The sequence below is a fragment of the Centruroides vittatus genome, unplaced genomic scaffold, assembly GCF_030686945.1.
Source record: "Centruroides vittatus isolate TY-2023 unplaced genomic scaffold, ASM3068694v2 contig_1012, whole genome shotgun sequence".
Classification (NCBI taxonomy): Eukaryota; Metazoa; Arthropoda; class Arachnida; order Scorpiones; family Buthidae; genus Centruroides; species Centruroides vittatus.
The window spans coordinates 342829-464879 of record NW_027120659.1 but is presented as its reverse complement, the minus strand read 5'-3'; the positions used below and the strand labels follow the sequence as shown (position 1 = coordinate 464879).

Sequence of the window (122051 nt, the reverse complement as noted above, 5' to 3'; positions counted from 1 at the left end):
ATTTTCAAGCATCATTTGCTGATTTTTACTTTCCCGGCTGTTATATATAACAGAGGGAAAGTATGCTGATGAAAGAAATGCAAAAAAATTCGGGGCGTTTTTTCTGTATGTTTGGATGTTAGTGTGTGTGGGGCACAATTTTGTTCACCCTGTTTGAAGCTTAATAACTCCTGTGCTTTTTGTCGAAAATTTCTGAAATTTTGCAGAGAGGTTTGTTAATTAGGTGGATTAATGCTATTAAATTTTGGTGTTTAAAGGAGGAGGGAGTGTGGATATAATGAGAATCGTATGTATCTCCAATAGGGTCGGACTTAATCACGATTTCACTCGTTTTTAGCATTTACAATTTTTTTTCTTTTTCTAAAATCTCATCCCTACCCTGAAAATTAAGCTTTTTTCCATTTTATAATATTTAAAAATATAAAAAGTTTTAAAAATAAAATATGATAACAGATGGCGCTACCAAAATTTTAAATGTTTCTGGAAAAGTTGAGTGACTCGTTGCTGGTTTATTAACAATATTTATTCGAACAGTTAAGGGGGCAGCCTACCGCTTTACGGAACTCGGGACAAATCCGGATGAGTCAAAAACTCTAGGAATTTTTGGATATGGTTCGTCCGAATATATTAAACCTTGACCTCATCACCCGGCCCTCTCCCATTGCGGGCCCGGCCGAATTCAGAATGGGCTTACTAAAAAGGTCTTCTTAGTGCCTACTGGGAAAAAAGAGTTTTTAAAAAATATTTATCATTATTTTGGAGTTTTTTTTATTAATGATTATTTTTAAATAAGAATTTATAGTATCATTTACAATTATTTAAGTTTTTTTTTAATTTTTGATGAGATTAAATATTAAATACTTTTAAAATCTCACATTACTAAAATAATATTGCACTGGATGTACAATGTTTTCTATATATGTTTTAACATAATACAACTTTAAAATATATAATTTATTTATTCTTATTTCTCGTCCTGTGGACACCAAGAGGGCATTTTTAATTAATAAATTAAAATAATATAACTAATGGCCGAGGCAACTAGAGTATCAAGTGCCACCCTGAAGCTCCGAGATCAAATCTGGGTATTCGAAAAACCCCAGAAAATTTTCGGATGTGGTCTGTGGAGCTCCAGCCGCCGCAGTTGAACGCCTGATTGAATCCATGATAAGTAATATTAATCAGCTCTTGGCATATTATTTCGAAAATAATTTCATAAACAACCCCATTTCTAAAGAACAAAAACTTTTTCTGTATATTGAAACGGACACGAAAATACCGTTTTCCATCACTTCCAGCGATGTTTCGCTTTGCTGTTTGAACAGTCTTTCAAGATGTCAACATATTTCATTTCGATGTAACACGGGAACGATCTGCCGAGGGAAGACACCTCCCGGGAGGACTTTCTAAGGTAAACTAACCCCTAATTAGGCGTTACACACGTAAAGAAAACCTGGAAAAATGCACGTGGGCAGCCCGTTGACCAGGCGCAAATTCACGACTGATTATCATGTGGTTTTATCCACTCGGCCATTGACGGATTGCATTTCGTAATTAAACAATTTACAGTATTTTAATTAGTCGCTTTTTTGTGTTATAACGCAATTAAAAACGATCTCGCTATTCCCTTTCTATATAATTATAATATTATGCAATGACACTTCCGTAAATAAAACATCTGATTCGGAAGTAGTCGTTTTATTTATTTATAATTAAATTTTTCGAGAGTTAAATAGAAAAAATAAAATAAAAAAACTAAAACGCTTCCCTGAAATGTCTTAAATAAATTTCGCTCTCTTTAATGTTGTTCTGAAAACTTTTGTTAATTAAAAAAAAATGATATTTTTAATCGTTTAAAAATATTTAAAAATACAAAATATAAAATTTAGTATAATTAATTAAATTAAACTATTTACTGATTATTTTTTCGCTTTAACTAGTGTCAATATTAAGTGTTGAAACGGTCTCACTAAAGATAGAAATTTTCAATAATTAATTTATTATTATTGATATAATATTACATAATTTACATAAATAACGTTTACTTATTATTAGTACTTATTGTACCTATGTATTAGGCCTAATCTACAATACACACGTATTCACTGAGCATGTAAAAAATACTCTAAGAAACATAAAAAGAAATATATTGTTCTGCCACTTTCTAAGATTTCTGTTGTTTAATGTAATTTTTTAATTTTATAATTGTATGCTTACGCGGCATTACAACAGTATCATGTTGCGAGATAACGATAGAAAAATGTTATAAAACGTAAAATTTACCAATTCAAAATACCATTATGTTATCTTAAACTCTCGTTTTCTATGTAATATAATCATTTCCTTTTAAAGAATGAAGTAATTCTAAGGATAAAACATTTTTGACATATTAACTCAGTTATCCGGAAGTGATGTAACGGATCTTTTAATGAATTCAGATGATTAAAGGAAGCATGACTGCGTAAAGTGTTGATGACGTGTGATTCATTGTTAATGTTTAAACTTATCCGTACGAAATGATCTTTAGACTTTGGAACTAAATAAAAATAATATAGTAATTGAAAGTGTTAAAATGTTAAACAAATGAGAGAGAAAAAGATAGAAGAAACAATTTTTTGCTCTTACTTAAATTGTATTTAGCATTTTGCTGTGGATTTGAAAAACTAGATTTTATCCTTAATTGCAGATTAATAATACAAATAATACATCATTTGCAGATATACATTATTACATTGATGTTATGCGGTATTTATCGATTTAATTTTCTTAATATAATGTTAGGAGTGTAAAATATAATTAATTAATTAATAATTAATTAATAAATTAACTTATTGTCGAATATTAAAATATTTATTAATTATAATTACGTTAAGTAACTTTTCTAAAATTGCATGAAATTTTCAAAACAGAAATGATACATATCGAGGATTATTTGCACAGGACCATTAACTGATTAAATAAAATTAATAGAATAGGATAGAATTAATTTCAGGAATGTTTACACGTAGTGAAGAATAGTTAAATATTAATTTGATCGAGTTGGATCGAGATTCCTGGTTAAATAGGCATGCTATATTTTTAATTAGGCATGAACATACTTAATCATAAATGCAATGTAAATGAAGTATAAATGTATTTCTGTATTAAATAATTCAAATTTTGATTGTTCTATAATACTTAAATCGATTTTAAAATAAATTTGGAATTATATGGTTTTTGTTCGAATTAAAATTTTATTTCGGAATAGTCCGATTTTTAAATATTCCAATAATTATTTATATTTTACAGTATTCAAACATTTATTTTTTTTATCTTTATTACATAATGAAGTGCACCAGGCTTTACATCCGTCTTTATTCTGTTGAATTTATTTTTTTATTTATTTAAATAATATTAATATGTGCAGTGAAATTTGTGTAAACCGGACTCGTACGGTACCAAATAATTTTCCGGTTTGGTAAATTTATATAAATTGATAAATGATTATAATTACGATACTGTTGTTATGCAATTTTTATTTTCTGTTTTTAAGTCCATACAAAATATCAGTATTTCTTCTCTAATTATAGAAATACAAATTGATTTACATAAACTTGCAGCATGCAAGATTTCAAATTTAACAATAAGAAAATATTTTAGTCAAAAAAATGTCTGAAATCAACATTATACATGGATCCCCTTAATTCAAATTTGTCTGGGTCCCATGAAACTATAACGCGCCACTGTGATATACTTTAATATTTTTTTTTTCGTTTAATCTTGAACGATATAATATCTTTCAAATTTTATAAAATAAATTTATAAAACAGAAAACATATAAATATTTATTTTAAATACAGGTATTCAGATACGAGTATATTTGTTTTTTCTCTCTTTACTTATAAATTATTTACATAATTTTATTTAATATCGAACACAGAACAAATTACCGGTGTGAATTCACACCGGTAATTGGTTGTGTGTTCGATATTAATTAAGTATTTCCCGAGAAAAATAATTTTTCAGTTAAAAAACTTTATTGCTACTGTATTTATATTTCTATAGAGTTATTCTTATGATATTATTTGTAGTGTCTGTATTTTTCATTTCACTACTATTAAATGTTGTATTTTATCTAAAGTAAAGTATTATATTAAAATTTTTTCAATACGACATTATATAGTAATCGACTTATTATCATTAAATTAAGTAACATCGATATTAATTTACACAAAATATGTTTCAATTTAATTATTCAACAATGTAATAGTGAAATGTTACATATGTTTTCATATGAAAAATAATTTTAATTACTTATAGAAAATCTATGCATAGTCATTAATAAGTAACTAAGTCCTTGATTAATTTCATTATAAATAGATATCTATTATTTACTTGATCTTCTTACATAATGATATGTAATGTTAAGAAATATAATATAAAATTTAAAATTTATAAGTAAGTTTTTTAAACGTAATATTGTAAGTTTTATTAATGTTATTAATGATATTAAATGTTTATAAATTTCTTAATTAAAAAACTTTTGATAATAGAAATAGCTCATCTGATTTTTCTTTAATTTGAAGAAATTTGTATTTAAAAAAGTGAACGAATTTAGATACTAGTCCAGACTTATTTGATGATGTCGATGAAGATGTTAGTGTTTCTTATTGCAATGTTGCAAAGATCAGTGTTCCTATAACACCTGACATATGACCTAAATATTTTTGATAATTTATAAAAACAAATAATGTTTGTTTCTTTAACGAGTAATAAATCTCTCTTCTTGGGATCGAAGGTTTAAATTACGTTATGCACAAGCTAAAAAAGCTATCCGTGTGTTGATGATGCAATGTAAGTTTTCAAATAATTTTATTTTATTTTTTTCGTTTATTACCAATGAGATTCAAAATAGAATCAACGTTGAAGGTTTCTGATAACCCACACATTCTCACACCGTGTAGGGTTATCTTCACAGATTGCATCTATAGTTCAGTTATATTATTAATGTGCGTAAGCCCTCGAGGCATGCATTTCGAAATTGACCACAACGTACTGCCAAAATACCAAAAATGGTATAACTGCTGTTATTGTAACCTTGAATGGACAAAAACATAGACTTTTATCTTAAAATTTTAATTTCGAGATAGCAATCGATCGCAATAATATTTTATGGATAAAATTATAATTAATATATCAAATGTAAAAGTCTACATTTCAAAATAATGAAATATTGTAATTATGAAAGCACGTTTGTTATTTTAATTATTAATAATATATTAATAAAAAATTCACAACATGTAATAAAGGAAATAAACGATTAATCTTTAGTACTTTTTTAAAAAAGATAAAAATTATTTCATTACATTTTACGTAAATAGTGTTTAAAATTTGCGTAGGCATTTTAAAATAATGAAATAATTCTTAACACGTTTCAAAATAATAGAATATTAATAGGATATTAACCGAAATATTTAAATTTAGGTCGAAAATTATTATTAATTTTTAGCATACGGCGTTTTAAAGGGAGTAGTATTTTGCATAGTTAATATGCTGTAAAAATTTCGCCAAAATGTGATATGAGAGATGCTAGTGAACACATAATTTCAAATAGCAAAAACGTTAATTAATTTAAAGATCAGTCAGAGTGCAGTTTCGAAAATATTAAAATAAACTAAGTAATTATGTATAGTACAACGTATTGATATTCTTACAGAAGTTTTCTGTAAAAAATTGCTTCAATTTGTCAGTAAAGTAAATTGTGGAACGAAATTGGCGTTGTGGCATCTCCATGTACAACGTGACGCGCCGAAAATTGCAGTAACTTTTGATCTGTCGTCTTTTATATTTTGAGAAAATTTTGAGTAAACTATTTGAGTTTTGCGGCAATTTTTTGATTTGTGACGATACTTTTTTCGTGTTCAACGTGAAATAGAGGACACAGTTTAAGTTTTTTCGAGCTTTTAAGCTCGAAAAAACTTAAACACTTGCAAATATTCTCTATCTTGCATGCACTTACAAGGCTCTTAAAATTTTTGAATGTATGGGACAAAGTTACCTCGTGACATGGTAATTTCCCTGATGCTATATTTCATTGATTTAAGTGTAATACATCTTTGAGATGATAACTTTATTAATTTTTAAAAATATTATAATAAATTGTTAGTTTATAACTAAGTTTGTTTTATATAACTCATCATGTATATGTCTGCACACGTTATTACACCAGATTTTCAGTCTCCGAAACAGAAAACTGATTTCATTTTGAAATCATTTTTGGAGGATTTATTTTACAAACATTGTCTACCCATTCATATGGAATACAATCCTCCTTTTCAGACCATCTCCAACATTTTGAGCCTATGCTTGTGTACAATTAATAACATAATCTTTCTTCAGAGATACAAAATGCTTAACTACAGGACATTGAACTTACGTATTGAACGTACACGAAAACAAAACTTTCCTGTTGAGTGCAGCTCAATACGATTACAGTGATAAAAGAAAGAAACATTACATTAGGAAGACTGAAAATGTTTTATTTTCAGATGAATCAAAATTCTCTAGGCTATATCATTTGGAGAAATTAGTGATTTCAGTTATTTACAATGGTTAGTAAAACATCCGAAGTGTCATGGTTTGGAGATGCTTTAAAGCATCTGATGTTAGCCTTCTCTGTTTTCTAAATACACCCGTGAAGTCAGAAATCTTCTAGATTTTGAAATGCTATATTATTCCCTCGATAGAACCGAAAATCTGTTCGGTGATGATGACCTTGCTTTCCAACAAGATCAAGCTCCAGTTTTACATCACAAAGGTTTGTTATGGAGCACGGAATTAACGTTTTAGGTTGGCCAGGCCTAATCTTAATCCCATTGAAAATTTGAAAAACTTACGAAAGAGAACGTACAAAATCTATGATCTTTAACTCTTTCCGAGTTAAAGCAAACTGTAATAAAGTTTGAACGGAATAACTGCAGAGTAGTGTTGCACATTAGTTGAGTTAATCCCTTGCAAATAAAGACAGTATACTATATTAACAAATTTTAGTTAAAATATTATTGTTTACATTTAAAAAGTAATTAATTATTTTATACTGTATAGTGTATTACATGAAACATTGAAACATGTGAAGAATTATTTCATTATTTTGAAACGTAGTTTTACAGTATAACATATATGATAAATAATCCAGTTAAAAGAAAATGATACTTTAATTTAAAGAATGTGTTTATTCTTTAAATTAATAATTCTTTTTATAGGATTTATGACATGCAATTTTTACGGCCGCTATTGTATTATGATAATATATTAGCGAGGTTGAGGCCGAAGTTTTCAACGCGAAAACGTGTACGTCGGACGTTCGGCGCCGCTTTCCTGTAAGCCTAGAAGTATGGCAATGGCCTTTGGAATGTCGAGCATGAGTCCACTGACTTTCCAAAGGCCATTGCCAAACTTCTAGGCTTACAGGAAAGCGGCGCCGAACGTCCGACGTACACGTTTTCGTGTTGAAAACTTCGGTTTCAACCTCGCTAATATCTTTTTTATAATTACATAATTTTTAGAAAGTTTCGTAATTTTAATATTCTTTAATCCCAGAATTATGTCTCCCAAAAATCTTGAAAAATTATTTCTACATACTGTATATCTTGTTATAAAAATGAAAAAATTACAGCGATTCAATATACAAAATTATGAATTGAATGGATAAAAGTTGTTAGGTCTATTAGTTCCTTGACTGGTGTCATCTATCGTATGATTAATACTGGTTTGAATTTACTCTGGATTTTTCTGATTTCATGTGGGTACTTCCGTCAGATTGTTGTTCTTTACCATCTACACTGGTTAATCTCATAGCAAGTTAGATCCATTCATTGGACGATTCCATAACGGCTGATCTCTGAGAGGTTAACGAGGCAGCCTACCTCTCTGGGGAACCCTGGATCGAATCCAGACGGATCAAAATCACCAAGAACTTTTTGGAGGGTGATCGGTCTAGATATATCGAGTTCTGTCCATTGTGGACCTGGTCGAGCCCATAATGGACTTGCTGGAAAAAGCCCTTTTAGCACTCACAGGGCAGTAAGTGTTAATAAAGAAAGTGTGATTCCAATCATATTAACTAATAATAATTTGCTGGAACTTTACTTGAAAATTATTCAGTTTTAGAAATTTACTAAAAATACACGATCCCAAAATATTATTTCTTTTTTCAAATAAAAATATTTTAATACTCATTATGAAAACATTTCATCTATAAATAATCAAGGTCTTATTTTTAATGTAGCGTATAATTTGAATTTACATACTGTATTTCTGGAATAATTCTTGAAGTATTTTAACGTTTAGATTTGAATATGTTTCTAACTTTATAAATAGGATATACAGAATTTCTATGTATTAATTAGAATTTATAGTTATATGAAATTTTCTATGTCTTATTCTTTTGAGCGGCAGATTTAGTGGAGTAGACATTACATTGATTGATAGTATCATTTAAATAGACCGGTCAAATATCAAAGCAATAAGGCACTCTCTGAAGATGTTAGTTCTAGTCCGAGTCTGATGCTGGGAATTCTCTATGGGTAATCTGATCTGGATGTGCCGTTTCTCACTATCTGGAATCCCATGTCTGAAGTAAAGATCCTCTTAATTTTAAATATGCAAAACAGGAAGAGACAGTAGAAAGAAAAATACATTTAAATGATAAGTTTTTATTTATGTTTTTGCTTATAATCATCTACATAATTGTTCTTTGTGTAATAGTATAGGGACGATATTTGGAAACTGAACGATTAATTGTCTAATTAATTGACACTAGACAGCAGCGAGTTGTCTGCTGTATGTCGGTCAAATTTACAGCCATTATATGCTGGCCTGATCCACAACGGGTCGACCAATATCGATTAAGATAGAGGAGCCATACTGCCGATGTTAATTTATGGAAATTTGCATCGAATTCGAACCCAGATCCTATGGCAGCAGAACCGATGGATCCGGGTTGGAATTCCTGCATCTATCACATTAGATCTTATTGCGCCGTCATATGGCCGATGTAAACTGGAAAAAATAATATAATAAAGTTTATACGCTGTAATTTCTATGCAATAAGATAACCGTACAAAGAATTCTTCGTTTTATTCATTTTTGATAGCTTTGTTTCCGTTCGCGTTATTCTTAAATGGAAATGTTTTAATGAGAAAAAAATGGCGAAATGCTTTATTTTTATATCTTGTGTTTTCTTATAAGTTTCAATGCTGATGTTTATACTTTTATTTTATTTAAAGTAATATATTTTTAAAAAATTTTAATAGTTAATAACCAATAATATACATCATTTGACTAGTAATAAAAATGAGTTTATATTTATTAATTTTTTCAGTAACGTTTTACTTATATTTCCTTAATCAGTTTAATAATTTCAATGAAAAAGATTTGTTTTTGATCTATTTTGACGTTTATTTTATGAAAAGTAATCAATAATTAAATAATAAACACAATGTTATATTAAATTAACCGTTCGTATTTCTAAATTTATAAAATAATTGTTTTCAATTTTAATAATAGTAAAAAATTAGTAATAGTGAAAGCACAAAAAAACTTATTTTTAAAATGTTTGAACATTTTGAATAAATTTAAATAATTTTAATTTTTTTTTAAACTCTTAATCGTTATGCTAATATCTTTACAAAATATAGTATTTAATAGTTTAATGTATTGCCACATCCTTTATTTCTCAATTTAAAGTATAAATTTTTTGGACTTCATTCTTTCCACTCTGCAGACACTAAGAGGGCTTTTTAACAGGCCTGTCATGAGTTCGGACAGGCCCACATGGAGATTACCAGGTGGTGAAGGGCTAGGCCAGAAAAATTATCGAGGTTGCTGAACAGGACTAGAACCTGGGTCCCTAAAAACAGCAGACTAACTCCTTTACTGCCTCGATCATCTTGTCATCTAAAGCAGAACATATCACAACTGGAAAAAATTCCAGAAATGACCTTTTTTGTTTAACATCATTATTATCATTAAAGTTTTTTGAATTATTTTACAAGAATGTAATAAATAGTTACAATATTTCACAGTTAATGAATACCTGAATGGATGAATAGGCCTAAATAAATTGACTATTAAGATACAAATCCATTGTAAATATTTTTACTTTTTCTTCAGAATTCTTATAATTGAACGAAAAATGTTTTTTAAAAATTACTTTTTGTTATATATATATATATATATATATATATATTTTAATCTGTAAAGTGTAGAAATTTTTATTTGTTGCTATGTTGTATTTCAATGAACGGATCTGAAGATATTTAGGAAAATGCAACTCAGTTCGTTCAAATATCAACTTTGTAAATAAATCAAAAACTCAAGGTTATGAAAAAATATTCAATTCCTGCAAGAACGAAAAAAATGAGAAAAGTGTCCTTTCGAAAATGTTTGAAAATATTTTCAAATATATATGTAAACAATTAAGAAAATATTAATATAATATGAACGCTTAAAACCTGTTTGAATACTGGATATGAATGTAAATACTTCGATGTTTATAAAATATTTTATAAAAAAACGAAGTATTTACATTCAAATCCAGTATTCAAACAGGTTTTAAGCGTTCATATTATATTAATATTTTCTTAATTGTTTACATATATATTTGATTATTAATACTAAATTTTAAAAAGTTTAAAAGTTCAAACAAATTTTGATTGTGCTAGTTAAATTTAACATAAAAAATCTGTGAGCATGTACACATTCTTAAGCCCATTTATATACTGTCGATTATTAAAAATACATTATTTTATAGAATATTATTAATTTAACAATGTACTGTACGTATGGTCAATATTAAATGAACAATGGCAAAAGAAACCAGAAAAAGTTATCAGAATAACGTCTCGTCTGATGACCTGACGCGCTACCACGATAAAATTCATTCTAAGAAACCATTATAAACTGGATAAATGCATTAAATTTACTTTGTTTTAATCTGATAAACAAATGGAAATCAAATGAGTGTACAGAATATGAAAATGATGATTTAAATGCTTTTGAAATTTTAATTATGGTTTGATTTATGGCTAAATAATCTCTGAGTAATCAGTACTTCAATGAATACAATGGCTCCGAAGGATGAAATTCCATATCTTATCTTTTTACATTACGTACGTCTGATAACTACTTTTACGATATAATTTAAGAAATATTTTTGATTTCATTTTATTGCAGTGTATTTTGTATTCGGATGTACAGTACGTACGTACATTTACCCTCCCAAGAATAGTAAGATAACTTTATTGATTTTCGTAATTTTAATTAATAATACAAGCCAATAATTAAGTTTTTAAATTAAATTTTAGAAAAAATTAATAAAAAATTGATTATAATATATTTATTTATAACATAACAATTCTATAACAGTTATATATTTTAATAATAAAAATATACATAAAATATTTCATTAAAACAAATAACGTATTAGATCTATATAAAGTATTATATTTTATTAACTGTATAAAAATATGATTATTTGATAAATAATATTAGTTAGTTTGTATTTAAAATATTAAAATATATATGTATATATAAACCTGAGTATATATAATGTAGATTTTGTATAAAAATTTTTTATGGTTTACTCGAAATTCGTTTCGATGATCTTCTGGACTCTTGTGCTGGTGGCACTGGTAAAGCATTTGAACATACTTTCGAGCATCCACTTTCGCAGCATTTTTTTGTTCCAGGGCAATCTGAGTCACTTTCGCAAACTGAAAGGACAGAACTGATTGCGCATTTAGCAGGACGAGGTGAACCGACTGGACAAAAGCCCTCTATAAAAAACATATATTTATAAACTAGTTGTTGTAAATTGTATGCTTATGCGTGAAATAACGCATTAAAATTCATAAATTAGCCCGTTAAAATTCATTTTAAAAGTTGAAAGTAATCTTTATAGAGCAAAGTAGCAATTCTATGTCTATCGTAACACGATCAAAGTATAACAGAATCATGCGAATTTTTTTTTGAAGTGAGCAATAGAAATAGTCAACAAGATAACACGATAAGAATATTATAAGAATATTTTTATATTCTTGTCAAGTGATTCTATTTTTTGATTTATTTTTTTGCTAACAGGTTCTCTTATTTTTCAACTGTAGCTAAAATAATATATTTGTTTACATCCGTAGAAACTAGTGATAAAAATCTCAATGAAACTTTTTAAAAATATAATTTAGAAACATCCATATTACGAAAAATTTCCTATTATATGACATAGAAATTTGCAAAGCGGATATTATTTTTTTATTTTGGCTTACCTTTAATATCTATTTCGGAGCATTCGTGTTGCTGAAGACATTTTTCAACGCACTGTTTTAATTCATTGGCACAATCTACGCACCCAGAAGCTCTTTGCCCTGGTAAAATTCTGCGTCTCGGACCAAAAGGGAATGGTCGAGTAATCCCTTCTGAGAATTCCCCTAAGAAAAGAGGGAAAATCAAAATTGCTACAATATGCATACTTTCGCTTGCACTTCCCGTTTCGATAGCCAAATACCACAGATCCAGTTTTATGGAGAACAACCTTGTGGCTATAGTATAACTGTTGTCCTACATATTGTGTATATTGTTATTGTACCTAGCGGCGTTGATATTTACAGTCGAGCTTAAAAAAAAAAAAATTAAGTAGAACTAATTCAGTTGCACTTTTAATATTGAGAACAATAACCCTAAACCTTTTCTCTCTGTTTTGTATTTAATTAAATAATTATTCATTTTTTTAATTTTGAAATTTTGAAATATTAAAAAAAAATACCAAGATGATTACTCGAGGAAGTGTCGTTTATGAGATTGATAACCCAGAGTTCATTTTTAAATAGCAAATCGTACAAAGCGGTTTGGGACGATTATGCATTTAAAGATTTTTTCCTGTTGTGCAAATGAGCGATGTCTAAATAAGTAGCTTTTTTTAACCGAGATGTTGATGACATTTCTGATGAATTACCTTCGATTTTAAAGTGAGTCTGAATTATTATTATTATTATTTTAATAAGTGCAAGTACATATGTTTAAATATAAAGCTTATTAATTATAAATAATGATGTGCAATTAAGCAGAATTCTCAAGAATTTATTTGTCAATCAGAAGAATCCTTGTTAAAATTCTTTGATTAAAATGAAAGACAAATCTAGAAATTCGAAACGAATTCATACTGCAAGAATTTTAATAAAATTTCAGAAAATAATTAAAATTGTTTATCATCAAATTAGCTTAATTAGACGGAGAATCTAAAAGAAAAAAAAATCTGAAGTACAATGTAGCATTTCATGAATTAATAAATACAAACGTACGGTACATTTGTATATAATGACAAAAGCGAGTTTTTAATAAATAAAAACAATTTTATAAATCATATGATGTGTATAGTATAATATGGTTCTAATTATAATGTATCGTCGGTAGTGAAGGGTTTTATTTGCCTACCCTGTAATTTGTAATTATTCCGACTAGACAAGGTTACTCGTGGTTGAACCAAGTGACTTTGACTTTTTTGCCCAGGAATCCGGATTCGATCCCTTGTACTTCGATTTTTCAGGGAAGTTCGGTCTCGACCCCATTCTTTATTATCTTAGATGATATTCTTACATCCAGTTGCCAAGAAATGAAGAGTATCGCAGTAAGATGGATGTTGTTTGTCTTTTAAGCATTACTAAAGAATTAATTATCTAAAATATTTATTGTAAAAATTAGCTTTCTTCGATTCAGAAGTTAAAGGATATGGCCTTTTCGTGCTCTCTGAACGGTAAAGGGCCTAAAACCACGAATAAAAAAAATGTTAAAGGATATGTTTATTATTTATGTTTATTTACAAAAATGTATAAGTTTCATGATTTTATTTTAATTTTATTTTTATTATTTATATTGCAACTGATATCAAAAGCTATATAAATATTTAAAGAGCGATTTGTAGACATGTAAATAAATAAAGATACAAGCTTAATGGTTGTTAATTGATAATATTTAATAACAATTTTATAAGTTGAATGGACGCATAAAGCAATTACTAAAGATGATGACAGACTGTTACATTTGACAATTAAGTGGCATTTTTTAGAAACTATGTTAAATAAAATTACTCTTGAAATTACTATGGAACAATTATATTTTAAATTCTATTAAATAAACAATATTTAAAATGAAAATTAATTTTTAATAAACGATACATTATCTTACAATGCCTCTTTCTTAAGGAAAATCAATAAATTTGAAATTGTTTAACTAGAATTTTCATGCAATTTGGTTTTCATTAGCAAGAAATTGAATGCATATGCTATAGTGATTTTAAAAAGTAAAATTTAAAAATTAATTAAAATAATAAATATTTTAGAAATTAAACATGAAAAAACATTTCTTTGACTTAGTAAAATTTGAAAATTATACTATTAATTATGCATCGACTTTCCAAGAAAAGTTCTTCACTAAATGTTCAGGGTCATTCGGGACCACGCATTCATCTTATCAAAGAGTTTGCTAATAATTCTTAAATATCCTTGAAGTAAGTTTAAACTTAACCTTGAAAAAGTGAATTCGGTGTATAACTACATAAAATAATCTTTACTTTAAATGCATTTATTATACTCGAGCATGCCGGGCATTGTCACTTAAGTTTCTTGAATAGAATACAAAATTATCGATTAGAATGTGCAATAGTTTATATTAAAATCAAAATTAAATTATTAAAATAAGCAGATTATTAGGTCAGACTCTTCCACAAAGGAGCCTTGGTCTTATTGTATAATATGGCCGATCGTGGTCAAAAATGGGTTACTAGAACAGAATATTTCTTAATTCCCACCATGAATGTTATCATAGTTAAGTCAAGTTAAAACTTTTAAAAGGTACGTATTCTATGCCGATAATATAGTCGTTTATATGTAAAATAATGCAGTTTATACTACCAATATTATGCACTAGTTAGTTTTATAATTAATAATTAACTATACTACAATTCTATTTTTGATGAAATGTATACATCTTGAACTTTGCAAGATGCTTTCATTTCGTATTAAAGTTAAGCTTCTAGTGTATTGTAGGAGGATAAATACAGTAAATTTGAAAATCATTAATAAGTCATAACGATGTCTTAATTTATTTTAACCTAAAGGAAAAATATTTGAAATTTCCTGTAATCATTTTTTCTTTCCTTTGAAAAAGTTGTTCCACTTACAAATTATGAAATTATTAATTTTTTTTAAACAGAAAATGACGTTCCACAATCAGGAAATATTATAAAATACATATATAAAGCTTATTTTCTTAACTTATTTTGATTCCAAACGTTTATAATACATTCAATTTTTCTTGTAAAAATATTGCATTTCAAGTTCCAAGAATGTAATTCAATAATGTTTATGCTTGCGTTTAATAATAAGAATAAACTAATGAATTTTTTTTATATAACTTATTTAAATAAATTTCACAAGTATAAAAACAACTTTATTATTTACCAAACGCTATGAAACCGTTATGAATCTAAATATGTTATACCTGGATTTAAATGAAAATTGCGAAACTGTAGACTGAAAATCATTTAATTCCTTGATATATCTTGTTACTTATTCCAGAAAATTTTAATAATTTAATAAGACAGAATTATAATAACATATGCAAAAACTGTTCTACTTTTTAAAAATTTTATTCATTTTCTTAATAAATATAATATATATATAAACGAATAAAGATGAAAACGAGAAATTTAACATCAATCATTTCTAGTTAGAATGATTTGACATTTATATTTTTAAATTTTTTAAATACTTTACAAGATTAAAAACAAATTTTTAAATATACATTCTTGCAAGTATAAATAGAATAATATTTATATATTTTAGGATAAATATATTCATTCATTTATCATGAAATCTGTTTGAATTAGATTAAAATCCAAGAGGAAAAAATTAATTTTAGAAGTTACTCATGTCTATTTTAATTTCCTATTCAGTTCATTAAGTTCAGTGTGAGAGAAAGTTCATCATTATTTTATAAATATCACATTTTTTTCTTATATACATTACAATATATAAGATTAATAATTGTAATTTATATACATTATATAATTAAATAATTTATTAATTTATTTCATAAATAGTAACAAGAAACTGTATTAGTCATTAAACTTTCATCCAAAATAAAAAAACATATATAACTGTTTATATAATATAGAAAAAATTCACATGTAATTATAAATTTTCACATTAAACAAAGGGCAATTAAGTATTATACATTAAGTAATAGAAGTCATTAGATTGCTGTTAGCTTTCTTAAGACATAAAATATATCAAAATATATTTAAAAGATTTATAAAAATTTAAGAAAAATTATTATTTCATTGCCAAAATACATTTTTAAATTCATATTTTAATAAAAAAAAAGCAATATTTACTTTTTTAAAATTTGTCTCCAATTATCAAATACATAAAAATATTAATCTATATTAAATGTAACTTTATAATACATCAAATATCTATTGTAATGCAAAGTATATAATAATTTAAAATGATTTACTTATTGAATGTCTGATTAATTATCATTATATTAGGTTTAATACATTATATATATTAACCTTAATTAGTATATGAACTATTGAATTACTTTTAAATTATTATTATTTAATGATGATAATTTAACAATAAAAAATACTTAAAATTAAATTTGTTGTGAGCTTATAGATTTTATTATTATTAATTTTTTTCTAATAAATAATTTATATATGTTTTCAAAATTTTAAAATTAATTTTTTTTTCTTTTTTGCAGTAAGTTGTAGTTCCTTTATTTAAGTACATTCAAAGAATCTAATTTAATAAATACTTAGTGCATTACATTCTTTCAAATGCATTCATGTGAATGTGTTTCAATGACATAATTTTTTTCTTTAGATTCTCAAAATGCTTAAATGGTAGTTCTATGACACTTATCTGAATAATTTCTAACATACATTGAATGTCTCATGTGTTCTTATATTCAGTTGAGATAACAAATGCTATCATTTCTATTATGTATATAAGAATAACAATAAGCAAACAAAAGTTATTATGCACATCCTTGACATTTTATTAATTTGGCTTTTGTCGTCATAGCCTCTTAATATGATTCTATAGGATAGGATTTCAAGGATATCAACTGTCGATAGACTTCCAGGTAAATAATTCCTGTTATATTTTAAATTTATTCACGCTTTTTTAAATGTTTTTATATTACAATACATAATTCCACAATAGTATTTAATTATTGTCATAATGAAAAATTAATTTTTTCTTGATATATGATGAAGAATCATCATTCATTTTTATAAATTGAGTTATTTAAAATGTCAGATAATCTCACGAATAACTTCAGGTTACATCAATTAAATAAGATAATGTATAAAGTATGTAATTTTGAACTTTATAATAATTTATTGTATGCATGCCAACAGTCACCTTGACCTATTTTGCAAAAATTTTAATTCTTAAAATTATATATTATATCTAGATTTTCAATAATTAATATTAAAAAAAAATTAAACTTATTTATTCTAAATTGCAAATGAACCAATAAATCTGTGAATTTTAATTTATATTTTTCTATTTCTTAATATGGTAATTTTTCTGAAATTAGGTTGAAAAATATTTTTAAAATTGTTTATTTTTTTAATAAATAAATTGAAAAATATTTTATATATAAATATAGTTAAATCTTATAATAATTTTTATAAAATTATAAATATATATATATATATATATTAAATTTTTATTTGATACTAAACTTTTATTTAATAATCTAAATGACACTATGATTAGAACTTTAGATATATAATGATATTTATGAGTCAAATATTAAATTTATTTATCAAATTGAAAATAATATATATGATATATTTACAAAAATATTACTAATTAATGTTTGAATCATTTGTAAATAATTATTCAAGTAAGTTTAATTTAACTTTTAATGAATTTTACTGTTATATATAAAAATTTTTTAAATATATTTCTTATCGTGTTTGTTATTTTTTTTCATATTTTGAAAAATATTTTTGTTATTTATCATTTTAAATATGGGTCGTTTTCGTAAGGAAGGTAATTTTTTCCCCTTTTGATTATCTGTTGAAAACTTTGTTATAAAAATAAACAATTCCCGTGAAATATACGAAACGTTTTAAACCATTTTCTCTTAATTTTTTAACAGATTTTTTTTCAGTAATTAGTTGTTTTTAATTAGCTGCTTAAAGCTTGTGAAGAGTTCATAAGAACTGAAAATTGATTGCAGAATCATAATTCGATATTAATTAAATTAAATTTTTTACATAATTATTTAAATTAATTTTTAAATTTATTATCATCTTGAAAATTTATTATCAGTTCTGATACTTTTATCGGTAACAAAAGGCAAAACAAATGATTTTATCTGTTATATCCTTTTTCACATTGCGAAATATGTTTTCAGTAATATATATTAAGAAAACTAAATGAAAATTTTGTTAAATATAAAATAATTAAAGCTTTATATTTGATTTTATCAAAATTTATTAATTTTATATTTTGTAAAAATTTCATTTTTTAATTAATTAATTAAAAAACAACATCTGTGCCAACATGTTCACTCAATACTAACAGTAATGTTACAATGATATAAACTTTTATATAATGTTCAATATGTATTAAACATCATGTAAAATTTTATACTGTATTTATTTTACACTGACTTATGAGAAAACTTAAATTGTTAGTTTTGAATGAACATGGCACAGATACTGACTTGCTGTTTCTTTTTTTTTTATCATTATTTTTTTTTTGGTCATTTATTTTCTTTTACAGTTCGTGGTATTACATATATTTTTTATGATATTATTTTTTATATCAGTGAGTCAAACCTTAAGGTATCTTTGACATTATATGAACAAGAAGGTCAACTACTGATGTAGTAAATCTTTTGAAGTGAATTTCGTAGTAGCGTTCTCTTTCTCGGGGTCAGTAAGGGTTGTATCAACAGGAAATCAATGTTTTAATTCTGAAAAGATTTCTATCATTTCACAAATAGGTTCATTAATATCCTATATAACTTTTCAGTATTTGATAACTTTAAATATTTAATTCTATAAAAGTTTTTACGTTTATGAACAAAAGTCGAGGAATTCTATTATGTTTAAATTGGAATTTTAAATTGTTTTAAATTATACAATTTAAAATAGGATGAAAGAATTCAGTATTCAATTATGTAAAATGAAGGATCCGAGAAAGATAAAAAGAAAAATAATAATAAAAATATTTCATTTTGAAAAATTGTGAGATTGGCTGTTTGTCCTTTTAGGATATTTGACCCTAATTAATTAAATTATACTCTTTTTTTTATCCTGAATAAAATATGAAGTAATGAAAAGAGAATTTAAAAAGTGATCTACTTGCAATGCGTGGGTTGAAACTCTCAAGGGACAATACTCTAAGCAGCAGCAGCAGCATGAATTATATATAACAAGGACAATCCCGTGGCTCTAAAAGATGCTAAATAACAGATACTTTTTCTAAATGACAAAGTGCATGAATTGTTTATATTGAATTTAATTTCCGCCAAGGTTTTTAATTATGCTGTCAAAAATATTATCCAACGATAGAATTCTTTCGAGATCGCGCGCAATTTTTCTAAACTATTCTAAGAAGAGGGGAGAAAATAGTGGAAAGCTGATTCAAAAAAAAAGCTGCAATAAATTATTGGAAAAAATTGAAAAACGTAAAAAAATAAGTAGCGGAGGTGTGGGAATAGAGGAAGTAAGTCTATTTCATTTTTTCGTATCAGAGGAAGTGGTTTAATCACTTCCCTTTGATAAATTATATATAAGTTCTTTTTTTTAAAAAAAGTTATTAATTAAAATTATACAAATCTTAAAATTATTGTACATGGTATAGTAGAGTATAGCATAGTACAGAATAAAGTCGTTTAGTACAGCACAATACTGTATACAGTATCTATTGTAGTATGTGAACTATAATTTTTATAAAGTTATAGGATATTTTATACAATAAATCAGTTATTTTTCTTACTAAAGTATATTTAAAATATTTAATTATATAAAATAAAATAAAAAAGTAAAAGTAAAATCTGCTTAAATGAAATTAAAAACTCCATTACTTCCAAAATTCAATAATTAATTAATTCTGAAATGCAAAATAAGTAAATAAATTTAATAAACTGAAATAAATTCATTAATAAGAATGAGTAATAAATTTAAATTGAATTTAAACTGTGCTAATTATAATAGATAATAAGTAAATAAATTGCTTATTTAAATTGTTAATTATTATATTTATAAATTTTTCTAACGGATAATATATTTGAAATTTTAAAAACATATATACAAAGTGCCAATAAATTACAATCCAGATTTTAGTAAGTCTAAACCTGTTTTAGTGCCTCATTATCCTTGAGAAAACAATGGGGCTAAGAAACAACACCCTATTTTACTTTTTACTAAGTTTGCAGTAATTCTTTTTTTAATGCTAATAAATTTAAAATAAAGGATAATTTATAAATTTTAATTGTTTTAATATTAATTGTTTTTACCATTAAATTAATTGCAATGTAAATAACTTTTTTTTTTGTCAATATTTGTATAAAAATATTTGATGATCATAACTAATCTTTAAGTATATTTATATTCATCTAAAAATATGATAAAATAATGATATTTGTACTATTTATCTTAAATAAATAATATTAATTACTCGTTTTATATAATTGCATTTGATAATTTGTGTAATTTGCTTGAAATTTTTTACGATTTATATATAATATTCTACACAAAAAAGGGGGGAAATGTATTTCTGCCATAAATATTATTTCTTACATTTAAAAAGTTTGATTTATGAATAAATATTAATTTATATAAATATCTCAAGTTTTATGTTACATAGAATTGTATGTATAAACATAATCAATAAATCAGAAATTAGAGTAATGTATGATATTTATGACAGTAAATCTCATTGAAACGAAATAATTGTAAATATTTTGATATGGTAAATGAAATGCTCAAAAGTCTTTTTTTTTTTTAAAGAATTAATCTAAGGTTAAGTAAACATTTCAAATTCTAAAGAAATGTGAACTGTGGCACCATTCTATCCTATGCATTTTGTAATTTAGAGTAAGTATGTTGCAACTAGAAGTAATGCTTCAAATCACACACATGACAACTTTCAAATGAATGAATGTTATATTTAATTTGTTATATAGATATAAATATTATATAGGCCTATATTATAAAAAGAATTAATGGAAATTATCATGTAATTTCTTTTATGTATCCAATACAAGTAATACATTTTAAATGTTCTTGATGTAACCATGGTATTCTGCTAAGATTAATTGTCAATGTGAATAACTTCTCTGAATTTTAATTAAGTTAACTCTCAGATTATAATTTATTATAACTTAATTAAAATTTTAGAATTCTAGAAAGCAATTATCCTAGAGGGCTTATATTAAATAATAATATTTTAAAGCTTTTTTTCTTAAAATTTCAGTCTCCAAAATCCTATCTTCAAATTTAAATACAAACTTTAAATAAAATAAATATTTTAAAGCATTAGAATTTGTTAATTATTCTTTACAAATTATTTCCGAATTTCCTATTTTTATTTTAAAAGGAAATAATTTATTATTTCGTTAAACAAGCAATTAACATTCCTGCATATAATTATTGAAAAAATGCGCATAACTTTAATAATAATAAAAAAAAGAAGTCAATGAAATATTTTGTGATGATGTGTTTAATTTCTAAGTTCATACCCGTATGATTTATGATTTTTAACATTTACTTCATCAATTATTAAGTTATATTAAACAACGATTTTATTAAATTGAATTAGTAACGCCTCTTACATCATTTAAATGCAAGTTACTATAAATAAATATGTATCTTCCGTAAAATTATTTGTCTTAATGGAATAAAATTACACCAGATTTTATTGTACAAATGTTGAATTATGTTAAACTTCAAGGTCGAGTCTGTGTATTGATTACTTTTATCCACAATGTCTCGTTGTAATAAATGAGGTTCAACGGATCAAGGTCGACATTGATTTAACTTTGCAAAGTACTAATTTCGTCTTTGTTAAATTAACACACGCACACATATATATATTTAAACTGCAGCGTTCTGTACGAATGTAAACACTATCGTAAACACTATATACCACCGTCGAAAGAAGTCTATATGCAATATAGGTATATAGGTGTAAATTTTGTATATATTTAGGCTAGGTTGAAAAAGTACCTAAAATATTTTCCCCAATTTTTTCCCAGGTCTTAAAATGTGTCCGCCCAAAATTAAATTGTATCTGACGTCACGTTGACGAAAAATAAATATTGTTATGGCAGGTAGGTGGCGCTCTTCTGAGAATCTTTAGGGGGAGTGATAATGAGAGTGGGTGGACGCCTGACGTCACAGATTACACACACAAACCCCAGACTGATTGCTTCAGGGTCACAAGTCAAGCAGTCAACATTTTTTCTTGTTTTTCTTTCCACTCTTTTCGAATCTGTAAAAGTCGAAACGAGTAAAGGCGAGGCATTCCTGCAAAATAAAAAAAAAAAAATTCTTTCTCCTATCTTCAAATATTCTGCTTTAACGAAAAAATTAGTAACAAAATATCACTAACTATGTTTATAACAATGAGGTCGAGTAAAATACGTCAATAAACAATGCCCCGTGTTTATTTTTATCCATAAATTTAACTTGATATTAAGCATACTTGTTTGTAAATTGTAAACATTCTTTCACTGGAAACATAGGCCTTTTGTAGAAAAATCGTTTCAATTTCGTTTTATACCATAATCGGTTATGTTCAATTATAATTTATGTATTTGGAATTTCTTAATTGGTATCCGACAGGAAATTATAGGAAAAAATAATATAATAATAATAATAATAATAATGCGCGCAAAATATTGGATAAGTAAAGAACTGTTGTATATAATTGTAATTTATAAAATCATATGCTAGCTTTCGCGTATAAATTAATTATTTATATTTAATATACAATAATAAATTATTATATGAATTATTAATATTGATATAAGTATAAAAATTATCTACTCTTTTGCTAATTTCATGGTTTGAAGTGTGGTTTAAAATAATTAAAAACATTTTCCTGAAAATTCTGTATTTTGTTTACATTTCAGGAAACGAAACTAGGGATTTTTTTCTAATCTGATAATTATTTTATATCTCTAAATCACTGTTTTATTTTTAAATAATAAACGTTTCAATCTTCTTTCGATTTTCATTTTACCAATATTAAAATGAAAATCGAAAGAATATTGAGAAGCTTATCATAAAAAAAAAAATAGTATAATTTAGAGACTAATAGAATATTTATCAGATTAGAAAAAATTCTATTTTCGTTTCTTGAAATATAAAAAAAATATAGAATTTTTAATTATTTTAAACCACATTCCAAATCCTGAAATTAGCAAAAAAAGCGTAGATAAATTTTTTACAATTATTAATGCTGATTCTTGTTTATATCATTATTAATAATTAATATATACACCATTATTATTGCATATTAAATGTAAATAATTAATAATATTATTAAAATATTCTTTATACTCGAAAGCTAACATTTAATTTTATAAATTTCCTAATTTTTCATGCGGTTCTTGTATGCTAGAACAGAAAAATATGCATATAATTATGAATTTTATAAAATTTATAATTGTCCCAATAGTTATAAATTTAAAATTATTTATTTTTTTAATTATTAAACCAGAACAGAAACCGAAAGTCCTCCTCCCTGTCTAACATTTTAAAATTTCTCACGTTGATTTTAATTCGATAAGATTACGAAAGTGTTTTCTATGGCTTGAGTAGTTCTTTGTTTCGTCAAAATTACTAAAAATATTGAAATCATTCAGTTATCACTTAGATAATTTATAAGTTTATATATTAAGAAATTTATCGTTCATAATCCGGTGAATTATAAATATTCGAATTTCACAACACTGCAATTTTATCATTTCAAATTCCAAATTTAAAAAAAAAAAAAATAAGAAATAATACGGAGAAGATAAGTAGTTTTAAAGAAGTGTTTACGCGCGTCATTATTTATCTATTTAAAAACCGAAGATTTTTCTTTTATTATCAGTTCCGTTTAGGTTTTTCGGTAGCTATGTTTACACTGACGGTATCCATTGACACGGTACAGATGCTTAAGTCGATGGGTTAAAGGTGAATCGCTTAGCACGTGCTGTGGAAAGCGTAGGAGGTTGTCGAGTCTGATACACGGGGGAGTCGATGTTGTGGCTATTAATAGTAGATATAGGCCAGGTCACAAGTTTCCACCCTTGAAATTTCACATCCTGGTTCACAGCTTTAATGTTAAGAGTGTGAAACCTGTTCCGATATTTTCTCTCACAACTGTGAAATTGCTCTATTTGATATACCCAAACTTGTTTAGGTCACTATACATTTCGATACAATAAAAATTTATTAATTTTAATTAATATTTTTTATATATATAGTAAAACCTGCGTAAGCACGGCAGCGAATATTTTGACAGGTTTCCATTCTGAACAGGGTTTTCCTTTTAAACACAAAATCGCTCCGTTTCAAAGAATTTTGTCCGTTTAAACGGGTTTCCGCTTTACACAGGTTTTACTGTAATAATTTACGGTTTATACAGTGTTTTTAAATTGTTATTAGTAAATATAGAATGAAAAATAATCCAAAGTACTTAATTAGATTTTTTTGAATGCTTCAGATAATTTACACTTAAGTATTGTTTTAAAGTATTATAAATATTCAAATCATTAAAATCGGGAGATGAAAAAAATGTAGAGATTTTATATAATTTAGTCATATTTTTTTTCCTTTAGACGTATTTTAATATAAGCAAATCTTTGATATTTAAACTGGGACAGCGAAAACGTTGAATAATGTAGTATTGACTTACAATACAGGATTGCATAATGGGGTATCACATACTTCTTTTCTCGGCGTAAATCATGCTCGTTCATTCACTTACATTCCGCGCGTCATTGGTCATGTCGCATACGTTTATCAAGAATTAACAATTTATCAACTTTAAGACATTCAACCCCCGCTAGTTAATGTTATCTAAAACAACATTTAATACGATGTTCCTCTGTGAATCACACGCGATGAGTAAAATCGAGAGGAAAAATGGATACGTCAGTGGGTGTAATTGCGTAACGCGCGGAATTATAACAAAACTTGGAGTGCTCTACGATCATTTGCTGCATAGATTTGGTGGAGGTAAGTTCATTACTTTTGCTTCTTTCGAAAGTTTATACGAAATACCGCATTATTTAGGAAGGTTAATGGTGTTAAATGGAAGCGATGTAGCGAAGAGTAACGTCATTTTCCGAATTAGATCTTTCAAATTTTTTTTATTGTATTATTTATAAATTTTAACTTTTTTGAGGCCCAGTCGAGTCTTTAAATATAAGGGTTAAGGTTTTGGATTCCCGCAGCTAATTCTGGCTAAGCCCTACCTTTTTGCCAAATTACAAATCATCTTTAAACCGAATATATCTTGTAAATAATAATACAAAAATGCATAAGTTTGCTAAATTAAATAAAAATTTCTAAATATTAAAGTTAAATTATGATAAAATATCACAGGCTTTTAATTTAATCTGATGTATAGACGTATATATAGAATGTGTTTTCTCTTATGTGTGGCTGCATTTATAAAATTAGGTTAGAAATTAAAATAAAAAATAAAAAACAAGATAACCGCAATAGGATAGAAATTGACTAACATTATAACCTAATTGACGTATCAGTAGTTTGGAATAAACCGATGTACCAAGGTCAGTAACGTATGGTAACATTACACCATTTGTACTTCTGCGATAAACGTTTAGTGGACTCATTCAACACATCCTTTTCCCAAATAGTTGATTACGTCCGGGAACTCGAACGACTAGAAAACGTGTTATTGATTTTTCTAAACTAAAAAAAAATCTTTTAGCATGTTTTTTCTGTTTGAAGAATCTAATTTTATTGCTCCACAAATATTTACTGGAGGGGGAAATACCCTGAATTTCTTAACGTAGTTAGGAGTATACATGTGGGGACGAAGGACACATATTGCCAGCAACCCCCACTTGGATACATTCAATGGAAGCATATCTCTCTCTTTCTCTCTCTCTCTCTTTCTCTTTCTGTTCCTCTCGGACTCGTGACGTCATCGCGGAGACTGCACGTGCTAAAAACCGTTGCTAGGTGACGAAGCATCGCACTCCAGCATTGAGCCGTTGGCTGTCGTTAAAGAAACAAGTACAGAGCCATTCTGTAGTTTTATTGTTAATCTCGCACCGATACAGGTTTGGTCTTGTTTTTTTTTCTTTTCTTTTTCTTTTTTTTCTCCCCTTCTTCTTGTTCTTTCCTATTTTTTCGTGTCTTCTATATAGGACATCGTCTAAAGATAATTGAGATGGTTGTTATTTAGGAGATGACGTTTTCCTGCGGGAAGAGGCAACCACGATTGAAGTGTCATTTACTTCGACTGCAATAAAATGGAGGAATTTCCTGCTTTCTTATTGATGCTGGCTTCAATTTTTACTATGGTTGAGAATGGCTTGGTGAACACGAGCGGAGGTGTAGTGTAGTCCATTATTTTTTTCCTGTGTGTACAGTACGTGTGTTTGGCTTCTCCTTACCGAACACGGGACGTCGAGTCGCGTAGGATTGTTTTGGATAGCGTATGCCTTAAATATTAAAAGCGTGTGTGTGTGTGTGTGTGGTGATTTCGCCGACGACATCTGGATCGGGTCACATGATCCAAACAGCACACAAGGTCACGGGCGTTGCCTGTAGTCCCACCGGCGTGGCCAGTTCCCTTACATAATCTCCCAGTTCAAGAAACTAACGAGTGTCTATTGCTGTGTGGCTCGATTACAAAACTCTTCGCTCGATTCTCGTATGTCTGTCCTGTAATTATGGATCTTAACACGGGTAAGCATTAGAAACAGTCTGAGCATTCCGAATTGTCGGGTCGCACTCTCCTCTACTCACTTCCATTGGAATTATGGGTAGTTATTTTGTAGAATAATAATAATAATAATAATAATTTTGCTTTGGTCGTATATATTTTAATTTGAAATTTTTAAGTTTATTTATTTATTTTTTTAATTTTCTAATCACGATCATTGAAAATGATGAAGCTCTTTAAAAATTATTTGGATAATTATCTCATCGCGTTCGATGTAATTATGGCTTGTTTCTAATTTAAAGAGTAATTTTCTTATTCTGAAAATGGCGATTACCATAACGAAATCATTTTTTATGCCTTTATTATAGAGGTCGGCGTCGTTTTTAGGTCATCGAGGAAGTCGTCATTACTTTAGGTCGTGTCACACCTTTAAAGGGTGGAGCTAACTTCCATTTTTATTATTTTTTATTTTCTATTTTCAATTTTAAAATTTCTGTAAATAATAAACATACGGTCGATATCGTAAGTTTCGGATATTTATCGTATTATTTCGCGGCAACGAAAAAAAAAAAGAATTCATCAATCTCTTCCTCCTTATGAGATCACTTCCGGTCGTGAGGTCACGTTTGTCCGCTTTCCTTATGAAGTGATGAGTCGTTTTGTTTGGTTCCAAAACTTTTTCCCCCTGTTTGGAATTTGCCACAGGATTCGATTTAACATTGATCCGTGCGTTGAGTATTTTGGGTTAAGTAAATATACAGTATATTGTTACGCTTCGTATTACTTATGCGTGCCTTCCCTCGTCATTCTTTAACCTTTTCACCTTTTATTTTAGTGTTTTTACGTCTAGGAATGTGGCAGAGTTTGTTCGGAACTCGATAAATATAGATAAGATTAACATTTTATTATATCTACACAGTTTTTTCGCTCCGTTGAAAAGATTTTATTTATAGTAAACAAGTTTTTTCTGTGTTATAACAAGTAATGTAGTTTGCGCGGTGTTTTTTAAAGCGTGACAAGTTTTATTTTTTTGGAGATCAAAATATTATTTTTGGAGGGTCTTTAATGTGATAATTACGAAATGATTGCTGCACAAATATCAAAATAACATGTTATTGACTCAAAGAGAAGCAGGATGTTAAAATGATAACAATTACGGCACTTTATATGATTGTCATGTTAATCAGAGGGCGTCTTTTCGCCATTTTTTTTCCTCTTCTATATGGTGACATGTTTAATGTATAAGGCTATAATTCACCCGTCTACTGACTAAACCGTTACATCTTTATTGTTGTTACTTCTTCCTACCAGATAAAGTTTAAAATTCTCGATAACTTACAGATGTGCCATTTTGAATTTCAGATTCGAGAAGAATAATAACCATGAACAAAACTAGTGCCTGCTTGGTTTGGATTTTTAGAATATTTTTAATCGTTTGTCTGATTGTCAACGTTGCCAATGCGTGTTCCTGTATGTACCAACATCCCCAAGACCATTATTGTGATTCAGATTTCGGTGAGTGTTATTAATTTATTTTAAAAATTAATTTATAAGTGAAGTATAAGTGAGCCTTGAAAGTCTGTAAATGAATGAATTTGTTGACTCAAAATCTCTAGCAGCCTCCAGATGTCTAAGGCTTTATTTAAACTAACCCCCAGACGATAAATAAGGAGTATTCAGTCGATTGGAAATGAAAGTAATCCCCTTATACAGCTGTTAGGAATACACAAGGACAAATTTTATGATTCTCTTAATGTACTTAACATTCTTATCCGACTGCGGCCGTAAGAAATGTTTATAAATGACGTTTTCCAAGATGAGACGAAAGCCACGTGTGTGACGTTACTGCTTCATGTCGCCAACGCGAGTAAGATAAGACGTAAGTGAACAAGTCGATAACTCGAGGTAGAAGGAAAGTCCTTGATAAAACTGTTATTATTACGATGACGTACGTGAGGGTATCACTTGAAAGCTAAATATTGAAAGTTTACAAAAACACCCAAAGGGTTTATCGAGACGTGAGTTCATGTAAAGCTTCGTTGCGTAACGTACCACTCGTTTCAAGAACGAAAACACGCATTTTCTTCTTCTTTTTCTCTCTTTTTTTCCTTTTTTTCTTTTTTCCTAGGCCTTGCCACGCACTAATGCCATTTGAGTCACATTCTCATATGTTAATAATTGATTGAGGGGGTGTAGTTCTTCTCGTCGTAATTCGACTAGACGCTTTATAAGGGATGTAAAAATACAATTAAAATAATTGTGACGCAATACGAAAACATATCGGCTATAATTGGCTAGTTTTCTGCTTCCTTTCAACGTACGGTTTCTCGGCAATTGTTTAAAAATGAATGGCTTCTGCATAGTGTGACGTAGGTGTGCATCCTTCACTAACGAATTAGTTTACGTATTGCTTATCTCACCGGAAACTCTAATCATATATTTAACCCCTTCGATCGTATGTAATTACACCAATACTCGAAACATATTTTCCATTTTGTTTTTGATTTAATTAAAAAGTATCGATATAAAACCACACGCGGTTGGTTATTCCGTTTTTTAATTCTAATACGAACGTGATCGGTTTCGAGTTGTGTGTGACCTTAGATTAATGGTCTGTTTGGACTTGTGCCAAACCTGATTGATAGGGGTTTTTTTCCTGTAAAGGCCTCTTCTTTCTTGTACGTTGAGATATGCAGGAAAGACTTTTGAGGAAACGTTTAATTAAGAAATTTTATTCTAATATTGTAACTTAAAATTGATTATGCACCTTACTGACTTGACACGTGTACTATGTTTACTGTTTTAAAGTAATTATAATCAGTTTACGATTAAAATTATGTGTTATATACAAATATTCTTTATTAAATTTTAATGTTTTAACCATTTTAGTGGCTCTGGTAAAAGTCAAGCAAAGAGGAAAATCTGACAGAACATTAACATCCTACCATATTAAAATTAAGAAGGAGTTTAAGGTAAGATTCGTAATTAAATAATTAAATTCCCTTTTAAGAAAGTTGAAATTAATGTATAGTCTTGTGTCAAATAAATCAAAGTTTAAGGATTGAAAATATAATTTAATGTGTATTTATAGTGTAACAATTTTATATTTTATTCTTACATATTATGATCATTTGTGGTTTTTCTTATTATTTTAGTGAGGAATTATGCCATGACATACAAAATTATCAGTAAACTCAATTAGAATTCCTTATGTTTCATGTGTATATGTACATTTTTCATTTCAATTCTCATATTTTCTTGAAAAATATACATAAATGCATAAATCTTGGATATTCTTTAGATTTTTTACGTGTAATTTTAACACTTTTGTATTTTATTTTTTAAATAATAGCATTTCTGTATTGGAATCAAACTTCCTGCTTTATTTCTTCATCAAATTCACCGTCGGATTCATTTAATCGTCATTTTACTTCGGCCATATTAACTGATTTCAATTTATTTTGCTTCCAGATGAGTGAGAAAGCTCGACACGCTCTAAGTCAAGGATTAATTTGGACAAGTAGTTTGGAATCTTTATGTGGAGTAACTTTAAGACCGACTCGCTATTTAATAACAGGTAATTGATTCGATTAATTCGGATTAAAATCATTTTTAGTGGGTGCCAGTTGAAATTTTATTCTACGAAGTGAAGCGAAAAAAATTTTGTAGTTAAATCCTTAGTTAAAAGCTTAACTTCCTGTTACTAATTGCGAATAAGAAATAGATTTTACAGGAATATAATGACAGAAATTAATCGAAACGTGTACATATTCCAGGCTTTTGGGGGTTTGTAAGCACTTTGAACCCATTCTTCAACTATATCCTTACAGGTAATACACAGGGTAATACAGTTCTTGCCATATTTCTCTGCATTAAAGTTCCTTTACTCATGTACGAATGTCTTTTTGGACACGTGTGTATAATGCCACTTATATAATACTATGAATATATGCGAAATTGTACTAGTTTAATGAAGAAACAGAAATATTTGCTTTATTTTTTCTCTTAAACACGCCATTTTTTCTTAATATTTGCTCAAGTGCAATGTGGTTTACCAAACTCATTCTTACTTTTTAACTTTTTTACATCATTAATTGTAAATTAGAATAATCAAAGAAATGAATTATTATTTCTTTGAATATTCGGAGATCGAATAACCAAAGAAAATCGAAATTAAATATTTACTTTTTGTTATAACATATAAAAATGCGTATTTGGCTTATTCAATTATTTGAATGTCAATAAAAACTGTTCATATTCATTGAGTTTGCACAGAAGGCCATTTTCTATTAAAATTGAAAAGGAGTTTAATAATAATTTTAAAAAAAATTCATCTTCATTCTTTCTAAAAAAACCGAAAAATTCCTGATAAAATAATATGTTAAACACAAACGCAGACTTTTAAATTATATTTGATGTCTTGCAGCGCATTAATTAGATTATTCTTGTAAGATAATTCGATTACAAAACTAAAATATGAATTTTTAATTTTGTAATGCAACATTAATGTTCTAAATTACCAGAAAATCATTAAAATTTCATATTTCAATTAGATTGATCGAAACGAATAACAAATGAAACAATACACAGATACTCCAGTGGCATGAAAACTTAATAAAATTTTTAAAATATTTTTTCACGATTAACTTTAAATTTTATTAGGAAAAAAATGGCAAAATATCCTATAAATTCTAAAATATATTTCCTGATACTTTCACAATCGGCATTCTAATCCTTGCCAGTATTTTCATTGGTTATTTTGGATCAATTTGTTCTTGTATGGTAGAAAAGAACTTGAGATTTTCCTATTAATAATGTTGAATTGGCTATAGTATATGCTTAGACTAAGAACTTTAGATTTTATATAATAAATTTCACGTATTTAATAAGTAAAAAATTATTATTTGAGATGATTCCTTAATTTACAGACAACATCCGCGATGTAAGGAATAGTAAACTACGTGTCTATCCAAAGAAAAGAAAATTTACGTAGAAAAACAGTATTTTGAGCCATACATTCATCATAACTTGTATGATAGTATCTTTGGATTGAATTATTTACAGATAAATTATTTAAGTTTTCCAAAAAATTCTTATTTTTACAATTTAAAAAAATTAATTGGCCAGATTTTCTAATTTCTAAAGCTTCCAAATCTAAAGACGTTTATTAAAATGCCAGGAAAACACTACGTGGCCAGCTTGGTCATAGGCGAACCCACGAGCAGTGGTCAGTGATTTCATTCAATCATCATTGGTAGGCAACACATCCTTATACAGAACTTTCGTTCAATTAGATTGTTGCGTCTTGAAGGATCCGGGTTCGAATCCGATCCACGCGAGTTTACGTAGGAGTTTATCGGGTCATCGTTCTCATCCTTCATTCAGCGATTCACGAAACTATTCTTGTAAAATTTTATTTTTAGAAAAGTCGAGATGGGGTTATTACTATATAATCGAGGTACTACCATAACTAGATAACTCGCAGAGTAAAGAAGTACTTCCGTTCTGAATGACATCTAATAATGTAATTGGATCTCAACGATTCCGCGTAACGCCAAGTTGAATTCCTTTTATATTAAATTAAAACTAAAAATTGTTGTTCGTGAAAATCGTCACGTAACGTAACTTCTACTGTTGCATCATGCGACTTTTGTAAAAGTAGACTTTGAGCCTACAACAATGCAATTATATAAGTGACACTATTTTTGGAAATTATTTTTGGCATTTACGTATAGATTTATTTTTAAAACATTATCTTTCGGATTAATAAAAGACTACAAATTATATAACATCATCGGCCCACCGACATCAAACTCTTATAATTAGATTATTAGCTTTGAGTGAACGGAATTTATGCATATTTATTAAATAATACACATAAATTTAATTTATGTAAGCTAAATATGCAGTATAAAACATTCTAAATTACCAGAAAATATAGGATGTCTGTTTAAAAAGTAGGCAATTTTATGAATATTTTCTTATTAATTATTTAAAAACTTTACAGCAACGAGTTGTGTAACTTTCCCGGCAATAAAGTTAAAACTGTGTTTGTCACTCTGTTACGAGATTTTATTTTTTAAAAGCTTATTAATTATTGTAAATGGTAAAAAGTTTAATTTTAAAGGTAGAGATGATTTTTATAAAAATTTGTAAATGATAACTACTAGTAAAATCTTCATTAAATCCGATCTCACTCGAAATACGAAACACGACCCCTTTTATCTCGCCACTACCTCGACCTTTAACCACCAAAATTTAATAGCACCAATCCCACTAATACACAAACCTCCTTACAAAATTTCAGAAATTTTCGAAAAAAAAAAAAAAACACGGGAGTTATTAAGCTTCAAACAGGGTGAACAAAATCGTGCCCCCACACATACACACAATAACATCCATACATACAGAAATTACCCCCGAATTTTTTTGCATTTCTCGACGTTTCAAGGTCCCTTGTGTCCAAAAATTTTTAAATCTTGGGGGGGGGTATTTTTTGACCGACCGCCATACTTTCCCTCTGTTATATGTAATAGCCAGGGAAAGTAAAAATTAAAATGAACACATAAAGAATATTTATGATAGAAGGTTAAATACAGATTAGTAAATCAATATGTGTATAAGTCTATTAGGTTTATCTACAAAAGTAATTTTACGGACACATTTATTCCTCATGCTTCCTTATACAGCAACGCGACACGTTGATGATCTACCGAGGCATGACTTTCCATGGAAAACTGGCCCCTATTTAGGTGAAGAAAACCCGAAAAACACTCGTGACCAGCGAAGTGGCCAGCTGCGAACCAACTATCAACAACCAGTGTTCAGTGGTTTTATCCACTCGGCCACTTGTGGGCACAAAAGTGTATAAATTAAAATCACATCTTTGAAAAATAACACATATATAATTTGATTTGTACATACGATTAGCTACAAAACACATTCAAGTAGAATTATCAAACGTGAATATTTTAATTGATTGCGATATTTGAATTTACGAATTTTGTATCGAATTTTTTCAGGTTAACTTTTTTACAATAAAGAAAATTTATCCGAAATCGTCCATTTTGATTTTCAGGTCGAGTTTCCGGAGAAAAAGTTTGGGTAAGTATTTGCAATTTTGTTAAAGAATGGTCGTCACTGACAGCAAAGCAGAAAAAAGGTTTCCGCAGACTTTACCAACAAGCATGTCATTGTAAAGTAAGTACTGTACTTATAGAACGCAACTGAAATCTTTAATTTTCTTGATAAAAAACGGTATATTAATTACTATTATTATTTACTTTCAGATAACGAAGAATTATATACACAACAATAACACCACAGTCAGGCCACAGTGTTATTGGGAAACTTGGAAAAGCGTAAAATATGACTGTCAGAATTTATATTCTATCTGCGCACCTTCCTCTCATCACATGAAAGAATGTGTTTGGTTGAAAAGCAGAGCCTATCGTCACTGTATGAAAGAAAAAAGAGATTTTCTCTACAGAGAACCTTAAATTTATCTTAACACATTCATCGTCGATACTCTTTCGGAGGTATCATAATGAGCTTTGCCACTAGGTGGCAGAATTATGCTCGAGTCTCAGTAGTTGGACGAAACTCTCTCTCGAAGTTTATCATTTAAAATATTTTAAGAGTACAATTTTATGGCATCGTAGATTAGGAGAGTGAAAACACGATTCTTAAATGTAGATCGACCAAAAGAATATAAATTTATCCATCAGAATTTACATTAAAATATATATGTTTTTCAAATTTCTGCTGATAAAGTAGGCATTATGTATTTTATGACACGTTCTGATAAATTATGTCTGCGGTGATTAATTGCCAATATTTTTAAATGTCAATTTTGATATAAATGCACCCTGGTTCATCGCGTTCTTTTGTAAATTAGAAATATGTTTAAATGTATGTATTCATTGTAGTATTTAAATTGTGTTTGTGAAGAACCTGTATACTGGTCTCCAACGCGTATAGTTTTGTAATTAGGTCTACACTAGTATTCAAGTGTAGTTGATGGACCAATAAAAACGTACAAATGTAATTTATATAAATTTTTTTCGAAAAAATTATTGCTTTCAAATATAATTTATCAATACCAAATACAGTAAGTTGTTCAACGTTTAATTGTTTCATTTATTCTACGTGTAATGTAATCTTTGAAAGCCAATTTGTAAAATACAGAATAGTCACAAAGTGTCGGCACGCTAATTAAAATTCGTATATTCACTTACATTTTATGCGCAGATTTTAATTTCTCTTATGTTCTGGATGTCATCTTCCGCGTTTTTGACTTTCAATCGTATCTTACGATTGAAAGTCATTAAACTAATCCCTGAAAGTTTATAGGTGTTCAATTGTGGCAAGGTGGAGTTGACATTTTCTCGTTCGCAACGCCCTAAGGCGAATGATTACACATTGCCGAGTCTAGACTTCGAGGAGGCCACACCATGCTTATTCATTGGCGTCTATTCTGAAGTTCTTTGCATAAAAAGTCAAAGCTCGAGGGCACAATTTCTTACATTGGGTCTTTGTGTGTGGCTCTCTGTAGTGATAACGTCGCGTGTTTATCAATATTTTCAATTAAAAATATATAAATATTTTTAAAAGATATTTTTATTGATTTTTCTTTTATCGTTATAGGCCTACTGCTTGTTGGCTTTTTAAACTTCGTCCTGGCTTATATTCCAAATTATTTGGGGTCAGCCCGGAATGTCAATTCACGCCACGTTGATCTATCCCTAATTGTTTCTTCATCCACTCCACAGTCCAACTTATCCTTTTTTACACATTCTTTTCTTCTTAGGTCTTCCTCTACCTCTATATCCCTGTACTTCATATTTAGCGCGTTTTTTGTCGCATGTTCCTCATTCCTTCTCACCACGTGTTCAAACCATATCAGTCTGTGGCTTTTTATTTTTTCTGATAAAGGTGCTACCTTTAAACTTCCTCTGATGTAGTCATTTCTAATCCTATCCATCCTCGTGACCCCGCACATCCACCTCACCATTCGCAATCGCTTCTCTTCGGTAGCTGTCATCGGCCAGCACTCGCACCCATACATAAGCACGGGTTCTTTAAGTCGTTGTCTACGACTATCCCCACTTGATTCCTCTTTCCATCTTCTCCACAATAGAAAAGTTTATATCCTTCGCCAATCTCTTTAGCATCAGTCCCTTTCCACTTCGTCTCCTGCAGGCACGCGATATTGACTCTTCTTCTTCTCAAGGTATCTGTCAGTTCAGCTCCTCTCCCTGTCTTTGTCCCTATATTCCAACTTCCCACTTGTAATGGGACTCGCTTCTTACGTTGTCCCCGTCCAATATGAGCAATAACCCTCGTCCATTTCCCACAGCCGCCGGGTGCTGCGACTGCGCGTCGCCTATGGGGTATGCCCTAGTATTATCACATCTCAAAGTGGCATCAGACATTCCATAGAAAAGGATTTGGCTGGGGTTTTTACAGTCCAGCCACCAACCAGACACCAACTTTCCCATTTTTCTAACTTGGGCTGAGGAGCTAGGCTTAGCAAAAATTTGGCAGTGGCCTAACCTGAGCTCCTGGAGACTCACTACAGGCCTTAAGTGGCAGTTGGTCGTCCGCTATTTGCAGATACTGTCCCGCTAGCCCCGGAAGGCCCTCTTCCAGTGTAGCACCGGAGTATTACCCTTTCAGGGCCCCCTTTACGCTCGGTTGTTCGTCGACGCTCGACTTAACAGGTTCCATTACATGAAAGCTAAGAGGGTTAGAGTGGATAGGCTAAGAGGCTACTCTTGTTGTGGTCTTATATTGCGCTTCACACCCCTTGGAGCCCCCTTGGCTTTTTAAACATTGTCAAGAAAACAAATTGTTTACATATTACAGTATATTCAAAGATTTGACACGCTATTATTTAGTACAGATGGCCGGATGGCCGAGCAGTTAGTGGTAGCCTTCCGTTCTGAGGGATTCGGGATACAATCTGGACAGGCCGAATCACCTTGAGAATTTTTTGGGGTGATCCGTTAGGATAAGTCTATATGTCTGGTCCTGTCCGTTACCTTCCGGCTGCCCTATTGTGAGTCTGACCGAGCCTACAATGTGATTGCTAAAAAAGTCTTCTTGTGTTTACAGGGCGGAAAAAGTAAACAAATTACACCATACGAGTTATTTTGCAAATTCTCCATTATACGCCATTTTATACACAGTTAATATTATCCCGAAACGTATGGAAATACATGAAAATCCTGCAAGGAAATAGATAGAGAGCATATAACCCGCTGCTGCTGCACACAGAAGACTGCTGGTTCTGGCGAGGTAAAATATTGATATGTATATTGCAGTTACTTGATGAACTTAAGTTTTGATTTTGAGAGCATCCTTTTGGGTTGGCAATTGTCTTCTAGACTCAATTTGGATCCAAAGGTTGCCTGCTTGGCAGATATTTTTTCTCGCCTTAATGAATTAAATTTAGACTTTCGAAGTAGTTCTACTACTGTATTCAACACACATAACAAAATCAAATCTATGATAAAGAAGTTGAATTTCTGGGCGAAGTACGCAGTGAAAAGTAGAATAATTAGTGCTTCCCATCATTGCTCAGTTTGTGTCACTATTGACTCAATGTGAAAGCTGATGTAACACAGTGAGAGTGTTGAGAACGTTCGACTAGCAACTGCATTTTCCCCGCTAATTCTCTGAATTATCCTCCGATCCTCACTCATGGGTACGGAATCAATTTCATTTTGTTCCGGGACTATCAATTATCCAGCAGGAACAACTGCTTGATATTTCATCACACAGTAACATCAAAAAGTCATTTTACCAAGAAAGTCTGTTGCAATTTTGGGCTGAGTTACTGAAAGAATATCCTGAATTGGCTGAGATTGCAGTGAAAGTTCTGACGCGTTTTGTAACTCAAATCTGCAAATACCAATACAGAAAACCCTGACTCGCAAAGGTTCCTACGTTTGCGAGTCAGGCTTTTCTGTATTGGTAACTCTTATTTAAGACCAAACAGATATAAGCTTAAAGTTGAGCCTGACGTACGATTAAAATTGTCTCGCTCGTCAAATCAAATCCAATATCAAAACATTACGTTCATCACACCAAACACTGAAAGGGTACGCAGTCAAAAGACGTTTGTGAGCCATTGCTATAAAGTTAAACTGCACTTTACGCTGACAAGTAATGCAATGTATATAAACTTTACGTTCTTCACTGCCTTATAAGTTAATTGAAGAGCTGGCATACAAAATAAGTTACTGTATATCCATTTTTGGCTAATTTGAATAAAAGCGAAAGACGCTTCAGTGCAAGCTTTTCAATTTGTGGACAAAAGGAAAATGAGATGTTAGGATCTAGGCAATTAATTTTATTTTAATGATGTTTTGGTCTTAAGTTTTTAAACAGAAATAGTTGTTTAGATTTAACTTACTTTGCATGGTAAATGAAGTATAATTTTTATTGACTAACAATAGATTTAATTCATTTTAAAGCAATAATGTTTTTTTCATACCATAATGTGGTAAAATCAAATTGAAAAGACCCATCGGTGGCCGAATGGATAAAACCACCGAACAATGGTAGTTGGTCGTACGTTCACCCCCTCGCCAACCGTCTGGCCACGTGGAATTCTCCAGGTTTTCTTCACCTTCGTAAAATTATCACAATGACTTCTTGCTGTCTTGTCACTATCAATCTCAAAAGTGGAATTTCTGATCCGAAATCTTAAAACTTTGTTTCGCAAAACCACTTAAAAAGTTACACAAACTGGTTCATCCTCGGTACAGTTGCATTCCGAATAATCATCTTCCACGTCATTATGATCGCCACACCTCAAATTGGCATAAAATTTCAAGGTTGGGTCATCTTTCCATTTATCTGCAAATTTCATTTCCAGCAATCTGATGATATCTTTGTTTTTCTTATTTTCTATGATCCAGGAAGTGGGGTGGAAGGATACTTGCACGTGGTTACGGTAGGGACACCTCCTTTCCAGTATGCTGTTGTAATTCTCTTCGTTTCTCACAGTTATCATAATTCGCTTTAATACGCATTAATACTTTAGAAAGTATTACGCGTAGTAAAGAATAACGCCGTAGCAAAAACGCAATTTTTAAAAAAAAATTGAATATAATTTGTTTTGTGCGCCAGCTCTTCAGGTAAATTGGTGATATATTATTTCACTGTGTACGATAGTTTCGTAATACAGCTAAAAAGAAGACCCCAAAATTCGGTCCCGCGTAGGATCTCTAAACCTGTAAATCCGTCTCTGGATGCGTTCCTCAGGAATCACTTTTTATACTTAAAGTTTTGTCGGTAAGTATTTATAGGGTGCAAGAAATTTATAAGATGACTCATCGAACGTACTCATTAGCGGTTTTCTTGACGCGTGGCTATTGCGGTTTTGATGGAATACATTGCTTTATATAGAAGTAAGCGCTAAGGTCTATTTACCACAGAGGAAAGAGGAGAGGATGTGTAATTTATCTCTTTTTTTCCTGTTTTTTTAACATGGTTCTATTTTCAGTGATGCATTGGCATCTGTATATACTATATAGGCTATACAAATACCGAATTAAACTAAAACTGTATGCAGTTATAGTTACAGACGTGATAAAACAGCCAGAAATCAATATTGTTATTACATATAATTTCGGTGAAACGTGAATAAACAAAACAGAAAACACTTACACCTGTACAATGTATTAATTTGAATGAAAGTAATTATCCAAATAAATGAGTACAGACAATCGGTACAGACGAGAAATGTAGAGACAGCAATAAAAAGATTACAAATGACGAAATTAAGTGTTTATTTAATAATGTGAATATACCGAACTCCCGATTATCCCGGAATTTATTGATAAAATGCATGTGAACAAAAACACACTTCATTAGCACGAATAACCGAGAGTTTAGTGCATTTGCAAAATATTTTATTTTGTATGTACTTGAATCATTCGTATTTCTGGCGTTAGAATTTGATCTTACAAATCTTGCCTGGTTAACATTACATGCTACAAACTTTGCTCGCTAACTACAACGCTTGCTATAATTTTTTTTACTATAACAGACCGCGAAAATTCATACGGCCAGACCAGATTAAATCCGGTTTCATTAAAAAAAAGTTATTTAAGAATGACTAGAGCACAGTCCACCGTAGTCGATGTAACTGGATTTTTGGGATGAGAATTCCCATCCGATCCAATCTACTGTAGTCGTAAATGTGCGCATAGGAACATACCTGATACATCTTGTAATAAAAATAGCAATTGACGCATGTGTAACTTCATAACTAGTAGAAAGATTCAGAAATTTTATTTCACAACAAAATTGTGCTGGCAAAATTTGTTTTATTCATATATACAGCAGGCGCTCTCTTAACCGGCCCTTACGTGACTGAACCCCTGGCCGGATAATCAGAAAAATATAAAATACTATACTACTTCAGTATGTAAATGAAAACGTGTGCACATTTTTAAATGATTTAAAATTATTTTCCTCAATTTATCCAATTTATGTACAGTAATGTACTAACACGTGCTGCTTCAAACCACTGGCATGTAATAAGGACAAACGTCCAGAGAAAGGAACGTCTCGTGATTGGTTAAATTTTGTGGGCGGTAGCCACGGAGCTTATAAGTATTTTATTACGTACAGTATTTATATAATTACTAGTTTTAACAATCCTATATGTAAATTACTATAAAACATGTTCAGAAAGATGATATTATTTCTATCTTACAAGGAAAGGGCAACGAAGCCACTACCCAACGATCGTGCTGTCGTTACAATGCAGACAAATGCATTGTATAACGGTCAACTAATTAAATTTATTAACAGTTCAACTAATTAGTAAATTATTGAATTGACTAATTAGTTACAGGCGAAATTACTAAGTTTAGCAACTTACAATTCTGCTTTAAAATTCCTAAAATGCACCTTCATTTCATAATTCACCTGGTAAATTAATATTAATCCAAAAAATATGTTAATTTTAATTGGGTCAATTAAAAAACGTGCTAATATTTTTAATAAAAAGCAATGAAAAGACATCGATAATCATTGAAAATATAAATGAAACGAGTTAATTATAATAATTATGTCGAAAATAATTTTCGAAATAGTATTGATATCGAAGCGCCTCTGATGGCAAGTGTACAGTACATGGTGACTGAAAAATATTGTACGGAACACGAATGAAAATTATTAAAAATTATTTTAGCAGTTTGAAAGCTTGGATTCCGACAAATGTGAATCTGATTAATCTATTAATTTATTAGTAATGTACTTAAGTCTAGTGCGCATAATAGTAATATCGAAAAAAAGGAAAATTAAATTAATTGAAATATCAACTGCACAGTCCATTACAATAGATAATTTACGGTCGTTCTTCGTTTGTTTTCGTTTTTTCCCGTTTCTCTTTGTCGGTGTTATATTTTCGGTTCGTTTTCCGTTTTTCAAATTTTCTGAAAACGTGCATAAAATAGCTTGTCTACGGACTTAATTAAATGTTTCTTTGCTGTAAACAAGGGCGTCGCCAGAGGGGGGGCAGAGGGGCAGTTGCCCCTCCCTAGACATGCGAAAAAAATTATTTAAATGCTAAGTCATTTATTGCTCGATTTACAATTCCCGCGCGAAAAACCCAAGAAGATTATGTTTTAATTAAAATAATCTTCTTAAGCTTCTTAAAATTTATGAATCGTTTTTATTTTACCTACATACAATTCATATCCTCTGTCAATTTATATCATCTTGCCTCCCCTGGCCCATTGGCTGGCGACGCCCTTGGCTGTAAACAAGAGTCTATGTACAATTGCCTGAATTCTTTCGTTAACTGAATCAAGTCCTATGGAAATTAATTCGAATGATATACATTTCACTCGAACGCGTGCATTCGAAATGTCCTCATTATACGGCCATATTGAATTCTCGGTCGAAACCATGGCGGCGCGACGCAAAGTGGAAGCGTCATCTCTATATAATATTCTACGGGAAAAATTAATTATTATTAAAAATTTTCGAACGAGAAACTTGTCTTCCTATTTTTTCTCATTCTTGCAAAAAAAAAAAAAGTTTTTTCCATCTTTAAAATTTGATATCAATTTTTTAAAATATTAAATTTACGTTTCGGTGATCGTAGCAATCTATTAATTCCTAATACCTCAATTGCATTTTATCACCGATTTAATGTTGATTCGCTGCTCATGATGTCTTTTATTTTGTGCAAAAACTAGAAAACAGTTGAAAACTAGGGTTTCTCGTTTCCCGATCTTTTGCTTGTCCCGGGATTCCGGGATAAAAGTGAACTGTTTCCCGGGATCCCGGGATAGAGTTAATTATTTTTAAGATATACAAAATATCTTGATATAATTATTTTTCATTTTTAAAAGTAATTTAATGTGTTTGCTACCTCCAAAATCATATTAATAACGCTGTGTAAGATATATATTAAAAATTATCTTTGAATTACGTAGAAATTTTTACGAATAGAAAAAATTTATTAAAGTTTGCTGGAAACTGCATACAACAATAAAAAAATGTGACTTTGAATTGAGTTGAAAATTTAAAGAAAAAATGAATTTAGATCAAACTTCTAACTTAGAAGGTAATTTTCGTTTTTTAACTAAAACAATATAAAATATTGTAAATTTTTATAAGATTTTAAAAAGCAAAGATGGTCGATACTTCGATCACTCAATCTAATTCTTATTTTAGTAATGAAAAGTCTCGCTACCGAGAATGCCTTTTCCGATTCAATTGATGTGATTGGAATCGTGTTTAATGCATTTAAGAGAAAACAGATGTTATGTGTTTTTTCACCCGTAGCCTGGAGATTTCTAGTTCGTTTTCGAGATTGTAGTACTTCTTTTGTTCTCTAGTATTCTTGATTTGTCTACCTTGGCTGCTTTAATAGCAGTATTAAGCTTGTAGCCCGATAATTCGACAGTTTGTTTGTCTTTAATAATCAGGTTTATGAAGAAAAACTCCATACTTGCAGACTTCGTACTCGTTTGTATCCTGGCCCAATTCGCACAACCTGGCGTTACGCAGTTATTGAAGCTATTGGGCATGGTTAAAAACTAAAACAGCATAATCACAATTATTCCAGATATTACAGGTTCCGACAAGTAAAGAATTTTCAGAATCCTGCCACAAATAAGCTACGCATTGATTATTGACCATTTGTGACATGTCATAACGAGCAAAAATTTAAAAAACTAATAAGTTGGTTTAAAATTACAGTAGAGAGTCGAAAATCGGAATCAATTGGGGACTGGGGTTGTTCCGATTAGTCATTTGTTCTGATTACCCATTATGTACGAAAAATACATTAACCTGTCCGATGTTCAAATTTTTCTCCATTGCGTGTCGCTTCGTGTTGAATTTTTCTCCGTTGCGTGTCGCTTCGCGTTGAATTTTAAGCCTAACGAAAATTTTTATAATAATAATCGAGGCTATTGTATCGTTAAAAATTATTTCTTTATTTTTGTACAAACAAAATAAATATATTGAAGAATATAAAAACATGAAAATTATACTTTAAAAGTAAATTTAGTATCAAAAACGTTCGATTCAGCACGACACAGTCCGACTGAAAATCGTTCCGATTAACGACTCTCTACTGTAATAAATACAAATGTATTCTGACAGTTTATGAGTTAATTATACTTTCTATTTGCAAAATTTCCTCAACTTTAACACAAAATAAGAAAAATTTCCCGGATTAAAAAAACAACAGGGATCCCGGGATCCCGTTTGAGAAACCCTATTGAAAACCATATTGGTACCGGTATGTTCACAGCAGCTCGTGCCCCTTCGTCGTAGGGCTGTTCTTTTCTTAATCTCAAGGAAGTTCTAGGGTTTCAATTTATTTTTAAATCAAGTTATTCGTTTTTATCACAGAAAACTTTTTTACTGATGAAAAAATTAAAATAAATTGTCGTTATTAACTGTATTTCATTAACGCAATTTTGATATAAGAGGCAGCGCGAAGGGATTAAGCAGATAATAGTAACGATCGGGAATATTTCTATGTATTTTATTTTATCTCGGGAGAAAATTTTAGAAAAACGTATCAAGAATTTAGACCAAAAAGAATATTTATATTTTTATTAATTATTCTTTCTGATAATTTGTCCACAAAAAAAAAGAAAGACTAAAATATAGACTATAAAAGGTACTTCGCTAAATTAACCGATTCAAAATTCAACGCCCAGTGGCGCGTTATCCTATGGGCAAAAAGGGCAATTGCCTGGGGTCCCCACTAACAAAGCCCCAAACCAAAATTTTTAAAGAAAATATTCCCCCGAAGAAAAATGTCACGGGGACCCCTAATTCAAATTGGCCTGGTTCCAAAGAAGCTATAACACTACAAAATCTCGCAATACAAAGAATCATTGCTAGAAATTTCGAATTAAAATTAATGGATGAGAGCGAGTCCTTTTGCTTGACAGTAATAATTAGAATGGAATTTCTAAAAGCTTTATAACATTTTAATGAAATACTCATTTACTGTCAATACATTTTCTACATTCGATGCACATACATCGATCTGGAAGACCCAGATTCGAGACGAGCAGTTGAAAAGTCCCAGGAATTATTCGGGAGTGGGATGTTCCGAATAATGTCGGATGTTATCCGCCCATTATGGCCTGGTCGAATCCACGACGGGCCTGAAAAACTTCCTCTTAGTGCTCATAGGGCGTAGTCCGAAAAACAAAATGATATACTAGTAAATATATAATATGAATATCCAATATTTAACTCGATGGAATAGATAATACGATTCGTTCGAGTTTTGGATACCAACAGAGATGTATCTCTGAAACGATTTTAATGAAGTTTCAACTACAGAGTTTCAAAAATATAAAGATCACTTCTAAAATGTTAAAACACTGCCATGCATTAATACTTAATAACCCCAGCGAAATTTTAATCTCACGTCATTTTTGTATTCTTATTTGAAGACATCATCTTTCATTAGCTGTTGCAGATTGAAATGGAAATATTGATACCTAGTTTTGGAACTTTGGGAGTGTTACAAATCAATATCCTTTCCTTTTGTCCGCCATAGAATGGCGGAAAGATTCTCTGATGCAAAATTACCTACTAAAAACATTAAGATAACTATAAAAGCTAAATGACTCGGATCTGCGGATCTAAATTTTGCAAGGTTGAATCGACGATGATTTTTGACTGACGCAAATGGACCCAATTTTGAAGATAATGTCTCTGTGCATTTAAATTATGTAATACTTTCTGCAGATGAAATAGAAGGAATCTACAATACCATGTGATTAATTATAAGAGGAAAGTGACACATTTGGTCAATTGTAGCCCCGTACTTCTCAAAGAAACATAGAGTATTCCCGGTGCAAAAACTGTGCCCCTAAGTCACTTTTGCATTGCTTGTGTGGAGGTTAAGGTTTGATAATGCAATGGTATATTCGGTTGTGCAATTTACTAATTATATATATATGAGATATGTACTAGTCATGGATTCGTTAGTTTTGTTTACTTTCTTTTTAACGCTGATAGTTTTTTTTTTTTTTTTCCTCAACTCTTTCCGCCCTGTGGGCACTAAGAGGGCCTCTTTTTGCAAGTCATTATGGGTTCGGCCAGGCCCACAATGGGGCGACCGGGTGGTGAGGGACGGGGCCCGACATATCCGGACGGACCACACCCCGAAAAATTCCTGGGGATTTTTCGACCCGTCGGGATCGAACCCGGGTCCCCCAGAGCGGTAGGCTGCCACCTTGACCGCTCGGCCATCCGGCCTTATCGCTGATAGTAACCACTTTGGTCATGCACGCGATCTGCGGCAGATTGCGTTAAAAATGGATTTTCTCACAGAAAAAGCATTACATCTGCTGAAGATCGCGTGCATAACCAAAGAAGTTGCAACCAACCTTAATTCAATTGAATCCTAAATTTCTATCAAAACTAATTTGAAGAAATTGGGTTAATTCATAACTTAAAGTTAGTATACTAACACGAAAACGTTCCCACGCGACAACTTCGCGTTAGTTCTGGGGTTAATACAAAAAATAAAAATGAAATAATGTTATAGTTTACACAACATGGTTTAGGCAACGTTAGTTTCTCAAATTGTTATCGGCAATACTGCATATAAATTCATTAAAATTTAAAATTTGCTTTTCATAAGATATACACTAAATTTGGAACTAAAAAAAAAAATAAAAAGATCCCTTTGAAAATCTGACGTACATTGGAGTATGTAATTTAAAAATCTCCATAAAGTATTATATAATTTTATTAGTTTAATTCTTTAAAAACGGGCTTGATTACAATTGTTTATAACAGAGAACAAATATAGGTATTCAATTATCAAATAATGCCTAAGGATAGTTTTATTGGGATCACATAATATAATCATTTTTCTAAATGATGCACAAATATATAAATTTCAACTTGAAGAACAGAAAATTATAAATACCAAGTTTAAAAAATAAAATAGTCCAAGAACTTATCTATCATTTAATTCTTATTTTTAGGTTTGGTTTGATTTAATTTCTGAATAATTGCAAAAGTTAAATTTTAAGTTTAAGATTTATCAAATTATGCTCATTGAAAAGTAAAATTTACAAAAGTAATAATAATTTCTTCTTATAAATTTACTGTTTTAAACGTTATTTTTTTCTTGCATAAGAAAAAATGTTTTCCTTAATCTTAAAAATCAAATCTTCAAATATTAAATCATAATTCAGGATTTGACATTTTATTGCTCTAGACAAATTACTCTCATACATAAAACGCTTTCAAAGCTATTCTGTGTACCTCTATTGTTCTTGTTATATACAAAAGATTGACAACACCAATGCTGTCTGGTATCAGCTGATAGATGATACTCGAAATTTGGAATGGCAATTTTCAAATTTAACATTTCTACCAATTTTTCATTTCATTTTATTCTTTTTCTTTTTTAATAAAAAAATTAAATGCTAGATTTGAAGTTGCACACAATCTTAAAAAGTAGATTTGACAGAAAATGATTTGGATTATTCTTTCATACAGTACACACCGTCGAAATAAAATGTTACGACATACAATACATCACACACCTATGATTGTATTCAAGAAATTTAAGAAATCACAATATTTCGGTGTTATTAGCACCCATAATTTTCCATACTCAATACCTGCAATGCAATTTTAAAAATTTAATTATAATAATAATAATAACAATAATAATAATACTCGTCTTTACCGAAGTAAACAATTAAAAAAAAAAAAGAGCTTTAACTTTTGAAGAAAATACTTTACAAACATTAAAATGTGTGCTTTTAAAAATACCTTATAATTGGTTAAGGTATTTTAATTACAAACATATATACTGTATATGTATATATATACAATGTTTAAATATTGGAAATTAAAAAACTTTCACTTACAACTAAGAAGACAAATATTATGGATGTTCTGTACAATGTATTAAATCAAACTGTACAATGTACTATTGTTGGAAAGAAAAATATATATATATTTATATAGATAGATATATATATATATTAAATGGATATAGCAAGTTAGGATGCAATTTACTGTAATTAATAAAAGTTCCCTATATGCTAATGATGATGGAACAGGGAGGAAAATCACAATGACTAAACATCAAACTACCAAAAACTTGCTTTACTGCCGATATTGTGTACAAATCGCACAACGTGCAGTAAACAAGATTAAAAAATTTTAATATATAGTAATGTAATACTGTAAGTGCTAAAAATTTTGCCATACATGAAGTGTTTCATAATAAATGGCATGTTATTTTATGTTTTTAATCGACATCTACTTTTAAAGAGCAATTAAAAATTAAGAGGAAATTCACTCAAAAAAGAAAGAGGGAAAAAAACCTAATTATTAATAAATAAATAAGTAAAATGTGAGAAATTTTAAAATTAATAAAATTGTAAAATTACTTAAAAAAAGATCATTCAGTACAAGCAATTTTATATTATGAAACACATGATAGCTAAAATCACAAAATTTATCATGAGATTTTATGTAATTTAACAATGGAATAAAAATAAAAATCAAATATTATCATGCAGATACAGTTTCCACCATTGTTTTTTTAATGATTTCTCCAAAATTCTCGCTGAATTCTTCGTTCCTATCAGTCTGTACTTCGTCTATTTTGTGACCATTTTCATTTAAATTAAAATTACTGTTCTGTGTTAATATATTAGCTTTATCTGTTTCTAAATTTACTGGTTTAATAGCTGTAATATCTTGTACTTTAGAACATAGAAGACCACTGTATGATTCTGTATCTGTTCCTGGTACTGCTGAGCTAAGTTCGGTATAACTATGTTCATCTTCTGGTATGTGACACGCATTTTCTGAATGATTATCCAAAACTTTAGAAATACTTAATTTTTTATCAAGACAAATGTTGTATTGGTCTTTCGAATCAATATTATGTTGATGCTCTAGCATTAATCCAACTTCTGAACAGGAACCTGCCTCCAATAATTTATGAGAAGATATATTATCCTCATGAATATTATTCAAAGAATTACTATTTTGAAGTTGAAGTTGTGATTGAGGGTTTTCAAAATGTCTATTTAAACCTGTGTATCGATTTTCACTATTAAAATCATTTCCATTGTTATTATTATTATTATTATTGTTAGTATTAGAGGTATTATTATTGTTGTAACAAGACCTGGCAGCATTGTTTTGTGTGCTTTGAAATTTGCTAAATGATACATGTTCAGAATAAGTTGGAGGATTTGAATTAAGGGACCTATTAAATGATACTTGAATTGTACTTTGTGTATGAGCAGTGTCAACACTATGGTCGGAATCAAAATCATCACTGGAATAATCAGAATTTTCCGAATAGGAGCTATCTTCTGGACTAAATGGCGATCCATACATTTCTGTACTTTCTTCACTATTACTATATTCTTTCTCAGCTTCACCAAACGATACAAAAGTTGGCTCTTCTCTTTTGTTGCTTAACATACAACTGGTACCTTCTATGTTACTATTTTGAGGAGTAATTGGCATACATGATGATGGAAAAGAAATACAATTAGAGAGGGGTGTTGTAATACTATTACAACCATCATATGAGGGTAACGAAGGAGATGCAAATGATGTCGAACAAAGCATTGTATTCATACTTTTGCCTAAAAGTTCTTGATCTTCCTTTTCCAATTTCAATCTCATTAAAGTATGGATAAAATGTGTTCTTACACGGAGAGGATTAAATTCAATTCGTCCTGATAAGTTACCACAACCATCTCGAGTACAACCACATGGAAATGACAAACGATCTACCTGACATTTAATGCCTGCTTGACTACAGGAACATGCATCTGGATCACAATATATTTTACACTCACATCCACAGAATTCTCGTGACGCTCTAATATCTCGACATTCTTCCTTCTCTAACGAATCAATCCTCCTCACACCCGATGCTCTAAGCATTGCTCGACGTTGACGGATCGGAACTGGTTGGAGAAAATAACAACTATCAGCTTCTAATTCGGAATCTGAAATATCACTTATATCTTCACTCTCTTCAGATTCAGAAGTTGGGTTCTGATGTTTGGCAGTATGCCGCTGTTGAAGTAGTATGTCACGATGAACTTTCTTTCTTTCCTCCGAATGTTCTTGCAGAGAAAACTTTTTAATTTGACAATGTTTCAGATCCATTCCTAAAATAAAAAATTTTCTTATATAAATATGTTATTATTACATTATTTTAAACTTATTTCTGTAATTGCATATAAATATTTATTATGAATATTTAATGAAAATACAGTAATCAAAATACTTCAATAAAGATTCATGTAATTTTTAAAATATTTACTATTAAACACTAAATTTTCATAAATTTGTCTAAACTTTTTAATTGGTTAGCATAATTTGGGAATCTATGAAATTTGAGAAACATGTAATAAAAAATGAGTGTTTCTTTTATATTAAGTGAAATTAATTGTAAAAATTTTCTTAATTAGCTTCACAATAATTCCTTAAAAAGCAATGTATAATTTATTTGTGTAATTATTGTGTGTCAATGTAAGCAAATGATATTATATTGTATGCATATTTTAAATTATGTCTAATCTATCATAACTAAGCACTCTTATATACTTATCAACCTCTTTCCACACTGATACATAAATATGAGTAAATTACAAACAGTATGAAATAAAATTATTATTAATTCCTGTTTGTTTTTTTCCACAGCTACATAAATCAAAATTTAAAATTGAGTATACTTAAACACTTATTTACTTCACTAAAATTTAAAAATATATAGTATTAAATTGATATTCCATTTTAAAAAAATAATAATAATTAATTGATATGTCATACCAATTAATTTCTTCACCTCTCAGATAAACTGACTGACCCCTTATACCCCGTTCACACTGAGCATTTCAATCTAGATTGTGACCAAGGTCGGCGACTATGCCTTGGTGCGACCACCCTCGACCATTTCAATCACGAATGAAACGAGGTTCAATCACGATTGAGTCAAGAGAGTTCTTGAAACTAGATCCAGTCATAAGAGAGATCCCACAATCCCATTCGCGCAAGAAAATACAAGATGGCTGTGAAACACGTGTTGGGCTATTGACAGAGAAATAAAAAAAATATTTGGAGAAATGATGGCATCTGTCTATTATTAGATATATGACAAGAAAAAGTACAGGTAGTCCTCCTACAACACGGTACTTTTACAACGTGGTTTAGGGTATTTAGAAACGAATTATTTTTTACATAACAGAAAAATCGCAACGGATCACATAAGTGCAGTGGAACTTGATGGAACAAGCTCAGATCTCGAAATAAGGCCAGTCAAACATTCTCGAACAACTATAATAAATGACGACGAGGACTGAATTCGAGCATAACATTATGTTTCTTTTTGATTTTGACTTGAAATCAATCTTTTTAGTTTTTATATGATGTTGAATTTTATTTAAGCTTTTTATGTACATAAATTTAAAAAATGATGAAAATGTTACACCATAAAAGGCAGTTTTTCTTTTTTTAGAACTGAATCCCAGTTTTTGTGTTAAGTTGGTGTCTCCTATAACGCGATTTCCCACAACGCGGTATTTTCAAGGAACGTATCTACCGCGTTGTAGGAGGCCTACCTGTATTTATTTCTAATCAAAACTTTCATTTTGTGTGTTGTGTTTGTGACTTACCGGGTAGTTATGCCAGTTTTATCATCGCATGTAATAGCCGGGTTGTTCTCAAGGGGACCGCCTGAGCGAACAGCACAACATTCGACTGGCGACAGTCACAATCCAGATTGTAAATAAATGGAGATCGAAGTGAGTCGTGGATTGTGTGCGAACATAGTATTAGGGTCACTAGTGACCATGTGAGAAATCTGACCTATATGAAGATATTACACTATTATATATTATATACAGTATATGAGCACAATTATTATAGCCTAGTTGTAAGTGATAATGCTGTAACATATAGCAGTTAGATCCACTGGATGATGAATGGAACGATCATTTGGTCATCCAGCCTGTCATTCTAAGAAACCTACATCAAATCTCAAATTTTTGAAAAGAGAGTAACTTGGATATATTGGATTCTGTTTTCATTATATGGCTATTCTCATTATAAGCAGCTGGACACTGATTGCTGGCTGAAACCATGAAGAATTTGCATAAAAGATCCTCTAAGAGGCTCTTTTATGCAAATTCTTCAAACCATACATACTAATAATTTTATTTAATGTTGATTTATTAATGCTAATAAAAGTGAGATGGAGTAGCATCAACACTTCAATAAGTTAGTTTTGCTGCTGTAAGGTTCTGTATGCATACTTTACAGGCTTTTAAAACTTTATACTTTATGACTTTTTATGACTTTATGACTTATGACTTTAAGTATCCTATAAATAGTCCTAAAGTATTTGGTTTGTTGCAGAAATGCAGCTTGACTAATTTCTCTATTTGTTGAATATTTTCAATTAGATATTCATCCTATGTGCTTTCACATTATCATTTATGAAAAATCAAGACTGTATCTTCAAAAAATATGTAGTATATGAGATATAAGTATTTCATAAATAAATGCTATTGAGCAATCACAAAATAAATTTTCAAAACATACAAGTTAATGCATCCATTAATGATTTGAGAAGGAATTATGTTTAAACTACCACTTCTGAAATGCCCAAAATTTCTCATATATTAAAGGAGTAAGTTTTGAGTTTTATTTCAAACATGCTAAAAGTAATACTGTACAGTGGAACCTCGGTATACGTCTGCTTTAGAATACGTCCTGCTTAAATGAAACAAATTTTGCTCGGTATACGACTTTTGTTCGGTATACGAGTTAATTCAATTATACGAGCCATCTATGAACAAGTAGTACTATCGGTGTACTAGACCAGACTAGACGTTCGCAGTCCCATGGTCTATAACTTTGTTAAATTTCTTCTGATTTCAATTTGTAAGTAAAACTTTTTATTAATCATGAATTGCAAAAAAGCAAATGAAAAGCAACAGAAAACTAAAAAAATTACTAGAATCACAATGGAATTGAAAAAACAGATTGTTGAGAAATATGAAGGTGGCATGGGTGTTCGAGATTTAACTGTTGCATACCGTATTCCGAGAATGACGATATCGACAATTGTGAAAAATAAAAACATTATTAAATCTGCTAACGTTATGAAAGGGGTTTAATCAATTTCTAAACAGATTATTAGTATTAAGGAGAGTTTGATTTGATTTGATTTTGATTTAATGATTTAAATAATATAATACAATATACTGTAATAACTTTAAAAATCTATAATAAAATTTATTTTTTTATTAATGTGCTCAAACAGTGTTTCAATTATTTTACAACCCCATTAATATATCATATCAAGAGGGTTTTTTTTACATGAGAACGGATTAATCATTTTTACATTACTTCTTATGGGAAAGGTTGGTGTGGTATACGTCCTATTCGGTATAAGTCCAAACATCAGGAATGGATTAAGGTCGTATACCAAGGTTCCACTGTATATAGATTTATCCAAAAAAAAATCCTTTATCCATTGATCTTTGAACCAGTTTTTTAAATTTAAACTGTCAATATTATGAATGGACTCTTGTTTGTTTTTGCAAACATATCAATGAAACATGAATCATAGGATATTGAAGTCTCTCTTAATGATTTCAAGTGTCCTGTAGATGTTGCAAGATCCAGAGAAAGTTAATATAACTGGTTAATTGCTTTTATAACATTTTTCTATGATCATATAGTAATCATCAAAGATGAACTTTAACTATGATAATGGCATTATATAAAGTATTTATTATCCTTGATATTTCAGCTTGTGTCTGACTTGTTTCCACTACATTGAAAGGAACAAATTATATCTTAAAGAATTAGTAAAGTTTTACAATCAAGATACTGAAAGAATACAGCATTTAAAATTTAAATCAGAGAATAATGTATAATTTTATCATCATCTCTCTTTATACTGAACAATTGTTTTTACTGTACTTTAGCAGATTCAAAAAAATATTTTATGTATTAATATTAGTATATTAGTCTTTTAATCTGTAGAATTTGTGAAAAACTAAGAAATTTTTTCTTACTTTTTAATGACTATTACACATTAAAACTATTAGTCTGACAAGCTATCTTCTTTTCATAGTTATTTCTATATATTTATGTGGTTATATACAAAAATGTTAGAAAATAATAATTCTACTGTGCAGATTTATTTATTTCATTAATTTAAGCTTGTTAATTTTTGAAATACATTTAATAACCAGGAATGTTTTATTATGAGAAAACTAACATAAATGATTTGAAAATATTTTTACTAATGATTATTTGTTGTTTTTATATCTAATCATTTATATTCTCTTATTTGAAGTCTACTGATAACTGTCAGTTTTTAATTTGAAAGATTCCATTTTTTTTTAGATAAAAGTAACAGAATTAATTTAGGAACTGATAAATGTTGATTTTTGTTATCATCATTTATCATCATCTATAACATATTATAACAGATGAATCATTGTTGATGAAAACTAATAAGTAATGTAAATGATACAATCATGAATTTTTTTAATTACTATAGTAAATCAGACACTGGTTTCAATATATTCAGCTATCTTAGTTTGCTATATTGAATACAAATTACAATGAATAATTATAACAGAATAATCAAGATTATCTAAAATGTCCAGTGACTATTTCATAGAATAGTTTTATGTCTATTAACATATTTCAAAATAAAAACATCTTTACACTAATAGATAACTTCCAACAAACTATTTCAAATAAAACCTGAGGAAATTAAGTCAGAAACATTAAAAATCCAATGTCCGATACAAAATTGCATGTATTGACATAGTTTTTTTAATCAAATAAACTTTAGAAATTTCAACAATTATCATATTTAATTTATATACACATTTAAAAGCTGTAAAATGATTTTAATAAATTTATCATTTTGGTCACAATTTATTCAATGATATTAATATAATGCATTGCATTTAACAATAAGTTATGTAGGTAAACAATTTGTAAAAAAACTTCAGCTATTATCTGTTATATAAATCTAATAAATGTCAATACAAGTACAGTAATCTATATTCTCTCCTAAGTATCTTTAATAATAACCCAATAGTCATAACATAGTTTTCAAAAGCTATCTATATCATCTTTGTATTTCATTCTATTAATAAAATGCTTAATTTTTATTAAATTTACAAAGTAAAAGCTTAGCTAAATTTTATATCTAAAGTAGGAGAATTTTAAATTGATTATGGTAAAGATAACCAATCAGCATAAAATTAAATGAATTTCATATTTTTCATTTTCTAACATATTTCAGTTTTGATTCTTACTAAACTGCATTTTTATGACAAATATTTAATTATTGTTATTTCTCTTCAACATCAACTGCTGTTGAGGTTAATGTTTTTGGAGAATGGTGTAGCAAATAGCAGTCTGCACTCTGTACAGTTAGCTGTTCAATCTTGTAAACATCTTATCTTCCAGGCAATGAGCTGAAGGACAGTAGTGATGAAACCCTATATAAGCTGGAAAAAAAACCTATCTATATTCATGTTGCAAGATCTGGTAACTCAATGCTTTTTGATGGCAAATATTATAATGTTTATAACTGCAACTTTAAAAATCTTATTTTTGTCAATAAAGGAAGTCTACAAATTACTATTATTGATATAGGAATTTTGTACCTTTGCTCTGATACTTACTGATTTTGTGAGGGTAAATCATTTCACATTGTGCTTATTCACTAGGTGAAACCATAAAATAGGTTAACACACATTTGATCCACTACAGTGAATAGTATTCTTGTTAGCATTCTCTTTTAATTTAACTTTCACAATATAGTATTTTGTATGAAACAAGTTTGGACTTTAAAATAACAAATGTGCATCATAATTGTAGAAGAGGTGGAGAAAAATCCATCAGATTAGAGGATTGATGTAACTAAATGACTAGGTTTTCCACCATCAACCTTAAATTCAATTATTCAGAAGAAAAGGGTTTCCCACTCCAAGCAATGCCTTCGCCTAGTATTTAAAAAAGTGACCAAGGAAAAGATGTGCCATGAAAGAAAAAGTGCTTGAAGGAAAGAAGTAGCTGACAATGCTACTGTGCATAAACAGCAATAACTTAAAACAAATGAGTGACCATCATTATTACAAAGTCTTTGAATCACAATATTAAGCTACCTGTGACCTAACTTATTATGCCAATTTGAAAGTGTAAATTATTTACATCATTATAATGGAGATTTTCAAAAACATTATGCATGATCTTATTGCATCATTGCACAAGGTACAATATTCCCCTTATTATAGACAATTGTTCTGCTCATTCTCTAGAAAAATGGTTTATTATTCTCAAAATGCTCCAATGTCATACAGCCAATTTATTTGCATGTGATCAAATGCTACAAGTGGGTGTATTGAAAGCACGCTAGCATAGAGCTGTATGTCTGATGAATGCAGGGAAAAAGATTCAACTAAAGTTCAAAATCCTGTAGGCCATTTATTTTATTCTTCCAGCATGACAATGAGTGACCAAGCAACAATTCAGAATTATTTTGTAAAATATGGCTATATAAAGAATAAATAAGAATCATATGTGATGGAGGTCAACATAAATATTGGGTATGTTGTCATTTAAGATGAACTCTAGGTTTGGCTTAGGGACAAGCACAGTTGGTATGGACTTTGATCCCAACCAAGAGCTAACAACACAAGAGTATGCTACATGTGAAAGAAATACTTGGTGAAATGAAAAGTAAAGTTACTTGGAGGAAGGATGAAGTTATAAGGTGATGACAAACAAAGCTGAGCCCAAATCACTTTGTGCATTTGAGTTTATGGAAGCGTTTTTGTGACACCAAATGTGATCAAACAAATATTGTGAATATTGAAAGGTTATTATTTGGTTTGAAAAATGCTACAAAATAAACAAAGATTAATGATTTTTAAAAAAAGTAATGTAAATTGGACTTGACAGTGGAAAAATATAAATGGTATAGGTCTTTTATTTAGAAAATACAAGCTTTCACATCTTTCATTTTCTTGTATCTATTGTTTTTGTGTGTCTGGTCTCCTGACAAAATCAATGAATCACAGTTTCACTGTATTCTGATAACAGTTAAATAATGGATTATTCTGTTATTTTAAAATAAATCAAATCTGAATGAATATTTTGTAATGTAATATTAAATGCGAAGGTTTAAGATATATTAAAAATAAATAATTTTAACATAAAAAATTCAAACTGAAAACAACAGTATAATAATTATTACCTAAAGTAGAACCGCCTTGACTGGGAACACACGTAAACCCTTGTGTACGTGGAAAATAGTAGACCGTGACACCATTAAAACAAACATTCTTTTTTCTTTTCTTCTTTGGAGGTTCATCTATCTCAGAATTGTCAGCACTTGCTTGACTTGTAGAAGTAGTAGGAGCTTCTGAACAACCATCTGACTGGACACTGCTGTTACTTGTATCGTCTTTATCGATTAAATTATTTGAATAATCTTTATTATTCATCAATAGTGATGCTGAATTTTCCATATCATTTTTATTTCCTGCACCATCATTGATGCAGTTTTCATACTGACGTTTTGACATGGAGGAAGAAATGAAAGATCCAAGTTTAGCCTAAGAAAATAAAACAAAATTTAATTTAATTATTTAAATTTTCTTCATTTTATTCATATTTATTTTAACTTTATTAATACAAAATAGAATTTCTGAATTTTACAAATATTAAAATGATTGCAAATATTTAACCATTCAAATTTTACTAATAGATTAATTAATGTTAATTAAATTTAATGAGACATTAGATAAGTTTTTCAAATCTTTAAATTTTTAAAAGCATATAAGATAATGAAATAAATTAATAACAAAATTCATCCATTTATAATTAACTGTACACTAAAATTGTAATTAGTTTACTGATAAACATATGTATAGTTGTTTACATATGTTTACAGATAAACATATGTATAGTTGTTTACATATGTTTATCTGTAAACATATGGATCTTCAATGAATGTTATACTCAGAACATTCAGTAAAGCCCACACTTGATATGGCTAAGTGCATTTAAATTATTCAAAAATATAATAATTTAATATAAATTTAAAATTTTTTTTATAGAAATGGCATATCTCTTCTTACATATTTTTTCCAATCCTTCTTTTAAAAATTTGAACATTTTAATATTATTGAATGTTACAAAATAATTTGCTGGTTAAGGTTAAATTGTTTATTAAATCTAATGTTTTTTTTTTGCTATCTCTGTGACCATTTTCAAGATATTTCAAAATAAACTAATAGAATATTACTTATAAACAGAATTAAGTTTGTAAGTGATGTTCTATTGTTCTATTTTGGAATATCCTTAAGACAGCAGTAGAAAATGGCTATCTGAAAACATCTGATTTAATAAATAGTTTACTGGTTAAGTTTGAATTGTTTTTGCCTCATAATCAGGTTAAAGCATGACTTTAAGAAATATAGTTACAAAAATAATACATTAAAACACTCTCTCAAGAGCTTCAAAACAAAATAATATATGTATTTTTTAAAATGTTTTCATTCGAAGTTATATAAACATTTAAGGAACATGCTACTAGACATTTTAAAACCTTTTAATATTAAATATATATTTAAAATAATAATTAACAAATTATTCATCAGCTATTTTAATAAAAAAAACTTTTTTCCTATTTTAATTTTCTATTTTTTGAATTTATTACCATGTTAAATAAATATATAAATTTTTAAGCAATAATTTCCAATTCTAACTCACATTAACAAAAAATCTTTTTAAATGAAATAATTTATAAAACTAAATTTTAAATAATAAGCTTTGTAGAATTCATCTGCATAATGGTTTAGAATAATTTTAAATTTAAGGAAAAGAAAAATAGAACAAAAGGTTTTAGAAATGGATAGAATATTGGATTCTTTGGCGATTAACTCGAAAATGGAAAATTGCCATTAAGGTGGCCGCCTGAAGATGAATTTAACCAGCATGAAAAGTTCTTGGACATTAACAAATGAACAGAGATCCAAACTGAAACAGGTAATACAAACATAAAATATACACCTTACTTGCTTTTCCAGCATTTTGATGTCCTGAAGAAAGCTAAAAATGTTAGGTGTCATCTCTATACCATGAATGGTTATATCTAAAGTTTAAATATATCTGGAAGCAAAGGAATTGCTCGAAGGTTGCGTGTTCAAGTCGGACTCCAGGCTAGTTCTTTTCTTCCAGATAGTTCTAAATTATTTAATAAATTATTAAAGATTAAAGCTGAAAACATTTAGAAAAACAATTCTAAACTGTTGGAAAAGCAAGTAAGGTGTATATTTTCTCTTCGATAAACTGTTTTTTCTCAAGTTATAATAAAAAACAATTTTTTGGAAAACTAACCTTTACATAATATTTTTTGAAATTATTATTTTTCTTGGCAGAATTATCTGAAAAATTTAACTGTTTAAATTCAGAATAACATATTTTATTAATAAGGATATACTGTGTTTTTAACTCTTATGAAAACTGCAAAATAACTAGTAACAAAGAAAATGCATATCATTGTTGTAGCACTTTCACCAGATTGGCTGATTAAATTCTTTCTTATAAATTTTAAAATGATTACAAATTAAATCTCTAAATTTTTATTAAACATAAAAATTCAAGATTAAATTAGTGTATGTTACACAAAAAATTTTTAAAATAAAATGTAAACACTTAGCTTTAAAATGATAACACTTTTATTTTAAATTTTTTGACTTAAAAGATACAAATAAAAAAAAGAAACAAATTAGACATTACTGTTAGAGCATTTAGAAATATCCATTTCTTTAAACTTAAAAATTTTTCAACTAATTACAACAGTACTAATAGTTTTAGTTTTTCAAAGGACTTCAAATGGACTTTTGTAAGCATTGGCAGACTACATTGGCATATAAATGATACTATGAATCAATAACTATGAAGTAATAAAGAAATGGTAAAGTTGCAAGCTATTCATTTATCATCTTATAGCAGCATACACCTAACTGTTAATAAATCTATTATATAGATTATAAAAATACAGAAAAAATTAGCCTATTAAAAAAAAATAGGCTATTTCCTTATTTTTCATGTAATAATGTTTGTATCAGATAAGAATAGATTAAGACAAATATTAAAAATTATACAAATATAATAAAATAAACAATGTAAATAAATAATAAAAAAATAATTATAAGATAGTAATAAAAATTTTAAAAGAGATTTGTCTAATAATAACACAGTACAGTACAATCTTGGTAATTCGGCTGTTTGCAGGTCTGACATGTCTAGTAATCTGATAGTAGTTGACTCTCGGGTATTTACTGACACTGTTACCAAATCATAGTCAAGCTTTCCATTAGTTCAAACTATGGTTTCCACTAAATTTAAACACCTTCCCACTAAATATGGCACAATATCAAACTGGGCACAAAGGTAACACAATTTTAAGAACTGTTAGGTTCATCATCTTAGACCACTGAAAGAGGGGAAATCATATTAATTAATTTTCTACAAATTATGACTTAAAAAGTTCATAGAAAATTAACGATTACAAAATTCTGAACCATACATTAACAGAAAAATTAAATAGAATTCTAATGCAAAAAACTGGTTCTATCTACTTCTATTTACAAGAATTTTTGGAAAAAGATTTTACCACAGAAAAAACAGCATTAAATCTTTTATCAGCATCTGTTGGGGAGATTGTCTGCATAACCAGAAGTTACTATCAACCTTAATTTGGTTTTAACATTTTTTTTTTTAGAAATTGTATTAAACTGCTTCATAATATAACTTATATATTTAATTATTAAATTATTTCAAGTGTAACTTTGATATCAATGTCTAATTTTTAGTTTTTTTTGAGAATTTCATTATTATTCTTAATATTTCTGAATAACTGCATTTCAAAATACAGTCAAACCTCTCTGTAATGAACCCCAAGGGACTGAACAACTCTTCCATAGTAGACAGATTTCTGTTATGTATAGGTTACCTACTATAGGTATTCCTTGATTAATGCAAATAATAAATTTCTCGATGTTACTGCATATATTAAATTGTACCTCGGTACTTGACTGAACAATCACCACCCGCTAGAATAAATTTTCAGTTAATAACAAATATTTTTTCTTTAACTTTTTCATTCATCCGTAAAAAAAATACTCTAAGATAAAAATGAGTAACCAATTTAAAAATAAAATAAAATAAAACCTTACAACTGCCTACATTCATCAAACAAAATTATACTCAATTCAGTTCATTGTTTTTTATAAGTGGGGGAAAAAAACTGCATGTAGAACACAATTAGCATGTTTTACAACCATTTCAAATGGATGAAGTGCTTCAACAAACACATGTCTGTGACAATCTAACAATTTCTTCCTGCAATCTCTCTTCAACAGCTTTTGGGGCTCATATGATTTTGCATCCTTTAGTTCAAAATTTCCTGAATGAAATTTTGAAAAAACCACATTTGACACATTCAAAGTTTAGAAGCATCTTCCCCATACACAGTATGAATATTTTTTTTACCATTTGCATAGTGTGATATCCTTTACAAAACTTAAAAAGCATGCATAATATGCCCAATGTGCATTTTATCTGCAGACATTTCAATTTGATTTTATTCAAACAAAATGTGATGTAAAAAAGTTTAAAATAAGCTTCAAAACAAAGAATAAAAACTCACATCAAGAATAATGTGTTAAATTTTTCAACTTATAATTACATTAGATATTTATGTTAAGTAAAAACAGCTGTTAAAAAAAAATATGCAAAAACTTTCTGTTCAAATTCCAAAATTACTGTAATACAGTAGTCATATTTTGCTATTCTGTATTGGGTATGTGTATTTTTTGACTTTTATGATTTATACATTCTAGGCTTGTAAACTTCTTGTTAAATCAGATAAAGATGCAATCAGATAAAGATGCCAATTTTTTCATTATACGCCTGATTTTCCTTTCCATTTCCGCATTAGACAGTTTTTGCTGTATACTGGTTAATTTACATTAATTAAGAAATTTTCCGTGAATGACAGGATTTTGCTATATACAGGTTCCTTTGTACAGTTTTGACTGTATTTATTAAGAATGAAAGTATAATATAAATTTACATATATATTATATACCCACACCTATAGTAAAACATTTAAGTGTTCAAGTGTAACTAATTTTTATATTTTATTTTATAATTTTATATGATATTTAGATGGGTATATACTGTTATTTTTCAATATTTTAGAAAAATAACAATATATTGTTGCTTATAGTATAGTAGAAACTATACCAATAAAATACTATAATATTCAGCTTCATACTGAAATATATACTCAACATCAGTGTTTCTCAAACTTTTTGGACCGCGACCCCCGATCCGCACTTAAAAATTTCAAAAGGACCCCCGAAGAATGAGTATGTGTCGAAAAACATCCCGGAGGGAGGGGGTTAAGCTCGTGTTTAAATATTTATATTCTTTTTATTATTTATATGTGCAATTTATTTAAGTAAAAATTATTTTATATAGTTTTTATTTCTATTATTTCTAAACATGAATCCATAGTAAATTTATAAAATATTTGAAAAAAATTGATCTAGAATCAATTTTTCAGCGACCCTCCAAATATTTTTCACGATCCCCCTTGGGGGTCGTGACCCCCACTTTGAGAATCACTGCTCAACATAATATCAATGTAATATTGTATGTACTGTATAGTACATACTATGTGTATTAGAAAATATGTTTAAAAGCAATCATAACACATTCAACTCCTCATAAAAAATAATTTCAATACAGAACTAGTTCATTTAAAATGGTTTATTTTGCAGAATTCCCAAAAATTAACTGGTTAATGTTACCTATGGTTCCAAGATGGCAGATTGTCTCCGATTCCAGCAAATAGAAGAAGGGAAACAATGGGGTCGCACATTCTAACCTAACCTAACCTATTCTAATAAATTACCATAATTATTACCAACAAAATTATTAGAATAGGTTAGGTTAGAACGTGTGTTCCCACTGTTTCCTTGCTGGAATCAGACAAGCTGCCATCTTGGAACCATGGGTAACATTAACCAATTAACTTAGAATCAAATGCAACATTAATTCTTTAATTCTTAGTTTATTATTTAGTTATTAGTTTAAATAGGTAAATAGATTAAAAAAAAAAGTTTATTAAATTTATAAAATTCTTTTAATTTTATTCCTAATAAATTTATAAATAAAACTAATTTTGTAAGAATTTGTTTTAAATTCTACAGTTCAATAGATACAGAAGAAAAATTTTCATTCATTTCTCAACTTTTAATTATTACAACAATACTCATTGAACTTACTGTCTGCCACAATAATTTTTCAAAGTATTTTATCCTAGTCCATAATTATGCTTAATGACGAATAATTATGGATTATGATGTTAAATTTAAAACAATTTGAAGTTTATATTGTTTTTCTCGATTTCTATGTACAAATTGATTGCCAATGACTGAAATGGCTTACACACACTGCCGACTCAGAGCTTGGCATATTGATTTTTTCTATTTCTGAATAATCTTTGAAACAATTTAAAATTTATGCAACTGGCATGATAATCTGTTATAAAAAGTGTAAATAATTATTTTAATGTTTTAGAGATTGATTTCTACTATTATTACCGAGCGAAACCAATGAATACACAATCACTGTTGAATATTTTATTATATATTCTGATTACTGCAATAGAAATTTGTATAATTTCTGTAAAAGGATTCAGTTTAAGAATGAATTTCATTAATATTGATTGATCATATACAGATATCAACCAAATGCAATATAATTTTCACAAGCGTATTTTCTATTACAATCTAAAACAAATTAAATTCAGTATATAAATATATATGAAATTCACAGTAGTTAATGTTAATAAAGATCACACCATCATTACTTAAAAAATTTCTTATGCATACAAAAATTGATTCCAAGGTAAATTTTTATTTTCTTATAACTCCTTATAATCCTGACAACTTTTTTCAGGTTTGTTAAATCGAACAATACGTAAAAAACAAGATTTATAATTAAACATTTTTTCAATTTTTAAAAAAAGCAAGCTTTAAAATATGAATCCTAATAGATTATTTCTGTGTTTACCAAAGAAAGAAATGAAAATCTAGACAAAAATGATCATAGAAAAGAACTAAATCTGTCTGTTTTGGATTCATCCAGAATAATGCAGTTACACAATTTTTGCAATTCATTTATATATAATAGGTTAATAACTGTTTAATTAAAACTGAAATTTTAATCATGTAACATTGTCATAATGATTTCACTTCTACAACACTAAGAAAATTTGTATTTCTTTACTATTCATAAAACGAAAAAGTAAATGTTATTAAATTTCCTCATTTATATATCATCATCATCACATAATAATAATAATAATAATAATAACAATAATATTATTATTATTATTACTTGTGAAGTTTTTTATTTATATTAACATAATAAAATCAATACAAGATTATAAATTTGTCTAATGATATAATTTTTCTATCCAATTTTTCCACCATTCATGCATCTAGTTTTGTGATTTAAATAAAGAGCAAACAAAATGTTATTGATTCAATTATTTTGAATTTACAGTGAGATTCTTTTCGTGATAGTTTACTGCTTTTAAAAAGTTAACAACTTTCATTTCTTTTGCTTTCTTTATTAATATGAAATTAATGCTTTTATTCATATAGAATATTTCAACTAAAAGTTAATTATTTATAACCTTTTAGTTAAAATTATCTCAAAAAAAATTTTTTTTGTTTTATAATACAAATCAATTAGAGAGCATTTTTTAAAACAAATTTTAATCATTCTATAAAAAGTCTTTTACCAGTTATCAGTGGTATTATTTTTTTACACATTAGTTATACAATTTGATTTGAAACATCACCCACAAAACTTTTTCATTCTGAAATGGGTTTTAATACAAATTATCTAAAAATATAAAGAATTTAAGGATATAAAACATACAAAAAGTAGATTTTATAAATGAATAAATAAACTGGCATTGTAACAGATATAAATTCATTCTTTGAATCCAAAATAAAGTAACATTAAAATCTGAACTTAATAAAATTATTTACATTCAAATAATACACAAACTATTTCTCTGCACAGTAAATTATATATAAAACCGATGTCTTCTCCATTTTCTATCAGTATTTATCATCATTGTTAGAGCCATCCTACATTTATAAATCCAATAAATGCAGGTTCATTTCCCATCTGGAACTAAACATGTATTCTATTTTTCTGTCTAACTTCTAATTTTTGTTTTTTTTTTTTTTTTCAGTTAGAAATTATTTATAGTTTGTAAAATAATTGATTGGTCAATTTCTTTAACAAAACCGACCAATCAATTCTTTTACGAACGCATTCTTAATTTTTAATTGTGTGTTTAGGCTCGTTCTATACACTTAATTTATTATATAAATTTATTATTAATATCTTTAACGGTCCAATAGACAAGCTAAACAGAACAAATTTTAAAAAGTTATTAAAATTCATCATTTCATTTAATTATTATAATTATTATTATTAATATTGAATAAGCAAAGAAAAACTAACCAGCTTATGTAGATAGAAGAAGCCTATTTTTAATCCAAGTAAAAAATGCATTAGAGAAAATTATTTCATCTTCAGTTCAGACTCAAATATTAAACACAAACTGTAATTGTGAGTGTCATGTTCATTTAAATCACACACTAGAATTTTAAAGAGAGAATTTTAAAAAACTTTTAAATATCAATGCAAATTAATGATGATATTAATAAAATAAAATACTGATTATAAATTTAAAAATCTAATAGAAACCAAAATGAAACTGCATAATATAATTTTAAACAAGTTAATGTTTTAAGCACAAATACACCATACAATTTACATGCATTATTTTTCTTAATAAAGGCATAAAATGTAATCAATATTAACAGGTAAACAAAATCTCTAGAGAAATTAGATTCATCTTGTGTAATTACAACTTTTTATTTGATTCGGACATAAATTCAATCACAACAAAGATTTACAAATTAATAAATTATACGAAACAATTGGATGTATAAGTATATTAAATCTATAAATATATTATTAGCAATATAAAATCCAGAAGTTGAATAAATAAGTTACAGCAATATATAATATTATTATTTTTTTTTTTTAATTTTCAAGCTCAGTTAAAATATAATTTAATCTTGACATTAAGTAGACTTTGCCATTATAATCATTAAAAGAAAATCTTTATCTAGTCTGTATTTACTTCTTTTTTTTCCATGTAAAGGGCTTTTTAAATAAAAAGTGACATATATTCTTATAATAATATATATTTAACTTATTATTTATTTTAGATCATTTTTATTGAGACAAAAATTAGATTCAAAAATTAACAATAAAACTTCATGAAACCAATAAAAATTTATTGCAAAATATATTATTTTGGTCAATTTGGTAAATCCTCATTAAATTAAAAACAATGAATATATAAGGTATACAAAAAAACAATATATGTACAAATCTAAAGTATGTGCTGAAGGTTTGTATGTGTGTATAAAATATAAAAAAATACAAACCTTTAAATAAATGGAAAAAAAAATTATGTAAAAAGTAAGCAGGCCTACACATTTAATAAAATTTATAGTAGTATATAATCCATTATATTTAATTCAAAATAGCAGTTCATTTTTAGAGCAGAATGATATTTGAACCCACCTTCTGCTCTAAAAATGTTATCAACAAAGTCATCATCCAATTATATTCAATAAATTTACTAACAAAACTTTTATAAAATTTATTATTTATAATTATAAGTAAAATGTTAAACTCAATATATCAAAAAATAAATGTAGAAATATATTTAATTTCATTACAAATTTATACTTCTTTTTACAGAGCTATCCCTTGTATGAATATAACAATGAAAAACAATGATCATAAAAATACTGATAAAGATTCAAATCTTTATTATATTTAATAATATTCTTCAATTAATTCTATAATGACTTTTATTTGCATTTTCTCACTAATTATATCAATTTTTCTTGTTCTACCATTACATACGATAACTTTTTCATGCAATATATAACAGTGTGTGGATGTCTGAGTAAACATTTTTATTGATCAAATATACAATTCTAGATTCACTTTCATTTTCAATTTTACTACTTTCAATATATCTTTACAATAAAATAAATATCCTCAATCAAAGGTATTTCCATTCATAAATGATAACAGCAGTAATATTTCTTTGAACACTTTTTTTAAGTATTAATAACAGAATATGCTTATTTAATATTAAAAACAATGATGATAATATTACATTTGTATTGATTTCATTAATATAGGCAATTGCTTCTCTGTAATACAATGAAAAGATGAAAATACGCTATATTTCAAAAATATATTTTTATACCGTGCATAAATGTATAAAATTTGTATTTATTCCAAGACTTTTTAAAATATCCAAACATCAAATTTACAAAGTGCTTGAAAATTTGACTCAAAAAATATTTGAGACTTTTTTCCACACTATTTTTAAAGTAAAAAAAATATTTAAAAAAAAAACAAACAAATAATTACGCCATGCTGTAGAGCAGATTAAAAACAGTCTAAAATTTTTTCATTCTGAAATGGGTTTTAATACAAATTATCTAAAAATCACAATTTCAAAATATTTTTAAATAAATGAGTAATTTGTTACAAATCTGTCATAACTTTCTAACGCATGTTTTAATCTTTATTAAAAAATTTAAATATCATCTTTAACAACACTTAAAATTTTAAAAGAATGAATTGTCATTTACCGAATGATTTGTATAATCTTGGGATTAAATATGTTAAGAAAAACTTTTTACAAAATAAGTACATTTAAATTATTGAAAAGCACGAAGAAAAAAAAAACACCACTATTAGGAAATAAATGAATTTATAACCAAATAAAAATATTTATCTGCTTGACTTAACACTTTAAATTTATTGATTTAAAAATATAAAAATCAAAATTGGTTTAATTTAAAGAAAAATTTGATATGTATAAATACACACACACATACACATATTCACACAAACACACGTATATGTCTTACAACAGGACATTTCACTCTGAGACAACTAATGCATCAGACAGCATTTCTGGTTGTGAAACTCTAGTTAAAGTGGGAGGGACAAAAGACACACCTGAGTTAACTGTCAGTCCAAGTTAGTCCATGTCATTCTATCCAGCCCATTTTTCACAAAGTAATGGTGAAAACAAAGCAGTGTACAGGTATGTATCTGGCTAAGCTGGCAACATCTATTGATCAGTCATCATAGTCACTAGCAGTGCTCAGCCTGGAAAAATCAATATGTTCTGTCTATTGTGTTTGTAGGGAGGGAAGGTAGATGCTGTTGTGCGATTTTCATTCACTACAGACTATGACTTAATAGATTTTGATGAATGCTATAAGAGATTTTTCTGAACGTTATTCAAATTTCAGTCATATCTAAAAATTAAATATTTCATTACATACTGTATTAATAAACACAAACACTTGTTAAACTGAATAAAACTTTAAATTAATTTAAATTTTACAGATCAATACAATTAATTTTTCATATATAATTTATATATAAATATTTAGAAAGTATTTAAAAATATAAATAATTTAAATCAGTACACTTTTATTATGAATTAACTATTTTACGAATAATTTTTGAAAAATTATAATTTACCAAAAAGACTATAATTGAAGCTTAAAAATATTTTATTAAAAAAAGGTTCCTTTCAAAATTGAAACTTCAACTGACATTTCACATTTAAATTTGAAAACATGACAGAATATATAACAAAATAAATTAAATTATAATAAGAATACAATGAACTGTTTTATGTTTTTCCCCCTTCTTATTTTAACGTATTTCTATTAATGAAAAATTTTTTTATACATTAAATTTTCACAAGCATGAAATGGATAAACTAATTCTAAATAATACCCTTTTTTTAATCAACAGAGATGAAAGATTACAATAAAAATTGCATTTTAAATATAAATTCCTACTTAATATTTTAAATTTAATAAATATTTTCAAACCATGAAATAAAATCATCATATTAATAATGACTATATTACATCAAAATCAATATATTAAATTTCCTAATCCATAACTAGATTTGTAAAATTAATAAAAACAATCAATATAGGAATAAATTTATATTTACTTACAATATGAATTTTAATGAAATAATTATCTACTTCAACTTTTTAAAATTCTATTTGTCTTAATAAATCTTATTTAAAAGATTGAACATTTTTAAAACTAAGATTTTGTTTTCATTTTATTCAATAAAATTTTATCTAACATAGTATTATCAATACAACTGATACTTTATGCTGTTTATCAATCACGAAATAAACGAGACTCAAAAAATTTTGGTGTGAATTTATTCCAAAATTTATTTATATGTAATATTAGATTTATTTGCATCTAAGAATGTAATTGTTTAATGAATAAGAAATTGGTAATATTTATTCATTTTTATTTTAAAATATTATTATTAGATTGCTAAAAAATAAACTTTTAATTATTCAAAAAAAATGACAATTTTAAACTTTTATCCATTTACAATAGATAACTCAGCATTTAGGAATCCTACATCTTATTCAAAATTTTTATAAACTATTCGTTCGTCGTCTTCAGCTTCTGTATCTTTAACAGAAGTTGGAAATTATGTTTCCATAAATAATCTTATCACCTGCAAAGTAATACAAATTACTTTAAATTATCCCCTTGATTACTACAAATTAATTCATATTAATCCATTTTACAAAATAATTTCTTTATATTTTATATTTATTTAATCAAAAAATTTATTTAAAACTATATATATTATATCTGTTTTTAACAAGAGATAGTAATATATTCAAGAATAAAATAGTTTTGTAAAATATTTTGGTAAATCTAATTTTACGTTATTATTGTTTTTTAAGTGTAAAATAATAATTAAATGTTCGTAATTTCACTAGGGGAATTATGCAGGCTTTTGTATAACATTTGATAAGCAACCATACTCATACAAAAACAAAAAAAAATTTTACTACTGTTCTAATTTTCTGTTTATGATTAATATGATCATAATAAAAAAAATTGCTTAACACAAAACTGATTTTCTTATTTTGAAATCAGTTTCACGATAAAAATATTTTTTAAATACTGTAATGTAACTTTTTAATAATAGTAATAAAAAAAAATAAATTTAAAATTCACAGCGTAATTACTTTACAAACTTTGCTTTTTAATATATTATAATTGAAACTATAAATAAAATGAGATAAACAAAAAAATAATCAATGAAATTTTGTAATCATAAATTTTATAATACAGTATTTTAAATACAAATATAACCGCAATCATTTTTCTTCAAAATATTTTAAATGTACAAAATAATGATTTTTTGATTGATCACTCAATAAAAATCCATACACAACAAGGTTTTAGTAGTATTGATTTCCAAAGTAATATATACATTATTTAAATTAAAAAGAAAACAACAATTATATTAGCAAATTTTGGATGAATATCAATATATATAATTAAAATAATTTTAATTATGATAATAAAAACTTTCAAATTTTTTAGGTTATTAATGATTTTTACAAAAAGAAATAAATTTTCCAGAAGTTTTTCAATCTAGTAATTTAAATTTATTTGTTTATTTCTTAAAATAAACAAGTAACAGAAAATCATATTCTGATTGGGCAGCAATTTGAAAAAATTGTAAAGCTATAAATTTCCACTGTTGTCCCGTCCATCCATCTTTCCTTAATCTCAAGAATGGAATTAGATAGATGAAAGACAAGGCCAGACTTTAGGGGCAGAAGACCCCAATTAACTATATGTGAACTTCTAATGCAAACTGAGTCATGTTATTTCAATTCAAAAATCTTCCCCTGAAAGGTGTTAAATAGGTGACTGGCACAACTATTGTTAAAGGAAAAGTATGATGTACAGGGGTAAGCCACTACTAATTTCAGGTGGAGAGCATATACAGTAGAGCATCGTTTATCCGAATCAATTGGGGACTGGGGTTGTTTGGATAACTGATTTTTTCGGATAACCGATTATGTACGAAAAAAAATATTAACCTATCCGATGTTGAAATTTTTCTCCATTGCGTGTCGCTTTGTGTTGAATTTTTGTCGATTTTAAGCCTAACGAAAATTTTTATAATAATAATCGAGGCTATTGTATCGTTAAAAAATATTTCTTTATTTTGTACAAACAAAATAAATATATTGAAAAATATAAAAACAAAAAAATTATACTTTAGAAGTTAATCTGGTATCAAAAACGTTCGATTCGGCACGACATAGTCCAACTGGAAAGCTTTTGGTTGACCGGTTTTCGGATAAACGATGCTCTACTGTATTTTAAATTAAATAAATTTAAAATATAATATGATAAAAAATTGCAGCCTGGAATTTGACTGTGTCACAATAAATAATTACTCGTATATAATATTTATATGTATTTAAAAACAAAAAACACAAATATTGTTACGTTTATTAGTCTGACTTTGTCTAGTAGTAGCAGCAATCTTGAATGTAACTTTGATCCAAAGTAATTTCTGAATCTACATTCTGAAATTTCTGCTTCACAAAACCAAAATAATAAAAGAAAAACCACACACAATTTTTGCTTTGTTTAAACTTAATTTTTTCAAATAATTTATAAGATATACAATATCTTAGTAATACCAAACTACCTGCTGGATTTTTAATAGGCTGTAGTAAAGCTAATTAAGAAATGGATACAAAGAAATTTGGCTATTTTGATACAGTTAAGCTGGCTTAACTGTATCAAAATAGCCAAATTGCTTTGTATGTTTATTAATAAGCCTTACTACAGCTAATTAAAAATCTGGTAGATCATTTGATATAATTTACAGTATATAAATTACACTGTTTTAAATCCATAATCAACTTAAACAATATACAAGGTAGAGATACAGTCAAACCTCAAATTTTGAACTTAATTCATTCCTAAAAGTTGTTCAAAAACCAATCTGTTTCAGTTTGAGAACAAATTGGTAAACAATAATATAAAATAATACAAATAACAAAAATACAACATAAAATGGATTAATCTGTTCCCGACCCCAAAAACAAAGCCTTATTTTATTACATTTTTTAGCTGTATTTCATGCATAAAAATGCCTACACTTGCAATATAATAATATAGTATCTATTAATATATTAAAAGGTTCAATTTTAATTTAAATTAAGTAATTAATTTTGATTTTATTTTTTGTTTCAGTTTTGGTGTAAAAACCAGAGGTTTATCATTTTTAGTTTTATTAATTATCCATCTTGTAAAGTGGGTGATCGGTTAACGAACATAATTCGTTCCAAGACTTTGTTCACTATCCGAATTGATTGTTAACTGATCGCCCAATGTATTAATAAATATTAAATTAAATATTAATACTACAATATATATTATATTATATATTAACAAATTTTTATTATTTAATTTGAGTTAAGCACCTTTAGATTCATGGATGACATTATTTATATTACACAAATGTCAATTAACACAGTTTTTATTTATTAATTTGATTTCAATTGCAACACTTACTGAAAAACAGTATTAGTATCTTACTCACAAGCAAAATGAAATATAATTTGAATAACTACATCATTGATGGTTTGTGTCATGACATCTAATGACGCAAGGAGATCTTGGCACCACTAAGTTCTGAATTGGTAGTCCCATCATCAGGTCAGGCTGTCGACTTTCTTTAACACAGGAAGTATAGGGAATTGATCGTCTGTGGACAACTCTTGCCAAGTAGCTTGTTTGGCAACAGAGTTATCGCATGGCAACTGGAGCAAATGTGTGAAGTTCAAATTTTTGTTCATTAACCAAATTGTTCGTAAACAGAGGTGTTCAAAACCCAAGGTTTGATTGCATTTAAAAGACGCTATAATTTCAAATCAAAAACATTGTTTTAAATATACAAAATAATTTCACGCTAAATCTATTTATTTAGTTTATCATAAAAAAAAATGCAAAAGTTTTCCTTATCATACAGCACATTTATTCCAAATTCCATACCTTCTGTATTTTAAAATAATATAAAATTAATCTCTGTATTATATTTTTACATTTTTTTCTGTTTTTCTCAGAACACTTATAAATACCTGATCAATGATCTGTGTCAATTATTTTTATTCTCCCTTAAAACAAGATATTATTGGGTTATTCGGAAAGTTCATAGCAATTTTTAAGAGAAATAAAAGAAATTGTTTTAAAACTAAAAATATACTTTTATTCCATTATGTATGCACCATTGTTTTTAATGACGTGTTGCCATCTACGGGGCAGCTTCATGATACCCTCTTCATAGAACTTTCCAGTTTTTCCCGCAAAAAACTGATCCACGTGGTTTTTGCAAGCTTCCAAAGTATCAAAGTTTTTATCATAAAGGGAATTTTGTAGAGAACGGAACAAATGGTAGTCTGACGGGGCAAGGTCGGGTGAGTAAGGGGGGTGGGGTAAAACATCCCAACCTAGTTCCAATAATTTTTGGCGTGTTCGTAAAGACGTGTGAGGTCTGGCATTATCTTGGTGAAACACAATGCCTTTTCTATTGGCCAGTTCCGGACATTTTTCTTTAATTGCCAGCTTATCCAATTGGGAACAATACTTATCAGAATCAATTGTTTGATTCTGTGGCAGCAGCTCGTAGTACAGGATTCCTTTCCAATCCCACCAGACAGTGAGCATAACCTTCTTTGGATGAAGACCAGCCTTTGGAGTTTTTGATGGTGATTCATTTTTTTTTACCCCATGATCGTTTTCGGCTGATGTTATAAATGATCCACTTTTCATCACCTGTCACTAAACGCTTCAAAAAAAGGTCATTTTCATTTCGTCTTTCAAGAGAATCAAAAATGCCATCCAGTAAGTTTTTTCTGTTAAGTTGTGAGGTATCCAAATGTCATAACGATTCACGTATCCAAGCTTCTTTAGATGTTGAAATACAGTACTGTTTGATGACTTCACTATGTCTGCAATCTCTCGAGTTGTGTAATGAGGGTTTTCATCCAATAATGCTTTGATCTGGTCCTCTTCAATAACAGGGGGTCTTCCTGAGCGAGGAGCATCTTCAAGGCTGAAATTACCCGTTTTAAATTTTGCAAACCACTTTCGAACAGTTGATTCTGATACAGCACTCCCACCATAAACATCACATATCTTTTTTGCCATTTGTACAGCATTTTTGCCTTTACGAAAAAAGAAAAGAAACAAGTGTCAATAATGCACGTTGTTCGCATCCATTTTTTACAATGAGACAAATTAAACGCTATTTGAATAATCTTAACGGTTTTTTTGTAACGAAATCATCTCAAGGTCATTTATCGTAATATTCATTGGTTCGTACAATTCTAATCATTTTTGCGTCAATCAGTGTCTCAACTGTAAGCTATTAAAAATCGCTACGAACTTTCCGAACAACCCAATACTTCTTTTAATTCAATTTCTTTCGCTCTGGTTATATTAATTGTTTTTGAATACTAAATTTACCAATTAATTTACTCTGATTGTGGCCTTTCTCATGATTTCATCAACACTGTGGTCTTTTACATCAATCAACCATCAGCAATCTTTTTTAAGTATAATTTAATGTCCTTAACAATTTCAAACATAAACTTCCTACCTATGTTAAATCTATCTTGAAATTATTGAAACCTTTCACCCCATAATTCTTGACTGCTGCTCAAAACACTTGTAGGTGGCTTTAATACTAACAACTTCATTTAAAAAACTAATTAAAAAGCTATTTTCTTTCATGTAAATGCAAAAAGAAAATATCTAATTTTATTTTTCAGAATTTTTTTCTTTATTAGATATCCCACAAGGCTTTAGTTCTAGCATCCCCTTTGGTACAGTTTATGTTTATCAATTTCTTTTTATTCCAAACTCTCTTACTGCATAGATGCAGATATCAACTAATTACTGTTATACATCAACTAATTAATTTTGTTGCAGTTAATAACTGCAACAAAATTCCACAACAAAATCTTAACAAGCTAATCCTAGAATGTAAAAACAATCATTCTTTCAATTAACAGTAAAAAAAAAAAAACAAAAGCAATGTGTTTTGATTCTGTCAAACTACCACTAATATAAAATTTTATATTAACAATTCAATAAATTACCAATATTGGTGTAACTTTAAACTCTAAATGTATTCTCATTTGCACACAGAATATTTAATTTAAAAAATATTCATATGATGATGATGATTGATTTGGCAAATTGCAAATTTATTAATTCCAAAACTGTTCTCCACTCACTATTTTTCATTAACATTCAGCCATTTACAGATTATGCTATTACCTGAATATATGGACTTCTGGTTTTATTTCAATTCAAAAATTTTCTCCTGAACAAAGTTAGATAGATGACCAACATGACTCTGTTGTTAACAGGAAGAATATGATGTACAGGGGCAAGACACTACTAAAATTGAGAGCATTATGATAAAAAATTGCAGCCTGACATTGTGACAATGTCAATAAATAATAGTTCATTCTAAAGTTTTCCAACCTTTCTGCCACAGACTTGACAACAATTGCCAGAGTTTGCCTAGGACTTTTTAAATGCATCACATATCTAACCAGATCTTTACTTATATAAATTTTTTCATGGCCTGCTATGCTACCATATTCCTGTATGAATTTAAGAATTTCCACCAACATTAACAGGATTAAATCATGTTTTCAACTTCCAAACCATCAACTAAATATAACAAACTGCCTTTCTTTTTTTTACACATTTCTCCTCTTCCACATAGAAAACTCACTACATTTAAATTTTCATTTAATCACAAATATACGTAAAAAGAAAATTATATAATTAATCTTTAGACTTTTAGATTTTAAATACACCTTTGTTATGTCATTTTACTACATAAATTTTTTACAAACAAGAGACAAGTCGCTCCAAAATTTATTAGACGATCACCATTTACACTGATGTTCCAGAACAATTTTATAGACAGCCGGACCTTCCTTTTTAGGCTACTCAACTGCCTACTTTTTTTAAAAAGTCCCTTTAAAAAACACAGAAAAACCAATAAAGTTAAAAAATCTTTAAAATTGGTATGGTAATCTTACGACATCTTCTTTAGGTCATCCTTATCCCGTCAAGATCTCAGCTCCTTTTATCCACTGAGAATTAGCGCTGTTTAATGTAGATTACGCCGATATATCCCTCTGGTGACGATGACCTAAAGAAGATGTCGTAAGATTACCATACCAATTTTAAAGATTTTTTAACTTTATTGGTTTTTCTGTGTTTTTTAAAGGGACTTTTTAAAAAAAGTAGGCAGTTGAGTAGCCTAAAAAGGAAGGTCCAGCTGTCTATAAAATTGTTCTGGAACATCAGTGTAAATGGTGATCGTCTAATAAATTTTGGAGCGACTTGTCTCGTTTGTAAAAAATATATTTATCCATCCGACAAAAATTAAACATAAATTTTTTACTTGTTTCATATTTTATTGTACGTTTTAATAAGTTTTCTTGTTTTGTTTAGTGAGGGTGGCACTTATATCATTGAGATTTTGCCTATAATAGATTAAAAATTAAAAAAATCAATTCAGAAACTAAAAAAGTGCTATATCTGGAGTGAAAATATAAAATTTAAAAATAATAATGTTTAAATTTTTTCCCCATCTTTATAAACTCAAGAAAAGTAAATAATCATTAAAATACTAATGTACTAATAAGAAATATTGCCTTAAAAATTTAAAAGAATTTAAACCATTTAAAAAAGCATTTTTTTGTTTGCACATTACTAAATAATGACATTCTATTTTTCTTAAACATGAAGATAAGAAAATGTTTGACATTAGAATTTTAACTGTAAACTCACATTTTATAAATACTTTATTCTAAAATATAGAATAGACAATATAACTAAACTTTGATATATAGTTTTATGATACTAATAAATCATGCAGCTATAAAATCGGCTATACAATTTTTTTACTCCTATAAAATAAATATTGGTTAATATATACCTGACCTTCGTAGTTTAGTGAAAGATTGATTCTAAGAATTGACACCTGGAAGACATTACTACATTTACACTTCAAAAGAAAGTTCAATTTAAATAAGATTTTAATGTGCATGAGAACAGTCTTTCTATATGTTTTGGCCAGTGTCATCATGTTGAAAAAATATATAACAATTGTTGTTATCAAAGATAAGAATACAATCACCAAAAAATTGTTTTAAAATGTAATGCTCTTGATCTATTTAATAGATCATCAAAAAAGGACAAATTAGTTTAAATTAGGACATTCAAAATACAAATAATAATAATAAAATTGAATAAATATTATTAATTAAATACAATAACTAAATGATTATGATAGATTATTAAAATAAATATATACAGTGAATTCCTACACATAATGTGCTCCCCTATAATGCAAATTTGTATAATGCAACAAAAAATTGTGAACAGTACTCATACAAAATTTTCATTTTGTCGTCTAGAAGTACGTAAGTTTTCTTCTTCAACTTCTAGGTCTAGGTTTAAACTTTGCACCAAATCATCTGATACTGCATGTCTCAATAACATGATATCCTATAATGTGGAACATAACCCTGTGTTGTACAGGGCTTTGCTGTAAGTCTTTGAATGTTTCAAAAATAACAAATAAAAAAGAATGACTCAAATAACTTTAGGAGCCTGATGAAAGCTACGAAGCTTTAATTAAAGCAAACCTCCAAATTGTGGGGAGAAAATCTGCATCTTAAGCATTTAAACAAGTCCCTTATGCTTTATTTTAAATACATTCATTGCCATAAAAATTAGTGCACCAAGGAGTTGTCAGAATTGAACGAAATTAAACATGTGTGAGTGTAACAATGATATAAGTGATTACAAAATGAAAGCAAAAGGATTAATAAGAAAAATTACAAATGAAAGGAGGTTCTAGTATCCTGTTGGGCCATCTCTAGCATGAATACACGATGTGTTACAGGCAGGTATAAAGGCATAAAGGTGCCATATGGTGTCCTGTGGCATCTCAGTCCACAGTTGCTGCAAGCAGTTCTCTAGTTCGGCCAAACTCCTAGGCTGTCCAGCTTGGCATTCCAGATGATCCTAGACATATTCAAATCAGGGGACTGGACAGACCAGAAAACTGTGGCAATGTGACAGAGGCAGCCTTATGGCACCCTTGCTGTGTGTGTTGAGCAGTGACCTGTTAGAAAGTGGCTCATGGGAGCCCTGCCATGAGAGGCAACACCTGTGGCTGCAGGATGTCAATAACATACCGCTAGGCTGTCATGCTCCCTTGGTTCACTACTAGAGGTAACCGGCTGTCGTATATGATGGCACCCCAGATCATCACACCAGCTGTGGAGGAAGAATTGAGGTGTTCACCATGGGGCATCCAGACACAAACATGGCCATTGTCAGTGCCAAAACTGAATCTGAATTTGTCACTGTAGATGGCCTGATTCCATTCTATGTATTCTAATTTCGTTGGGACTGACACTACTCCAAATAGAGACGATGATGGGTGGATGTCAATGGCAGAACATGTAATGGACACTGCAATACCAAATGTTCCTCACCCAGGCACCTGTAATAAAGGCATCACCTGTGTCTGGATGATAAACAATAATACAGTTGACTGTGTGTGTGTGCTTGTCAAAAAACCAGCAGTCCTCTCAAGCAAGTGGTCCTGAGCCTGGGCACAATGTGTGCTAGCTCTCACTCGTCTATTGGTCCTAACACCTCCTCACAGTCTTGTTTGAACTGTGTAGGTGGCAGGCTATTCAGTGAGAAGACCATCCAGCTTGTCTCAACCCAATGATCCTTGCCCTCTCAAACTCAGTTAGTTGTTCATATGGTCTTTGATTGAGATGTAAAGGCATCTCTAGTGATACAGAATCCTTCTGCAATAGATAAACTATAGACAAAATAATATAAAATGCTTTTTTGTTTGGATGACTGTTAAATTTTCAATTGGCTATTAATATGTCTCAAAACCATTTATCTGTTTTTATTTAAAAAAAGAATGTGGAATTTTAGCTGTTAAATAAATATAATATAATATTGCACTCAACTGAAGAGGGATGAATATATTAGTCTGAAATACACATTGGAGTCAATAAAACTGAAATGATAAAACAGTCACCTTAAAGTCATTTGTGGTCATTATGATAAGTTTGGTTTTAAAGCATATTAATAGCCTATTGAAAATTTATAGACAGAATGCCTTTGCATGCTTTCTTTATAGGCCAAAGGGTATGCACTTTAATGTCCTCTACTGGCATTATGTAATGAGCTATCACACTATAACTCTAATCATTTTCATGAGACTTATCTGCATGCCAGTTTTGCAGCAATATGAAAACTCCTTGATATGCTAATTTTCATGGTAATGAATGTATTTCTCTTTTCTGCAAGTGAATGCACACAGGCATGGTAACACTCCTGATAACTAGTGCTTTGTGCAATACACTTGCAAAACAAGTGCAGTGTTGTTTCTAGTATAGTGGATATGACACTTATGTTCATACAATCTCTGGATAAAGTTTCTACCAGTACAGGGTGTTCCAAATAAAATTGTCCAACTCAATGGAAATATTGATACTCCTCATTTTACGACCTATCTGCTCAACGACCACTCGCACTTACGATCAATCGAGTTTTGACCTGCAATTCAGGGAATCCCCTTTCTCAGCTTGAGTGTCGGTCAGTGACGAATGGTGACATGCGCACTAAGCATACTATAATAGGCTTGCGCGTACTATAATAGGCTAATAGCGTACTATAATAGTCTTTTTATGAATAAATTTGAAGTTTGTTGCATAATTTGTATAATTTTTATAACGATCCTATATTTCCGGTGCAAGCTCCTCACTTATCAACCAATTCGCTTAACGACATAGTCATCGGAACGGAACTCGGTCATAAAGTGAGGAGTACCTGTAATACAAATGAATTTAGGCAAAGGACACTTGTTAAAAATTTTATTTTTGCAACTTGAACACCAACTATATAGTATATTCACTTGAACACATGGCAAATTTCATCATTAATTTTTATTCAGTTGATATGCATACTAAATTATTGTACACATTTCGGGCTGTTCACACCCCTCCTCAGCCAACTAAAATACAAGAAACAGTTCTAAGTTTACAAAGATCTGTGATTTGAAGGTATATTCTATACAGCATAACCTTTTTTATTTATATATTTCAATTTGTAACTAGTGTATACTTGTATTTTAGTTGGCTGAGGAGGGGCGTGAACAGCCCAAAATGTGTACAAGCATTTAATACACGTACCAACTGAATAAAAATTAATGATGAAATTTGCCATGTGTCCGAGTGAATACACTATATAGTTGGTGTTCAAGTTGCAAAACAAGTACCGGCATGGTTTCATAAATACTAGAATAATTTTATTTTATTATTATTTAAATGTTCAGAAACTTACAGGAAATGTTAAAAGTGGTGTCCTTGTGCATCTATACACTTTTGTGTATACACAATCATGTTCAGACTGACCTTCTGTAAAATACGGATATCAATAGCTTCAATGTCTTCTACAAATGCTTTCCTTCAGTTTGTATAGTTCTGGGTATACAAACAAACTGAAGAACTTTTCCTTTTAACACTTTCACCAACACCATTGAGAAAAATTGTAGTGAATATACTGATTCTTTTTTTCATAAAGTATGTCACTGTTATAGAAAAATTAAGAATAAAAAATTTTATTTCATTTCCATCAATCTTTATGGAATAATATGTGATAATGAAAAATTGATTCAGCAGCACCTATCTGAAGTACAAAATGATAAAAAAACCATTATATTGATAATTAAATGTGTCCTGGGATAGTAAGAAACCAAGCAATAAAATATGATCTCTAAAATGTTTCTTACACTTCCAGATAGTAACTAGAGACATTCTGATACCATAAAAGTATTGATACCAGTATCATGAGTAGTTTTAAAATAGCAATACAGGTTTAGATAGAGTTAGATAGCCTAATAAATAGGATTTAACAGTTTGGAGGGCTTATCACACCAAGGCCAACAGGAAAAAAAAGACCAGATCTTTTACAAAAAAAGTTAGTCTTTAACAATCACTTTCAAATTTAGGTAAGGATGCATTTTGGGTACAAGGACCCCTCATCAGCTTACAAACACATAGCACCAACATAAAATTATAATACTAACAGTTAACCAATACAAAGGGATTTTTGATATATACAGTGCACTGTATTTACAACTTTTAATACAACCCATATACTAAATAACTAAAACTATCGAGCATAAAATTTATTTAAATAATACATAAATTTTATGCTCGATAGTTTTAGTTATTTAGTATATGTGTTGTATTAAAAATTGTAAATATAGTGCACTGTATATATCAAAAATCCCTTTGTATTGGTTAACTGTTAGTGTTATAATTATATGTTGGTGCTATGTGTTTGTAAGCTGATGAGGGGTCCTTGTACCCAAAATGCATCCTTACCTAAATTTGAAAGTGATTGTTAAAGACTAACTTTTTTTGTAAAAGATCTGGTCTTTTTTTTCCTGTTGGCCTTGGTGTGATAAGCCCTCCAAATTGTTAAATCCTATTTATTAGGCAATCTAACTCTATCTAAATTAAAGTCGTGGACTAAAAGCATCGTTTATTATTAGCAATACAGGTATCGGTTTTAAAGAATTGATAACAGCTAGTATCAGCATCAGATATTGAAACCGGAAATTATGCTGGCTGTCGTTATTCAGTCTGCGTTGTCTTCCAGTTGTTTTTACTGCAGTACTGTATTCATTAAAATGAAGGCTGAGTAGGCTACACAACAGCAATTAATATTTTGTTGTTTACTCCAAGGAATTGAATCCCTACTATTTGGTTCAAAAGTCAGTTCATCGATCAGTATTTCAGTTTACACTCATATGATGTATTAAGTACACAAATAAAGCCCCAGATCTATAGTCCCGATAATGGGCTCTGTGGGTACTACAATACACGAGGTAGGTAGGAGTGGATACAAAAATGTTGGTGAAGAAGTAAAATAGCATCTTTACATTGAAAGTTCTTTATTATGTTCAAATTTTACAAATGTCAGTGCAAAAAAGTGAGACACCCCATATATACAAATTGTAGTTCATTTTAAAAATCACCAATGGTCCTAATTGATTAACAAACAAAAGTACTGAATAATACTTAACTAAATATTTATTTATAAATAGTAATCAGAACTCTAAGCATATAGATTCTGGAAATGAAATTTGAAGTAACAAACAATAATGTAAAATTCCATTTCAGTTTCTGATTTGGCTGCAAAATCCAGTTTCAGTCAGACTGAATATTGGATTTGAGAAAAATGTAACGATACCAGATCTGATAGCCAAAGTAAGGTATCATGTACAAAAAGTACTCAGCATCAAAAGAAATTATCAATACAGTATTGGTTTCAGCAGTATCAGAACATTCCTAATATTAATAAATGGCATCTAAAAACATGCACAATTAACAAAAACTTCCAGCATGTGAATGACACAAAATCACATCAATTGGCAGTGAAAGTGTTAACCCTAAAAAATTTACATCACTAATGTTTTATCATCTCAATTGGATAATTTTAAGTAAGACACCCTGTATATTCTATGTATGCAGTAGCTTATTCAGGGCAAATTCACTGTTCCTGGCTGGAATGTCCAGGATCAATCACTCCCAATATGTCCTTCATGAATCTTACCTTTATCATTTCTTAACATACACTATACATGTGGTATAATTGATACATTGATACAAAATTCTGAGTTTACAGGCAATAGATAATTACATAAAGAACTATCTACTCTACTATATTAAAGAATAAGATAACTGAATAAATGAATCTATTACTAAAGCCAACCACTACCATATGCCATCAGGCTTTAGTAATATAATGTATCGAGATTATGTAAAATTGTTTGTTTAAATGAATCTAATAATGACTTGACTTTTGGAGAGTTTCATAGATTAGATGAGATGAATCAGACAATGGATTGTTTTCTTCTTGTAGAATAGTGTGTTATATTTAGAATACAATTCTGTGTCTATCTTCAACCCTGGTGCAGTGTATATGAACTCTTCTTTACCATGGCTTGAAATATTAATAACTTGTAACAATATACAGAAGCTCTCCTACTTACAAATGTTCAACTTGCAAACTTTCACACTTATGAACAATTTGACTGTATGTCTTAAATTTAAATTTTGCATGAATTATTAAGTTCTCTTGCCAGTTGTGAGATTGCATCGAAGTCAGTAAATAATAAATTTTTAATAAATAATTAATGTAGATTTATTTCTATTGTGTATTGTCATTTTTTGTTTTCACAGGAATTTTGACATTCTATCACCACTGGTAGGGTAGCATCGAAGTTGGTAGCATTAGAGTAACAACATTTTTCTTTAATGTTTGCAATTTTTATAAACTTTTAAGATTAGTGCTTCAAAAATCTGTCCAAAATATAATAGTAAATCTAGCAGTGGAGATAAATGCAAGTATCATTCTATTATCATGAAAGCTAAATCTGACATAATAAATCTGACATTTGAAACTTCCACTACTAAATAGTAGCAAGCAGTAAACAAGCAGAATGTATTCTATTAAGTATAATGAAATCTGTAAATGTGACCACTTTGAACTGGTCCCTTCATTCAAGAATACCTACATCTTCTTTCTGCATAAGGTGACCACCCGCAAAGGCAATTGTACCTAGGTGCTTCCTAATGGTGTCTTGATGCTCCCTAATTCTAAAGCCCAAAGATCTATAAGTTGCTCCAATGTACTTGTAGCTATGATCTACTTTGTTATCCTGTAAGTAAATTGAGTAAACCCTAGGTAGAATACTCTCATAAATGTAATCTTTATCATTCCTGAATAATGAGAAGACAGTAGAACTCGTGTATGTATGCATATATTCAATTTTAAAGTTGTAGAGTTTCACTATTTCGTGAAAGTTATCACATAATTAATTAATAACATTGCTGTCGACGACAGTCCCAAAGGGCCTACCATCATCACACCTGAAATTCATCTGATTGTGATAACAACGTATGATAGTCTTAAACTTTGATTGGTAACCATAGGCTGTGGCTAAATGAAAGGTACAACATAGCTCCGCAAGCCAAGAGTCAGAACAACGGGTTTACACTGTGTTAACCAAGACCTTGAGAGCAGCTAGCTTGTGAGAAAATGTATAATGTGAAGATAGAGGAATGAATAACAACTTGTAAGAAGTTTTACGCTAAATGTTGGTAGAGAGACAGCCATTACATATAATGATAAGCACCAGGTCCACTTCCTTGATATAAAATTATTTACACAATCATACATTTAACTCACAGTTAAAACAGTGTTATATCATTTCTGTCTACTAGAGGAACTGAAGTACTTATTGCCTACTTTTCAACAATGGGTCCCATATTATATATAGTACTTGGCTAGATGCAAAGTTAGTCTTTGGAAAGGAAAGAAAGAAAGAGTGTTTATGCTTTAAGATTGAGTATGTTATATAAGATCGATAACTGAAAAGAGATGGTTGCTAATATAAGAAGGTAAAGTGCATGATTTAGTAGAGGATTGATGAACTAGAAATGGAGTGTAAGGAACTAATATTAAAACTGTAAAAATTAAAATATTTAAGTAGAATGTATTAGCAACATGATTTTGAAGCTTAGCATCCATCTGTTAATAGGAACCAGCCTTTCTGCTATTTAGAAAGTTAGAAAAAATGGAATTTGTGGAAACATCCCTTGGAGATCTGTTAGAGCTAGTCTCCTTATTGCATATGAAGCTTATGAAAGTGCTAAAAACAAAAAAAATAGTATTGATTGATTCACCAATAATTAGCCTGATAGCTAAATTAGTGATGAGAAAAGCTGAAGAATTGCTAATAACACTGAAGAAAATGCTAATTAATCCAGAGGGACAGAAAACTAGCTTTTGTTAATGTTTTTATTAATGACAATCTCAGTCTAAAATAAGTCAAAAAGCAAAAATGTTCATTTTTTGAATTTTTGGATTAGTTTAAGTCTAATATTTTCAGAAACTTGATCTAAGGATTCTTATCAATACAGGCAGAAAGCATTTATTAATAGATCCTTAGCTTAGAATAGGAAGCTTTTGATGTGATGGTAGATTGGGATTTCCTAAATAAGAAGATAAGCACATATGGAAAACAGTTGTATCATGGCGTAACAAAGAAATGAGTTCAGTAACCTGGAGAATGAGGATTAAGGAAAAAAGTCAACATGAAAAGTTTCTTAAAAAAAGAGAACAGCAAAATAGAAGTTATACTTACAGAAGAAAAGAAAAACAACTGAAAAAAAGATAGTAATTAAGAGGAACCGTAAAATATGCAACCTGTTGAGAAACAATAGAGAATAAAGGAATGATGAAGATAAAATTTTTATGCTTGTTTTTTTTAACATAGTATGAAAGAACCAAGAAGTATATGAAGAACTCACTAGAAGATCATTAAGAACTAGATTAAAAGAGCATAAAAAGGCTACATCATCAGCCAAGATGTGTAAAAAAAAAAAAGAGGGAGAGAGAATTGGAACATCACTAGAATATTAAAAGTAGGAGGAGAAGAGTACTTGAGCTATGCAGAAAAATTACAGATATATGAGAAGAGTTTAGAGAGGAATGTAATTAATAGCAAAGAAATGGATTTAAGTTATCATCAACAATATGAAATTGGCTGTTAAAAGAGAAATGGAATGATGCATTCCAAAATTACTTCTTTTTAAAGAATGTTTGAAGATTGATTTGAATGTTAACATCAGGAGTCATTATCTGCAAATTCTATTAAACTTGATATCACATTAAAGCCAAACAATTACTAGATTACATTGGGCTATATTACTACTACTATTATAAACTAGCAGATAAGCCTGGCATTGCTCGGGCAAAAAGTAACAATAGTGAAAATTAAAATTATTGCATTATAGCCAATCTTACCCATTTTCACAGAATGCAAGAATTAGGTCCCCCTGTTTCCAGACTAATTAGAGAATTTTTAAATGGGTCTAAAAATATGATCGATTTCCCACAAAAAACCGTATCTGCGCCTGTAAATCTTGCACACCGCTTTCTCTTAACACTTCCATTGTTAAGGAATAAACTTCTTTCATCCCCACGTGGTACTCTACTAAAATGCAGTTAAAAACAAAAAAATTGCATCTAAAATAGTACAGTGGAAGCTGAGTTCTTTAGGATAAGCCTTAATTCTTTCCCTCTTTCCTGCAGGGAAATTTCCAAAAATCCTTTCTTAGTGTGCATTCTCATAGCGTACCCTATTAAATGCAGTCAAAAATGCAAAAAACTGCATCTAAAATAGTACAGTAGAAACAGAGTTCTTCAGGATAAGCTATAATCCTCTCCCCCGTGGGGGAATTTCGAAAAATCCCTTCTAAACATTCTCGTGATGTACCCTGTGTACCAAATTTCAACTCCTAACCATTTGGGCTCTGCGCTGAGTCCGGAACATTCGAGAGTGTTCTGGAATGTTTCACAATGATCTGGGATGTACCGGGATGCTCTCTAATACTCTTGAATGTTCTGGACTGTTCTAGAAATTTCTAGAAAGCAAAACTTTCAGCCCTTATATCTTCAACAGCACACCCTTCAGGTAAAAACAGGAACCTTCTTCATGGATGGGGGATAGAGGGTTACCACACCATATAACTCCCTTGATCGTACCAGGACTTGTTTTTGAGTTTTAGCAGCACGCACATTGTACACTTACTTTTATAATATATATTGATTGATTAAATGCTATGTAATTCAATTCACCTATACACACCGGGGTGAAACCATTTAATTCTCTTGCAAACCTTGTAACCGGTGCTGTCAAAGTTCGTACGCAAACGTTTTCGGCCCTTCACTAGGTCCTTCTTCAAGCGAAATTTTTCTTTTTTCGACTGTTACATCAAAGAATATCCTCTTTCTGGATAAAAATTCGAATTATCTAATTCCGAATCTATCGAAACTGCATGCCATCGACATTCCAAACTTTACGTAATACGATCACGTGCTTATCTTCGTGATGTAAACTATCAAAAGGCAATCTGATCGCATCTTTATCAATGCGAGTTCCCTATAAGGGTCTCTTTAATCATTTTGCCTCCATTGCTTCGAATCGCTGTCTTGAATTAGTGCCTGCCATGCTAAAGACAACTTCATCTCGTCCTTCGAATTGATTGGTTGGGTGTACTTGAAGGCTTTACATATCTCCATTTGCTCTAACCATCAAAGGTGGTCCGTGTGCCGTGTGGTGATGAGGAGTTTAGTGCTCGTGAAGTCCACTGTTATTTCCTGATCTGAGGCGTAAACTGCAAGTGCAGTGCTGTTTCTGTTACCTCTAATGTCTTGCTGATGTTCCTTCCACCTAATTTCTACCGAACTTTTCGTGGCGCCAATGTACATTAAATCTCTGTTAAATCTATGGTCCTTTAAAGGGACCGCGTACACCCCTGGCAGTTTTTTCTGTCCGGTCTATCCTTATCATTACGGAGGATTTGAAAAATCGACAAGCATCGTCTGTATGCAATACGTATTCCTTGTTTCTTCGCAATTCTTTTATATAACGATGCCAACTGGGGGTTGTATGTTACCAGTACCAGTCGTCGTGTCGATTGTCCCATGCAGTCATTAGTGGGCAACGCCTAACGTGTACCGTCTTGATATTGCCTCTCTAGCCTCCGTATTAATCCATTATATCCATGCCTTTTTGCTACTTCTCGCAGGTACTTCTGTAGTGTGTTGTAGTTCATACAAGCAGGCACATCTTTCAGATTATTACAGTTTTTCATTGCAATCACTTTGTGATATTTTAGTATTTTGTATTTTAAATATTTAAAATATAGTGGAGGACACAAAATTTTTGTACTCTCAAAGCACTGAACATATGGAATTGCATTATTACACCTATTACTAATATAAAAGCCATTGTGCAAGTGCACATGTGTGTGCATAAATGTATAGTGCTTTGGTATTGTATATACCCAAAATTAAAAAAAATCACAGAGCATTGGCTGAGAGAAGAGTTTTGAAAAAAACTGTAGAGAGTATTTCAAATGTTTCTAGTGACAGAGACTGAAAAGACAGATACAAACCAGACACTAGCACTGTTTAAAATATTGGAAGAAAAGATATTTAACCCTTCAATTTAATGACCAGTTTGAACTAAATAATTGCTTTCCATTAACTTTTTTTTTTTTTTTGCATTTATTGAAAATGCAAAAAAAAAAATTGTTTTTTTTTTTTGCATTTTGGTGTTTCTATTTGCTTTTTATCTATAATCATTACAAACAACTGTCAGGGTTCCAATATTTTTTACTAAGGTCAAAAGGGTTTTGCGAAAAAAATAAGTTGGAAACCACTGCTTTACATCATTTTGCCTTGGCAAGAATTCAAACATAATGATCAACATATCCTGACATAAAACTAATCCATGGTAGATAAAATGTCCTTCCACATATGATTGGCCACTAATGACTACAGGACATAAGATTGCTGTCACTTTTGGAAGACACCAACTTGACATGAGTGTTGCATACAGATGGACAAGCAATGTATGAGCAATGTTGCCGTATGTGACAATTTATTGCCAGATTTGGTAATATTTCAAGCCAGTTGGCAATTTGGCAACAAGTTTTTCAATACTATTATAAATTTATTCAATGTGTATTCAAATTTTTCCTAAAGACAGACCTAGGCAAACAACTATTACAACTGTCTAGAGCATGGATCTGAAAGCTGTCCATAAATAAATGTATAAACTTTTATATCTTTATATCTGAATTTAAATGGTTAGTGAAGAAAGTGAATATTCCTAAACCAATGAGCTTTTATTTATTACCAATACCTTTAGAAATTAAATTAAATGGATAGAAGGGAATATTGGATTGGTTGGAAAATTATCATTATTGAATCATAACAACAGAATTCGGTATCACATCATCTCTACTTATAATAGCTTTAAAAACATATTTTTTTTGTATTTCTCTTAATGCATCATATGGCACAATTTAACCTATGTTTAAAGATTTTATATTTCTTGCTCAATCTAATATTAAATTAAAATTCCAAAAATGAATGAAATACCATCAATTTTTTTTTTAATTTTAAACTAATTATCTTTAGCATCATCTTATACGGTTTTCCAGAATGTTAAAAAAAATATTTGACCAATGACTTACTTCTACAATTTATGCAATTCCTAAAAACTCCTTCAAATGCCATTCTATGCTTATCTATAATAAAATAATATTACACTTCACTCAAACGTACAGTAATAAATGATCATTTATTATGCTTATCTAATTGACTTTCTTGTTGCATGTTCCTCCACAACTTGAATCTATTTTTTGAGGATATTCTTGTTTTTTGGCATTTTAAATAATTGCAAATAAAAATCCTTACAGATTAATTACATGTTATATCATTTTATACTATATTCATGTGTACCTACTAGCTTTTGCTGCTTTGGTGAAACTGACCACTTATTTTTGGCTTGTAAAATTTTCCAATTTCTAAAAAAATCTCATTCAGACAGAATGAGATTTTTTTCTCTCTCTCTCTCTAATTCACTTACACACTTCCTTTAATGCATTAATATGCCAATGAAAATCAGTTTCCATCAAACACTGCTCATTTTAACTTGATTTCATTACTAAAGCATTAGTTCTACAAAGTGATTTTGGTTGTGACCACTTAATTATGACCTCCACTGTAAATAGTTTACTTGGACTTCCCTCAGGCTTTTGATTCAATAATTCAATAATTGATTTAATAATTCCATTCTTATAATCTTCATTAACAAATGATTTCAATTAGATTCAAAAATTTGTTCTTGAATTAGTAATTTTATCCCATTGAAAAACCAAAATCTTTATAGGTGACTCTTCTTTTCTCAAATTTAGTCTCCTTACACAAATAACACAGATATCAACTCTAAATACTTTATACATTAATAGAATTAGTTCCTCTAAATATTCAGAAGGTCAATTTTAATAATCATATTAAAAAATCCAGCAAGAAGTTGCATAACTTTCCTGGCCATTATGAATTTTATTAAAAATGTAAGTTTTATGTTAGTAATCATACTATTAATAAATAGTGTTTGGTGTTATCTCATATGAAATTTTGTTATAAAAATTTTTTATATTATTATTATATATTTCCAAAAAAACTTAATTTTGAGGGTAAAGATGAGTTTTGTAAAAACAATTTTAAATGCTAATAATGAGTGAAATAATCATTGTCTGATTTCTCTTCAAATATGATATGTGACCCACCTCTATCTCCCACCCCCTCAATATTTACTCACCAATATTTAATAGCATTAATGCCTCTTATATACAAGTTACCACACCAAATTTCATTTCTTAATCTTTACCCTATCCTGAGATATTAAATGAAATAGACACAAACACAAATTTTTTTTTCCTTTTTTTGACTTTTTGGGTTTAGGTCGTCTCAAAACATGGAGATTTGAAAAAAACTCAGAGGATCAAATCTGGCATTATTCCAATACTTTCACTTGTTATTTATACATAACAGCCGGAAAAGTAAAACGTTACTAAAAAGCCAACATGCAGGTAAGGATTGAAAATGTTTGAATAAAGAAAATTTTTATTGCATTTGATGGTTGAAAAGTTGTTAGTTGTACGTGCAATTCTTGTAGGAGTTAATAAGTTAAATATGGCAGATAAGGATTCACAGATATCCAAAATGGAAGATCCTTGCACAGTTTTAACAATTTATGTTAAACTGCCTGCAGAAACAATGGGGACAAGCAAAATTTTTGTATTCTCAAAGCTTTGAACATATGGAATTGCATTATTACACCTATTACTAATATAAAAGCCATTGTGCATGTGCACGTGTGTGTGTGTGTGTGAATTCCTTATAAAACTCCTGAAATGTTTGTCCAATCCAGATGAAATTTTGGTTATATCATTTTATGTTCTGATGGAAAGTATAGGCTACTTATTTTCCAGAAATATTAGCTATAAAATAAATGTTTTATCAAATTTGGATCAGTGATTGCACTTAAGTTGCAGTGACATCAGTGATCACATGAAGTTCATGCTTGACGAGGGAAGTTTCCCTAAGTTGCATTTTTAAATATTTTGGCAAATGGCATATTTTAAACTTACTTCATTAAATTTAAAATTTAAACTTTAAAAAATGATAGCCACATTGTATCACTTCTATAACAAATTTTTAAAAAAATGTTTCCATAGTGACCAATGACATTCTACTATCCAATCAGAAGTAACAATTTAACAAGCCTGTTATTTAGAAAGTGTTATTGCTTATCTAACTAATGTACAGTGCATACAATTCATCTTTGCTTTATCAACATGGAATTAAGAAGACTTGCTATTTTGTTGGAAAAAAATGCCTAAGAGAAAGTGTAAGAGTAACTAACGCTTCTCCCACACCGAGTTGTATAAACAAAAATTAAATACCTTCTAAAACCGATAACCGGCGTGAAATATTTTCAAAATGGCAAACGTAATGCAGAAGCTTACAGGCGTAGACACACCTGGTTATGCCACAGTATGGGATTTTAGATCGTTATACACCTCAACTAAAATTGAACCTTGTTTTTGTGCACCGAGAGATTTCCTCATGGAGAAAGTAAACGATGACAGTCTGCACCATGAAGTATTAGAGTTGGCCCATTTGGCATGTTATAGTTCAGTATTTTAATTCAAAGAAAATGCTTATGCACAGGAGAGGGGCGTACCCATGGGAAGTCCGCTATCCGGAGACCTATGTGAAATGGTAATTAGAGCATTGAAAGCCAAAACCCTGTCACCCTTTCTCTCAAACATAATTTTATATGGAAGGTACATAGATGACATCATTATCCTCTGGAAATCAATGCTGGACCTAAAGCAGTTTAAAACGGCCATGAACGACAACCCCTATGGCCTACAACTGGAAATGGAGCAGCATAGTCCTGAAATAATCCACTTCTTGGATATCGAAATAAGGATTGAAAAAAGGATAGTACAAACTGGAGTCTATAGAAAACCCACGACTATACCGTCGTACATTCCCTTCAACTCCTGTGACCCCTACTCCTATAAAATAGCTGCATTTAGGGCTTTAGTAGAAAGAGCCTACACGCACTCTTCCACAAACAAAGCTCTACAACAGAAATTAGCATTTATCAATAAAATAGCAAGAGAACACGGTTACAGTAACATCGTAAAAAAATTATATAACCGGCACCTCCATACAAGCAGTAAAACAAACCAAGAAAGCATAGTGAAAAAAGATGCCAGAAAAGAAAACACAGAAAGGACCCTGGTGACATACAACCCACACCTTAAAACAATATACAACGCAATTGCGAAGAAAAAGGGAATTAAAATCGATTATCGGAGAAACCCTTCCATATACAGCCTATTGAGAAACGGAAAAGACGCACATAACTCGTATAGACTTCCGGGAGTATATAGTATCCCTTTACAGGACGACAGATGGCAGAAACAATTACTGTACATAGGGTCCACTAAACGCCCACTATGCACTAGAATAAAGGAGCATAAATCCGACATTACCCGCCATAAATACACAACGGCATTGTCCACGTATGCAGCAAACCCGGACATTACACCGATTTTTAATGAGGCAAAAGTTATCCGCACCACCCAACATCAAGAACATCTGAGAACTTTGGAAGAGTTAGAAATTTACAAGGCCGATCGCACAACAACATGCATCAATTTCAAAGAAGAAATGTATCTCTCTACTGCTTGGCAATTTTTATTGGAAGAAAGGTCATAAATTGGTAAACGTCACACGTTATTATCATAAGATATGCGCATCGTTTTCCCAACGGAATAAAAGAAATTTAAATGTTTAGAATGGCATGCGGTTGCCACACGTACTCAAACTTTTAGAAACGGAACACGTTCCAATTATTTAAACTATTTGATTATCGAATCCAGTTCCAGCAAAAAGAATTGGCCTGAGGAAGAGCCCAGGAGGGGCAGCGAAAACGTTCGCCATTTTGAAAATATTTCACGCTGGTTATCGGTTTTAGAAGGTATTTAATTTTTGTGTAAGAGTAAAATTGGTCAGGCAAATTCTAGATCTAAAAGAATAAGAACAATCCAGGAATGGGGAGTCAGCAGAAAAATACACTACTCTCAACTCAGTATTTTTTAAAATTAACTCCAACTCCCATAAAAAGATTAGACTCCCTGACTCCAACTCTCCATCCCTGAAACAACAGAGACCCGTGAAAGCCGAGAAGTCCAACTTGAGCAACATCAAATAAGAATGGCTTTGTCAAGGACTGAAGAAACAGCATCATAATGTCAAACTAAAGTATAAACTATTTAATTTGTAGAAATATTAGCAACTTTTCTTGGATTCTTGGAATATCTATTCTTCTCAATTCTTTAATCTCTACTTTCTCATAAAAAATATTCTGTCATGCTTGATGAGAGTATCTCTAGTAGAGATATAAATTGTAAAATTTACATCATCAACTTTTGAGGAAGCTGAACTAATCTTTCAAATTTTGAATCCAAATCCTTTTAGAATATATCCAACTGAAAAAGCTCAATTTGCATGAGCAAAAGCGCTTTTAGTTAAAGTTTTTCAAGTAAATGTTTTGTTTTGTGCATTATGTGAATTTCGTATTTTCTGCTGATTTGCCACAAGTTTGAGTAAGTTAATTTAATATCAGATTTATAATGTTCAAGATTGTTTACATATTGATTTTAAAAGATTCCATCAATTGTATGCAAATCATTTGTATTTTTATTACTTTTAATTAGTTATTACTTTTAAAAAATAATTGTGTTGTATTGCAAATATAATTTTATATTATTTTGTACATGTATTATTTCTTGTGTACTCTTATTGTTACCCTGTTTTTATTTTATATTGTGTTATTTTGCTACACTTACTGGATCTTTGAGCCTCATCATTGTATTTACTTAAAAATAAATAAATAAGTTTTATGTGCTATTTATTGTACTGTACATCTAAAAATGGTAGGAGACAATATTTTATTTTTTAATATTGTAAAGCCATATAATATTTTTAATGAAAGTTTTACAGTAAAAGCAAAAAAAAAAAGCTTAGAGAAATAATAATAGATCTGATAACATGCATTTTAAAAACAAAAAAATAAAAACCATATGTAGATAGTATCATCAGTTTACAGGGAAAAAAAAATAGCAGCCTGTTTGCATACATACACTAAAAATGTCTATGGAATAAATAACAGAACATTTCTTTATGACTAAAAAATAATATTTTGGTAAAAATAGTAAAAAACATGGCTGACGGTTATTTACATTTAATATACAATAAAATATAAATACACAAAAATGACAGAAGAAAAAAGCAAAGGTTTTACTTTGTGAAAAAGTTGTATTTATATTTTATTGTATATTAAATAAAAAATAATAGTTTACAACTATTGCATTCCAAATAAATTAAGTAATAAAAATTTTTTCACTTTTGTTTTTTATTATTAGAATCAAATATCATAGCTTTATTTCATCATTTGAAATGCTTATTATTTCTGTGCATTCATTATTGCAGTCAACAACTATCATCATCATCATCATTACTGTATTATGACAGTGAAATTATTTCATTGTTATTATTGTAATAATAATAATAAAGTAACATCACTGTATTAAACAGAAACAAATAATGAGACTATCAAATTTTAAAAATGTACACTTTAAAAATTTTTGGAAGAAAACCACTCACTTATGGAGTCAATTTATTCTATTAACTTATCTTTTTAAGTAAAAACTTAAAAAAAAAAATAAATTAAGTAAAAACACTTTTTGTTTCATACTATATGTGAAAAATCATTACCTGATATCTTGTTATTGTAGAAAAGCTGTAGTGCTTGATCTCTGTTCAAGTAATATCTGTGGTGAAAGAGTATAATTTAAAATGATGTTATGAAAGTAATACAGACGAAAGTTATTTTCATTTAGTGAACTGAAAACTAATTTGCAACTTCAAAATAGATGAATAGATTATGATCATTTTTTTTTACTTTTTTACATATAAAGTGATTATAATATATTCATCTATTTTGATATTTTTATTCCAAAAAACCATTTAACAGTTTTCAAACTTGATACATCTAAAAAAAACAACCAGGAAGAGATTTATATGGAAAAATGAGTATAAAACTCATTAGAGTGAGAGAGGACATTTCATTCAATATAAATAAATAGAATATGAATAATCAAACACTCTTGCTATATATTTAAAACATTTTTGTTTAACAAAATTATATATATATATATATAAAATCCTAGAGGAAAAAAATGTAAAAATGTCCTCAACTGTATCAAAAACAAACAGTAATAGCAAATTATAGACTTTTAGATCCAATAAGAATCAACAATTATAGTAAAATCAACTTATTGTATTTGCACAGATATTAATATCAGCTGTTTAACATTATCAAAATAATAGCATGTTAAAAACAAATTAAAATACTTTAAAAAAATTTATAATCAGAGTTTTGGTTATTGTTGCAATTATCTTCAAGTAAATAGGCATTTTAAAATTGTCTTTTCATGCTATCAGTCTCACAGCATATGGTTGATATCAATAGCTGATAATGATTGCATGTTATCACTCTTAATCAGTGCTTTAAACATTAATCATTTTAATTATTATTTGTTCACAGTATAGAGTAAATTCAACTGCTGACATTTCTTACTTCAATTATAACAGTAGATGAATTACTATCAATCAATAATAATCAATTATAATTATATACCTAACCAGTGTTGCCAGAGTCAGTAGAATGTCTTTTGATTCCAATGACTTCAATATTAAAGTTTACTATTGATAAAATGTGAAGTAAAAAAAATATTATTTAATTAATTAGTATCTAATGATATTTCTTAGAAAATGGAACACAGATAAATTTAGACATTAAAATATTAACCCATAAAGGCCATTTCATAGCAAAATGTTATAGTGTATCTCATGCAGCATGCTCTATGTTTTCAGAAAATAGCTTTTACTAACAAGGCTCACCAGTGTCCAAACTACTGAACACTTGTAGTCATAGGATCACAACTGGTAAGTAAATACATGATATTGCTTCAAAGCACCAAGCTTATCTTTACCACAGAGAAACTTCCAAGAAAAAATTTGACTTTCATTTTGGGTGTCATAATTTTTTTGGGTGCAATATTTTTTTATATCTCGGGTGTTTTACTTTGTATATCAATTGTTTTTTTCTTTAACTAATTTGACTAATTAATTTTTTATTGCCCTTCTACTGGTTTCAAGTTATTTATGATAATTTATTATAGCTTCAAAAAAAACACTCAATAGAAAAACAATGAAAAAAGTATAACCAAGATCAGAATCTAACTTCAATAAACTAAAAGAGAAAGAGAAAATTGCAAAATGTAATTAATAGGATTGTTTCAGCTTATTATTCACTGGTTTAAGTTCTTGGGGCACAATTGCACCCATTGGTTCAAGATAATTAATTTTTTTTCCAAATTTCATATTTTGAAATTCTACTAAATATTTGAGTTTAGTCAAACATCAGTAGGAAATCAACTATTCCTGTAGTAGCAAGAACAGAAGAAACTATTTTACATGCCAATTTATTGTGTCATAAAATTGTTATTTTTTTGCTTTTTTTTCTCCAAAATAATTTAATTTAAATCAATTTTTCATAATTAACTAATAAAAGTGGAATTCTTTTGGCTTTTAAGATGTAGTTTGTCTCTAAGTACTCAAAAGTTTTCCCAAATTAGATTCATTTTATCCAGTTTTTGATTCTCACCATCAATTTTAGTACTACTTTTCATAGAGAAATTTTACATAAAAATATTCGGGTACCCAGTAGTATCTTTCTTATAAAAGGAATCACAGTGCAACATTTTAAAAAAGGATAATGGAGTTGGAGTCGAAAAATTTGCTGGAGTTGGACTTTTTGTTTACCAACACGACCACACTGCAACCATTTAACAGTTTTCAAACTAACCCTTGATGGTAGATTGGTTTTATATAAAATCTAAATTGTGTAAATCAAAACTAACATTTATATTGAAAATAGAAGAATAGTTTTCAAGATTCCAGTTTTTATTTTCCATTATAAAAGAAAATAAAATTGAAAGTTTATTCTTTTTTTTTATATTGAAAACCACCTTCACTTCTATTATTACCAGTAACTTCTTCAATCTCAATTTTTTTTACTAATTACTTTCTTGAAGAAGTTGATAGTCTAATCTCAATAAAATCTATTATCAAAGCTTATGTTTTTATTTCCATTTAATTTTTTTTTTATAAATTTTCTGATACTGAACTAAGTTTACTGCATAATGTACCAAGTTGTGACATAACATTTTTTTTTTAATTTTTAGTCAAAAATCACAACAATGTATTGTAATGATATAACAGTTAGAATAGGCTTAAATTACCATAAGTATTTTCATTAATAATATTAATTTTAGAATAAAATACTAAAAAATGTTTTAAATACAATGTAAATCACATTTTTCTAATTGTATTAAAATGAAATTGTGCAATTCAAATATCATGTAAATGAAGGTTAGGTGTAATTAATAAATATTAATTAGGTGTATATATTAAAATAATTAGAAAATGTAAAAAGTATGTAACTTGAAGCTATATTCTTAATGCCAGAGTCAATAAAATCAGAATTTCTATTAATTGTACTCTTATTAACTTATTTCATCTAATGTTATCAGTGAGTTATTATCATCAATCTATATAGGTCCCAAAGTGATTACAATAAGCAGATTCTACTATATTTCAATACAGTGGGTGATTGGTTAACAAACAGTTTGGACAACGAACACTTCACAGAACAAACACAAAAAGAGGCAACATAAAATAACAAATACCAATTGGTTTTCTCTTGTCTCCAGGTAACAATTCAAAACCTTTCGGAGCACAGGAGACGCTAAACCCGATACCAATCAGATATTATTCCTCTGAACTTTGAAACTCTCCATTGTAATTCCAGCTTTTTGCTTACCTTTCTGACATATAATTTTTTTATAGTCCTTGCGAGACTGTTGGGCACATGTTAAGTTTTGTATCAGTTTCTATTTTCTAAAGATGAAAGTTTAACTGTTCTATTGGATATTCGTTAATGGTTTAACACCAAAATTTCGAATTTTATTTGGGCCTTACATTTACATAATTCTTTCCTGTGCTTGTTGATTTCTGTTCACTGAATTTTTGTGAGTGCTTTTCTGAACTTTTTATTTCAAAAAGACATTGATATTATTATGAAGCCTAAAAAGAGTGGTGTCAAAAACCATGCTCATCTTAGAAACCAAGCAAGAGATAATAGCCAAGGTAGAGAGTGGGCAGATGTCTGATGGTGCTAGGCAGTATGGCTCGAACAGGTCTACACTAGGCACAATCTTAGCTAAGAAACATATAATCAAGAAGACTCGAGCAGCTAAAGGAGTAAAATGAAAATCACATCTGAGAAACAAAGATGTGCCATCTATGAAAAAATGGAGAGATTGCTTTCAGTTTCTTAACCCTTTCCATGCTGGCGATCTACAGCAAATAATTGAGTGGAATTCGTCATGTGGTGCATTTTTTGCAGTTTTTGGATAATTTTTAAATCGTGATATTTTGCTTTAAAATCGTGCTATGTTTAATCTGTTTTTTGCGTTTGATTAAGAACATATTACAGTTTACGATTGTTTAATTTTTAATTTAATAGAAATTTAAAATAATATGAAAATTTGAAGCTTACGAACAAAAGATAAAAATAATTAATTTACAGAAAATCGCTAAACTTTGTACATTTGTTAGTTAGATACATCTGTCTTCTTTTAAATAAAAGAAACCGCAGCTCTCTAGCTAGAGCGGGGGAGAAGTTATTGCCATTATTTACACTATGTCTCTAATTACTTGGCAGGGAGAGGGTCTATTTTACCAAAATATTTATGGCCCAGGGGTGGTCACAAACACTTTTTGGCTTAAACAAAGTCAATTGACCTACAGAATAGCGAATCAAAGCTAAGATCGCTGGAAAATCGAATATAACGCAAAATAATCGAATTTTTTGATTAATTACGCCTAAAGGCGTATGCCGCATCACAAATTAACGGCAAGTCACGTGACATATGCCTAAAGGCGTATAACCGCATGGAAAGGGTTAAACATAGTAAGAAAGATTATAATTTTTTTATTTATTTTTTGGGGTTTCCAGAACGAAATTAATCAAATTCCCATAAAAATCTATGGTAAATCGATAATCAGTTAACGAACAATTCGGATAGCGAACAAAGTCTTGGAACAGATTATGTTCATTAACTGATCACCCACTGTATATGTTTGATGCATTATATTCAACATAAGAAATACAGGGTGTCCCAGAAGTCTTTCCCTGATTACAAACATGCAGAAGGCAGAAAATATGACACAGACACATATCTTTTATCTTGAGGTGCAGGTAACATATTCAAGTTTTTGTGTACACATACATACTCACTGTTACTTTGTTACAGGACCCAGTGACATAACAAAACAACAGCAGAATCAGAAACCATTTGCAAACATGTACTCAAACCAGGAGAAAGAAACCTTAATTTTCCAACAAGGTGGTGTGCCACCTCCTTGGGGGTTAGATGTTCATGCCTATTTGGATACAGCATTTCCAGGAAGATGGATTGGGCGTGGTGGTCCCCATCAACTGGCATCTACGATCACCAGACATAACACCACTGGATTTCTTCCTTTGGGGTTATGTCAAGGACCAGGTTTACGAAACACCAGTGAATGACATCGTAGCATTACGGCGCAGAATTACTGACGTCATAACATCCATCCCCCACGATATGTTGACCAACACATATGGAATTGGAATACTGCCTGGATATCCTTCGAGCAACAAAAGGAGCACACGTCAAAATTTATTAATTGTGTGTGTGTGTGTGTGTGTGTGTGTGTGCACAAAAACTTGAATATGTTACCTGCACTTCAAGATAAAAGATATGTGTCTATGTGTCACATTTTCAGCCTTCTGCATGTTTGTAATCAGGGAAAGACTTCTGGGACATCCTGTATTATGTACTAAATTTAATAAAGTAACTACAGATTGCAATGTGTTATAAAAATTAAAATTTCTTATATTAAAAAAGTATATAAGCTTTTATACAAGAACAGCTATAAACCTTCATACTTTTAATATAGTGATAAAATATTTAGATAATTCATTGAATTCTGAAGTTCATTGTTTAAGTATTAAAAAAACACTTTAGTACTAACTTACATACACATTACATAAGATACAGACAATACATGACACAATACGTATTATATATTTTTTAGTTCTTTTAAAAAATTTTCATTTATAAATAAAAATTCCATTTAACAATACTACACTTTTATGCATGCAACCCATAGGTTATCTGTGTTTACAAAAGTCAATTTGAAAAGAAATACAGGTTATTCAATGGAGCAGATTTCACACTGATTTTGAAGTGCAATCACAAACGTGCACCTATGGAGCAATGGCTGTTCCCATAGGTGCAGGATATATGATGAGGCAAGTTATGAAAAGTTTTATTTTGGTTTTAGCAATTTTCTACGAGGTATATGCCATCATGGGTTAAACACACAAAAATACGGTTTATTAACGTATTTCAATAGCCGACATCAGGGATCACCAAACTATGGCTCACGAGGTCAGTTCATCTGGTCCGCTGCCACACTGTGCCACAAATAAGCTAAAATATAATTATTTATATGAAAATACTAGCTGACCCGGCCACATGTTGTTGGGGCTCAAAATGTATCTATTATAAATGTATAACACTTCCCCCGTGGGGGGAATTTCAAAAAATCCCTTCTTAGTGTACATTCTCTTGATGTACCCTATTAAAACGCAATCAAAAACGCATCTAAAATAGTATAATAGAAGCCAAGTTCTTCACAGTAAGCCTTAATCCCGTCACTTTTCCCGCTGGAAAATATCGAAAAATCCCTTTTTAGTGTATATTCTGTTGACGTAATGTATTAAAACGCAATTAAAAACGCAAAAAACCGCATGTAAAATAGTATAATAGAAGCAGAGTTCTTCACGGTAAGCCTTAAGCCCGTCCATCTCCCCCCACTGGGGGGAATTTCGACATGTATATTATATAAAAACACGTGCGTATTCGAATGCAACGTTGTGTCAAAATTTCAAAGAAATCGGTAAGAACAAACGAACGTTATATTTTATTTATATAGATAGATAGAAAATGATCTGCTTCAGTCCATTCTCACAGAAAAGCATAATGCCTCACAGAAAAGCAAACTTAGGTCGTCGGAAGTTAGCGCCATCTGTTGGACATAAAAGCCTTAATCCATATATAAATATATTTTTGAAAGGGGGGAAATGGTGTAGGGGTATGAAAAATAGATAGTAGCCGATTCTCAGACCCACTGAATATGCATATAAAATTTGGTAAAAATCGGTAAAGCCGTTTCGGAGGAGTACGGTAACAAAAATTGTGACACGAGAATTTTATATATAAGATATATTATAGATAAACTTACTATGTAGAAAAAATTAAAATAAGTGTAAGTAAAAATGCCAAAATTGGTCCAATCTAATTTTTGCATTTGACAGTAATATAATTTTTAGGAAAATCAGTGAAATGAAAAATTCGGATTTTTTGCGACTTTGGATATCAGAGTGCTTTTTGTGTGAGTACCTGCAATGAAGTTTCTAAAAAAAGCAATTATGAGCTTGCTGCAGCAATCATGTTTGTGTATTGGTAAATAAATACGTTGGTTTTTTTTTTATTTTTTTGTGTATTCAGTATACTATTTGAACAAAATGGTTGTGTGTTTCATAACCATTCAGTTATCTGGCCAGCTGTGAAAAAAGTTTGGTGACTCCTGGACTACATCAACAAATATTTTTGCTAAAATGACTGTTAATTCCATTGATATAAAGCTAGGCTTATATTTTAAAACTTCAAAGTAGTTCTAATGATATAAAAAATTCTGTTATGTTACTTTCAGAACATCAGTCTTTAGTAGTAGTTTAACTGTCATTTAATCTACAAATTTAGTCAGTCACAAAAAGTTTTCTCAATTTTCCTCTGAAGAGAGATAATGTTATGATTGATTAACAGAATAGTATTTTCCACTCAACACTAAATAAGCAGTGTTATTTATTTTATCAGCAGAAAACAAAATATGTTGTTAATACATAAAATGTATCAAAAAGTAAATTATGCATATAAAAAAATTAAAAATCAAAATTCAATTAAATAAAGTTAATGAAACTTTTTAATAAGTTTATTAGATAAAATAAATTGACTTTGAATTAATCTAGGAAAGTCTGAACTGAAGAACTCATTACAATTTAACATAAAGCAAAGGATTATTTTAAAATAATGGACCTCTTTAGAATAAAGAAACAAATGAATAATTTATACCATACTAAGTTATAAAGTGATTATTAAACATATATAAACTGAAAAATCCACATTATAGGCCTACATTAAAAATGATAAACACTATGTCTATTAATTGTACTTGTATTATGGTACATATACAGTAAGACCCTGCTTAACGCAGAAGATGCGTTCCTAGATGACAAAGCGCTAAACAAAACAGCGTTAAACAAGGTCATTTTAACATAGAGTAAATAGGGAAAGGGGAACACGGGCCCAAAAATAAACAGATTTTATTTAGATTTTAAGTTATTTTTAAATTAATTCGTATAATAATATATGTTAAACAACATATAAACATATGCACATAGAAATGTAAAGTTCATTTTTTGTGACAAAGGTCCTGGCTCTTCTGAAATTCTGGTTTTTTGCAATAAAGTTGTGTACTTTCATTTGTCACTTTTTCTTTCCTTAAGCAAATGTCAGTAGCAGAAGATCACATCCAAAATGCCTCATTTTGCTTTTGCACTCCTTTCAAAATCTGGATCATTCACTACAATTTGATCAACAATTTCAGTTATCGTTACCAACTTTTATGAAGGAAAACCGCAGAGAAATTCTTTGGGTTCTTAGTTTTCAGAATCTCTATTTTCCAGTTTGACACGAATTCCTTGTTCTGCCAGTTCTTGAAAGTCGTCATTGGTAAGGCTCTCACCAGAAACCTACAGTAACTCCTCAATATCCTGCACGTCTACATCTAGTCCTGCTGTATCGATTAGGTTGACAATTTGGTCAACCTAACGATACAGAGATAGGCTCTTCTCATTGAGTATTCTTGGACACCTTCAGCCATAACTTCTTCCACATTTCATTCGTGCATTTATCAGTTAATTCTTGCAAAGCGAAGCCGATATTGCCTATGGCATCCATGATGATATATTTTTTTTCCAAAATTGCACCAAACAAACATAGATTTAAAGAAAGTACACCTTTTTGCTACCTTTTTCTGATTGGTTCATGTTCATAAATAATCATATTATACACGAATCAATGAAATGTTGTGATAATTTAAATCAGCGTAAATTTTTACCTTATTTTTAGGCTTCGAGCAGACCACATTATATCGAATCAGCATTAAGCAAGGCAGCATTAAGCGGGTTCTTAGTGTATTAGTAAGATGAATCTTTGTCATCATTACACAGTAACACATTAACATCATTAATTTAAATTGTCAATTAATTTTGAAAATTTAACCCCATTATTGAACCTTGATTTTTATATGCATTGTTTATTTTTGATATGTTTTATATATTACTGATATATATCATTTCCTGTTGATAAAATTTTAAAAATTGCTAATTCAGTGTTGAGTGAAAAATACTATCCAGTTAACCAATCACAACTTTATATCTCTCAAGAAGAAAACTCAAAAACTTTTTGCAACTGACTAAATGTGCAGATTAAATGACAATTAACTCTCTAAATTTTATATCATTATCAGAAGTATTAGGAATTTACATGTAACTATTCATTAATTCAGAAATTTAGATACACAAAAATATATAATAATTTTAAATATAATGTTATGGCATTTTAATAACAATTTCAATTTATTTTATATAAATAACTAAAAACCTTAAGTCATAAATTATTAAAAGAAGAAATATTGATTTAATTTATATACAAAAAGAATACTTAAACAAAAATTTATTTTATTCCTGTAATTTAAGAAATTTAATATCCTCTTCATCTTTCCATTCACATGTCACAGTTTCTAAAGATCATTTTTTATAATAATGAATTAAATTAAGTAATTAAAACTGTGTAACTAATATATCATAATACTGCTGTTGCATCACCAGTTCTAAACAGATATTGCTAACTTATTCTCTCTTCGGCTCAGTGTTGCTTCTACTAATAGTAGTTTCCCTTACATTGTGATCCATTGTGCACATGACATCATATTTATAAAAAGAATCACATATATTACTGTCTGTTGGCATTATGAAAAAGTGCTTTATTTTGCAAGCACTTTTGGCAATCTAAAACTGTCCTTTTCAGGCAGAATCATTGTTAGAGATTCTAGAGAACAAAACATTTTTTATGGCTTTTCAGCCCTCAAGGTACAAAAACATAGCTATTATAGCACTGATACGCAGGGCATTCTTATATCCATCCTCCCAATTTCTTGTAGATGAGATTTCCCTTCTTAAATTGACTGTTTGCAGTGCTGGATATTCTTAGCCAAGTTTAAACATTTAGTTAACTGGATCAAATGCATGTTATTTCCACCAACCACTTTGTATTCTAAGAAGGAATTAGTTTTCATAACCCTAGCCATTCTGTCCTGCTTCATTATGTATTTGTTGAGTCTTCAAGAAATTTGACTATATTTTGTTACTAGCATCCCAGCCCACCTTACATAGGATACTTTGTAATGATAAAGACAAGGTCACACTCTATGAAAAGTCTGGAGTATATATAATACTATACCCTTGCAAAATCCCCTAACTGGGTTGAAACTATCATATATTATTGAAGCCACTACTAGAATGCTCCACCTCCATCTCACAGAACATCATAATAAATAGTGCATAGAAAGTATACAATAAAGTTAGCTAAAAAAGCAAGAGAAAGTAACTTTGAAACAATTTGGTTCCAAGTTTTCCTTCTAAAATGCTGTGGGCATCAAAAAATGTTATTTATATGGGAATCACTTTACATCTCATTGTTGTCACTGTGCAACTCTCCCACACTGTGAACTGTGGATAGCACTGTTTAGCCTTCTAAGGTTCTAAATCACATGGTTCCCAATGAAATACATCAGCCACTATATGTTTATTTTTGTTTATTGACTATTTAATCCATTATTATTTATGTACTTTATTTTAATCCATTTGTTCTTGATGTTTTATTCTACATTTCATCATATTTTGTGTTAAGGTATAATTTTTGTAAACTGTACATGTATAATTTAAATTTCCATGTGCATGTGAGACAAACAATTTTGAGAAAACGTTGGTTGATGTTCAAATTCTTTTTCTTGAATTCAAATGTTTTGTTTCCTGGAATCTCTAACAATGATTCTGCCTAAAGAGGACAGTTTTTAGACTGCCAAAAGTGCTTGCAAAATAAATCATTTTTTCATAATGCCAACAGACAATGATATATGTGATTCTTTTTATATTAATATTTGTCATGTGTAGCTATTTAAAACTTTTTTGACATCATATTTATAATACACTTTCAACAGATAATAGGATATATTACAGAACAATTTTTTTAAGAGGAGGCTAGATTACATGACCAGACACAAACCCCCTCCCTGTTGTAGTGGTTCATAGTAGCCACTGACTTACCCCTTACCCCTGTTCGAGTTACATGGTTTGTGAACATTCCCTACATATACACAAGATGTGACAATTTACCATAATACCTGAAATGGACCTGTAGAAAACTTTTGCACTAGCAGTTAATCTTACTTTTAAATAATTCTGTTCTGCAGTTATTCATTTAGTTAAATGCTGTTGGTGAAACACCCTTGAGTTCCTTTGTCACATGACATTGGATGTCAGAAATTTCTGAAAATCTTCACCCTTTCATAGCAGATTTTATTTTTGGAAAAAGCAGAAAATTACAAGGGTAACAGAATGAATAATCTAATTTGGTAATTGATTCCTTAACATGAAATTGCAAACACTGAATAAATCATGACTTAAATTCATTTGTATTCATTATATTGTATTCATACAGCCATCATCCAACTGTCAGGCCACGGTTTAATCCAGCAATCATTTGGCTTTTATTGAATGATGTTATATACCATAAAATATCCCATTTTTAAACAACAAGATACATAGATATACTGCCAGATCTAATAATTTTCACATTGTATACCGACATAATCCTACTGTTCTCAAACTTTTAAGAAATGATAAAAAGAAAGAGGATCGGAATTCAACAACGGGTATATATTCAGTGCCTGTACACGGCCAACATTTCAATTCCAAGCTTGTTTATGTGGGTGCAATGATGTGCAGTTTAAAACAAAGGCTCAAGGAGCACAAATATACAATCAGTAAGAACCTTGACAACACTGCACTGGCATCATCTTACACAAGACAGAAGAATGATAACGTCCAATGGGATCAAGCAGCAATTATAAAAACGACGACGAATAGGCAAATGGTCAGACATTTTGAGAGATTGGAAATCTGCAAGGTGCACATGGCAACTAGTTGTATAAACCATAGAGATGCAGACTCATTGTCTACCGTGTGGAGATCCTTTTATATTAATTAATGTTATTAACGGACAATGCTGGTTTCGTTGTTATATCTTATATTTTTTTCCTTTTCGCTATTTATTTTGTTTGTTTATCTATATTTTGTCCACTTGGGCATTTTCCGTTAATTTTTATATTTATTCTGAACACATTTTATGTTCTATATTTCTATTTTTTGTAACCGAGGAAGATCGTTAAAAACGATTGAAAACATTATTTTATTAAATTTCGCTGGATTGATAAAGGTGTAGTTTATATAAATTATACTACTTCCAGTACATAGTTTTTATATACTTATAAATAACTACAGACTAAATTTAGAGCCTATATAAGAAAACTGGTAAGACTGATAGCCACTTAGCCACTGATTATCCGTCCTTACATTATTATAATATATATTAATATAAATTAATTAGTAGAATTACCTTTGCTATTATTTAACTTAACGATTACATTATAATTATAATCTAATTAAACATTGAGATAGAGAAAATTAACTTTAAAAGTGTTAAACTGAACCAAAGTTAAATTTACTACCTAAATGTGTAAGAAGTTTTACTGATTTATAGTGACCAATTTAAATAATAAAAGCTTCTTAAGTATTTTAAAAAAATGTTTTATTTCTTTAAAAAAAAAAAACCATAAATTGCTGGATAGATAGATAGACAGATAACACTTTATTGCACCAAAAATACATCCGCACTGGATCCAGCTGGAATGATTTTGGTCCAGCAAAAATCCAGCTGGACTGAAAACACTGCTGGATTAAAATCCCCACTCCTGCTCCTTAGGTTTCCATATCTGGTCTCATCTTTCATCTATCTAACTCCGTTCTCAAGATTAAAGAAAGACAGATGGGTAGACAGATGACAGTGGGAACTTATAGGTCTACAATTTTTTCAAATTACAGCCCAATTAAAATCACAAAAAGAAATATGTGCATAAAAACAACACCCCAATACTGGTTAATATTAATCCGAGATCCATTACATCACAAAACCAATGAACCAGCATAAAAATTCATTGGTTTTGTGATGTAGTGGCTCTCGGAGAAATATGTACATAAAAATACTATGCCTGTTCAAGTTAAATAAGATTTTATCTATCTTGTATTAAATTGAATACTAACTACAAACCTCAAAACAATAAATGAGAATCTATAAATGTCAATGTGAGAAATTTTGGCAAAGTTTAAGAACTGCTACATTAAAAATTCATCCACTAAATTCTGTGGATGAAATGATTATAATCAACATAACATGCACCTATTCACTACAGACATTTTGTCACATTTATCATGGTGCTTTTATACTTTTCTCAATAGAAATAATTTATAACTATTGTAAAATTTTTGTTTACTTACAGTATTACAAATACATATTGTATTTATTGTTTTTTCTTAGATAATGATGTTTTATTAGAACACATATTTTTTGAAGTACATAATTATATATCAAATATAAGATTCACACAAATCCACACTTTGAAAAAATTTTGGTTTCTCATTATGAATATAAGTTAACATAAACAATTATTTTAATTAGAATTTTGATTTAACTAAATACACAAGTATAAATTTTAAGTAAAATCTAAAAAAATGCATTTCAACTATATACTAGCATTGCAAACTATATACAAACCCATTGCAAAACATTTCTTTCATTATAAATTTCTAATAATTACATAATGATTACACTTTAAAGATTCATGCACAGTTGCCAGATTTGGTGATGTTTTAAGTGTCTTGGTGATGAAAAATTTATTCTGGTGATTTGGCAAAATTTTTGCCAATATTTACTGACACAATTTAGCAATAAATTGTAATATTTTTCAAAAATACTGTAAGAAAAATGTAACAATATGCATAATTTTTGCAACCATGTTTTCATTTAATGGGGAAATTTTAGAGGAACCCTAGTGTTTCACTTTTATCTGATTATAAATGTTTTGATGAAAGCACAGTTGCTTGCAAATTTGAAGTTATACTGTATTTTATATTTTTATGTTTTCTTTGTGACATTAAACTAATGTATAAAAACAATTCCTTTTTATATGTTTATTAAACAGGTTTATCCTAATTTTTGAATGTTTCTTTTGTTATTTATTTACTTCATATTCTTTTACATTAATTAAGTTTATTTCTTTTGATCAGTAACTTTCAATCTAAAGTAGATAACTTGAAACTATATCTATCAATAATGTTTCAGCAGAAGACTGAAAAACACAAATTTTTCATAATAACTGTCCACAAAAGTTGACTGACAAATTTCATCTGTACATGTCATCATCATTGGTCTAGGCTCATCTAAGTTTAGCATTCCAATTTTCATCTTTCTGAAGTGTCTGATATATTCCTAAAAGTGATCTCTTCAATGCTTTTAGCAATGTCATATACAATAGAGCGTCGTTTATCCAAAAGCCGATCAACCAAAACGTCGGTTAATCAAAAGCTTTTTAGTCAGTCTGTATCGTGCTGAATCGAATGTTTTTGATACTAGATTAACTTCTAAAGTATAATTTTTTTTTGTTTTTATATTTTTTAATATATTTATTTTGTTTGTACAAAATAAAGAAATAATTTTTAACGATACAATAGCCACCATTATTATTATAAAAATTTTTGTTAGGCTTAAAATCAACGAAAATTAAACGCGAAGCAACATGCAACGGAGAAAAATTTTAACATTGGCTAGGTTAATATATTTTTTCATACATAATCGGTTATCCAAAAAATAAGTTATCCGAACAACCCTAGTCCCCAATTGATTCGGATAAACGACTCTCTACTGTACTTTCTTTTCTTCAGCCTTCATTTTCCAAAGTTTTATAACTTCTTCCTCATTGAATTGTTTTAGTTTGGTCGTATTTGTAATCAAATAAACTTACTTATACAATACTAGCTTTAGACAAAATCTTCTGCTAGAACATTTCAGTCTAAAATGATTTAAAAAAATAAATATAAAACTATTTTTAAATACTTGAATAAATGCTCAGAGTTTTAAAATATTACTACTCAGACACCTTATACCTCTGAGAAATTATTAATTTAATATTGTAAACGTTTTCCACCTGTTCCACAGGTCATCTTCAAGCAATTTTTACTTTTGGAATGTTATCTCGTGCAGGTTCGAATGCATATGCGCAAGATATTTCAAATTTTAAAAACCGTCGGAACATTCCATGTAAAATATAAACAATAATAAAAACATTAATAAAATTAATTAAATAAACGTATTGATCCGCTAAATAATAACTTAAGGGATGTAAGCTGACATAAAATGCATTAACAAGTAATATATATCTATATTTTATACGGGATGAGGATATGCTGTATGCTTGATTAAATGGGGTGTTTGTCAATCATGAATTTCCATGCAGTTGGCAAATTTGTTGCGTCTTTATAGTTCAAACATCTACCTGTTGTCCCTGATCTGTATATTTCAAATTTTTCCACAGTTAATGCTAACGACGATGAGCGTACTTGTTTGATAACTTTGGCTTCATTTCAATTAATTACTGATCCCTCCGTTTGTGCCATTCTTGATAAGGTGGTGGTGCAGTGTCCTTTACTGATGTCATACATATGTTCTTTTAGCCTTTTGTTTAAGCCTCTGTTAGTGACTCCTATGTATTCTTTATTCAGGTCCAATTGATCATTTTCGTATGGTATTTTATAGACCTCAGAGCATTCATCTGCTTTTGTGCTATCTTTGTCATTCCTGAGGGCACTGTAGATGGTGGGTGCCCGCTTATAAATCAGCTTTGCATTCTTACGTTTGGCTATTTCCTTCATTATTGTGGACAATCCTTCTCTGTACGTGAATTTAGTTATTTCTCCATTTGAATTCCCTTTCGGTTTCTTTTTATTAGGTTATGTAAGATTTTATTAGGTTTTTGACTATTGACTTTTTAAATCCTAGGGTTGTTGTAATGGTTCTAATTCTATTCAACTCTTGTATTCTGTCATAAACGTTGGAGCAATAGGCAAATGCTCTTCTAATAATGGCCCTAAATGCCGATAGTTTGTAAGTGGGCAGATCATTTGATGTGGAGGAAATGTATAGTGGGTCATGCGTGGGTTTGATATACACTTTCGTGGATAAGGAATCTTCTTTAAATGTAACACTGATATCCAAAAAATGTACCTCTGTTGTGCTGAGCTGTTCCAGTTTTAGCATTAGGCCATGGTTATTCGAATTCATCGCATTCAAAAAATGTTGTATTTTTTCATCTTTCTTCTATACAATTAGTATGTCATCCACGTATCGTTTGTATAAAACGATATCATCCTTAAATGCTCTAATAGTAGTTTGCTCCAACTTACGTATCACCAATTCATGGCTTTGATGGACACCCTCAGCACGTTAGACCCAAGGATAACAGCCTATCCTGAAGACATGAAACTACTGGCTGACCTAATATGTTACCATTCAGTTTTTGTTTTTGATGGCAAGATTTATAAGCAAAAGAAAGGTGTGCCCATGGGTAGCCCAATGTCTGGGCTACTTTGTGAATTGGTGATACGTAAGTTGGAGCAAACTACTATTAGAGCATTTAAGGATGATATCGTTTTATACAAACGATACGTGGACGACATACTAATTGTATAGAAGAAAGATGAAAAAATACAACATTTTTTGAATGCGATGAATTCGAATAACCATGGCCTAATGCTAAAACTGGAACAGCTCAGCACAACAGAGGTACATTTTTTGGATATCAGTGTTACATTTAAAGAAGATTCCTTATCCACGAAAGTGTATATCAAACCCACGCATGACCCACTATACATTTCCTCCACATCAAATGATCTGCCCACTTACAAACTATCGGCATTTAGGGCCATTATTAGAAGAGCATTTGCCTATTGCTCCAACGTTTATGACAGAATACAAGAGTTGAATAGAATTAGAACCATTACAACAACCCTAGGATTTAAAAAGTCAATAGTCAAAAACCTAATAAAATCTTACATAACCTAATAAAAAGAAACCGAAAGGGAATTCAAATGGAGAAATAACTAAATTCACGTACAGAGAAGGATTGTCCACAATAATGAAGGTAATAGCCAAACGTAAGAATGCAAAGCTGATTTATAAGCGGGCACCCACCATCTACAGTGCCCTCAGGAATGACAAAGATAGCACAAAAGCAGATGAATGCTCTGAGGTCTATAAAATACCATACGAAAATGATCAATTGGACCTGAATAAAGAATACATAGGAGTCACTAACAGAGGCTTAAACAAAAGGCTAAAAGAACATATGTATGACATCAGTAAAGGACACTGCACCACCACCTTATCAAGAATGGCACAAACGGAGGGATCAGTAATTAATTGAAATGAAGCCAAAGTTATCAAACAAGTACGCTCATCGTCGTTAGCATTAACTGTGGAAAAATTTGAAATATACAGATCAGGGACAACAGGTAGATGTTTGAACTATAAAGACGCAACAAATTTGCCAACTGCATGGAAATTCATGATTGACAAACACCCCATTTAATCAAGCATACAGCATATCCTCATCCCGTATAAAATATAGATATATATTACTTGTTAATGCATTTTATGTCAGCTTACATCCCTTAAGTTATTATTTAGCGGATCAATACGTTTATTTAATTAATTTTATTAATGTTTTTATTATTGTTTATATTTTACATGGAATGTTCCGACGATTTTTAAAATTTGAAATATCTTGCGCATATGCATTCGAACCTGCACGAGATAACATTCCAAAAGTAAAAATTGCTTGAAGATGACCTGTGGAACAGGTGGAAAACGTTTACAATATTAAATTAATAATTTCTCAGAGGTATAAGGTGTCTAAGTTGTAATACTATTTTGAAATTTTAAGTTATTTGCTATGCTATAAAGAAATTCCATAAACTTTTTGGATGCACTTCATATCTATCTAAATAATCACACATCATTATTATAGACCTAGTTTTTATAAATTAATTTCACTTTATATTTAAGAATATTCTTTTTATATTTAAAATAAGTATATTTTATTTAAAAAAATGATTAATCACTTCAATATAGACTCAACATAGGCCTATATAAACAGAGTAAACTGCCATTAACTCACTACTCAAACATTAATTTTAGAGATAATTTTAAATTTCTAATTTTCCATTATAAAGAATAATTAGCACATCATTTAAAGCACAGTGCTTAAATATGTAATATTTGTAATAATATGTGATTGTGATTGTCAAGACAACAAACTACAGTAGAGGATCGATTATCCGAATACCAATCAACAGAAACATCAGTTAACCGAAAGCATTCCAGTCATCAAATCCAAATTTCTGCTAGTGCTATGGCACTGCAGCATTCTCCCCTCCCTGCCAACGTAAACTGCAGGCCTACTTTAATGTACTACTTTATGTGAGATATGTATTTGTAAGACATGCAATACAAAATATATACAATAAAGTTCAGTGTTTAATATATTTTTTCATAAATGATCAGTTATCCGAACAACCTCAGTCTTGAATTGTTTCAGATAATCGATGCTCTACTGTACTCTAAAATTTTTTTGTTTTAATTTGAATGTTTTTAGAACACATTTGTTTTTCATGCTTGTTGTCATTCAAAATATTATTTTTGGATTTGTACTTGTTTTAAAGGAAATATAGTTTTAAAGAATATTAAAAGTGTATTTAGTGATTATTAATATTGTTACATATTTATACTTGCAATAGCTTAATACTATATTAAAAGTTGTTATGGAACATTTTAATTATTAAATGTATTTCATGAATCATTTCAAATGACTTCAGTTAAAATGAATGGTTAAAGTTACTTTTTAACTGTTGTTTTGTGATTTTGAGTAACATATAACTTCAAAATTTTTTGTCACTTCTGTTCTTCCTATATATGAATAATTTGTACAGCTGTTTCTTTAACTTATAAGGAATGTATTTGCCTTGTATATTTTATTATTTCAAGATTTGATTTGCTCATTTTGACCACAATGTGACCATTCTGAAACAATGAAATAGAATCAGATTAATTTTTGTTCTTTTAGTTATTTTGCAGCAGATAAGTTATAATTATATATCATCACTAGGCTTTCACTAATATATAATACTAATAGGCTTAGTGGAACATATAATGTGACTCCTTATAGTGCCTAAAAGTAGGATGATTTCAGGGGAGTTTATCTTGCAAAGAGTCACATGTAGAGGTGTGGTTCATTTGACTTTTTGCTTCTATGGGTATGCTTTACAGCTCTGTTAAGGTCCAACAGTATCATTCACATGTGCAATCTTGTCCATATTGGTACAGAATGTGACAAATCCATCAAAAAAATTACATGACAATTTTACACTGTTTTTACTTTTCCTTTTATATATTGTTCAAATTTATTATACATATAATAGATTAAAATTTCTTTGTTAAGAATAGCATGAACAAATTCAGTTTTACAGTATCAATTTGTACTGTGCTCTACTTTTGTGACAACAATATCACTCTAAAACAGGCTTGTTAAAGATATGGCCCGCAAAACAATTAGTTGTGGCCCGCGACATCAAAAATGCTATTTGTTTATGTGTTTATTATTTTGATACCAAAGAAAATGTGATATTTTGTAAACAAATAATACTTAATTAACAAAATTGTTGAACTCAATTATTATTATTATTGTTTTTGTTTTTTCGTATTGCTTAGATATGTTTATTTTATTTGATTTATTTCTGTGTTTAATTTCTTGTTTACATTTTGTTTCCTCTATTTCATCTTTTGAATTTCAAATTAAAGTCCATCTTGGCAAGATCATTTATTGCACAATTTTCACTATTTTGCACACAAAATGTGTATTTTTGACATATTAGTACAGTACAGTTTATGCTTGTACTTTGAGTATTGCGATCCTTATTTCCAGATCATTTTACATTTCTGCTTCAGGCCTGTAAATTGGCTGAGAATGTTTGTTCTGTGATTAAAGTTATTGCTGGAAAACTAGAAATGGTGTTTGTTATATTTTATTGTGAAACACAATAAACATCTTCTACTATTAACACTGCCGTCAGTGACACAAAGTCACCGACAAAAAACCTTTTACAGTGTTGTATATGAGAGAACCAAATAACATTTTCGGCCTCCACCAAGGCCTTCTTCAGGTTGAGAACTAAATGTCATCCCCTTCCAGACTGCCAGAACGATGCGTCCAAGAAATAAACATAACACGTGTCGCGTTTCACCCCTCCACCTGACTCTGTTCGAATTCCTCTAACAGGTACTGTACCTCCACGCATTCCAGAGCACTAAGTTGATCTGGCGGGCTTTTCAATACGATCAAATACGGCACCTGGAGGCCTGGGAGATCTATATGGCCAACGTGGAAGGCACCTGCATCAACTTTGAGGACAGGGACGCGATCATGCATGCATGGAGGTACCTGTTCGAAGAATTCGAATGGAGCCAGGCAGAGGGGTGAAACATGACACGTGCTATGTTTATTTCTTGGACGCATCGTTCTGGCAGTCTGGAAGGGGATGACATTTAGTTCTCAACCTGAAGAAGGCCTTGGTGGAGGCCGAAAATGTTAGTTGGTTCTCTGTCATATACAACACTGTAAAAGGTTTTTTGTCAGTGGCTTTGTGTTTATTGTGAAATCTCAGGTTATTAAAAAGGAATTTTTTGAGTCAGCTTCTTTTGGGCTACTTTTTAGAAAAATTTTGGCTACAAAAGCTAAAAACATCTGGCCTGCTGTCATATGAAACAAAAAATTGGCACTTAAGCAGTTTGAGTTTGACACCCCTGCTCTAAAAGCAATTCAATAGTATTTTCACTTGTACATTTTTCTCACTTATACAATATTTTCTCAGTTCCTTTCAATAATATATAAATAGGGTTCAAATGTATTTTTAAAAAATTTTTTAAAAATTGGTTAAAAACTGAACAATAGATGGCACTGACATCAACATTACTGCTTCTGTGTCACCACTTCTCTGTCACTGACTGGTTACAAACTTATCTATATATGTAATGATGACAAATAGTGTGTCTGTATGTTTGTCTATGTGAGTCTAACCATTTAGCCTATAATAAAAATACAATTCAACCAAAAACATATATAATTAACCCCTTAAATTAACATGAAAGTGAATGTTTTAATGAAAGTTACAGAAAACTGATTAAAAGTTGCCTACTAATGAGAAAATACGAAATCTATCTTAAAAGAATATAAGAAATGGCAGAAAGTTAGTCAGAACATCAAAATTGAAAATAATTTTATGCTTGAAAATATGTATTCATAGTAGGAAAACAAAAATAAAGACATCAGTTCAATATTAATAGTGTGCACTCTAAATAAATAATTCTATTTATGCTAAATCAAAAAAATGAAAATAATAGAACAAGAAGCTATAGAAAATATTATATATAATATAGAACAAGAAGAAAATATAATGTATAATCCTAATTTATCAACCCTATATTTTGCTACATAATAAAACTATAATGTTAAAATTTATAATAATTTACTAATGAATAACAAGAATACCACTCAGCAAATTAAATAAATACAATAACTTATCATTAAAGTTATGAAAAAAATGACAAAAAAATCAAAATGACAACTTGCTTACATCTCAGCATTGGGTGATCACAAATGAATTGATAGAAAACATCTTTAGGCTTTATCTGCCCAGTTTCAGGACAAAGTTCAACAGTAAAACAATAAATATGTCTTTATTTGATAACTGAGTAATGAATATAAAATATTAAAGTCTGAATGAATCATTTCTGTTTTTAATGTTATTAAGACTTTTTAAATCTTATAAAAATTATTTAATAAAAAGAAAAAAATATATATTATTCTTAACAATAAATAGTATAAAAATTAAAAACACTTTCGTTTATCAGACGTCTTCAGATATATTATCCGAATACCCGGATAACACAGTTTACTATATAAAGCAAAATTATAAATATTACTTAACCAAAATATTAACATTTATCATCAAGAATTTCTTCTATTAATTAATTAAACTGATCCGTCAAGTTACTTTATCTTACATTTTAACGATTGTTTACTTTATCAGTATGCTAATTCATGAGAATATACATGCAACTCACAATCTACAGGTTGCTGACCCTGCATACTTGTAAAAGTTGTATTAATTTGAAATATTTATAATTTGAAAAATGTTTATATTTGTTTAGAAAGCCACAAATATGTGAATTGGTTTATAAAAAGGCTGAACCAAATCACAATTATTTTATATTTTATGTAATAGAAATACCACATATTTTTATGGGATCAATTATAAATTATATAACATAAAACACAACGATAAATGACACATTATGTTTATATTAAAAGATTTAAATGTTATCTTAAGCTTCCTAAATCGAACTACAACACGTTTTTATCATCAATTTGAATGAAATCGAAATACTTTAAAAGGTATTATGGCTGATATTGAAATATCTTTTAAACCGAATTTATAATACGGTAATGCAGTTTCAATCTATATAACTTGTAAATCGAGGATTTTAAATTGTGAACTTACTAAATTACAAAGACTAGTTGAAATATGAAACATTCTTCTTTCAAATCGATACAATATTCGACACCATTAAACTCGGATTAAAAGTTGTGTTGCCAGATTATCTCGAATATGTCCTATTATTTCTACAGATAAAAACACTCCTAATTCTATTTAATTATAAATAGAAAGCTACGCAGTTCGTATCGCAAAATCGCCGATTACCTAATGAAATTAATTTATAAATATTAAATAATGATTTATTTGAGCGAAAAAATGTTTTTATTATTATTTTTTTTATGCGGAATTTTATTTTTTCGTATTCGAATATATATATATGACATCGTAATCGGTTAGAAAACGTAATATTTATTTGCAGATTTAGAGTATTATCAGTTTTATGTTATCGATTTTTCCCTGTTTTTATGTTATTTTGAATTGTGTATATTATTAAGAATAAACTATTTGAATTTTTAAACTTCGTGATAGATCAATAGTGTCAAATTCAATAGCGCCGCTATAGCTATTTACTTATAGTATATCGTATTTTTACTACTGGACAAGGAAATATGATTGTTAAAAACGTATCTAGAATACAGTTTACGAATACATATAAGCACGAAACATATTATGAGTTATGCAGTGTCCTTGAATTTGTCATATTAAGAGCGAGGAAGTCCCGCATGCTTGATTTGTATGATTTATTGGAGCTGTGTCGAGTAGTCGGCAATGTATTTCGGTAGAAAATTACATCAACACCGATTAAATAGTCTACTGATATATGCTGTACATATATATTTTACTTTTAATTTTTCTACTTCGTGAGTAAGAGGAATTTTTTCAATGTTATCGTGGTTTCATCCAGGCCCAGAATGAGGGCGGCCGAATGGTGAAGGACGAAGCCCGACACATTCGAGACAGACCTCCCCGAAAATTTTCTGGGGTTACTTATTCCGACTCGATCTGTAGGGATTCGGTTATCCGGCCATCTTATCATGATATATTTTTAAAATTCGGATTAGACTCGAACCTCAGAGCGATATGATGATATTTAATCATCTGGTGTATTGCCATTCAGTGACTATATGAGTTTTAGTAGCTAGAAAAAATAAAATATTTTGAGGAATTAACTATGAAATATTATGTTGTTGTTTATTGATACATTATAAGTCTACAATATAGTAGATATGGGGAACATATTTTCTACACTTTTTAATTTTTGACTTTGCTCTGTGGTTTGTTAAGAGATCCGTTTTTCAATGTCCATTATGGGTTCGGCTAGGCTCACAATGGGAGTAGACGGGTAGTGAGAGTGGGTGCCTATCATATCAGGATAGACTATCCATGAAAAATTTCTGGGGTTTTCCAACCCGAATTAGACCCTGACTTTCAACAGCGACAGAAGTTTATCAGCTACAGGCAAAAGATGTTTTGCCTAAATTTGATGTTCCGTGGGCCCACCAGTGGCCAAGCCGTCTTCGTTCCCTGAACACTGGGAGTTCGATCTTGGGTTCGCGCCTCGCTAGCCACGTGTAGATTTTCGGGTTTTCCCCGCGTCTGTATCGGCTAAATATGGGACAGTTTTCCTTAAAAGACTTCCCGGAAGGCATTCCCTCAAAGGCAGATCGCCCAAGTGTTGCGTTGTTATACAGTAACTAAATAAACAAACTATCTTCCGTCTCTCAATATCTCGAATCTACATTAGCTTGTTTGTTTTTCTTTTTGAGATCTGCCTAAAAACAATTATACAGTATCCCAAAAGCCGAATTTTATTTTTATGAAATTAATAAAACATTTCAATTGAGTTTCAGTTTTCGAAGAAATCATACTACAAGAAATTTACTATATACCGTATATATTTTCATTTTTGAAACTTTTTCTCGTATGAGCACCTTTACGAAAGCTTTTTTCCAAGTTCATTGTAGGTTTGGCCAGGTTCACAATGTAAGCGGCCGGATGGCCGAGCGGTCAAGGTTAGCAGCCTGCCGCCCTGGAGGACCCGGTATCGAATCCGGACGGGTCGAGAAATCCCCAGGAATTTTTCGGGGGTGGTCCGTCCAGATATGTACAAAAAAGAAAAAGGTTCACAATGTAATCGATGAACGTCGAAACCATTTTCGTAATTTTCGATTATTTGAAAAATAATTATATTCACAAAAATTCTTTCAAATTTCCTCCTTGGATCACATTAGAATCAAAATACTTTAGAAAATTATTTCGTGAATAATTTTGATGAAACTGGGAACACGGCTGGGTAGTGAGAGGAGAGGCTTAATATACCCGGGACATATCATAACCGAAAATTTTCTGGGGTTTTTCGACTGCTCAGATTCAATCCCGAATCCTCAGAGTGGTAGGTTGATGCCTTAATTCCTGCCGTACCGCTGTCCGGTATTAATACCTTGGAAATTTGCGAATGTTTTAGAGCGATACAGTATTGTATTAAAACTAGTAAATAGAATATCGAGTAAGTGAAAAAGATATATTTGAAAATAAACAATATGATCATTTGTTCTCAGCATTCCTGGAACGCAACGAAAGTATCTTATTCTCACAATCAGTGCCGGATTTACCTTTGAAGAGACCCAAAGCAATTGAAATTTTTCGGGACACTCTGCAACTAAAATAAATAAATAAAATTGGAAGTGAAAAGAAAAGCAGAAATTAAAGAAAGAATTAAACTCATTTATCATTAATATGCAGGTTATTACATAGTTTATCATAGTGTTTAGTGGTTTCTGTGGGCACTAATGGGCTTTAACGAAAACTAATATTCACAAACAAAAAATTGTTCCCTTTCCAATGTTGGCGAAAAGTCAATACCGTACTTCAAAAGTCTTTAATTTACTTACACTGCTTTATCTGCATGCATAAATATCTGTTTTAATTCCGGAAATGTTAAAATTTTTTTTTAACAAACCAGAAAATATGACATTAATTTTATTTAATAATAAATGTAATTATACAGATAAAATATACGTAGCCAAATTGATAAATAATGGCAATTTATTATCTCGAAAACACATCTACAAGACGCATCTGAAACATTTAATGCTCTTCATAATCTTCATTAAATTACAAACCATTTGATACTAGTATTTCATGACGGCCGGATAACCGACCAGTCGAAGTGGAAGCCTGCCGTTTTGGGAAACCCGGGATCGAATCCGGACGGGTCGAAAATTCCCCAGGAATTTCTCGGGAGTGGTACGTCTGGATATTTCGGGCTCCGTCTTTACCATCCGGCCGTCCCATTGTGGGCCTGGCCGATCCCATAATGAGCTTGCTAAAAAGAGACCCTCTTAGTGCCCACAGAGCGGAAAGAGTTTTAAGAGTGGTTTTCCCCCTTATACATCGTGGACATGGCCGAGTCCACTAAGAGTGAGGCGAATTAGTGAGACCTGTTTGTCATATCCAGAATAATCGCCCATAAAAATTTTTGAGGTTGTCTGCCCCGGTCCTTTAGAGCGGCAGATGAACATTTTAATAGCTCGGCATCCAGCTGTCAATATCCATATAATTTATGTTGTCCAGATGGCCAACTAATAAAAGATATCAGCCAATGGCCGTGAGAACTATGATTCCAATTATTTATCATCGGTAATATGAGTAAGTCTTCGTCCGTAATGGCCAATTCCATTGAGAATTTGGACCTACCCTAAATGGGTTTAATTATGGCCGACTATACAGCTCTGATGTTTCCCACTAATCAATCCATCTCCTATCCTATTTCAGTGATTGTTGTACTCCACATCTGACGTACAACTTTTGTATATACTGTATTCATTTCTAACTTTATTTTATGTACTATACTTTGTATGTAGAAGACCTAATACTACTTTACTGTATTTTGAAATCTGTCAGTTAATGACATTATTTGTCGAATTAATTTAATCTAAAATTAATTAATTATATTTCCAGTTTCTTACTCTTTCTGTTTTTATTATTTAATAGTATTGTTTTAATATTTGAAAATGTTTTAAGATAAAATAAAACGAAATAGAGTTAAGCTACACAAAAATAAAAATAACTTTTAAATATTATAAATAAAGTTTTATCAGTACTAATTTCTTCCTATAAATCATAAAAACAAAAATTGTAATGACCCAATAAATGTGATGACCAATTTGAATTTTTATTATATATATTCTTTATTTATTTTAAAATAATTATATTTTTTTAAAAGAATGCTAGTTTAGCTGGTATTAATTGAAAGATGCTGTTAATTAGCTTAATTAAGCCTTCCGGGAACAAAAATTCTGTAAATAAAACCGATAGAATTCTACAAATTTTGGATTTTAACATTAAAACTTTAATATTAAAAAAAGAAATTAAACTGATTTTAATTTTTAAACAGAAGTTTTTGTTATTTTATACAATTTTTGAACAATTTTAGTATATTTTTATTTAAATATCAATTTTTTAAAATTAAAACAATTAAGAATATTTGAAGACCTGATGTACTGTACTAGTACATTGTGATAATGCATTACAGTAATTCATTCGCGTTCTTTTTTTTTAGGCGCTGGCATTAATATTTATGCTAACAAAATAATTATTTTAGCAGCACGTATATGAATAGATTGTACTATTTTTACGAATATTATTGGGCAATGTATATTAATTTTCGTATATATTTTTATATAACATTATATTAAACGAAAACGTTGAAATTTTGTTATCTAAACGAGTAAATGAACTCATTGGTAATTTTATAGATAACACTTAAAAATGTCATATTATAAATACACGCAGTCATCTGTTTCGGTTATTTTTAAATGTGTAAAAAAAGGCATATGCGCCACGTTTAAAAATAACAACCATTGACATCGAGATTTACGAAAAGAGGTTGATTAATAAATATTTAGCAAACGGTAATTTCCGGCAGGGGGCATTCGAGAGCTCGTGTTGGCCTTGATTTGTTCTCGTTAAAGAAAAAGGGTTGCCGGCATTTGCTCGAGCATTCATTGGCAAATTCAATTTCTTTAACCGTTTTGAATTCGTTCCAAGGTAAGTTATTTATTAATTTTAACATAAGGGTATTATGAATACAAAGGAAATCGCCTTTTGCCATTCATTTCATTCAAGATTTTCCAGTTAATTTTTTTTTCGAATTCCATAAATTTTAATTGAGAAATCGGTTGTTTATTCGGTTATAAAATAAC

The 122051-nt window shown here is 29.4% G+C and overlaps 2 protein-coding genes across 15 annotated transcripts; one reads left to right on the top strand and one right to left on the bottom strand.

The window, feature by feature from the left end:
• Positions 1-2656: 2656 nt before the first annotated feature.
• On the top strand, positions 2657-35035 carry LOC136983706 (metalloproteinase inhibitor 3-like). Of its 8 annotated transcripts, XM_067280639.1 has the most exons (7): positions 26319-26370; positions 26496-26644; positions 28341-28493; positions 29868-29950; positions 30450-30555; positions 34057-34178; positions 34268-35035. In XM_067280639.1, the coding sequence occupies exons 2-7, from the start codon at positions 26563-26565 to the stop codon at positions 34475-34477; spliced, it is 756 nt and encodes a 251-aa protein (XP_067136740.1). In that variant the 5' UTR covers positions 26319-26370; positions 26496-26562; the 3' UTR covers positions 34478-35035. The 8 variants fall into 8 exon arrangements, with proteins under 8 accessions (XP_067136882.1, XP_067137092.1, XP_067137154.1 ...); XM_067280781.1 differs by lacking the exons at positions 26319-26370; positions 26496-26644 and adding an exon at positions 2657-2745; XM_067280991.1 differs by lacking the exons at positions 26319-26370; positions 26496-26644 and adding an exon at positions 11247-11268.
• Positions 35036-46691: 11656 nt separating this feature from the next.
• On the bottom strand, positions 46692-117040 carry Axud1 (AXIN1 up-regulated 1). Of its 7 annotated transcripts, XM_067282901.1 has the most exons (6): positions 116911-117022; positions 94542-94597; positions 67761-68065; positions 65160-65296; positions 56788-57148; positions 46692-49660 (listed from the first exon to the last, which is right to left on the bottom strand). In XM_067282901.1, exons 4-6 carry the CDS (start codon positions 65208-65210, stop codon positions 48033-48035), a joined length of 2040 nt encoding a protein of 679 aa, XP_067139002.1. In that variant the 5' UTR covers positions 65211-65296; positions 67761-68065; positions 94542-94597; positions 116911-117022; the 3' UTR covers positions 46692-48032. The 7 variants fall into 7 exon arrangements, with proteins under 7 accessions (XP_067139002.1, XP_067139269.1, XP_067138926.1 ...); XM_067283168.1 differs by lacking the exon at positions 65160-65296; XM_067282825.1 differs by lacking the exon at positions 67761-68065.
• Between the last annotated feature and the right edge of the window lie 5011 nt (positions 117041-122051).

Coding starts and splice junctions, on each gene's coding strand:
- LOC136983706 (XM_067280569.1), top strand. CDS start 25,129: ATGTTATCTAAAACAACATTTAATACGATGTTCCTCTGTGAATCACAC. Junction 28,494..29,867: donor TTATTGTGATTCAGATTTCG/GTGAGTGTTATT, acceptor TAACCATTTTAG/TGGCTCTGGTAAAAGTCAAG. Junction 34,179..34,267: donor AACAAGCATGTCATTGTAAA/GTAAGTACTGTA, acceptor ATTTACTTTCAG/ATAACGAAGAATTATATACA.
- Axud1 (XM_067282901.1), bottom strand. CDS start 65,210: ATGCATTTTTTACTTGGATTAAAAATAGGCTTCTTCTATCTACATAAG. Junction 57,149..65,159: donor TCTTCTATCTACATAAGCTG/GTTAGTTTTTCT, acceptor TTATTTTCTTAG/GCTAAACTTGGATCTTTCAT. Junction 49,661..56,787: donor TCAAGGCGGTTCTACTTTAG/GTAATAATTATT, acceptor TTTTTATTTTAG/GAATGGATCTGAAACATTGT.